Genomic DNA, 134,105 nt, shown 5'->3' with positions numbered 1-134,105 from the left:
TGGAAGATAGAACTGAGGTCCCAGTAGCCACTGGCTTGGCCTCCTTTCTACCTGCTATCCTGTTCTTCATAACCCGCCACCACAGCAGCCCCCAAAGCAGTATGAAAGCCACTATGATTGCTACTTCCTCCCATTTACAAATGAGACATCGGACAGCTTGGACGTTGAGACTTCCTGAAAGTCACATAACCAGTGGTGGAGATGGCACTAGGTCCAAATCTTGTGATAACTCACAGTGTAGACTTAGCTAACTTCCTGCTTTCCCATTAATTCCCATATAGTACTTTTCTCCTTATGCAGAAACAACAGCTTTCATGATGGTATTCATGGTTTAGTCAAACAGAAGACCACCTGGGTCTTTCTGCCCAATCATAATGGACCTGCATGAACTCTGAGGACAATATCCCTTGACGTTTTCCTCATAGAAATTTCATAGCCTGACTATTTGTGAGATAAATATTAACGTTTTCTGAAAACTTCCAGAGATTAATCAGGTATAAAGATGCATTGTTAGGAGGGGTCTTTAAGATTTATTTCAGAGGTTCCCACTGCTTTTGTAATACACACTTAGAAAGAATATATCGGAAGTAGAGGGAGGAGGAAGTAGAAAATATTTTGAGAAAAAATAAGAGAACTCTTCAGTAACTGTAAATAGCTATTTCCTTACCTTTTCAAAATGAGCAAGTAAATGCAAAAGAAGGCTCATGGTACTTTTGCTTTTATTCTACTTCCTGTGGAGACAGAAGTGATGAATTCTGAATAATACTTGGAACACTGAATCCTTCCTTCAAATCTGTAATTCTGCTTGGGTAACGGAGATTTAACATGGTATCTTTTGTTGTTCTACAACACTGATTCCTAAGCTCTGATCCTTAGAACATTCTTCTGCTGAGACGTTCCAAGACCAAAAGCATTCTTTGATAGATTCTTAAAAAGTGATAGTATACATTAGCATATCTTGTACTTTGAGGAATCTAGCAATAAAGAAATGTTGTGGGAGCTACTTTTAATTAGATTTCCCAAATTATTTGATCATGGAATCCTTTTATTAAGAGGAGGGAAACCTTTTTACTATCCCACATTTTAGTGTTCTACAAAACATAGCTTAGGTAACAGTGTTCAAAAGGATATAGCGATGTATTTTTGTGCAGAGCACAATCTAGTGATTATAGTTCATTTCGCTATGGAAATATGTTACTGAACCCACCTTCATTTGATTGGAATGAGATAATCAAGGGCAAATATCTGACAGCTGTGGTCATCCATTCATTAAATAAGATAGGGGACCCCTTATCTTCATTGCCATAATATAGGGGTCAGTAGAGAACAGATGCATCATAGGTTCTGCCCTCAGGGATTTTAGAGACTCATTTGGAAATGGGAACAACGATGGAGGTATTGGTTTGTGGGAAGGAAATAAATTGACAATGTAGGAAGTCTTGAGTTCCATATGACAGTGGGTTTTGGAAGTTATTTTCAATTTGCAAAACATTTACAAGGTATATTTATTGGGCCAGTGCAGACAATCTAATTATATAATCAGTTTTTTAAAATGCATATGGGAAGGGATTTTAAAAAGAGCTTATGTGAAGGGGTGATCTGATTTCTTATAGGTTGTATTTGAATATATGAAAATGAAATTATTTATTTACTATGGTTGTATTATAGTTAAATGGTTGTTCAAATAAATAAGAATAATATTTCTTGTTTTATTCAGTTATGTTGGGTGAATATACTTATTTCAGTGTTTAGAGAATATTTTAACATTTCCATTTTCCTCTACATTATGTTTTATAATTTATTTGGGTGTGTCCAAATAGAACTCCATATTCTTATTGGTTCAACTTTTACTCTAGAGAAATTTGTACATTTTGAGATGTTTTTCTTGTTTTCGTGTTAGTTTACTGTAATTTCTAACTGACTGGTCTTACATCTTAATTACCAAACACACTTCTTAAGAAAAGAGTTAGGTTAACAAAAATGATTAAAAAAAGATGAAAGTTCCAATTTTTCTTAACTCTCAACATGATTATAAATAGAAAATGCTCACAAGAACAGGATAAAGTTTAGAGCATAAATTTATTGTATATACCTTTCCTGTTAAACTTCATATTATTTGTTTCTGATGGAGTGTCATTGTGTAATATTTATTTCTTTTGAATTGTGTGATAAGCAAAAAATATTCTTAGACTCAATGTGTCAGTGTTCTTTGCTCCTTTCAAATATTTTGACTTCGGGTATAATATAAAGCTTGGAAAATTGCTATTTATGAAATGCCAGTACTGTATAAAGTGTGATGGGGTTTCTATGCAGCATCACTTTTTAAAATAAGGGAAACATTATGTGTTGTCAATATTACAGCATGAACTTGTTGCCTTCAAGCTACACGTTTAAGTGTGTAATTGGTACGAATTATGTTGTGTGCTTTCTTCTCTGTCTAAAATATTTGGCATGTCACATCTAGAATTCTTAATTTATGTTCTGACTTGAAAGTTAAGTGAAACATGACTGTGTCGTACACTATTTTAGGCATAGCACTTGCTTTTCATCTTTATACTTTCAATTAACTTTGCATTTTAAATTTCCATGATTGTATGAAAATAGTAACCTGGTTGCAGTGTCTGAAGACTTCAAAATCAGCTTTTATTTTAAAATGAATATCTACAATAGATTCATTGGGTTACAAGTTCCATAAGAATTTATTATTCTTAATACTTCTACTTTAGTAGAATTATTAAACAGAACTACTAACTGTGCTGAAATTTTGCCACCAAGTGACTTACTGGGGCAGAGAAAACTCAGGGCTGTCTTAGAGTTTACGCAAAAATACCAGGGAACCTACTGAGAAATCATCTGAAAGCAGGAAGCCCACGTTTGCCATTGTATCAAATTCAACTTAAAATTTCTTAGCAGGGAATATTTTTTGATTACTTATTTAAAATATATATAGAGGGTTTGGTTTTTTTTTTTTAGATTTTATTTATTCATTTGAGAGAGAGAGAAAGTACTAGTTGAGGGGAGAGGCAGAGGGAGAATCAGACTCCTTGCTGAGCAGGGAGCTCAATGTGGGGATCCATCCCAGGACCTTGAGATCATGACCTGGGCCAAGGGCAGATGCTTAACCATCTGAGCCACCCAGGGACCCTGGAGATGTTTTTTGTTTCAATAAATTTATTTAAAGTATGGACATTTTATGTCCCATCAGGAAATTGAGAAAGTAACAGTAACAAGTGAGTCAAGTTGATGGTGTGTGATTATTTCAATAAGCATCACTTTAAGTAAATTTACAAATATAGCATTTTAGGTCACTTGAAAATATTTAAGAATTCATTTCTTAAAATGGTGTCATTATGGTTTTTGAAGATATTCTAAATACCTTCTTTCATGAAACATGCTCCTGCTGTGTTTGGCACTGCTCTGTATTAGCTCCCTCCATAAGGTAATACCTACAGGGACTTTAGGTACTATTTAGTGATGACAGTCATCCCTTTGCTTCTGACAGCTTCTTCTAAACAGAAGAAAAAATGTTGGTTGGAATACAAAAGTTTCATTAAAAATGTTAATATTAAATAGAATTTCCATAATAGGCAGTTTTTCAAAGTATGTCAATGCAAATTTTCCAATATTTGACACTCTTTTTTTTCTCCTAGCTTTGCTTTTATGTTTTGTTATTTTTCTCACCTCCTTTTAAAATATTCCCTACTGTTTTCCAAAATTATATTTAGTCCCTAATTTAAAAAGCAACTAGACATCATTTAGCGTAATCACTCTAATATTTAGCCTTCTCATGAAAGGGAATCCTTTGGTGGTCTAAGTTATTTCAGATGTGTCACAGACAAAAACACAAAAACCAGAACTTGCAAATTATAAAGAATGTAAGAGGTTTTATAATTTAATTTCCATATTTCATAGATAGAGACACCAAGGATCAAAGGTTACGTGACTGCTTGTTATTAGCAGAATTGATAGGCAAACGCAGTGGTGACTCCCACACCAGGACCCTACCACAGTCAACATTTGCTAATTAAAAAATTATTAACATGCCTCTAAACCTACCTTGAATGTACACTGATAGAATGCATCATTTAATGGTATTAATCAAATCTCAAGTCTCTCTCTCTCTCTTTTTTTTTCCCTGCTAAAATATTTTGCTCACTCCTAGTGGGGTCAATGAGAAGAGCTAAAAGCTAAAACAGGCCAGGGAAAAGTTGTAATTGTCAAGCTAGGTAGGCAACCACTGAAGTACTGAATAAAATTTAGGAATTGGGAGAACGTAGTATTTCTTTGCACAAGTAGCAAGTAACGATGAGACACTTCATGCCTCTGTTTCTCCCTTTTCGGTAACAATTGTTCTTTTTATGCTGGCAATGGGAGCGGGAGACGATTAGCCTTTCAATCTCAGACCATGGCTCGTAGCATTTTATCTTCTCTCTTTTCAGTTTCTCGTTACTTTTTCTTCTGTATTCATTTTCTTTAGATACATTAAAAAATCTTTGCCGGATATCATCAGTTCCAGTCACTCTGTAATTTCTGTTCTTCTAGCCCATGTTCACATTTGCTCCACATTGAACTTCCTGGCAAGATTGTAATTTGCCATAACCACGTGTGAGAGGTTTTGTCTTGTGCCTTTTCCAGTGGTTTTTCATTTGGCACAATGAAGAGACGATTTGTTAATGGCAGAGAAAATTTTCTTTCACATTTTAAAATGACTACCAGTCAAGTTACGTTCTAGCTTTTAGCTAACAAACAAGGAATGTCTACTTTTGCCTTAATGCCAAATTCTGCTTCAAAGATGATGACTTTGGACAGAGAACGTGAAATTTTTGTCTCCTAATGCAATTGCTAAATTTATTTCTGCAGCTTCATACAATCACTTTGTTTTGCTTTGGCCATCTTTTAAATTAAGCTGTTATGACATATGGTTTGTAACATAAGATTGTATGGAAATTAATCATCCCCATTTTAAACTCCCTTGATTAAAAGCTTCCTGTCCTTCTTAATTCAGTTTGTAGATTAACACAACATTGGGGAGGATAGGCACACTGTCTCATCTTAGATTTTAATATATTCTGATATGACTGTATTTTCTTACCGCTGGTCCCTGTTATTGTGCAAGAAGGTTTTCTCTGCAGATCTAACAGTTTTAACTGCAAGATTTGTACATGGGCTACATGAACCTGAATGTCAACAGTGCCACTGAGAATCTGAATGTATTAGGAAATGGGCCTTCTACTGAGTGTCGCCAGATTGAGTAGGCTATGTAGTGTCCTGCATGAGTCCTCTCCTTTGAGGGCAGATTGGAGCTAAAATTTAACCCGCAGTTGGCTCCTCAACTCAAATATTTTTATATTTTTCAGAAAAATATCTTACATGCTGTGTATCTTCAGAAAAAGGGTCCCGCTTCTACAACCTCAGAGAATGATCGTTAAATATTCCAAAATGCTTCTTGACATCTGCAAATTGACTAGAGAACCTAGGGGAAAAAATTCTGTAGATTTTCATCCTAGTATTTCTAAAAGTGAAAGAGACTGTGTGTTCAATCTGTCGATTTAATTTTTCAACCCAGATAATCTGAAGCAAGACATGTGGGCCCTCATTTAATATCTCAGTTGAGTTTTCTTTCCATGTGCAAACTTGTTCATTGACTTTGCTTGTGAAGAGGTAACTACATGCCTAAATTCTGTGTAACTAAGGCAGGTATAAAATGAAATTTACTAGTATCTCCATTTCCTTCAGTAGGCTAAAGACAAGTAATTAAATATTTTCCAGATTCCAACTCTTTTTTTTCCTATTTATATAAGGTGTGTTTGACCCAAAATATTAAATTCTAGTTTGTTTCCACAATCACTAGTGTCAAGCTCTTGTACTCTTCTGAACCTAGGCTGGTGAATATTATTCAAACTTGATCTGTATTTGAGGCTTTAAAATGTCCTAAATACAGAAAATTAGATTCATATCTCAAAAAAAAAAGGGGGGGATTTTGGATTGACTTTCAAAGTACTAATACTAATTATACTTTTCTTTTGGTAGTGTGACTTTTCTTATACCTAAGAACATATTACAAATGTCAAAACCATTGCATTTTGACATTGCAAAACATGCCTTGAACTCTTGAACTACTGTGAAAAGAATCACTGTTGTAAAGACTTATTGTAAGCTAGCTGATATTCATAGGTATGTAAAAAGATATTACCCTTCAACAGACAGGCCCAAATGAATGTATATAAGGAATATGAAGAAATAAATTGGGTTTTAAAATGAGAATTGGGCAATAAATTGTATAAAAAATGCAGATGGTGATTTTAGTAGTTATAATTTTAATTGTTGAAGCTGAAGAGAATTCTAAATTCCAAAGAGAAATGAATGATATTCAGATGTTTCATTAGCTTCTAGTTTATGGAAATATGCATTTTGTAGTAATATGTACACTTATTTTCTTTAGAAAAATAGTATTTTAGAATTTAGTAAGAACTCAGTGATAGCCTTCATACCAAAATGTTTAAATTTACTAACAGTAAGTTTTAAAGTATTTATTTTAAAGCTTTTTGAATATTATTGCATAACTTTCAGCTGCCTCCAATGTAAATACTTATCTGCCTAAATGTTATATTTTTATGTATGCATTCTGGAAATGTATTGTTTTGTAAAGTGGCAAAGTTAATAAATCAATCACTCCTTGCCCTTGTTTCTGTGAAGCATATAGAGCTCTATTTTAAATAAAAAGAAAATGTGTCATATTTTGGTTTCTGTGTTCTATTACTTTAAAATTGTCTTTATATTTGCCTGCAGTAAATGGAGGGGTTTTGGAAATGTAAATGTCTTTTGCAAATGGACTTTTTCATCCTCCCTCCCTTCCTTCCCTCCCTCCTTCCTTCCTGGAAGAGGAACTTGCTTCTTCAATAACCATTTCTCTATGTGAAAGTTAGCACAATAGTTTTTGACTTATTTTTCCTGTAGAGTAACAATCCCTTGTACTTATTTAGGCATTTATTGAAAGACTTTTGGGTAGGCCTACTCTCAAACAGAATATAGCTTCCTTCACATTTAGATAAAATCCTGAACACTCATGTGGTCTATAAGCATCTTCAGGTTATGGAACCGGACAACTTCTCTGCCTTCATTTCTGGTATCTCCCCACCTCCAGACTGCTCTACAGTCTTCTGCTCCTTGATGTTCCTTGAACTTGCAATACACCTGCCTGTCCCAGGGGATTCATTTTAATCCCTCTGGCTGGACTATCCTTCCTGCAGATAGTTGTAAGTATAGGTCTCTGTTAGTATACCATCACACCAAATGGGCTTTTTTTTCAATTAGCAATAATCGCGCCTCGGATAAACCTCATTGGCTACGATACTGCCACTGCGCAAAGCTCAAATGGGCTTTTTTTGGCCATGCTTTCTAGAGTTGCACTCTTTATCACTCACTGTCCATTTAGCCTGTTTTCTTTTTCTTTATAGTACTTTACATTAACTGGCATTATATTATATCACATACCTTGATCTCGGATATTAGGGATCCTTGCACTTAAATTTGAGAATGTAGTTTTAAATATTTTTTTTAAAAAAGATTTTATGGATTTATTTGGCAGACACAGAGATCACAAGTAGGCAGGCAGGCAGGCAGAGAGGAAGCAGGCCTCCTACTGAGCAGACGCCCTGATGTGGGGCTTGATCCCAGGACCCTAAGATCATGACCTAAGCTAAAGTCAGAGGCTTAACCCACTGAGCCACCCAAGTGCCCCTTGAGGATGTAGTTTTAAAACGTTAAGAATTATATATTGTGCACAGTAAGAAGCACTCTGTGACAGTCATTATTTACCCATTTCCTCCCCCATGCCCATGTCTAATAAACCTTAAAGGACACTTATAAACTCAATCAAGAATAGTTTATCCAGATTCATAGTGGATGTTGCAGAAAGACATGAAAAAATTAGGTTGTAAGGTTTATACATTCAATCCTACAAAGGTGGATTTTTTCTGGACACTAGTGTAGGCAAAACACTGCATTGGTTTTACTTTTGGTATCAGCTCTTCTGTTCTTCCACTTCGTTTTCTTTTTGTATGTTGAGGGCAATCTTATTCATGTGTCCTCATTGCATTAAATAGGACTAACCAGATTCACACTCAAATATTCTTCCCCAACAATCATTAAATCAGGCTCTCATTTGGCTTCATGATTAGATTTTTCTTGGAGTTGTAGAGAAAAGCAAAAATATTATCTTTGTCAATCTGGATTGTGAAACCCATGCCTGAAATAAGACAAACACTTTTGTTTCAGCAGGCCTGGTAGTAGTTGGGTTTTTTTGGTTGTAACTTTGTAATAAACTCTCAGCACTTTTATTTTTTAACAGTAATGTGAGCAAAAGTTGATTAACATTCACAATGATGAAATAATTTACCTAATGAGTGAAATTAAAGGTGGATAGTCAACTTTTATTCCCTTAGGATAGATTCTTTGAGTTTGGGGGATAACTAAATCTAGGCTGTTTTACGGGGTGTTCTGCAGGTGCAATTTTAAGGAAATGTTCAATGACTTTGAGCATATGCTGTGGTTAAATAGAGTATTTGAACTTTGAATAGTTTCTTTAAAATCTGTTTAATGAGAAAAACTCTTCTATAGAGAAGTTTTTTTTTCTTTTTGTTAATGCTATATGTAACAAAATTGTAATTACCATCAATCATTCCTATAGTTAAGATAGGTTCAAATTCTTTCCCTCTCAAATGTTAGTCAACAAATCTTTATCCAACATTGCTGCCAAGCACATAGTATCATTGCAGTTGATGTAGGTGCTACTGAGAAAACAATATGAAATGCTCCTGAATTTCAGAAGATAATTGGTTTAAGGAATACAAGGCAGGCACACAAATAGCCTATCTAACCTCAGAAGCTAGTAACAGAAAAGATGTCATAAGGAAAAAAGTTATGAAGGCTGAGTGTGGTTACAGACATGAAGTGATCACAAAGGCATAGAAATGAGGTATGAGTTACATTGGAATATTCAGGAAAATTAAGGAGTTGATACTGTAGGATGGAAAAGATTTCTGTAAGTGGAACAGAGAAGTCCCTGGTAGGAAAAATGTCTGAAAAAACGACAAGGATGATCAAGGCAGTGAGTATGTTAGAGGAGTATAATGGAGGGTTTTTTTTTTTTTTAATAAGGTTTAGATTACAGCATTTAAACTTGATCTTGCCTTTGAGGGAGACTGAGATTTTAAAGCTGCAATGGTAGTGGAAAGTTAGGACAGGCATACTTCAAAAGACTGCGGGTTCGATTTCAGATCACTGCAATAAAGCAAATACCAGGGGCGCCTGGGTGGCTCAGTGGGTTAAGCCGCTGCCTTCGGCTCAGGTCATGATCTCAGGGTCCTGGGATCGAGTCCTGCATCGGGCTCCCTGCTCAGCAGGGAGCCTGCTTCCTCCTCTCTCTCTCTGCCTGCCTCTCTGCCTATTTGTGATCTCTCTTTCTGTCAAATAAATAAATAAATAAATATTAAAAATAAAATAAAGCAAATACCATAATAAAATGAGACAAAGAAATTTTTTGGTTTCCTAGTACAAATGAAAGTTTTATTTACACTATCCTGGAGGCTTTTGAGTGTGCACTAATATTATGTCTTAAAAAAAACAACGTAAATATCTTAATTGAAAAATAATTTATTGCTAAAAAATGCTAACCATCATCTGAGCTTTCTGCAAGTCCTAGTTTATGACTGCAGATCACCATAACACATATAATAATAGTGAAGAACTCTCAGATATTGAAAGAATTATCAAAATATGGCGCAGAAGCACAAAGTGAGCAAATGCTGTCAGGAAACTGGCACCAATAGACTCAGTTAACACAGGGTTGCCACAAACCTTCAGTTTTTAAAAAGCACAATATCTGAGAAGTGCAATAAAGTGAAGCACAATAAAACAAAGGTGTACTTACATTTAATAAAGGAATTTAAAAAGTTACCTTCTTAGGAGATATAGCAAAGAGACTTGAAGAGTCCTCCATTACCTTTCCTCCCTAATTGGTGGATGTTTAGAGATAGCAGATGGGTGAAGAATTTTTTTTTTTCCTAAGGATTTTACTTATTTATTTGAGAAAGAGAGTGAAAGAGAGCATGAGAGGGGAGAAGGTCAGAGAGAAAAGTGGACTCCCCATGGAGCTGGGAGCCCAATGTGGGACTTGATCCCAGGACTCTGGCATCATGACCTGAGCCGAAGGTAGTCGCTTAACCCATTGAGCCACCCATGCGCTCAGGAGAAGAATTTTAAGATGAGCTGTACAGTTAGTATGATGTAGGTGTCTTTATATGGTGCTTTTTTCTACTCTTTCATGTGTCTTAAAAGCAGGCTATATTCACAAGAAAGATAAAAAAGAAATGAAAGATTTCATTCTTATAAACTTAGTTTTATTGCAACTATGAATTTTATCTCTCTCTCTCTCACACACACACACATACACACACAATAAATCATTTAAAAAGTTCTTCCTCGTAATTCCATCTCCGCATGAAAAATTTCCAGGTGCCACTGAACTGTGTGCAGTACATTTCAAATATAATCAAATTGGGTTTAGAAATACTAATGGTGATTTCATAGAAGAACCCTTGCTTCAGCAACTTAGGAAATTACACTTGATTTTCTTTTGAGTGTTACTCAATTGTGCTTGAAATTGTTCGTTTGAACTCTTCTAAACAAGAAGCAGGTGGTTAAATGTGGGCACTGTTTAACATTTACACAAAACATTCCAAACACAATGCACTTTTGCCCTTTGAATGTCAACCGGTTTTCTTCTCTCTCATAGCCTGTCCTTCCTTAGCTGTTTGATTTGACCGCACTACATCCCTGAAAGGAGAACTGATTCAAAAGTAGTTACCTGCTAGGAAGCATTAGGCTATTTTTATAATCTTCCAGCTACAGCTTTTAATGTGGCAACTGCTGGTTACTGAAGCAGTTTAAGAAAAAGGAACTGCTGAGTTGGACTTTTCTTTTCTTTTCTTTTTTTTTAACAGTAAAACACAAGGTGACACAGAGATATAAGTGAACCAGAACCAGGAAATAGAGCCAAGTTATGCACAGAGCAAAAACAAGACTGCAAAACACATTTCAATTCTATACCGCAATCAAGATCTTTGCTTTTATATAATACATGAACTAGTTCATGAAATGTACTTTTCTCTAAGTCAGCTTTTTCTTTCCCAGAAATACATGGGTGACATCATGAACTTCTTACTGAGAATCTATTTGCTACAAAGTACTTAGTAAATACCCTCAATTTACAGTCAGGTAGGAAAATGACATTCAGAAACATAGACGTGTCTATTTCTTTGTTCCTTCTTTCTTTCCTGAAACACACTTTTGTAGAAGGAGGGAACCATTTTCTGATCCCATTTCCTTTCTGCCCTTTCACTTCCTTCATCCACTGTAGTGAAACTTCTGCTCTCATTACTCTTCTATCTGCCTTCTCTATGCTCACAAATGACGTTATATAGCTTAGGGCATCATTAATTTATCATAATCTACCTTTAATACTGTCATGTCATGATATATATCAAGTAAGAATTTTACAAAACACATTTTCATTTTCTCTCTCTTGTCCTTTGTGCTTTTGTTGTTGAAGATCTTATTTTTCTATGTTATAATTTCACAATATATTGAATTATTTTTTCTTTAAACTGTGAATTATAATTTAAATAAATTAAAATATAAACTTTATTTTTTGTTTTTTAAGATTTTATTTATTTATTTTGAGGGGGTGGAGGGGCCCAGAGGGAGGGAAAGGGAGAAGTAGACTCCCCACTGAACATGGAGCTGGACCTGGGGCTTGCTCTCACAACTCTGAGGTCATGACCTGAGCGGAAACCTACAGTTAGCTGCTTAACCGACTGAGCCACCCAGGTGCTCCTAGATTTGAGTTTTAATTTGATATTATGTTTTTCAGTCAGAAGATTTTCCTTTAACATTTCTTATACCTGGAGGAATCAGATTTCCTCAGCTTTTATTAAACCGTAAATACATTTTATTGTTGAAGAGTATTTTCTCTGGACATAGAATTCTAAATTAACAGAATTTCTTTTATTGTTTGAGTCTTTTTTGTCAGTGCTTTAAAGTCATTGTTTTGTTATCTTCCTGTTTGCATGGTTCTGATAAGAAAGTCAGCACTAATTTTTTTCTCCCTCTGTGTTGTGGCCTTTTTCTGCTGTCCTAAGATTTTCTCTTTTCACAGGTCTCTGCCAATCAAATTATGATGGGCTTTGGTGTAGTTCTTTATTTTTATTCTACTTTTGTTTCAGTTTATTTCTTGGATCTATATGTGTACAATTTTCACTTAATCTGGAAAATTTCTGACTCCCATAGTTTCTTTGGAAGTTTCCTGCCCCACTAACTGACTTCTTTTTTATAGAGAGCTTCAAATACATACATATTAGATATCTTGGCATTTCTCTGTTGGTAACTGAGTTTCTATTTTTTTTTTTTTCTGCTGCTTTTTATCTCTCTGTTTTTCAGCTTGATTTGTTTTGATTGCTTGTGACTTCAAGGTCATTACTCCTTTCCTTTGCATTTTCCAATCTCCTGATACACCATCCTTGCGAAATTTTCATTTCAAATATTATATTTTTCACCTCTAGAAACATCATTTAGATCGTTTTTATATCATATCTCTTCTCATTATTTTCATGCAACTTTTAGTCCTTAAGTACTATATTACTGTTATAAAGTCTTGTCTTTGTCTTCCTCTAGGTCTTTTCTTTTCTTTTTTGAATTGCCTTTTCTCTTGTTTATGGATCATATTTTCCTTATTTGTATGTCTAGTATTTTTTTTTTTATTAGATGCTGGACATTGTATAGGTTGCATTATTAAGTGTCGGGATTTTATTTTCATTTTTTCCCTGGAGATTTGAAGTTTGATTTAAAAGTCATTTATAATAGTTTTATTATGTCTAGTCTTGTTGTTTGTTTTAATATTTGTTAGGGTAGGGTCTAGAATAGCTTAATCCTAGGGCTAGTGAGTATTGTTTGTTCTAGTTCTGTGAAAAATGCTGGTGTTATTTTGATCAGGATTAAATTGGTTGTGTATGGGGCGCCTGGGTGGCTCAGTGGGTTAAAGCCTCTGCCTTCGGCTCAGGTCATGATCCCAGGGTCCTGGGATGGAGCCCCGCATTGGGATCTCTGCTCAGCAGGAAGCCTGCTTCCCCTTCTCTCTCTGCCTGCCTCTCTGCCTACTTGTAATCTCTGTCTGTCAAATAAATAAATAAAATCTTAAAAAAAAATTTGGATGTGTAGATTGCTCTGGGTAGTATAGACATTTTAACAATATTTGTTCTTCCAATCCATGAGCGTGGAATTCTTCTGCTCTATATCACAGTAATGGTGCTGCCAACTTTGGTTTTCTTTTTCAACACTTCATTTCAATATCCAGGGCCTTTTCTGGTACCATACAAATTTTGGGATTATTTGTTCCATTTCTTTGAAAAAAATAGATGGTATTTTGATAGGGATTACATTAAATGTGTAGATTGCTTTAAGTAACATAGACATGTTCACAGTATTTGTTCTTCTAATCCATGAGCATGGAATGTTTTTCCATTTCTTAGTATCTTCCTCAATTTCTTTCATGAGTACTTTATAGTTTTCTGAGTACAGATTCTTTGCTTCTTTCATTAGGTTTATTCCTAGGTATCTTACGGTTTTGGGTGCGATTGTAAGTGGGATTGACTCCTTAATTTCTCTATCTTCTATCTTACTGTTGGTGTATATAAATGCAACAGATTTCTGTGCATTGGTTTTATATCCTGACACTTTACTGAATTCCTGTATGAGTTCTAGCAGTTTTGAAGTGGAGTCTTTAGGGTTTTCCACATAAAAGATCATATAATCTGCAAGGAGTGAGAATTTGACTTCTTTTTTGCTGATTCAGATGACTTTTATTTCTTTTTGTTGTTTGATTGCTGGAGTTAGGACTTTTAGTACTATGTTGAATAGCAGTGGTGATAGTGAACAGCCCTGACCTGATAGTGTTCCTGACCTTAGGGGAAAAGCTTTCAGTTTTTCCCCATTGAGAACAATATTTGCTGTGGGTTTTCATAGATGGCTTTATGATATTGAGGTACGTACCCTCTATCCCTACACTGTGAAGAGTTTTGATCAAGAAAGGATACTGTACTTTATCAAATGTTTTTTCAGCATCTATTGAGCGTATCATATGGTTCTTGTTTCTCTTTTATTAATGTATTATATCACATTGATTGATTTGCAGATGTTAAACCAACTTTGCAGCCCAGGAATGAATCTTACTTGGTTGTGGTGAATAATCCTTTTAATGTACTATTGGATACTACAGGCTAGTGTTTTGGTGAGAATTTTTGCATCCATGTTCATCAAGGATATAGGTCTGTAATTCTTCATTTGATGGGCTCTTTGTCTGGTTTTGGAATCAAGGTAATGCTAGCCTCATAAAATTAGTTTTGAAGTTTTCCTTCCATTTCTAATTTTTGGAATAGTTTCCGGATACTAGGTATTAATTCTTCTTTAAATGTTTAGGAGAGGGGTGCCTGGGTGGCTCAGTGAATTAAGCCTCTGCCTTCAGCTCAGGTCATGATCTCAGGGTCCTGGGATCGAGCCCCACATCAGGCTCTCTGCTCAGCAGGAAGCCTACTTCCCCCTCTCTGCCTGCCTCTCTGCCTACTTGTGATCTCTCTCTCTCTCTCTCCCTGTTAAATAAATAAATAAGTTCTTTTAAAAAAATGTTTGATAGAATTCCCTGAGAAGCTGTCTGGCCCTGGGCTCTTATTTTTTGGGAGGTTTTTGATGACTGCTTCAGTCTCCTTACTGGTTATGGGTCTGTTCAGGTTTTCTGTTTCTTCCTAGTTCAGTTTAGGTAGTTTATATTGTCGCTCTCGACCCGCAAGAATGACACATAGCCTGGTCTCTTGTTAATGTTGCTTTTTTTTTTTTATTCTCATACCACACTTGCTTATATGCAGTAGGGCACCCTATCAGAAGACCGATATTCTCAAGACATCCAATCACAGACCTGCTGCTAGGCTTCCCCTAGTTAGTCTATCCAGGGTCTGCTTTTCCTCCCCCACATGGGCTGCCGCTGATATTGACTTGTTTACGTGGAGGTCTGTTTTGGCACCTGGCCAGGCACCATCTTGCAATGGTGGGAACTTCCCTGGCCACAGGCGGTCCCCAACATATATGTCTGTAGGAATGCATCCATTTCTTCCAGTTTGTCAAATTTGCTGGTGTACTGTTTCTCATAGTATGTTCTTATAATTGCTTGTATTTCTTTGGTGTTGGTTGTGCTCTCTCCTCTTTCATTCATGATTTTATTTATTTGGGTCCTTTCTCTTTTCTTTTTGATAAGTCTAGCCCAGGGTTTATGAATCTTATTAATTCTTTCAAAGAACCAGCTCCTAGTTTTGTTGACTTGTTCTACTGTTCTTTTGGTTTCTATTTCATTGTTCTGCTCTGCTTTTCATTATCTTTCTTCTTCTGCTGGGTTTATGCTTTCTTTGCTGTTCTTTCTCCAGCTGCTTTAGGTGTACAGTTAGGTTGTATACTTGAGACCTTTCTTGTTTCTTGAGAAAATCTCATATTGCTATATATTTTCCTCTCAGGACTGCCTTTGCTGTGTCCCAAAGATTTTGAACAGTTCTGTTCTCATTTTCATGTATTTCTATGAGTTTTTAAAATTATTCTTTAATTTCCTGGTTGACCCATTCATTCTTTAGTAGGATGCTCTTCAGCCTCCATGTATTTGAGTTTTTCTATCTTTCCTCTTGTGGTTGGGTTCTAGTTTCAAAGCATTGTAGTTTGAAAATATGCAGGGAATGATCCCAATCTTTTGGTATTCATTAAGACCTAATTTGTCACCCAGGATGTGATCTATTCTGGAGGATGGTCCTGTTGCACTAGAGAAGAATGTGCATTCTGTTGTTTTGGGATGGAATGTTCTGAATATATCTGTCCATCTGGTCCAGTGTGTCATTTTAAACCTTTATTCTCTTGTTGATCTTTTCTTAGATGATCTGTCCATTTCAGTGAGGGGGATTGTTAAAGTCCCCTACTATTATTATTGATGTGTTTCTTAGATTTTGTTATTAATTGGTTTATATAATTGGTTGCTCCCAAGTTAGGGGCATAGATATTTAATATTGTTATATCTTCTTGTTGGACAGACCCTTTGAGTATGATATAGTGCCCTTCCTCATCTCTTATTATAGTCTTTGGCTTAAAATCTAATTGATCTGATATAAGGATTGCCACTCCAGCTTTCTTTTGCTGTCCATTAGCATGGCAAATTTTTATCCACCCCCTCACTTTAAATCTGGAAGTGTCTTTGGGTCTAAAATGAGTTTCTTTTAGACAGAATATTGATGGGTCTTGTTTTTTTATCCATTCTTATACCCTGTGTCTTTTGATTGGGGCATTTAGCCCATTTACATTCAGGGTAACTATTAAAAGATATGAATTTAGTGCCATTGTATTGCCTGTAAGATGACTGTTACCTTATATTGTTTTTGTTCGTTTCTGGTCTGTTCCTTTTAGGCTCTCTCTTTGCATAGAGGACCCTTTTCAATATTTCCTGTAGGGCTGGTTTGGTGTTTGCAAATTCTTTTAGTTTTTGTTTGTCCTGGAAGCTTTTTATCTCTCCTTCTATTTTCAATTACAGCCTACCTGGATACAGTATTCTTCCTATTTTTCTCATTTAGTACTCTGAATATATCATGCCAGTCCTTTCTGGCCTGTCAGGTCTCTGTGGATAGGTCTGCTGCCAATCTAATATTTCTACCATTGTATGTTACATACTTCTTGTCCCAAGCTGCTTTTAGGATTTTCTCTTTGTCACTGAGACTTGCAAGTTTTACTCTTAGATGATGGGGTGTGGACCTATTTTTATTGATTTTGAGGGGGGTTCACTGTGCCTCCTGGAGTTTGATGCTTGTTCCCTTCACCAAATTAGGGAAATTCTCTGCCATAGTTCAATCCAATATACCTTCTGCCCCTCTCTCTCTTTCTTCTTCTTCTGGAATCCCAATTATTCTATTGTTTCATCTTATGGTATCTCTTATCTCTCAAATTCTCACCTTGTGGTCCAGTAGTTGTTTATCTCTCTTTTTCTCAGCTTCTTTATTCTCTATCATTTGGTCTTTTATATCACTAATTCTCTCTTCTGCCTCATTTATCCTAGCAGTAAGAGCCTCCATTTTTTATTACACCTTATAAATATCTTTTAGATTGTAATGTGGTTAGATTTTAGTTCTTTTATTTCTCCAGAAAGGGATTATCTAGTATCTTCCAAGCTTTTTTTGAGCCCAGTTAGCATCTTGATAATCATCATTCTGAACTCTAGTTCTGACATCTTACTAATGTCCATATTGATTAGGTCCCTAGCCATTGGTACTGCCTCTTGTTATTTTATTTAATTTTTTTTTGAGGTGAGGTTTTCAGCCTTTTAATTTTTCCAGATAAGAATAGATGAATGAGAGAACAAACTGTTAAAAGGGTAGCAACAACTCCAGAAAAATAACCAAATTGGAAGAGACCCAAAACCAGGGGGAGAATAGAACAGAGCCACACACTTGACGTTGGGTCTATTTTAGTCTGTTAGAAGAAGCAGTCTCCAAATATTTTAAAGAAAGGAAAACTTATACCTATACAAAAATAAGGTAAACACAATAAAGGTAAGGAATATGACTGTAAAGATGAAAATTTTAAAAAGATTCTCAAAAAGGAATTGATAAGATAAGAAGTTGGTTGAAAAAAAGAAAAAAAAAAGAGGAAAGAATGTGATCAGGCTGGAGACTAGAACAGAGCCATGTGCTAGATTTAGGGTATACTTTGATGTGTTAGAATAAATTGTATCCCTAAATTTTAAAGAAAGAAAAACCTATATGTATACAAAAAATAAGGTTATATACAATGAAGGGATAGAATATAACAATGAAAATTTAAAAATATTTTTTAAAAGGCATCAATATGTTAAAATAGTTGAAAAATGTTAAAGTAAGAAAGCAGAAAAAATTTAAAAATAGAATAAGAAAAAAATAAAATTGAAAATATTTAACATTGAAAGACTAAAGAATCACAGGGAAAATGCCATGAATTCTATGTATGCATTGCATTCTCCTAGTTCTGGAGTTCTGCAGTTCTCATTGATTGATAAACTTGGTCTTGGCTGGATGTTCTTGCTAATCTTCTGGGGAGGGGCCTGTTGCCATGATTCGTAAATGTTTTTGCCCCTGGCATAACTGCACAATCCTTGCCAGGGGCCAGGCTAAGCAATCTGCTTAGTTTTGCTCTCAGTAGCTTTTGTTTCCTGAATGCTTTTTGTAGAACCTTGGAGGACAGCAATGAAAATGACAGCCTCTCAGTCTCTGGCCTAGAGGAGCGGAGAGCTTGGGGGCCCCACTCCTCAGTGCACCCTCAGAGAAAAGCAGTCAATTCCTCCTGTGTCCCTGGTTTCCTACCACAGTCTGTGCTCACTCAGCCTGTAACCAAGCATTTCTATCTCTGGTGCACAGCCCTGTTTGGAGTCTCTAAACCCAGAAGATTCTTGCAACACACTCCTGTGCCACTCCTTCTGGATGAGGAAGGAGGGTGTCTCCCCAGATCTGCTGCTTGTGGGGTCCCTGCTCAAAGAGCACTGTGCTTTGGACCATGATTTAAGGTAACTCCGAGCTGAGAGCCCCCACTTCAGCTCCATCTCTGTATCCGGCTTCCCCGCTCCAATACCTGGGAGCTCTGCCACACTCAAGACACCCCTGGTCTTTTTGTAACCCTATGGGTCCTGAGACCACACTGTCCCCACAAGGGCTCCACCCCTCAACTTGGACTCCAAAGTGACATCCTTCAGTGGAGCAGACTTCTTAAAGTTCTGATTTTGCACTCCACTACTCTTTCTTGCTGGGAGTCAGCCCCTTCCTCTGCAGTCTGTCTTCCCCTATATCGCCTTGGATTCACTTCTCCGCACATCCTAACTTCCAGAAAGCGTCATTTTTCTGTTCCTAGAATTGCTGCTCTTCTTCTCTTCTATTTCCTATTGAGTTTGTAGGTGTTCAAAATTGTTTGATAACTATCTAGCTGAACTCTTGGTACCCAATGATACTTAGATCTATTCTTCCACCATTTTGATCCTCCCCCAGAGTCATTATTCTTGTTGATTGTCTCTGTTCCTTTGTTGTCTCTGTTCCTTTGTTGTCTCTGTTCCTCTGTCTTTGTTGCTTTTGGTCTCTCTTTCCTGCTTAGAGTGTCCCCGTTAGTATTTCTTTCAGAGCTGGTTTGGTGTTCATGAACTCCTTTAGTTTTTGCTTGTCATGGAAACTATCTCTCCTTCTATTCTGAATGACAGTCTGCTGGAAAAAATATTCTTGGCTGTATATTTTTCCCATTTAGCCTGTTGAGTATATCATGTCACTGTTTTCTGGCCTGTCGAGTTTTTGTGGACTGGTCTACTTATAACCTTATGTGTCTACCCTTGTAGGTTAAGGACATTTTGTCCCTAACTGCTGTCAGAATTCTCTCTTTATCTTTGTATTTTTCAAGTTTCACTATGCTATGTCTTGGTGTTAACCTGTTCTGTTGAATGTGAGGGGAATTCTCTGGGCCTCTTGGACTCAAATGCCTGTTGCCTTCCCCAGATTAGGTAACTTCTCAGCTATTTGTTCAAATAAAACTTCTTCCCCCTTTTCCCACTCTTCTTCAGGGACTTCTATGATATAGATATAACTGCACTTTGTGGAATCACTGAGTTCCCTAATTTTATATTTCTGATCTAATAGCTTTTTTCCTCTCTTATTTTCAGCTTCATTATTTTCCATAATTTTATCTTCTATATAACCTATTCAATCTTCTACTTCTTCCATCCTCATCATGATTACATCCAGTCAGTTTTGCATCTCGGTTATAGCATTTTTTTATTTTGTCTAATGAATTCTTAGGTTGTTTTTTATTTGTTTTTGTTTGTTTGTATGGGTTTTGTTTTATTTTGTTTTTGTTCTTTTTAAATCTCTCCAGCCAGGTTTCTCTGGTGTCTTCTATGGTTCTTTCAAACCCAGCTAGTATTCTTATGTCTGTTATTTCAACTTCTTGTTCAGATATATTGCTTATACCTGGCTGTGATTTCTTCTTGGCTTTTCTTTGGGGAGAATTCATCAATCCTGTCATTTCTCCTAGGTTTTTTCTTTTGCATATCATGAAAACATGTTATGTTTCCTGCTCTTGAGAGTAATACTATATTAACAAGGTGTCCTACACTGTTCAGGGCCTGGTGTTTCAGGAAGTGTTTCTGCTATACTCTGTGTACTCTCTGCTGCTGTGTTTTGGCTGCTCTTTCCACAGGTCAGTCCTCCACAGAGTTCCTCCTTGTTTGCAGGGGGCAGTGTTTGGACCTTAACTAGGTTTGCTTTAATTTGTTTGTTAGGCCTGATTAAAAAACAAAAAATACCCTGATCCAAGAAAAGAGAAAAGAAAAAGGACAAAAAAGGGCAAACAAGCAGACAAACAAAAATCTAAGCCTGATTCCAAAGAATAAAAAAGAAGGAAAAAAGAAAAGAAGAAAGAAAGAAAAAGAAGTCTGATCAAAAAAAAAGGAGAAAAGTAAACAAACAAATAAAACTATAAATCTGATAGCAAGGAAGAAAAAAAAGGAAAAAAAAAGAAATGAAATGAAAATAAAAATTAAAAAGCGAGCAAGCAAACCTGTTCCTATTTCTACTACAACTGAGGATGATCTTTGGAGCATCATCAGCGGACCTGGTAGATGTTGAGGGATGAGGCAGAGGGGCCCTCTGTTGGTCTTCTGAAGTAGAGGCTGGCTGGACTGGCCTCATAAGGATTCTCCTGAAGAGCAGAGGGGTGTGGGGTTTGATGTAAGTGATACCAACCTCCACTGGAGGCTTTCTGAATTCTAACCATGCTGCTGGAGCGGAGGGTGGAAGAAGGCTTCACCCTGCTTTCTCATCCCTGAGGAGGAGAACTCACAACTGCTGCTGCTCAGGAGGACTTCACTGAAAAGTGAAAAGTCCCATCCTGTGTTCCAGGCTTTTGTCAGATTCCTGACCTCAACCTGTCTGTGTATAGGCTGTCAGCATACTGGCACCGGAGCTCTCCTGTGTTCTATCTCTGGCCCATGACAAGGATTCAGAACTCCAAATCTTCAAGGGACCCGATAAGGCACAGACCCACTCTCCTCCCCCAGAGGAGAGCCTCCTGGTATGGCATCATTCTGTCCCAGAAAAGGATTCTATTGTGACTCACAGCAAAAAAACTGTGACCAGATTACCTGTGCTCTGTGAGCACCTCTGTCCCCTGCTGATGAACAGCTATCAATCGCTCCTGGTGAGCTCTTTGTCTTTGGAGAGGCAAAATACCCTTCCAAATGTACTCCAGGAGGGAGAGAGAGCTCTTCCAGTATGACTGAGGGGATCCCCTCACCACAGTATGTTGTGTAAAACCTAGGCTCCACTCTCTATCCTGCTTTTTCCCTTTCTCTCTGGCTTCTGTCTGTGAAAAGGGCTCCCTCCCCTTTATGGCCTTGTGGATTTTTCTCTCCCCCAGTAGACAGCTCTGAGCCTCACATCTGTTCTCTCCCTCTAATTGTGCAGATTGTTTTCTTAATCCTCTGATCAACTTCCTAGTTGTTCAAAATAATTTGGTGTTAATCTAGTTGTGTTTGAGGGATGAGGCAAGCCCAGGGTCCCCCTACTACTCTGCCATCTTAACTCCTCCCTCTATTTGAGATTTTTAACTGTTTATGGCAGGAGGACAATTACAGTACTGACAATCTGTTATGGATGGAAGCAGACGTCTTTAATTTTAAAGTTTTTAATGTATTATATATTTTTTCCAATTATTTATCTAAAAGCTTATCATTCTACGGATTCAGATTCTTAAGACTAAATTAGGTCAAGTGCAATGGAATAAATATCTAACATAAAATTTTGGACATGTTCAATTGATTAAAATGTGTTTGTAATATAAAGAGGGACTGGAGGACAAGAGATGAGAGAAAGATCACAAGAGCTTCATGATCATTGGTTCATGCTGAGGGGTTGGTATAAACAGATGATAGAAGATAGTGAATGATACCAGCTTTTGAGGAATGGGATACTTGTCTATAGTGAAAACATGTCCAGAATTGTACCCTGATGTTCAATTTCATCATAATGAAATTATGATGAACATAATATTTTGTACGGTATCTATATTACTTGGGTCTTTAGTAGTCATTCTCTATAAATTTGCAATTTTTAACAGAATTCTAGTACAAAACCATTGATTATTATTCTAAATGAATGTAGGTAATTATATATAATTTTGACACCTCTACCTTATTTCTGACAGTTTTCTTTTCTTTTCTTTTCTTTTTTTCTCTCCTCTGTAATGGTGGGGGTTGGATTGGCAGGTGCCTGACATGGTTCTGAATGTGACACTTATGTGCCTCTTTATCGCTTCCGCTTTTTCTTCTTCTCCTTCCTGATTGTGTGTATTCTTTCATTTCCTACCCTTTGTTACTCAAGTAGAAGTGGATATCGGGAATTACAGTGGTGAGAATTGGTATAGAAGAGGAAAAGGGTTTTGATTCATTAGTTCTTCCTTCGTGTCCCTTGGTCACCTCTGAATCATGATCCATATAAATAGATTCCTGAATCTTGTTTATTGACATTTGAGAAAAAAACAACTCTAGGAGCAGGTTGACCCAGTCTCCAGTGGCTTTTGAAACTTTCATAATATACCTTCTTTCATGTCACTCTAATGAAATAGAAATGCTGAATTACTGCAAATTGATTTTGTTTTCAGTTGCAAGAGCTTATTTAGGGGCAAGATGGAACAAAGAGACAATATGTGTTTGCTTAAGAATATACAGTGCAAATTGATTGACCATAAAATGATATATAATTTAACTTTGTTTTACCAGAACTCCTTTCCTCCTTCTGCTAATTTCTCCATAGGAAACATCTGTAAAATTGGCTTTCAGCACTGTAGGAGATAGGTTCCTTTTCCAAAAAAAATATATTTTTTAAATAGTGTACTCTATGATGCAGACTGTAGTAATAGTTTTAATTCATGTTTTTCCTGGTCATTGATATTTTAAGACTTTAATGGATTCTCTCCATATTAAAAGATATATGTACACAGATGCATACTAAACAGATTTTACATTCAATCCAAGTTATCTTTAAAAATCATGAATATATGCCATGTTAAGGCCATATTTTGAGTGAAGATAGAAGAGAAATGTGCATTTTCCTTGAGACAGGAACTGACATGTGTTGCATATTTATTTTTTTGGTGTGTGTGTAAATTATTTTAACTCTTTGGAGGCAGACTGTATTTTCCAAAACTAGTGGGATATCTTTGGGTCTCACATGCCCTTCCAGAAACTTGTCATTGTCCCATCTATGGAATCTATTTTTCTGTCACTTGAACTTAGAACTTACATCACTATCCCAATGAAAAAACAGCAGCAGAAGTGACATTCATGACATTTGAGGCTAAGTCATGAAAGGCAATACATATTCTTTCTGAATTACTATTTTTCTCAAAATTTTTACTCTTGGAATTCAGCCACATGGTGGAAGCATGGACATATGGAAAGATCACGCATAGGTGTTCTGGCCAACAGCCCCAGTAAAACAGCTAATAGCCAGTATCAACCACCAGACATGTGAATTAAGAAGCCCTCAGGGATGCCTGGGTGGCTTAGTCAGTTAAGCATCTGACTAAGGCTCAGGTGGTGATCTCAGATTCCTGGGATTGAATCCTGTATTGGGCTTCTTGCTCAGTGGGGAGCCTGCTTCTCACTCTGCCAGCTGTTCCTCCCTGCTTCTGCATGCTCTCTCTCTCTCTCTCTGGGGGAAAAAACAAAAAAACAAAAAAACAAAACAAACAAACAAACAAACAAAAAACACAACAAACGCTCAGATGATTCTAGGATCCAGTCTGAGAGTCATCCACAGGTTTGGTCTACCAGCTGATGTACCAAACCCATCATGGAGCAGAGCAAAATGTTTACTTCAATCCTTAGTCTTTGAGATGTCCCTACTAAGGCTGAGTTGAGAAGAGATGAACAAGCCACAGACCCTTCCTCAAACTGCAGTTTTTTGATCAAAATAAATATCAGTCTTTTAGGCCAATAAGTTTTATGGTGTTTTTATAGATAGCAGTAGATAGCTGGAACACATTTTAATTTCAGGCAGTAAAGTGCGGCCAAAATTAAACTTAATATATGTGGTAGCAGCTTTAAGACCAGGAGGCAGGAAGAAATAAGAAACATCTTTAAAAGTGTTAGTAAAATCCTAAAGAGGTCAAAGAGACCAATAAAGGAAACCTCATTGACCTGGAAAGGCTGTTGGTAAGGACTCAAAAGAAAGAGAGGAAAATGGCATTGGAAGCTGGAGAAGCTGGAGGAAAGGGGACTCTTGTTACATAGTGATAGAAAGTTTAGCAACAATGTCTCCTGCAGTAAGGTGGAAAATAAGAAACATACCTATTTTCTAGTTAAGAAGATTTGCAGAAAGAGGGTTGAGAATGCTTTGCCACCTGTCTGTTTCTAACCGCCTGTAGTAGAATGTAAGGAAAAGAGATGAGCTAAAGAAAGAACTGTTATATATAAAGTCTCCAGGACTTGCTGGGTTGGAAAAGAAAACTGTTTCTCATTCCCAGCCTCTCCAGATGGCAAATGATACTAAAATTAAGATGTGGCTTCTGAGCAGAGATCAAATCCAGGGTGCTGTCAGGAAAACATGGTCTAAATATAAAATCTTTTGTGAAAGCCTCATAAAATTTTCAGATAGTGCCTTATAGACTACTTCAAATAAACAAAAGTACCTCTAAGGATCTTAAGGGGTGCCTTATAGACTCCTTCCATAAAACAATAGGGTTTCTAAGAATAGTAAGGTAGATGTCTTTAAAGGGAACCCAAGTTAGAAAAAAAGGCTTATCTCAATAAGATTTGGACATATTACTTTTGTATAATGGGGTGGGTTATAAAGTGATTCATAAGAAACCCACAAATTGTTTAAAGGAATTTTGTTTTCTTCTACTAAAAAGGATAGAAACAGTACAAAATTAAGAGGCATTTGTATCCCCAAAAATCTGTGACCAGGAAGGAGATTAAGAAAATCACCCAACTGCAAAGATGATCTACATTTTGTGGAATAGAAAAGATAATGTAGTGGGTTGAAAGAGCCCAAAGGCAGAGCAAAGAGCACTGGAGACCTCTTAGGTGGTAAGACTGAGCCCTGGTCAAGGAACTGGAAACCGTTTCTGGTTTTATTTTAGAATAAACCAGTGACAGCTCTGTTCTTTCTATTTTTCCCATTTGAGTGTGCATATATTTAATGGGTTTCTTCCACATATCACATCATTATTGGATGTCAAGTGTGTGTGGAATAGAAGAATCCTCTCTTTAGTTCACACATCTGTAGATCAAGAGGAATGTCATTCAAGGCTAAACCCAAGAAACCACATCCAAAAATCTTCATCTGATTTAGATGTCAAGATCCTGGATCTTAAACTCAATCCTGATGAACTTGATAGAGGGATCATGGCAGAGAAATGAGTTTATTTTGCATATAGAGATGTGAATCAGTGTGGCCAAAAGTGGAATGTGGCAGATTTTAGATCCTAAAAACAGTCTCCACAATATTTCTGGTCCCTAATGCTCTTCCAGGATCTGCCGTTCCCCCATTAATGGAATGCATATCCCATCCCCTGAAACTTGAGTAGACTTTAGTGACTACGTCGGAGAGTAAAATGCTGCAAAAGTGATGCAGTGTGGCTTCTGAGGCTAGAGCATGGGAAAAAATGGAGCTTCCACCTAACTTCTTTCTCTTGGAATGGTGATTTCTGTAATCTCATGCTATGAGGAAGGCCAAGTCACAGGCAGAGGCTGTGTGTAGATGTTCTTGCTGATGGCATCAGCTAATATATCAGATAGCACCTAGAATCAATTGCAAGACTTGTGAGTAACTGAGACTTTACATGATTCTGCTCCCAGCCTTCAAGCTGCCCCAGCCGACATTGTGTGAAGCAGAGATGAGTTATCCCTACCAGACTTTGATCAGCTTAAAGAATTACAGGCCAAATATATATTAAAAAATTTAAGCCACTAGATTATGAGATGATTGTTATACAGCAATAGGGAACTCAAAAGAACACCAAGAGTACTATAAGCTGAGTATGATCAGCTATTTTACAGATGAAGAAATATGCTAACAGCCACATAGCATGTAAGTGGCAAGCTGAGTTGTGGATTCCAGGGTGCCTGAAGCCGCAGTTTGACTTCTTTCTACTCTTTGACCCATGCCTTGGAGAAGGTAGAGGTTGATCGGAAAGACATTGAGCTGAACTAAAATGTTTGTTACGCTCTAGCCTGAAAAGATTGAATCCAGTAGAAAGGTAGCCTGCCAAGGGTTCAGGCCTTCCTTGAAAACAAGGCACACTTTGCACTCAAGAAAATTTATGGTCAAATTCTGCCCTTATGAGCTTCGGTGTGACCTCAAGAAAGCTATATAATTTCTCTGAGTTCAAATTTCCTGAGTTGAGAAACGATGATATAATATCTATCTTGCAAAATTGTTGTAAAGTTTACGATTGTTGTATGGAAATAAGAGAAACTATTATTATGAGTCTAGATGTCTGAATGTAGTCATTTGAAAATCCTGCTGGAATATGGATGGCACACATCCATTGCTCTCTGACTTCCAATTAAAGTGTCAGCGTTGAACTTGGCTATTACCTCTTTTTCTTCTGGAATCCTGCTCCCACTTGCCATCTCTTCTCCTAGTTTTAGATACTCGCTGCCCTCAGAGCCTCTAGTTATAGGAGTCTGCCACTTCCCCTACTCCACAAAGAGGTTCTTCCTATCTCCTTCCCTTACCACAAAATTTCTGCCTGGAATTTTAGCGAAAATCAATTATTTGTTTAATGACATTCAGGTGCAAATGAGGCTTAACCCCATGAGACCTTTGCTCTTTAAAAGAACAGCTCATTAAGTACTATGAATCTTTAATTGTTAGAAGTAGTGGGAGAGACAATTTTGTTCCCAGAGTTCTTTGCCTACTCTCTCTTTCCACCCACAATAAGAAAAAATACTCCTGAAAGCTACTTTGTAACCTCTCTGCACCCCTTTTGGAAAACACTTCATAACCCAACAGGGCCCAGAAGAAAGCAATTGTTGCCTGGGGCGATAACTGAGATTGGCAGCAAAACACAAATGAACTTTATTTTTAATTGTGTCAATTTTTTTTCTATGTCTTATTCTCCACAAATAATGGATGGAGTTGGGTAGGGGAGGAGGCTACTATTTATTGATCGCCTTGACATAGCAAGTGCTTTATTATGTAGCTCTCAAAGTCATCATCTGTTTGTGTATTTACTTTCTGGATTAGCTAAACTTTCTTCTCTTAGAAGTATATTCACTATTAGTAATTATTTGAGCCCTATGAGGCACTCTAGGAAAGGAAAGAAAGAAAGAAAGAGAAAGTGAGAGAGAGAAAGAGAGAGAGAAAGAAAAAGGTAATTATGTTTTTCCTTTTGACTATGGCAGGGTGACTTTACTCCATTTTGTTTGACAAAGGCATTTCTCTATGCTCAGCTGTAGAAGCTCACGAGGTAGAAATTACAGAGAATGAAGTGAATAACTGGAAGTTCTTTTGAACAGCCATTTGATTCACTACTTAGGAAATATGCAAGAAAGGTTTAAACAGCTCAGGATAATGAGGGAGATGAAGAAAGGGAATAGGAGTAGATAGAGCTTTATCATACCACACATATTTTTATTCACTGATAGTGTTCTCTAAATACAAAAAAAACAAAAACAAAAACAAAAATAAAGCCCAAAACTTAAAAGACATTATGATTGAATCAAGATATGGCATTAGTTTGGCCTAAACAATATTGAATAATCCCATCCAAATCTCTGGTTCCATTTCCAGTCAATATAAAGTTGTTAATTTCATGGCATTTGCTTTGGATTTATTACTTTGAATTTTTATTTTGTTTAAGTGCTCTGTATTAAAATAATTAAACCCACAATTTTATTATGGTAACTTTCCATTTTCTTTAGTCTCAATTTGGTTCCCTTTGACCACAGATTTCCCCATCCAGGGCTCATGTCTCTCAATAATGTCACTTTATAGTGCCAATATGTGTTCTAGTCTCAAAGTTCCCATGGATGGCTGTGTTTCAGAATTTTCTGGAGAGATTTGAAAATTCTGGCTTTCTAAGGTCCCTCCAAAGCTAGTGTACCAGAATTCTTTTCACCTCTGTCCCTTCCTTTCTATTCTCCTTACTACCTAATCCACATTTTCACTTGCTGGGTTGGCAATTATCCATAAAGCTGTGTCTCCAGCTCATCTCCTATCTTCCCAAGAATGCTTTTGCCAGACTAATATTCCTAAAAGAATATATCACACATTTTGTTCCTATGTTCAACAACTGTTAATTTATTCCAGTTGCTCTCAGGAATACAATTAACTTTAGTCTGACATTTAAGGCTTCTACCACTTGTCTTCTTTGTACCTTTCCAAAATATGTCAGTTTTTCACTGACTTGGGTTCTCTCTAGCATATAAGTTTGATGAATCTTTTTGTCTTAGTTTGGGTTGCTTTGACAAAATACCATAAAGTGAGTACCTTAAAATAAAAACTTTTTTTTCACAGTTCTGAATGCTGGGAAGTCCCACAATAAGGTGCTAGTAGATTCAGTGTCTGATGAGGACCTGTTTCCTGGTTTGCAGACAGCTGCTTTTCTAGTTGGAAGCACTGGTTTCCTTTTCTCTTCTTACAAGGACACGAATCCCAGTATGTGGCCTGTGCCCTCATGACTTAATCTAAACTGAATTACCTCCCAAAGGCCTTGCCTTCTCACATCACTACGTTGAGGTTAGAGCTTCTATATATGCATGTGGGAAAGACACAAACATTCAGTCCATAGTACTATCTTTCCTATTAAAAGGCTTTCTTCCCACGAGCTTTTTGACAACATTTTTCAAATTTTGTGATGAAAAAACTTCAGGCTTACAGGAAAGTGCTAGTATAAAGAATTCCTGATTATCCTTTATTCAGATTCCTCATGTTAACATTTTACCACATTTGTTATGTCATTCTCTTTCTCTCTCATATATAAGGCAGACATGATGCTTTTTTACTCTTGCCTACTCAATTATGTATCTCTTGAACACAAGGGCATTCTCCTAGATAACTATGGTACAGTGATCAAAATAGGAAATTAGCCTTGTACAATACTATCCTCTAATCAACAGAAAATGAAAAGGCAAGACATTAAGTAGAAGAAAATATTGGCAAAGTATACATGTGCAAAGACCTTGTATTGCGACTATTAAAAGAACTGTTATAATTCAACTATAAGAAGATAAATGCTCCCATTAATAAGTGCATGAGGAGGTACTCAGTATTAGAAATGCGAGTTAAAGCTACAGTTAGACTGCTATACACTCAGTAAAATGTCTAAAAATATGAAGATAATATAACAACCCCAAATGTGGTAAGACTATGAGTGATTGGAGCTATCATGCATTGGTTATGGAATATAAAATCATTCAGTCACTTTGAAAAACTTCTTGGCAATTTCTTAAAAAGATAAACAATAGATTTTTTTTATATGAATCATCAATTTCACTCCTCTTTAACTGGAAAATGAAAACATATGTTCACAAAAAGATTGCACAAGTATAACTGGTAACATTTTTAGGTATAAAAGCCAATTACTAGAAACAACTCAAATGTCCATGTTTAGGAGAAGAGATAAATTGTAGTCTACTCATACAATGAAGTAAGACAGTGAAAAGAGATGTGATTCAACTATATGATCAATCTCATAGGCGTGAGGTTGATAGAAAATGCAAGACACAAAAGAATAAAACCTTCATGATTCAATTTATACAAGTTCAAAATAAGTAAACATGACCTATAGGGATAGAAATCAGAATATATCTTGCCTTGGCAGACAGTACACTGACTGGGAAGGTTCACGAGAAAACTTTCTGGTGAGATGGAAATGTTCTATATCTTGATTGGAATGTGGGTTTTCTAGGTGTCTATGTTTGTCAAAGTTGATTGGCTCATGTGCATTTCACTGTGTCAGTTACACCTTAATAATAAATGTAATACAAAAGATGTAGGCAGGGTGCACTTGAACTACAGAGACAGGCAGAAAGTCAGGTTGACTGGAAGTAGACCTACTAAAATGTCTGGATGGGAAGACCTGGGTGGGTCCGGAGATTTCCAAAATTCAGGAGAGTGAAATCCCTACAGAAAACGAATGAACTGAGTTCACTTAGAGACAGAGACAACCTTTGGTGAATTTGCAGGGATGGAACCAGATAGAACTTGATTATCCTCTATCCCCAGGCCTTTCCATTGCTTGAACCATTTGAAAGCCAAGAGGGCATAGTTGCTGTGTAGTATGTAGTCCCTTTTGGTCAGCTATAGTGTAGAGAAAAGAAGGAAGGAGATTTGATCTTAAGAAGAAAACAGAAGATATCTGCATTCACCTTATTTTTACTCAAATTTAAAGGGCCTCATTTAATTGTCATAATGGTGGCTTGGCCAAGAGATTCTATAGATTGGGTGGCGAGGGCTGATAAGTGAGTTGAGGCTATAAGAAAGAGTGATTGGAATGATTGGTTGTAGAATTTAAGCTGTTTAGTAATGGATATGAACACATGATGGGATGAGGGAGAGTGTGATCCTGGTAGTATCAGTGGAATATAAAGCCTGGTAGGGTCACAGGATTATTGGAGTTGGAGTACTAGAAGGGGATGTTGCAAATAAAACTATGGAGGGATTTCAATTAATAGTAGCAAAAATCAAGTATATGTTCATGGGAATCAGTGGGTAAGGTAGCATAGAATACAAAATGATTGTAGAAGAGGAAATCAAGGAACCAAACAATCAGGGTAATAGAAGAATTGTTTGCATATATCTTGAAATCATCAAGAGTTATCGCAAGATGGTGAGAGCAACAGAGAGTGAGGAGCTAAGAGTTTAAAAGAATGATGAGAAGTAATGAGAGGAGAACCAGAGATGACTGCAATCAGGAGGAGAAGTGGGTGGTATAGTCTGTTAGCTTGAGTCATCCTTGATACCTACTCTTTCTCAGCCCCAATCATTAAGTCCTGTCAATCTATTGCTTTTCTCAATATTGCACTACTCTAGTCACCAGCCAGATTAAAAAAAAAAAAATCATTTCTCCCTGTTTCAGAACACTTGTTTTCTAATTGGTCTTCCAGTGCCTACTCTTGCAGGTTTGTTTTCTTTGCTGCTATCACAGCGAACTTTTTTTAGTAAATACGATTGTGCAGTTCCCCTTTATCTTCCTCTGATCCAACATTTAAATTTTTTTGGTGGGTCTCTGCTAATTTTAAGATTAGGGGCAAAATCCCTCAGGTCTAAAAGGGTCTGAATGAGCTGGTCTCAGATTTATCCATCTAGACTTATCCAATGACATATTCCCTTATCACCTCTCTGTGCACCAGTCACAGCAACTTTGCTGTTCTGTCGTCCAACTGGCTCTCTGCAGATGCCACTTGCTTTGAATGGAATGTGCACTCCTTTACCTACCTCTGTTTCACCAGATTAATTAGAAGTCATCAGCTGAAGTTCTGTTCAAATATCACTTACCTAAGAAAATCATTCTCAATATTTCCCAGACTGGGTCAGTGCTGGCGAGACCCTATATATATGGAACTGTATGAGTGTTTCTTAAGGACGACATCCAAAGGGCTATCTCATATGGGAAATATTTAAAATTTATGTTGGCTGCTCCTTTGTTTAGGGTTATGCTCAGCTGGTTGCTGGGACAGTAAAGACCAGACATGAATAGGAGAACACCTTTAAAGAAGTCACAAATGAAGTCTGGTGTAATGGTTTCCCAGTACAAGAGTCTAGTGGAGGAGAACTGGTGTGTAACTTTTTTAAAAAAATTATTTATTTCTTATTTATTTGACAGAGAGAGAGATAAAGAGAGAGATCACAAGCAGGCAGAGAGAGAGAGGGGAGGAAACAGGCTACCGGCTGAGCAGATAACCCGATGTGGGGCTTGAACTCAGGACTCTGGGATCATGACCTGAGCCAAAGGCAGAGACTTAAACAACTGAGCCACCCACGTGCCCCAAGTATGTAACTTTTGCTGGAAGCTCACTCCAATGCCATTTTTATAGCTCAGTGATTCTAATTCCACACTGAAGAATAAAGACTGACATTGAGCCACATGCTTTTGCTCGAAGTGTAACAGTTTCCGCTAATCTAAACTAGAACGGGCGTTGCAATAAAGGAAACGCCCAGTGCCTCCAAGTAGCAGCATGGGCCTTTAATAATGACACCATGTGGTACCATGTGGTACCAACAATAATGTAGAATTAGTGGTCTGAAACTTCATTTTCATTAGCTTTGAAAACATACCAATACTGGTGATGTTTGCACAACTCTATAAATGTACTTTAAAAATTATTGAATTGTACACATACAGTGTGTGAATTTATGGTATAAATTATACCTCAATAAAGTGATAAAATGTATTAAATAATGATACCAATCCTTGGTCGTATTCTTCAGTCAATTATATCAGAATATCTGGGGCTAAGGCTTGGATATCGTTAGGTTAAAATCTCCCCAGGAAAATTAAGCAATATTTAACAAAGGTTTACATGCATTTACCTTTTGATTTAATCTTGTTTCTAGAAAGTTTTTCTGAAGACAGCAATATAAATAACATGCACAATGTTATTCACTGGAACACTGTTTGAAAATTTAAAATATGGAAAACCATCTAAATACCCATACACAAGAGGATAGTCAAATAAACCGTGGTGCATCCACACAATAGAGAATATTATGCAGCTATAAAAAAAAATGAAAAAGAGCTTTCCAAACCAATATACAGTGGTATTCACGGTATCAATAGTAGGGTAGGGTACCCTTTTAAGTACAAATAAAAGAGATATAAGAATACACACACACACACACACACACACACATATCTGCTCTCATTTGGGCATAAAGAAATATGGAAAGAACAGATTAGACCCTCAAGTGATTATCTCAGAGGTCAGTAGTAATAGAGTGGGAAGAATGTGGGAGTGGGAATAGTTGGAAGGCATGAGTGGGGCCTATCTCTAAGCCCACCTTCTTGTATGGTTCTGTTAGGACTAAGCAGTGTGGCACACATTAAAAAATAGGTAATTAGTGTTAACTAGGATATATGGAGAATCCCAACAGAATACACATGTTTCCTTATGAATCCAGCTGCTAAAAAATTAAGCAATATCTAACAAAGATTTACATGCATTACTTTTTTTTTAATTTTTTAAATTTATTTTTAGCTTAACAGTATTCATTATTTTTGCACCTTTTGATTTAATCTTGTTTCTAGAAAGTTGTTCTGAAGACAGCAATACAAATAACATGCACAATGTTATTCACTGGAGCACTGTTTGAAAATATAAAATATGGAAAACCATCTAAATACCCATACATAAGAGAAAAGTCAAATAAAACTGTGGTGCATCCACACGAATACCACTGCCATGACAAATGGGAAAAAAAAGAAAATAACAAGCATAATATGGAAATATTTGGCCTACAAGGCCAAAGACACACAAATATGGCACTTTTTTTAGTAAATTTGTTTTTCACAGAGGTTTGTATTAGTAATTCTGAAACTACATATATTCTAAAATTGAGTAAACAAGGAAATAAATTGTGGATAGTGAGAGCCAATTTATTACTGTCAGAGAAAGGAGTAACAAATGAAGAAAGAGGGAAGGCTAGAATGAACCCTGTGGATGAAGGTCATAGGGATGAGTTTTAACTAGTGGAGAGGGAGATACAGGGATAGATACAGATGTGTATGTATTTGTGTATTCCTGTATATATTTCTTTGATCTCTTCACTTAGAGGACCTAAAAACAATAACACCCCTGCAGCAGTGAGTATACTGAATGCCCAAAACTTGGTTTCTAAGCACTATTTTTAAATAAAATAGCCGATTCCAAGGCTAGCCTGGCTTGTGGTATCAGAAAGCAAATGTTCAAAACATGATGGAAGCATATTGAAAAGGTCAGATACCAACCTGAAGTAGTTCCCAACTGTCAAAGCTGGGAATATTGGATTATAATTCATAGGATAAAATAAATATCCAAGTCTGCACTGATAAAACACATAATTGAACAAATAACTAAATACATAGAGAAGAAAGGGCTGTTTTTCCTTACAGTGAAATTCCAATGAGTAAATGTAATAAGAACAGTGGAAATATAAAACCGACATTTGGCAAATGCCACTGTAATAATTGTTTTAGGGAAACCTCAATGGATGCTAAAATTAGTGGGCAAACATATAATTAGAAACAAGATATTTGCATAATCTCAGAATATCTCACCACAAGATATGAATTACAAAGAAAAAAAGTAGTATCCTTGCAGTGGAGAAACTTGGCAGACACTAACTTCACCAAGTAATCCAAATTAACATCACCAATAGCATGACACACTGACATCCTGGACTTCCTAATAGGATGGCCTGGGAAGGGCACGACACCATTTCTGTGGTTTCTTGTCAAAAGTACATACCTTTCATTTAATCATGAGGAGACATCAGACAAACTCAAACTGAAGAACAGTATCCTTCAACAGTGTTAAGGTCGTAAGAGATGAAGGAAAAGAGACTGAGGGCCAGTCCCAGACTGGAGGAGACTGAGAAAACATAACAGCCAAATGCAATGTGGGAGCTTCAATTACATCTTGTTTGGGGCTTGGGCAAGGCTCTCTGGAGGGCCAGGCAGGACTCAGTGCTTTTAGAATAGGTGATTGCTTGAGTAATTGAAGAGGTAGGGCCGAATGCGTAATCTAGAATGCGGTGTGAGTCATAGGGTTGAAGAACGGTCTTGTGGCACCCTGTATTTTCCAGTGTAGCATTTGTCAAATTATAATCACATATCCGTTTCTGCTACAAAAATATAAGCTCCAAAATAAATAAATTGGAAAAAAAAAAAAGACCTAAAATAAATGGAGCAGCACCTCCTTCATGGAAAAAAAAAAAAAAGAATATAAGCTCCATTAACACGGATAGGCACCCATCTATTTCATTCACCACTCTGTCCTGGTGCTGAGTCCATTATTCAAAATATGTGCAGAAATATTGCCTCAGTCTTCGTTTGCTGGTCAGGCCCCTGCAAGCACGTTTGTCTCTCACCTTTACTCCAAGTACCTCTACTAGTTGGAATGCTCTGTTCACAGGTAACTGGGGGCTCTATCCCTTTATGCTTCTCCTTCCTTTAGATTCAAAGAAAGCCCCATTTTTATTAGGCAGCATCTTGGGCTTTGGAGAGTAGATATACGTATTCAGGTGCCTGTTTTTTCATACTATAGCCTACAATCCACCTCAGGACTGTCCTCCTTTCCAGGTGAGGCTACTTCAACAGTAAAGAAAGGTCTTTGTATTTTTGAGCAGTGCTTATCAAACTGTTTTAAAAATTTGTTGTTTTGTGGGGCGCCTGGGTGGCTCAGTGGGTTGGGCCGCTGCCTCCGGCTCAGGTCATGATCTCTGGGTCCTTGGATGGAGCCCCACATCGGGAGCTCCCCACAGGGAGCCTGCTTCCTCCTCTCTCTCTCTCTCTCTCTGCCTGCCTCTCTGCCTACTTGTGATCTCTCTCTGTCAAATAAATAAAATCTTTTAAAAAAATTTGTTGTTTTGTAATTATTGGTGAGTAGATTGTTTGCTTATGTTTAAAGGCTCTGTTTCTTAAAAAAATTCATTGTATGATACCCAGATGTGTACATAAATAATACAGGTAAAATGGAACTACTCCCGTCTGGTTGGAGGAGGGGAGTGGAGGGGAGTGAGCTGGGGAATAATGCAGAGCCTTCTCAACTGACCACCCCACTTCCAACCACCACTCCTCTCTGGGAGCCTTTGAGGTACGGGAGACAAACCTTTTGTCCATAGTTTGAAATTCTGGGATTGCTCCAATTTTGCTGCCATCTTTAGAAGCACTGGTTGGTATCTCCTGAGAACTATGGCACTCATCCTGCTCCCTTCTATTTTGTATTTTCCATGCTACAATCTTGACTAGAAAAAATGGAGTGCTTCTTTGTAGACCCAAGACCTAGTACAAAGCCTTCACCTCTTGGTTCACTTGATGAAAGTTTCTTGATGATGATCACAGGACCAGGATTTCCAGAAATTTTCCTGAGATGGCCCCCAAATCGGGCCTGGGGACAGAGAGAGGATTTGAATTAGTGGGCAGAGGTCATTATCTCTTATCAATGAAGACTGTGCAGTAGTAATGTCAGAGGAGGTCATGAAACAAGAAACAGTTAGGAGTTTTGGAGGACACCAGGAGATCTCACAGGTGCAGGATGGAATGAGGATCGGGGGCTGATGAGGTCCATGAGTGTAATAGCCTACTGCTACCCAAGATGGCCTAAATCTAGAAACGGAAGTGGTCACCCCACGGTGACCTCCTCAGCAAGTTATTTGGATTCCAAGGTAATTGGAACTGGCTAGATTCCAGGTACCTTAAAGATCAAATCCCAACAGAACATGGGCAGGCTCCAAAGCAAAACTTTCCCCAACATTCCCCAGTCCTCATCTCCCAGCCCCTATTCTCAGCTCAAGCCTGAGTTCCTTTTCAGATCTAGAGACGCCCAGATCCAGATGAGAAAATGACGACGTCTGGACCGGCTGGAATGCTGGAGCACTCTCCACTAGGGAGTTGTGCTGGCTTGATGGGTGGCAGAGGCTCGCGGGCTGTTGGTGGGAGCATCCTGCCCTCTGCTGGATTTGGCAAGAAGAATGCATTTGCATTGCCTGCTAAGGAATTAATTAGATGGAAAGTTTTTTATTTTCTCTGAAAACAAATATTTGCTTGCATGTTGGTGAGGTTTAATTAATCGGGGAGCACAGCCTTTAAACGACATAGTTTCCTAGGAGATTTCCAGGTATCCAGGAAAAAAAATCCTTTTCATAGGTCTACTTCCTGCTTGAAAGCAGAGGTGTAAAATATACAGTGCAGACATTTTTAAAGAAATGTAAAGACTCAAAGCCACATTTCTAGTAATTTTTAATGCATTTTAATAGTCTGATGTGATAGAACTTTGGAGTCTGGTCGGACAGACTGCTTGGGTTTAATTCTGCAAGATACTGAATCTCCCTGAAACTGAGTCTCTTCATGTGTCAGGGATCAAACCCACTTTGAAAGGTTGTCGTGAGGATCGAGTGAGCTAATCACATATGTGAAAGGATTTGAGTGTGCCCACTAACACCGCGGCATTTTATACATATGCACTGTATGCAGATTTACATGAGAGTAGGCATACATGAGCTCATACACACGCACACACACACACACAAGGTTCACACAAAAGCGTCAAGCAATGTTGTTTGATTATTGACTTTTATTGACTTCCTGAAATTGATTCTGAGTAAAACTAGAAAACGGACACCAATATTTCAAATCTAGAGAATGAAAGGGGCCTTCTTAAACATGATGAAAGAAAGCAGGATGCCCTTAACATAATTTTTGTAAGACGGCCTGGAGACAGAGCAACATTTTGCTAAGTAGTATTTACCTTCGAGTGCCTGTCATCATGTTCTGTATAATCCATAAGAACATATGTATTTCTCGCTTTCATAAACAGAAAAATGGCCAAAATGAAGTCCAAGGAGAATTTCGTATAGGTATCCAATCCCTCCCTTCCTCCCTTCCTCTTTTGTTCTGAGTCCTTCTCTATTCCTTACTGTCCTGTTCTTTTCCTGTTTGATTTGAAAGCATAAATAAGTTATTTCCACTAACATTGTCATCGCTGGCGAGGCTGAGCCATTTCTTGTCCCCTATAGCAATTCTATAAGCAAACCTACCCTTTTCTCTTCGGTGCTATTGTTGCTATTAGAGTAGAATATGGTCCCGGCTCCTAAATTGTTGGTCATCCAAAGGGTGAAAAGTTGAATGACAAAGGTGTTGATATTAATGTAGTAGCTCTTTAATTAAAAATCCAGATTTTAACTGAAAATTTGTTTAACTGATTTTATCCTCTTCATTAACATATCTGCTTAATAAAGGGTTTTAAACCTCCCATTTGTGCTTGCAGCTGAAGAAGTAAACCCAAGTAATTTATCTCCTTGCCAGCCTCAGTAAGTGCTATATTGATGTATAGAGAATTTAACTTCAAGAGAAATTTAACAGTAGTTGTTGAAGACACAAAGGAATTAGATATAATCTTGATACGTGAGATATTCAGGCTTTAGATACCTATATAAATAAATATGTGATAAGGTGGTGATGTGGAAATTGAGGAAGAAATAACCAGAAGAAGTAATTTAATCTTGAAGAACGAAAAATTTTCCAGGTGGCAAAGTGTGTGTGTGTCTGTGTGTCTGTGTGTGGTTGGAATAGTAGGCAGGGGAGCAGCCTTCAAGGCAGAGTGTACCAGATAAGGATGATATAGTATTATGGAAATCTGTGCTGTCACTAGAATAACAGGGCTGGTGAGCTTGAGGATAGAAAGGTAGTTTGGAACCAAATGAAAACCCTATTTAAACGCTAAGATATGGACCTTCAATCTCACTGGGTATGTGTGTTAACCAATACACTTGAGTGATGGATCAATTCTATGCCTCTATATTTCTGTGCTAACCAATAAACTTGAGTGATGGATCAATACGATGCCTCTATAATCTGTTAGGGAAGTGTTTACTAGGGAGAAAAGTTGGGTTTAGGGTGGTGCTATAATTCCCTAGTCTTTAAAAATACGTGTGACTTGCTGAGTGGGAACTGTACTAGCCTCTATGTTCCATGCAATCTGGGTTGAATTAGTGACTCCCAGAACAGACTAGAATCCTTAGCATCTTTAAAACACAACAGCTTAAATCCCTTCTGATGCATCAGATAGTCATGCATTTTTTAAGAGTACTTATGTCTTTTTAGTCTTAGATAACCATATACTCTAAAATATCTGGAATCCAATGCCTGAAGAGAAGGGTTTGCAAACAGCATAAGTCATTTCCTATATCCGACCTGCCATTTTTTTCACGTAAAATAAAAAGGAGATCAAGAAAGGACCTGTGGATAAAATCTTTCTGCTTTGCCAAACATGCTTGCTCACCTGACCAATCATTTTTAAAAAGCCATATTATTTATACAAACTGCTTGGCGTGGCATTACTGATCCTAACTCTACTTGTCTGACTATAGTCATTCCATAAACATCATGAGAGACAAGATTGCTTCCAATAAAGCCTCGTTTATGGCATCTTAAGGGAAAGCACTTTGAATTGATATTCCCAATCCCTATCCTCATAATGAAATTTACCAGTAGCTTAAAAAATTTTTCTTTTGTATGTTTGCTTAGCACTTAGCTCATTATAGACATTCTGAAGAATGGAGCACATTCCATTAAACAATTTGAACAAAAGTAAAGTGTAAATAAGTATAAGTGGCATAGCTTCATGCTTAGAGCCCCCGCTGCAGCTGTTGGAGCACAGACTGTGTCTGGCTTGTTTGTACCTCTGTCTCTATCCCCGGCACATAGTAGGTACTCAATAAACACCTGAGGAATAACGAGACAATGCATACACTCCCTTTCCTTGTGACTTGGCTTGCCGTGGTTATCCTAAGGGCAAAAGAAAGTAATACTTGCTCCATGACTACTTGGGCTCATGAGTTAATGTTTGCAAAGAGCTTTGAACTTCTTGGGAAAAAGAATGGTGTTTTTGTTGGCGCCGTGTCATGTTTGCAGTGGCTCATGAATTACTCCTCCTTCTCTTCCTCCAGCTGCTCGCACTGTGCCCTCCCCCAGCCCTATGCCAGGCCAGGATCTCACAGAGGACAGCTGCACTCCTTTTCCTGCCTTCCTCCAGCCACCTCCAGTACTCCAGGAAAGGTAGGGACAGAGCACAGATTTCTCTCAGGCCTCCTAAGAGACTCCGGGGTAATGGAATTCGGGTCAATCCTAAGGACTCTTAGAGCAGCAGGAGTAGAGAGGGATGTAGGTTCTTGTCCCGCCATGGAAGAAGCTGTTAGGTTAGACAGGCCCATCTGTGAGGACTAGATTCTGAAGGTGAACTAGAGACCATCATACGGGCAACTGGGAGTAAGAGCCAGCACAAGTGGTTTCTTTTGTGTATATAGTTTTAAATACATAATACGAAGCTTTGACTAGTAACTGGCAGAAAACACAGTTTCATTACAAGGAACTCCTAAGACAAGCCGATTGCTTTTATATGGGTAGAACTTTCAACTGTTAGGACTACTTTGTCTGTAATTCTTAAACATTTGATAGTGACAAATAAAGGGGTTCTATTTCACAACAGATACTGGCTTCAGTGTTTTCCAATGTACTTATGACTACAAAAATTGCATTTATTTTTAGGAACTCAATAATTAAGCAGTTCAAGTTTGACTTGGGAAACAAGAGCTTTTGTTTTTGCTTTGTTTTGTTTTAGTAAGAACAGCTGTCCCTATGAACAAATTCGAGAAAAGGAGGTTTGTGTTATTATTTTTTTTTTCAGGTTACCATATATTGACTTTCAGGTGATCACACACAACAAATATCTCCAAGGAATGCAGGGAGTGCTGGTTACAGGCAGAAGAACCAAATTGACTGTCAGTGACAGGGTTTGCCTTAAAGGCAGGAACAGTTCCCATTTTCCACAACTTTGAAGTGACTTGTTTTCCAAACCAACTCATGAGGTTTCCTCTGTGTGTGGAAAATTTTTTATTACATATATTTATTTTTTTCCACGATCCACATTTGTATGCTTGTTGCTGTACGTGTACCAAATATGTTCTCTCGCTATATTGTTCCTAGGGACTGGAAATGGATGTCATGTGGACAAAAATGAACCCGGGTTCCTGTTAAAAAAGCCCCATAAACGATGCTTGTTTTGTTTCCAAAAAAATCTCAGGTAAGTCTGGCTTTAGTTGACAGCATGAAGTTAACCGAAAGTCTTATATTTTGTTTAAAAAAATTACGGAAGGGAACTTTTCTCCAATTAAATTGGGCTCAATAATCTGAAAACAAACACAAGCAGAGTTTATTGTATAGTTATATAAGCAGCATTTGAAACTCTGAGGGCTTAATGTCCTCATTAAAGCCACATACGAAACATTTATTTGGGAGCGAATCCAGATAAGAAGTGGTTTCCTTCTCCACCTGATTCATTATCAAATGAAGGACCCTGGTTTTCTATTTGTTTGGGGCTTGAGAATCCCATAGGCATTATTGACTTTTTGTTGTTTTTTTCCTCTTTATTTGTGAGGTATTTGATACTAGGCAGTTTGCCCACATCTTAAAATAAACAGATGGGATCCCCCTTCAAGGAAAGAGGAGGAGGGCAGTATGAATTAGGGAGAGATCAAATTTCTTTTTCAGAATGTTAGTGTCCTGTGGTATTGCAGGGGACTGTAAGTTCTCGGAGAGAAGACAGCAGGAAATCTTGGGAGCCCCGGCTCAGAGACCAGGAGGAATCACTGTCTGAGATTTTCCACCCAAAGTTCTATGGTAAGTTTGAGTTTGGAATGTGTGGGTTGATTCTCATTTTGTGTTATTTTCTTGTGGTTGGGAGAGGAGGAAGTGAACACGTTTTAATGAAGTGTAATATACTAAGATAAATAAAATATTGGAGGAAGTATTGCTGGGAATTCCTCATTCACATGTTTCATGAGTAAACTGACTGGCGATTTTAAGGTTTCTTTCCTAAATATTTTGGACTTCTACTCTTTGTTACTCAGTCTCTCTTTTTTGTTCTTGTTATTCTTGTTACTAGAATTCTTCCACTTTTTCTTTACTAATAGGGTAGGTGGATTTGCTAATAGGGTCAGTGAATTTCCTTGGTGGTGGGAATGTCTTCTGTAAAAGCAGATGTTAATTTTGTGACAACCTGACCATTTTTGGTAATAGCCAGAAGGTCCAATAAATATGGAAGTGCGAAATTACAGCAAGGAAAAGGGAAAAGAGAAGAGAATAGACTAGAAAGGTGGAAGTTCTTATTTAGATAAAAGAAAGATGGTGAGGAGCCAAGTTTAAATTGGCTAAGCACTGCACTCAAACACGATACCCTAGTGATGAAGACTGTGTAAGGCCACTCATGGAAATCCACTGTGTGTGTGTGTGTGTCCTTAACTTTGTATCATCTACAAAGAATAAACAAACAAATACTTATTGAACAGGGCCACCTGGGTGGCTCAGTGGGTTAAAGCCTCTGCCTTCAGCTCAGGTTATGATCTCAGGGTCCTGGGATCGAGTCCCACATTGGGCTCTCTGCTCAGCAGGGAGCCTGCTTCCTCCTCTCTCTCTGCCTGCCTCTCTGACTACTTGTGATCTCTATCAAATAAAGAAATAAAATCTTTTTAAAAAGTTTATTGAACAAAAAATCTATCTCTTTTTGTAGCTGCTACAGAAATAAAAAGTTTAGCAAGCTAGTTTCTCTCGGGTCCTTTCTGTGTGATGGGCCTTAAGAAGGTAAGCAGAACTCAGACAGAGGCAGCTGAAACCCAATAGAAGCTGCAGCCAAAAAGTGAGCGAGCAGCGAGCAGATCACCCAGTGCTCCCTCAGACCCTCATGAGGGCAGTCACACTTTTGGGTTACACCACCAGGGGTCAGGGCATTGTCGTCAGGAAAGCTTTTTTAAAGGACATAGGGTGTCAAAGGCACAGGGCAGGGGATCTCACACTTTTAAGAATGACAAGTGTTTAAGTTCCGGGGTCTTGCCTGTAGTGATTCTGATTCAGGAAGCTAGGGTGGGAAGTGAGGGTGGGAAGTGGGGGAATATCCCCAGGAATCTTCAGCTTGTAAAAGAGGCAGGTATTGAAGGACCTCACGTTCCAGATAGATGTGTGGGCTTTCTCTAGCTTGTTAATCTTATCAGAGGACCATTGGTTCAGAGACCATCAGGAAGGAGCCTGGCTCTGAGAGACACTCACGGCAGGTGAGTTGAAGAGGTAGTGTCTTTGTCACACAGACCTGGCTTTGAATCCTCTGTGGCTTTGCACAATGTGCTTTTCTTGGCTGAAATTCAGGTTTCTCCTTTTTAAAAAAGGGCAACCATATTGTCTACCTCTGGGATTTACAGAAATAATGGACGCGAAGCACTTAGAAGAGTGGCACAAAATAATGCAATTAGTAAATACTACCACCTGCGGTGGGGAGAGAAGGGGGAATATCAGTGATAAGCCCTCTGTGCCCAGGAAAATGGTCTGGGGCAGACAGAGCTAAGGTGTGACCAACCAGAAGGCTAGTTCTTAGATCTTGAAGGTCCAGGGGCAAGTTCTGAAGATAGACCGTAGACCAGAAAATGCATAAACATGAGGGTGGGAGAAACACTTTCTCAAATGTTTCCCAGGAGTGGTAATAAGGAACCCAGATGCAAAGTTAATTGGAATTGTAATTGATCCCCAAATAGTATTTAAGTCAATAGTTCATTGATTTTTCTCAGGAAAACCTTTATAAGAACTTCTAGAAGGGAACAAAGTGAAATGCATCAAATGCAGTGATTTGTTCTTATCTGCCATTCACCCTACATGGAAGGAGTAATGAATGAGGAGAAAAATGGAAAGGAACAGGGACTACAAATCACAAGGCTGTAATGAAATGAAACCCTTTTCTGGTAATTCAGTGTGATGTCGGGTCGTACTGAACTGGCTGGCTCGCTTGCTTGTGACTGTTGCCAAGGTACTCTCCCAAGAGGAAGCACGAAGGGTAGAGCAAACAGGCTGATACCTTATTTAGGTGGCTTTCTTCAAAGACAAAGATAAAATTTAGAGGCACTTAAGTGCACTCTATGACTGAAACAGCCAACAAATTAATGGATGCGGGGAAAGAGGAACCGCTGGGAGTGTGATGCAACCAGACTGTCCCTAGAACTTCCTTGCTACCCTGAATGCCCTTCTGATCCTGATGCACTGTGATAAGGCATAGATGGTGAGACAAATCCCAGTAGCTTCATATTTTCACTTGGGAGATAGTCCCTAAACTGGGGTACCTAAGGTATTGCCAAAGACTAGCTATTTTGAAGAATTTTGTTTATTCTGAAATACAAATTTTTCAGTGATTTTCCATAAACCCAAGTTTCAACTTAAATGTATTTTTTTAAAAAATACATTTTAAAAAAAATGTATTTATTTGACAGAGAGAAATCACAAGTAGATGGAGAGGCAGGCAGAGAGAGAGAGAGGGAAGCAGGCTCCCTGCTGAGCAGAGAGCCCGATGTGGGACTCGATCCCAGGACCCTGAGATCATGACCTGAGCCGAAGGCAGCGGCTTAACCCACTGAGCCACCTAGGCGCCCCTCAACTTAAATGTATTTTAACCAGTGCTGTTAACTTCTCTGGATGCTACTGATATCTTCTCAGTAAATAACCACGATAATGCATGACAATGATAAATAAGTGATGAAGAAAGAAATGTTAAGAGGAGTCACCATTTTTAGGGCTCTCATGCTCTCATAGGTATTAGGCTGGTTTTATTTCCTCCTTGATCCTGACCCTGTTAGGAGGCATCATTGTGGAGATTTTCTATGAAAATTTTAAGAAGTCACAGTAATAGCAAATAGTAAACCTGAGGTTCGAATCCAGGTCTTTCTAACTCTAAAATCTATGTTTCTAGTCCTGTAAAATACCGTATATCTGTCTACTAAGTGCATTTGTAGTAAGCCTGTAGAGTTTGCTCGTCGATTCAGGGTGTTCTATTGTTCAAAAATACAATGCAAAGTGTGTGTATTGTCCCCCTCCTTCACTTTTCACTTGTGAGCACTTTAAGGGAGCTCTTTTCCTAACAGCAAATATATATAAAATTTATTTATTTACTTACTTATTTATTAATTTGAGAAATGGGTTACTGACTAGTCTGAACTTGCTTGCTGGCATATACATGAAAGTGACAATTTTTTCTTCTCCAGTTACTTAAACCTGGTCAAATTTCCCTTTTCCTTGGGCAGATACCATCATCTTTGTTTTTTCTATAAAAAAAAAATGAAAACAAAACACACTGATTCTGTGTTATAAAAATTCAGTTTCGGGGTGCCTGGGTGGCTCAGTGACTTAAGCCTCTGCCTTTGGCTCAGGTCATGATCTCAGGGTCCTGGGATTGAGCCCCGCATTGGGCTCTCTGCTCAGTGGAGAGCCTGCTTCCCTCTCTCTCTCTCTGCCTGCCTACTTGTGATCTTTCTATCAAATAAATAAGTAAAATCTTAAAAAAAAATTCAATCTCAATCCAATTTAAAAGTATCTCCTTTGACATCATCTGTTAGTATAGGTCTTAACATGGAAGGATGGGCTGTGGTATGCCTCTGGGATACAAGGCTCTCTCTCCCTCTCCCAGACTACTATAATTTGAGGAGATTTGGGACAGGGAGGAAGGAGAAGAAAAGGATGAGTTTCTTACATTTCATGGTGAAGTTTTCATCCTTCATCTGTTCAGAATTTTGACTCTATCTCTGGTTAATGTTGAGTAGCGGGTTGTGGTCCTGTGTACGGTAGGCATCCCTATGACAGTTTTCAGAGTGCTCTTTGGGGTCTCTCCAAATTACTGAGCTGGGAGATCCACCTCCAGTAAGATCTTATCCACATAACACCTCACTTCCTCAACACTACCACCCAGCCTCCTCCTGCTAGGTCTTCTTGGTCGGCAGCCCATGCTTGCTCATGGAATATGGGAAGACAGGACCAACTAGCATCTTCCCCTGAGTCTGCTTGGTCCACAGAAAAAGGTTGCAAGTTTCCCCAGGACTCTGTCCTCTCTCCACAGATCTTTTTACCCTCAGTTTAAACAGATACAGTAAGTAAATTGACGAGGCCACGGCTGATGCAGATGTCAAAGTTAGCCAGGGCACACTTTGTGTGCCTTCCCACAGCCTCCCTCCCTGGATTGAAGAATAGTTCTCTTGGTGCCTCCTGAACTGGGCTCAGCAGGGAGAGTGTGTCTTCAGGGAGTGGATCAAATACCAGCACTCTCTTCTACCCTCGTCAAGGGGCCCACACAGCCTTGAAGACTTGCTACTTCTCTTTTCTGGCTCCAGCCATGCTTTTAGACTTCCCTGGGGAAGGGGAGGGCACAGTCTGAGGCGCAATCGAGAACCGCAGAGCCATTTACCCTCTCCTGCAGGGAGCCTGGAAGGAGATGGAAGCCGCAGTTGTTCTCCAGCTTCTTCATCCCAATATTGGAGTCCTAATGACTCATTGCAGGGTGGCAGAAAGACTTACACTTAACAGCTTTGTTACATGTGTATACTTCTTGGGGCAAAAATTAATTGATATAAAATGAAAAATGTCTTCTGTATAGAAGACACTGTCAAGACAACGAAAAGGCAAGCCAAAGACTGGTAGAAAATACTTCCAAAAGACATATCTATTGTAAGACTGTTATCCCCAAAATACTGAGAACACTTAAAACTCAATGATAAGAAAATGAACAAACTGATGAAATAAATGTGCAAAAGATTTGAACAGACTCCTTTTCAAAGAGGATATACAGATGGTGAATAAGCCTTTGTATGATGCCCAGTATCAAATGTCATTAGGGAATTGCAAATTTAAACAACAAGGAAATACCTCTGCATACCCATTAGTACAATGAAATCCAAAACATTGACAACACCGAATGCTGGCCAGCATATGGAGCAATAGGAACTCTCATTCATTGCTAGTAGGAATGCAAAACAGTACAGCCACTATGGAAGACAGTTTGGCAGTTTTTTACAAAATTAAAAATACTCTTACCCTCAAATTCAATGATTGCTCTCCTTGATATTTACCTAAGTGAGTTAAAAAAAAAAAAACAAAAAACTTGTGTCCATAAAAATCTGCATAAAGATGTTTATAACAGTTTCATTCATAATTTCCAAAGCTTGGATACAACTAAGGTGTCCTTCAGTGGGTGAATAGATAAACTGTGGTATGTCCACACAATAGAGTATTATTCAGTACTGAGGGGAACCTGGGTGTCTCAGTGGGTTAAGCTTCTGCCTTTGACTCAGGTCTTGATTTCAGAGTTCTGGGATCGAGCCCCACAGAAGCTTCTCCACTCAGTGGTGAGACTGCTTCTCCCTTTCCCTCTGCCTATGTGATATCTCTAATAATAATAATAAGATAATATTATTCAGTACTAAAAATACTCATTAGCTAAAAATAGCTCTAAAAATAGCTAAAATAGCTCATTAGCTATCAAACCATGAAAAGAAATGGAGGAATAATAAATGCATATTACTAAGTGAAAGAAGCCAATCTGAGAGGGGCACCTGGGTGGCTCAGTGGGTTAAGGCCTCTGCCTTCAGCTCAGGTCCTGGTCCCAGGGTCCTGGGATGGAGCCTTGCATATGGCTCTCTGCTCAGTGGGGAGCCTGCTTTCCAACCCCCTGCCTGCCTCTGCCTACTTGTGAACTCTGTCTGTCAAATAAATAAATAAAATCTTAAAGAAAAAAAAAAAAAGCCAATCTGAGAGGCTACATACTGTGTGATTCCAACTATATATCTTAAAAAGGCAAAGCTATGGGGACCATAAAGAGATTAGTGATTTAGGAGGAGGGAGGGATGACTAGGTAGAGTGCAGAGAATATTTAGGGCAATGAAACTAATCTGTACATATTACAAAGGTGGATACATGTCATTAGGTATTTTTTCCAATTCATAGAATATATAACAGAAAGCGTGAACCCCAATGTAAACTATGGACTTTCGGTGATAATGATGCACCAGTGTAGGTTCAGTAATTGTAACAGATGCCCTGTTGTGGGACAATGATAGTGGGAGAGACTGCCCATGTGCAGGGGCAAGGGGTAAAGGAGAACTCTATACCTCCTGTACAGTTTTGTTTTTTTTTTTTTTTTTTGGCTCTAAAAAATAAAGTCTATTGAAAATTAACTTATATTCAAACTATTCTAATAAAGAGTCACAGGTAGCCAAAAAAGAGAAATCTGCTTTCCAAATGCATAACAGATTTCTTCACATCTGTACGGGACCAAGTAATCTGTTCTATGTTTGGCTCTCCCTTGGACAGAGAACGCCTAACAAATGATAGATGCAGTTTAGTCTTCTACCTCCTCTCTGTATTGTATGCTAGGGGATGCTGATCCTGAGATGAGTAGGCAGCAGCACAGGTGGAGGGGTACGGACACCTCTTCCTGGAAGCCTTCTCCTCAATAATGCAGCCAGCCAAACTCAAGGCTGCAGAGAACTCTGCATCAGTTACAGTTCTGAATGATGTAACTCTACAGTGAGTCATTGTTACCTAAAAAAACGACAGCTGGGATTCTGTTTTCTTAGAACACTCTTTTCTCTGTTCACGACTTCAGTTGGTCTTTAGTCGGTACAAGAAGCCGAGAAAGACAGAACTGAACTGTCAAGTCAGACATGGTATAGCTCTGAGGTATTTAGTCACTTGTGCCAAACTGGCATTTCGCTACTGCAATTTTATTTCACATTTAGTGTGGACATCCATTCTGTGCCTTGGTCTCTCAGACACCCACTATCAACATGAGATGTGGCACACAACTAATGAAGAGTTAAAATCTGGCGATTTCCTACAAGTGTCTCTAGGTGATGGGGTTATAAGTGATTTTAAATTACATCCATGCCTTTTTTGAAAGTTGTTCCTATAGTGACATGTATTGTTTATCATCAGAAAATAAATAGATCTATTTCCATTTGAAAACTTAATGCAAGGAAAAATAGCTAAAGTAGTTAAGAAAATTTTGAAAGATGAAGGTTACATGGGCTTGCCCTGTTAACAGGACAACAACTAGCCTGCACTTTTGTGGCACTCTCTACGTTTCCAGCACTGATCTGAGCTCATTATTTTACAAACTAATGTAATCTTCAGAACCTCATGAGGAGACGAATATTGGTATGCCCGCTTTACAGAGAAGGGAACTGAATCACAGCAATGCCATAACTAGCCCATCGTCAGTTAGCTAGTAAGGGGTAGAATTAAAATCTGAGAACAAGCACTTAGCTCCAGAGCAGAGTTCTTTATCACTCTACTAGGTTACAAAAAACAAAATAGTAAGAACAACATTGCATTAGCTAAAGATCGGAGCTCTTAATGTAATAAAAATAAATAGACTGGAAATAGAATGTAGAAAATCTTAATAGGAAAAATGAAGTACCATAAATCAGTGAAACAGAAGGTGGGTAATTTAACAACATTATTTGGGGAAAGTAGTTATTTAGACTTTAAAAATTAAGTTTGGTGTACCCCCCTCCATAAAAATAATTATCCATTTTATCCCAAATAAATTCAGGAGTTAAATCTAAATAGTTAAACCAAAATAACTTGGAAGAAATATAGATGAGTATCATCTGATCTCTGGACGAAGAAGGATTTTCTAAACTTAAAAAGAATTACAAAAATCACAGAGGAAAATACTGATGGAAAAGATAAAAATTTTCTGCATATCATAAGACTGGAAGAAAAGATAAACAGCAAACATATTTAAGAAATTGTAATTTGTCATACACCTATAAGGAAACCACAAAGGAGGAATGGAATTGGCTAACAAAATATGAAACATACTCACCCTCTAAAAATATAAGAAAAGCAAATTTTCAAAAATTCAAATTACAACAAAAATTATGTAGCATTTTTCACAGAGCAAGTTTTAACTGGTAATAATCAAGGTTGTCAGGAGCTCTGCAGGGTGGATGGATGGTTTCAAGTACAACCTTTTTGTTTTTTAATAACAAAATTACAGACTTCATTTAGATTTCCTCAGTTTTCCCAGTATTTTTCCCATAATTATTGTTATTATTTTAATTTTTTTACTATGCCATGTTAATCACCATACAGTACATCATTAGTTTTTTGTGTGGTGTTCCACAATTCTTTGTTTGTGTATAACACCCAGTGCTCCATGCAGTATGTACCCTCCTTGCTACCCATCAGCGGGCTCACCCATCCTTCCATCCCCTTCCCCTCTAAAACCCTCGGTTGGTTTCCTGGAGTCCATAGTCTCTCATGGTTCATCTCAATGTACAATGTACAACCTGCCTAAAAATAACTTACCAATAGCCATCAGAAGTTTGAAAACAGCCATATTTTTCTTTTTTTTTTTTTTTTAAGATTTTATTTATTTACTTGACAGAAAGGAGATCACAAATAGGCAGAGAGTCAGGCAGAGAGAGAGGGGGAAGCAGGCTCTCTGTTCAGTAGGGATGCTTAGGCAGATGCGGGGCTCCACCCCAGGACCCTGAGATCGTGACCTGAGCCGAAGGCAGCAGCTTAATCCACTGAGCCACCCAGGCACCCCTAAAACAGCCATATTTTTCAAATCAGTATTTTTATATAAAGATTTATCCTAAGAAAATGGTCATGTGGACATATACTTATGTTCAAGTTTTCATCACATCATCATTTCTAACACTGAAATGTTAGAAACTACTTAATATTTAATAAAATTGGATTAGTTAGTAATAACTGGAAAATATAGCATAGCTATAGAATGCACTATCCCACCACAATTAAAATCATGTCATGAGTAGTTCTTAGTGAGAAGACAACATGGCTGTTAGATAGTGCTTTAAGTGTAACAAAAGAGGATACAGAATTATTTACACATCCAGTCAAAATAGTAACAATAAGAAAGGACTTGAAGGATTGTGAAAAGTGTTCACCATGGTTATAAGTAGTGGTAGGGATTTCTATGTCTTAGAAGCTGCCTAAAACAGAGATAATAATGGGGAAAATTTTTTTCCAATAAAAAAATAAGAAGTAGAGGGGCAATACAGGGACAAAGGAAAAAGGGCAGATCATTGAAAATGGTGAAAGGCATCCAAGTATGATCTCAAATTAGAGATGATGACAGAGCAGGAAGAAGTCTAGAGTGAATAAAAATAATGAAACCATTAACGCTCTTGGTCAGCCCCTTCAAAACAATAGTCTTTTTTTAAATAATTTTTTTAATTTTTAATAAACATATAATGTACTATTAACCCCAGGGGCACAGGTCTGTGAATCGCCAGGTTTACACACTTCACAGCACTCACCATAGCACATACCCTCCCACGTCCAGAACCTAACCACCCTCTCCCTACCCTCCTTCCCCTGGCAACCCTCAGTTTGTTTTGTGAGATTAAGAGTCTCTTATGGTTTGTCTCCTTCCCGATCCCATCTTGTTTCATTTAAAAACAATAGTCGATAGAAAAACTGCAAGGACAGTTAGTTGCTTCTCTCTCTTAACTTTGGTCAGAGCTGCCAATCCATCCCCTGGGATATGTTGATAGAAGCTAGTGTTTCTCTAAAACAGACCAGTTCTCTGTTCAAACTCTTGTTTTTACAGATGTCACATGGATTTTCAGTGTTACCTCTAAAATGTCTGGCTAAGATGTTTTCAGAGAAATGAATCTTGGAATTCGGTCTGTAACGTTTCTCTTTGATTAAGTCTGTGAACTTTCTAATTCACATTATATTGAAAATTGGGGAGGGGGGCTGCAACAAAGGTAGACGTAATTGGTCTATTAGCTGTTGTCTTCATTTTTCTATAAATACACACAGAATTGGACAGCTTTTCCCCCTGTCATTTCAACTGGATTTTCTAAAATGTCTTAGAGAAATTTGAAGGTCTAATTACATTTTACAAATTCTTGTCCCCCCGACCCCCCACCCCCAACCCCGGGAAGTTGGATATATTTGTCTCCTGTAGTCTCTGCTCCGTATTCAGGAGGATTTATTTCCCTGCATTTTTAGTTCTCATCTCAAACCCTTCCAGAGTTGGACGCTAACATGCTTGTTTTCAACATACTGGATCCCTGGTCCGCACTCAAGTTTATGTTCTCAGTTTATGTCTCCTTAAGTTACTCTGGGATCTCTTCCTATGTTCCCTTGCGCTAGCCTGCCTACCGGCACCTAATCCCAAGTATCCATAGTGAGTGGACATGTATGTAGGCATGGTAGAAAAGAGTGTTGTCTTTCTATTCCTTTTTGGGAGGTATTGATGTATTTGGTTCAAACATGACTGTAATCATTTCTAATAAACTTGAACAGAAAAAAGGTGTATCTAAAGCTGAAATTTCCATTGAGTCATCGCTGAGCTGTTTTATATAGAGAAGAACATTTTCTTTCTCCTCCCTTAGTAACATCCCGCGGGCTTCTCCATCAGCCCAGGAGAGGCGATTCTGGCTGTTGGATCTGAAAAGGTGATGTCGCCGATGCCAAAGTATGAGTCATCGTGGCGTGAGCATTGTTTCACGGCTTTGCTCTGTGGCTCCCAGGAGATGGTGTGTGTGAATTCACACTCCGCCATGCTCTCTTTCTTTCCTCTTCATCTCTATTTTCTCTCTAAGGGCAGTTTTGGCTGTCACCAAACACTGTCTCCCAAGTGCCAAATTTTCAAATGGTGTTGTGCCTATTTATAGGACCGTCTTGTCACTTGGGCCAGTTCGACTTTCAGTGAACACATGCCTACGGGTAGTAGAGCTGTGATTTTAGCTACTGTGTTTGTGAATATAGAAGTCACGAACAGAATTGTAAAATGCTAATTTAAAATCAGAATGTCTATAGGTGGGTTCAAATGCCTGTGCAGTCAGTCAGTCTCTTCAGAGGTGTGGGGCTAGTTTAGCCTGGGGTCGTACTCCATGTCACATAAACCCTTTTGTGTCCTGTTAGAAATCCTGGTGCTCTGGACCTGTCAGGTAATCCTGTCGCTGTGTCTACCTCTAGCATTCAGGAATTCGTTTAGCAAATCTGAAGAGAGTGCCAATCGCCAGGCATTCTGGTAGGTGCGAGAGACACAAGTAAAAAAGAGGTGAGACCCTGCCCTGAGGGAGCTTACAACCTACTAGAAAATATGGAAAAGAAAGAGCCAGTTAATAATATGGTGTGGTAAGAAAAATCCCCCATGCTGTGGAAACATGTTGAAAAGAGGAATGCTCAGAATGGGTTTAGAAAGGATTGGTCAGGGAATGTTTCCTGGAGAGGCAGTCTAGAACCTGAAGGAGAGAGGCAAAACTGTGTGGGTCTGACACTTTCAGGTCCTTCCTCCATGGGAGGCACATACTTGCACAATGTAGGTGACCAGAGCACACATAGGGACTCCAGAAGCGCCAGGGTGAGAGGGCAGTAAATCATGCAAACTGAAATTAGTCAGGCTCTGGGAAAACAACAACCTTAATCTGCTGGTTTTGGGGTTGTTTGGCTTTGTTAAAATTTGGGGGCATTTTCTAAGTGTTACTAAATACATGTTGAACAAAAACTGTATATAAATGGTGATTTTTTTTTTTTTTCCTTTTGTGAACAAAAGTTCTGAATGTGTCTTGCTGGATCCTGGGTTTCTTCTGGTGTTGGACTGCAGATCTCACTTTTTTGGAACTTAGTGTGAGGCCCAGACTGACCTCTGAGAATGGACCCACCTCATGAATAACCGCATCTGAGAGGATCTGTGTGGGCAGTTCCCCAGGATGCCTTCTGTAAATTCTTTTTGTTCTCCTCAGATTCTTTGAATCTTCCTCTCCTAACGCTTGCCATGATTGCTCTTCAACTTGATCTGCCTGTAATGTCCAGGGTCTCCACTTAACTCCTCCCTTCTCAGCATTCTTCTTGTAGTGACCAAATATCCTCGTTCGTGTTACGATTACCCACCCCCTGCTATTACTTGCACAACTACTGCAATCACTACTACGGTTTCTACTACCCCTGTTATTTGTACTTCTATTCCTCCCACGGCTACTACTGCTAGTAAACTACTACCTGTACTACAACTACTACTTCTACTACTACAGCTGTTATATCAACAGCCACTACCTTCCACTACTGCTCAGAGTCCTACTACTTCTCCTTCTCTGTCTCCTACTACAGCTAGTGCCACTGCTATTTGTACTATTACTACTATTTGTACTTCTTAAAGATTTTTAAAATTTATTCATTTGAAACAGAGAGAGAGAGAACAAACATGAACAGGGGAGGACCAAGGGGAGAGGGAGAAGCAGACTCCCCACTGAGCATGGAGCCTGCTCTGGGACTTCATCCTAGGACCCTGGGTTCATGACCTGAGCTGACAAAGGTAGACGCCCAACCAGGCATCTTCTGTACTTCTACTACTATTGGTACTGCTGATACTACTACTACCACCACTTCTGCCCTTCCTCTTCTTACCACTACCTCTAAAGCATTTTGTTGTTGTTGTTATTGTTAAGTGACTATATTCCAGGCACAGTCCGAAGCATTTTTTCATATCTGCAGAACAATCCTGCAAACACAAATATATTATCTTCATTTTGCAGGTGAGGTTACCAAGACACAGAGAGCTTAAAATTTTTTGGTTCATGGATTATTATTCTCAGTTTGTGGAACACATTAGAAGTTAATGTACAATATGTAGCAGCAAAGTGCTATTGGGCTCGGTATGTAATCCCTGTGATTTAGAAGCCCCATGGGTCCTCACAATGCTTTCTGGTCTGTGACCTACCAGCAGCAGCAACATGACTAGAATGGCCTGGTGTATTGGACAGTTCTCATAAGTTTCAAGTGTTTTAGTCTTGGGCTGCTATAAGAAATACCACAGACTTGTTGACTTCACCGGCAAACATTTATTTCTCCCAGTTCACACAGTTCACGGGACTAGGAAGCCCAAGATCACAGGGGCAGCATGGTTGGGTTCTGCTGAGAGCCTGTTTTCTTCTTGCTCGGTGTCATATGCTGAAAATACAAGAGAGAGAGGCAAGCTCACTTGTCTTCTCTTATAAAGGCACTAATTCCATCATTAGAGCTCCACCCTTATGACCCAATTACCTCCCAAATGCCTCGTCGTCAAATACCCGCACATTGGGTATTAGGGTTTCAATATATAAATTTGGCAGGGGGTGGGGATGTCAACATGCAGTTCATAATACAAGCCTAACAAAGGATCTTCTTGGGGGCAAGTGGGCCTCATTAGAGGAGAAACACAGTCTGGAAGACTTCAGAGTCAGCGGTCAGTGGGGAGCCCTGAATAGTCCTTCCTGGGGCGGGAAAATTTTCTGTTTTGTTTTCTTTTTGTTTTTGTTTGTACTGTCTGCTGAGTGTTGGTTGTCATGGGCTTAGAGATGTTATTTCTTGGCCAAAAAGGTAATCTGAGGTACTGTCATTGAAACCACAGCTCTTGGGGACAGGGAAAGAGGCACCTGGATTATCAGACCAACATTGTTAACACAGGCAATTTCCATGTAGCCCTGTAAGTATAGGGACTCTTTGACATATTGTTAAAGTTTTATTATTTTTTAGAAACCACTTTTTATGAAAAAAGATTTTACTTACTTAAAGAATACATAAAATAAAGAACACTAACTAAATAAAAAGTTTCTGCCTATGCTAGGTGAGGGGCTGTGTGCATGTGTGCACTTTGACAAATGGATTAGAAAGTGTAGAAATTCCTTACCTAGAGGGGATGACGATAGAGCAGGTGTTAAAATGGTCCTAGTCAGATCACTGAAGAGGCAATTTTAGTGGTGGAGAAAGAGGTATGGACTGTGTGGCTAAGAATAGAACATGTACTCAACCTCAGGCCATGAGTTAGTGGGGCTCTATCTCTTGTTGTTTTGAAGTAATGTCAACCTCAATAGACATCTTTCTCCCCAACTTTAATGAGGTATAATTCACAAAATTGTAAGATATTTAAAGTGTATAACAGGATGATTTGACATATATACACACTGTGAAAGTGTTTCCCTCCTTGAGCTAAATCATCCTATTGCCGCCCCTATTTATCCCTTTCTTTGTTGTAGGAGAACATTGAAGTTCTACTCTCCTGTCAAATTTCAATTATATAATATAATGTTAGCAACTACAGTCCCATTTTCTACATGAGATCCTCAGACCTTATTTATCTTAGACTGAGAGCCTTCTTGTTCATGCAGACTTTGCACTAAAGGCTTGTGATAAAAGGGTACTTAAGAGATATGAAAGAGATTCATTGACTCTTTGCTATCTGAACACAAACCTTCCTTCTACTTTTTCCAGAATGTTTCCATAGAAAGAGACAACGGAAAGCAGGGGAAAATGGTCTGGAGGAGGGCTGGCTATGAGTAGAGTATCACATCAATCCTGTGTACAATGATTATTATTATTATTTCGCTGGTGGTTTCTGAACCAATTTTCAGAAGTCCCTGCTAAGTGTTGTCACTGAATCGTTGTAGATAATGCTTTTCCCCTTCAAGAACTTCATAAAGAGCTAATTAGGGATGCTTTGTGTCCCTACCCAATCCCACCCTATGTGTCAGGGAGAACTCGGAGTATGCAGCTTGTACAGTTTGTATATTCATTACAATTCACACGGACATTTGTTCATACTCACTACCCAGTGATGGAATCAGCAAGATTTGTTTGTTACATAGTCATTCTCTTGGCTTATTTAATTTTATCCCTGTTGATACCAAAAGGGATTTAAAGTGGCTACATTTTAGTAAAATTGAATAAGTTGGCTCTTGACCACATTTAGCATGATTTCTTTCTTTTACTATTTTTGTTGTTGCTTATTTCATTGTGAGCGTAGACAGTTCTCTTGCATTTGAGAAGCTGGTATCATCTCTAAGTAAGGAAAGGAAAATGGAGCTTTGAAACTGTGCCTGAAATGCCAGAAATTTGGAAGAGATCAAATACCTGATTCATTAGAAAAGACATCAAGCCCAGTCGCCTTTAAGGAGCTGAAATAATAGTTCATCTGTTTCTAAGATACTTGGGGAAGTTAAATCAAACAGGAAACAACAGAAGTTTCTGAGTCAGAGAGGAACTGCTCATTACTCATTTGACTTTGCAAGCATAGTGATGATGCCATTGCTCTGAAACATACAGCACTTTAGATAATTCATTGTCAGTTATCAAAATACTATGATAATACTCTCGCATCATGTCATCTCATGGGCAACTTCACCTTCTCCATTTCTTTTAGAGTACTCCAACCCTTCATACCCTTAGAACTAGACCATTTTCACAAACATTTTAGAACATGGGGCACTCTAAGGAAGGAGACGTTAACCTAACCCTCTCTATCTTTTGGGTGACCTACACCACCCTATATAACTCCAATGGGAAAACTACACATGAGAACAAATGGAAAGATCAGTGTTCCTCTGGTATGACTAAAACAATGCCCAGCTTCTCAAAATACAGGGAAAAACTGAACGTTAGATGCAAACATACTGTAAACACTAATCTTGGCCTTCTCCTGTGGATGGCAGTCGTCTGTAAGAGGCAGGCAACTTATTACACCCAATGAAAACCATGAAAGGGAAGCAGAATGGGGAACTGGGATGGAAAGTTTTAAGTTAGTGGTCTCTTCACATTTTGGAAAAGGAGCTAGTCAATGGGGCAGTGGCAGAAGTTTAACAACTTTGTAGTCACTGCTGTCATACACTCTCTTTTGAAATGTACCTAAGAACACTGGTTCTTTTTACTCTTTCATCTTCAGAGGAGAGAGACTGTCTCTCTTCCTAAAGCAACAGTCTGATTCTGTAACCTGGGACCCTCTGTCCACATGCCACAGCAACACTCAGCAGCTCAGAGGTGCTTAAAGTTTTGTATTCATGTTGGTTGAGTCCTTCCTCGGGTCAGGCACTTGTGCAGCACTTGAATGTTCACAGAACCTGACAAGGCTGGCTCTGTTTCCTACAGAGGTGAGTGCTGAGGCATGGAGAGGAGATGCAGTCCTTCCCAGTAGCTCTCATCGCTTCACGGCATTCTGGCCCCATAAGGGGCTTGAAGCACTAGTTCATCCCCCCCCTTCAACTTTTTAAATTATTATTTTAGACATTTAAACTGTTTTTGAAGTTATAGAAGTAAGTATGTGTATAAGGCAAGGCTTAAAACATACGAGGAGATAGCCCTTCAACCCAAGGGCTGCTCCACAGAGGTAACTACCATTAATTTTAGTGTATTCAGAAATTGCCTCTGCATAAACCAGGATGTACACACATATGTGTGCACATTTATTTTCATGTGTGGATCTCTTAAGGTCCTTGTGTTATACCTTGACATATGATAGTCGTTTGTGAACGTGCTTACTTCTCTAAATTGACTGTGAGCACTTGAGTTCATGCTATGCAGTCTGTTCTGGTTATCCATTATTAAGTAACAGGTGATCCCAAGGTTCAGAGGTAAAACTAATGACAACTTTTTTTTTTTTTTTTTTTTTAATTTCTCATGGATCTGCAATTGCAGCAAGGCTTGGGAGTAAAATCATCTTTCCTCCACTCATCATCACTAGGGATGGCTCAGACTGGGGCTGGAGTCATGTGAAGGCTCACTTGCTTATATGTGGGTGTTCATGTTCCCTTCCAGCTGGTACCTCAAGTGAGATGGTGGCTGGGATTCCCACACATGGTCTTTCTGTGGAGCTGCTTGGCTTCCTCAGAATATGGTGGCTGGGTTGCATGCATCCCAAGAAAACAGGGCAGAAACTATATATATATATATTTATAACGTATCTTTGGATGTCACAGAGCATTATTTCTGTAGTGGCTACAGCCTTACACAGACTCAAGAGGATGGAATGTATATTCTGCCTTTCCAAAATCACATGGTAAGGAAAGTGTGTGGGTAGACTATGTCTATGAATCCACCTTTAAAAAATACAACTTGCCTCAAGAAGCTTTTCATATTAGGCTCATCCCTCTACAGTCCTGATTTATCTCATAGCTTTGTATTTAGCAGATGCTCAGTTAATGTCCACAGAATTGAATTGTTGAATCCCAGTTAGGAGGAGGAAAAGGAAGAAGTTTTCTGTACTGTGTTGGGCTACCAAGGATGGAGAGGTGGTGGCTGGTGCTCGTTAAGATATTCCCCGTTACGTCAAAAGGATGATTGAAGTATAAAATCTCACCAGAGACAATTGCTAGGGGTTTCTGAGAAGGTGCTTATAAAATGACTCCCCTATGGTAGCTGGCAGATGTCTCTGAGCTGTCGTCTTTGTCCAAAATGTGTGTGCAAGTGTCATTTGACGGTGCAGGAGAAACCGAGACCAGTGTTGTGCTGAGTTTCATGTGAGCAGGTGCACCAAACCTGCATCCTCTAGGGACCACAGGCAGAGCATAAAGGTCTGCCCTTTTCTCATGAAGCTCACGTGAATTCCTCAAAAGCCTGAAGAGTGGTTTGGCAGTGGCTAATGAGGATGAAAGTGAAAGCCCAGGTAAAAAAGATGTGGACCAAGGTCCAGGCTGTGTCCTATTGGCTCCTAGACTTTGTAAAAATAGTTATTATAAGTGTCTATGAGAGAAAAGCCTGGACATGATGGTATCTCTGTTGGCCTTCTGGTACCAACACAAGGTCTATAACACCCACAAGGTCTGGCGTCGAGAACATATCTCTTGACGAAGCAAAGCAGAGCAAGCTACATATAGGAAGATGTGAACACAGAGCAAAGTCTTTACTCACAGAATTTGTTTTGAAACCCATTCCCAGTATGTCTTATTTTGTCTTTCTTGTTTCTCTATCTTCTCCTCTCCTCCTGCCCTTCATCCTCTCACACATGGCTTTCTCATTCAGCTCTTTACCTCCTCTGCTCACTAGACATTGGCACATTTGTTGTCCTTTGGTGTCACATCACTCAAAGCGAAAATCCCAAATCAGACCAGGCTGACCCCTGGGAATAATCTCTCACCCATCTCCCCCCACATTCTCATGTACACCTGCAATACACAGAGTTGTAGTCTCCCTCATCGGGGTTTTAACTGGGGCATTCGAGCTCCAAATGTTCTGTTCTGTTATAGGACCCGTGACGGATTAGCCTCCCTCTTCTATCGTAGAAGGAATGACCGTGTGGAAAATAAAAAGTTTTCAAGGAGAACTTGGGACCAAAACCACTTCTATGTCCAAAACAGGGCACACTCAATAAACTGAAGTTTAACACAATTTTTTATTAACAGCCATATTAGATTTAATTTGTTATATTTTATACAAATAAACTGTTTAGAGTGGTTTTTAAAAATTATAAGGGAAATGAACATACAGAATAAAAATTTTATAATTGTACTTAAATTATGTTCTGTTTGGGGACTGGGAAATGTATTTTTACATTATTTATGGCCAATCGCTTTTGTATTTATCAATTTAAATCCTGTGTGTCTTCTTTTTTTTATCATCTCTCTCAATGTCAAATTTTTTAGTCTTTTTAAATAAATCCATTTTATTGTCTGAAAAAAAAAATTTTTGGCCTTGGTAGAGTGAGAACATGGAATCACTAAGGCTCTAAGACAATGTGCTTATAAGAGCTTAGACCCCAAAATATAACTTTAAAAGAGTTTGTACTCATATTTAAGTGCATTTGGAAAAAATTCTATCAGAGACAAGGGCAATATCTTTGACCAAATGTTTCTGGCTACCGGTAGGAGCTTTCTGTCATATTGTCTACATTGACTTCTCCCCCCATGTGGGTACCCATTGTATTGATTGATTCCATTTCCCCTTTAGTTTATTATTATTTTTAACATTTAAACTACTTTAATAAGACATTACTTTTGAATAGATCATTAAAGGCCAACCTTCAGTTGCTTACCAATCACTCCACATTCTTCTTCTACTGATAAGATTCACTAGTAGAGTGTTACTTCTTGGTAACCATTAGGAGTTGTCTCATATAGAAAAAGGAAACAACTGAAACAAATTGGATGACAGTCTTTGGATGCTCAACTCAGATTCTCTGGTTGGACATTAGTCTGAAGGGATGGTCAGACTGGAATTATCTAGTTAAGGTCCAGACATATATTTAGTGTACCTTTCAGAACTATTACTTTTTAGAAAATTATAGAATCTTAATACTTTTGACCTCCAGAAATGGCTTCTGTAGTACTGGATAAAGAGAGAATTAGATTTCCCAATGTGATTTAATTGTTGGACCTCAGAGTTTGAGCTAGAATTTGTTGTTTACTAGAGTTTAGCTCCAGAGGTTGCAGTGAAGTTGGAATCAGACAGTGGCATAAAATCATTAGGCTCCTTGCCATCACTGTCCATGGTATCATCATCCTTCCTATCACCCAGAATGTATCAGAATCCAACTCCCACTCCCGTTGCACCTTACATCTAAGAGTCACTATGTAAGTCCTATTCCTATCCTTCTCTTATGCTTCTATTCTTTCCTTTTTTTTCTCCATGACACTGCTCTAGTTCAAGCCTTTATTGTCTATTTCTAAGATTATGGCATTAGTCAAACTGGACTTTAGCTTTCTCCCTTCCAATTATCTTATAATCAAGTCAGTCCTCCTAAAATCTCCATCTAGTTGACATGCCTCTGCTCAAAAAATCAGTGATTCCCCTTTTGACTATTGAATTAATTCCGAAGTATTTAGCATAGTTGATAGAGTCTCCATCCATCCAGTCCTGGTAAGGTGTTTGGTAGCTCTCTCTTATCCAGCGGCCCATGCTTCTGAAACACCAGCCTTGGTACCATCTCTGATCAATTCTTTGCATTTTCTCCTCCTGACAACTCTCTCTGTCCTCTCATCCACAAGCAGAATGTTGATTCTTCCATGATCACCATATCTAACTTTTGAAATTATACTAATATCTCTAAACTTGTCTTCTTCAAAGACAACTCCTATCCCATCCCAAGAAGAAATTCATCTCTTGGTTTTGTCTTCTTGAAATTCTTTGTACCATTCTCTGTCTTTTATTCTGTGGAAGTAGGTATATTGATCTCCTACTAGATTATAGGCTCATTCTGGGTAAAGATGATGTTTTAAAAACTTCAGTATTTCTTTTCCTTAGCTTAGAGCCGGATATACAGTAGGCCTTTGCTAATTTGTTATTTTAGATTGAATTTTTACAGATTCTTTCTAGGGGTAAAAGTTAAATTTAATCCAGATTATCAACTCAAGTTTTTCTTTATATGAAGTGTGTAAAGCAAGTGTGGAAAATGTATGATTGGTTTGTTTTCTTACTACTATGGTTTTATGTTCCAAGTCAAACATTTTAAATATGATTGAATAAAGAATACTTAAGGGATATAATTGTTGAAGGATGATAAGAGACTGTTTGCTCAAACACTGGATGTACAGTGACTGCACTTATGTGTTAGAATTTATCAACTCTGGTAGGTTAAAAATACCTAATATGTAGTAACACCATTAGTTGCTCACTGGATATGCTGACATTGGAAGCCCTTGAATATTTTCGGTATATATACGTATCTAATGCTTTTATTTTCCTCATCTCTTTTTAGAGGTGATTCTATTGTATGGTGTGCTTCTGAGATGTGAGACCACAATGTCGATCTTCAACTATACTGTCAAGATCCAACCAATATGTGAGCTAGCCTGAGAATTAGGGTCACAGAAAATTGCATAATGAAATTGCACAAAATTGCTGTTTTTAAAGAAAAACTGCTTTTGTAATGTGTTGTTCTGAATCTTTCTTCCCTTGCATTAAAATGATCACTTTCAGAACTGATTCTTTTTGTACTTTGTAATAATACTTAGTTATTCTGTTTTCAGTTTTGAATAGTGCATCGTTTTTCCATCCCTACCTTCAGGTAATGTATACTTTCTTGGGGGTAATGTTATTCATAATGGACTTGCTTTTTCAGTCCCCACCACACATTTAACTATTTCTCTTGGGCACAGATCTCTCTCTCTTTTTTTTTTTTTTTTTGAAGCCAGTGGGAACTTTGTTCACAGATGAAATATGTGGCAGGAAGGGGGACATTTCCCACCTTCCTCTCTCTCTCTCTCTGACTCTTTCATCATGTGTAACAATGTTTTCCACTCCTCTGTAGATAAGAATCTTTTTGTGAATTTTCTATATTTAACTCCAACACCAAATGCTGTTAAGCAACATCAGTCATTCTCACCACATCCACCCAGATTAAAAATGAGTCAAAGACAATTAGGTTACTCTAGTCATGCCACAAACTGATAATTTTTGACAGTATCCTTCAGTCCTTACAGAGGCAAACAATGTGCTCGCTTCTGTAAATGCTAGGAGACAGACAAAGGTAATTTCTTTTTTTACCGCTTAAAAAATTTTTTTTTAAAGAGAATAAAATATATTTTTTAAAATTTTGCATTCTTGATCTTTTGCTTGACTAGTTAGTGTGAGAAGGGTACTTGATGATACTCCCTTCTATGTAATCACTGGGTTTCATCCAACCCCGTCTTCCCTAGATGTCTTGCCTAATTTTATAAAATTTCAGGAAAAGAGACTTTACAAATTTTTTGACAGTATATGCTAATGTTGTGTGGTCTTCCCTTTCCAGAAAATGTCACCTCAAGTTATCATTTAAGAGTAGTAATAACTGATTGCTCTTGTCTGGACATCTGAAGATGTCAAGTCTTGTCCTCTTTTAGTCCACCAAAAAGCTAATATCAGGTCAGCTCTCATCCTTTATCCAAACCATGTAATTCAGGTCTTTGCTTCTTCCTGATTTCTTCTCAACTTCTTTTAAATATCCACAACTTATGACAGGCTAAACTTGGGGCTTTCTTTACTCTAAAGTTAGTCTCCATATTTAAGTGTCTTCTATATGAAATAAACCAAGTGGGGGAAGTTTGCTTTTCACCAATCAGTTCAACTCTGGCTTTTCTGGTTAAGAATAATAAAGGACATCCTTAGTCCTACAACTTGAGTGTTTTCAGGTACATGGGATTAAGCACTTGACGTCTGGCAATACATAATTTCTAAATATTCAGCTGTAAATTATTGTAAAACTGGTTTTTTAAACCAGTGCCATCACTCCCTTACCCTGAGTAATTTTGTTTTGGCTTAATTTATTTCTTCTAATTTGTTTAGAAGAATTTTCTGTGTTCTTGGGCAAATCTAATACCAGATATGCTGACATGGGAAGTCCTTAAATATTTTGGTATATGTACATATCTTGGGCCTTAATTCTCCTCAGCTCTTTCACAGACAAATTTCCTTTTCTGTCAAACGTAGCAGAGGAAGGGGATGTCCTGAGGACTTTTTTGCTTTACTAATATATATTTTTTTGATTTCATGATTCTAGGTGAACTTTAGTGTGGATAGAAAGGTGATTGAAAAGGACAGCAGGGTAGACAGACAATAATCATAAAGCTAAAAATGATTTGGGTGTTAAGTAGAACCATCTTCCTCCCCCTGAAAGAGTCTTTCCCTAACTCAGGAAGTCTATGACTTTTTCTCTTCCCACTACTTTCCTTCTTATTCTTCTTTATTTCTTATTTTCCTTCTCTTTCCCATTGTGTTCTGCTTTCTTTTTCTTTCTTTTCATTTTATTCTTCAAGAGGCAAAACCACGTAATTTTCTAAGCAGCACACTTGGAATGTTTTGGGAATGACCATCCCGAGTTCTTAGTCTTGTGTAGACTCATATTGAACAAAAAGACTGTGGCAGTGTCCATGTGTATTTTTTACACTTTATTACTAGTATATTAAATTGAGTTTGCATTTCCCTAGTTTTCCACTTGAGACAACAAAGGCTTAGGAGAGGGAATATTTATTAAAGTGCAAGACCCCTTCTGTACTCATAGCTTTTTTCCTTCTCATGAAAAAAGGGCATGTTAATTTGGTGAGCACTTTTAGTTCAATGGATTTTTATTGCTTCAATTATATTAATCTTATTTTCTAATGAAATTCTAGTTACCATGGTTGAATCTATCTCCTTTCCTACCCCACATCAAATAATCAAGTACAAGGTAGTATTTTAGTTTATTTAATTTGAAAGAACAGGCAAAAGAAAATCAGCATTTTGGGTAATGTTGTTTTTTGTTTTTGTTTTTTCTTCATTTTATTTATTTCTTTTCAGTCTTCCAGCATTCATTGTTTATGTACCACACCCAGTGCTCCATGTAATAATACGCGCCCTCCATAATACCCAGCACCAGGCTCACCCAACCTTCCATCCCCTGCCCCTCCAAAACCCTGAGTTTATTTCTCAGGTAGTGTTGTTTTATCTCAGACTTCTTGCAGGTACCAAAGAGTAAATTTTTTTTTTTTTTTTTTTTTTTGCTTTCCTATAATTATATTTTAGTATTGAGGGTTATTTTTTGTCAGAGTATATTTCTAGCAATTTGGTTAAAAGTTGTAAATCAGTCAGAGTCTTCAAAAAATTTGTCCTGCCAAGACTGTGAAATACATTCCTACATATTCATTTTTGAATTGATGGACGGCTGACAGGCAGTAGGCAGCAGGATTGAGTACTGAACGACTCTTGTGTCAGGCTTCAGAAATTGTAGCAGTCTGATCTGTAGCACATGAGAAGTAGGAAAAGAGCAAAAACAGAAATACGTATGAGAATTTAGTTTTAAGTCAGAAAATAGCAGTGAAGAACTATTTTTATTAAGAGGAACAGAAAAATAGTAAGGTTAGACAGCTGGAACATTAGATACCATTATAAGCAAATGAACGGATTGTTCTATAGTTTATTGAAAAGTTACCTGCTATCTTATGCCATGTCAAAGTCTTAGAGGTTAATTGAAAGACCATAAAAATGGTGGAGGGTTTAGAAGGCTGGATTTATGCGGAAAGAAGAGAAAGAGGCAAAGTAGGTTTTAATGATGATGGTGCAATTTGACAGAAAGAACACTGATCTGGGAAGTGGAAGTCCTGTGGCTTACTCTGCAGTAACTCCCAGGGGTCTACGTGTCTCTAGGCAAGTGGCTTCACCTCTTTGTTCAAATTGTCCATAGCAGTAAAACGAAAGCATTGTATTGAGTTACTTTTAAGATACCCCCAGGTCAAACTTTCTAATAGCTTTTCATCTACCAGGAATACAGATAGAATGTGCAGTGTATGAAGTAAGCTTTAGTAACAGAAAAATGTACAACATTTTTAAAGCTAGGGAAGAAATAGTCATGAAATTTGTGAAAATTTTATTCAGTCTATGATGTTGGCATTTGGGTGCAATGCTTATCTTCTTTTCCTTTCCTTTGCAATGCCCATTGTGTCTTGCTTATTCTTTGAGTTTTTCAAATACCAGCTGTAAAAAAAAAATAAAAATAAAAATAAAAAAGTATGTAAATAGAAAAATTAATGCCAAGTATAATTTCTTCTGGGGAGTCCACTGGTTTCCTTTCAGCCTGCCCCACTTCTTCTCAAATCTTGTTTGCATGCCAATTTTGTTTCTTTGCAAACCTTGTTATAGTTTTTGCAAAAAAGTGGAGGCCAAAGGGAAAGACAATTAGAAAATTAAATAAAACTAACAGACTACCAGTACTTAAAAAGAAAGTAACGCAGAATTACATTCCTATCTAAACCTAAATCTGTCAGGCACCCATGGAATTAAGTAAATAATTAACTACTGCTTATTTGGGGAGTGACAAAGTAGGTCTCAGAGTTTGGTAAGCAAGGACTAGATGATCTTCAAAATCCCATTTAGTTCATGGTTTCCATGATGTGATTCTCGCTCACAACGAAATCACATTTCAAAGGTGGTGGAAAAGGGAAATTTACACTAAGCCAGGTAGTTCATTTGAAAATGTCTAGAGCCGTATTACCTCTCAGTGTGTCCCTAAACATTCCAAGCATTTTCAAGTACATTGTTTTTCCTGGGGAGTTCACTGATTTAGGTGGTTTGATTTTCCATTTGTTCCTTGGGAGAGTGAACCATGTTCCAAAAGCTAAACCATTAAGCAAAGGAGAGCAAACAGTAAGTGATACAGTAGAGAGTAACAAATCTGTAATGGTGTGCACTTGTGAACCATTTACTCTTGAAGGGAATTTTTACCCTTAGAAAAATTCAGAGACATAAGTTTAATAAAGTCATCAGTTAGCAATTACTGGAAAACAAATCAAAGTTAATTGGAGCAAATACCATTGCTCATGTGATCCCTGCATTTTGGAAAGAATATTTCAAAAGCATTTATTCTAAAAAAAAATTTACTAGAGAAGCCAACTAGTAAACCAGCTTTCTAGGCCAGGGGAAGGTGGGAGTGAACAGCCTGGCAAAAAAACCACTTTGTAATCCCTGGTTCAGGGAGTAAAACCCTGAGTCTGTTTTCTGGAGTCAAGAGGGAAGGAAACATTCCATTTCTGGCTACGTATCAATTGTGTAATATGTACAGAATTTTTTTGCCAGGTGTATGAGTGAGACAGATATGTAACACAAACCAACTTTGCCCCTATGATTGCTGTTATATAGGGAAATGAAATGCAGTAGCATGAGAAAGACCTAGGGAATATTAACAATCTGCTTACAGGGAGGGAAAGTGTTGTCCTACACACTAATTATGAGTTGAATATCATATCATAGATAGGAGTGACAGATCGATACAATCTGGCTTTTCCTTCATTCACTTTCTTAGCTTGTGGCTAGGAGCCAGTGATATATTCTGCTGTCTTTGTTCCTCACTCCACACGTGCTCTGGAAGGCAGTAGCGATGCTTTCCTTTCTTTGCCGAACCATGATCAGTGCTTCTCTGAGGTCCTAGTGAGAATTTTAATCAGTCCTGGCCAGTAATTACTGTCTCTCTGCAGATGCATCTCATATACAGACTTCATTTTTATTCTTCTCCAGTATTACAGAGGACGGTGGTGCTGAAATTCTCCTTGTTATAGGGTTTGTCGGCTGAAGTTGAACTACTAGCAGAGAAGACAAAATGCTTCCTTTGCTTTTTCCATAAAATGGTATATTTTTCCTTCCTTTTCTCTTTTCTGTAAAATGGTGGAAACTTTTTTTTGGACACTGCTAACCTAAAGCAGATATTTTAGTGATTACGTACACTTTAGTGTTCCCCCTCCATGATCCCAAGAATTTTTAATATTTTACCCGTTCTACTTTGTGTATTTTCTTCTTGGTCTGAACAAAAGAAATTGGTCAGGAACAATGGCTATTTTACCATCTAGTGCATCCTTAAGTATCCGACTGTTCCTCTACCACACTTCTGAGTGCCTCACCAAATGAACATATGAGATAGCTTGAAATAAAATTCTTATTTTGAGTAATTTTTATCTGCTCCATCTCCCTCCATGTCACCTCCGAAACCTCCATGTGACATCTAATCAACTGAACTATCTGTTCTAAAAATCTTATTTTTTCATTTGACATATATCCATTCAATTTTTACTAAACTAACATGTTGTTTAAGCCTATGAAGGTGACAAATATATATAAAATGGGGTTCTCATCCTAATAGGAGGATGGCTATTCAAATAAACATCTAGAATATATGGTGTTGTGTCAAGGGCTGTGAGAATGGGGCAGATACTAAATGTTATAGCAGTTCAGTAGTACCAGTGAGATATGCTTGTGGCCATCATCAGGAATATTTCACAGAGGGGGTAGTGTTTGGGCTTAGCTCTTAACAGTGAGGGAAATTTCAATGAATAGAAATGGGGATTGGGTTTTAGGAAGAAAGGACAGTTTAAACAAAGATGCAGAGGTATGTCAGTGCTAGATGTATTCTCAGGAGGAAGGCTTATATGTCTTGGGGCCTCTGAATTTATTTAAATTAAAAGTTAAGACAGGAAGATTAGGTGAGAACTAGATAGTGAGTGAATTTTTAATGAAAGTCTAAGAAGTCTAAACTTAAATTTAGTAGGCCTGCGCTTTGACACATTGGATAGGAATAGTTACTTTGCAGGACTGTACATAGGGAGACCTATTGCCTGCCATTTTGTTGTGTTGAAGGCTGAACCCAGGGCCCGAGCTTGGAAGACGCAGGTAGGGGGTCAGATGTTAAAAAAGGTTATGATCCCAGGGTCCTGGGATCCAACCCCGTGTCAGGCCCCCTGCTTGGCAGGAAGCCTGCTTCTCCCTTTCCCACTCCCCTTGCTTGTGTGCCTTCTCTCACTGTGTCTATATCTGCCAAATAAATAAATGAAATCTTTAAAAAGAAAAAAAGGTAAGAAGGTGGACAAAAAACATTTGTATGAAATAAAAACAGCAACACAGGGTAGCTGTAAGGCAAATAGGACTACCAATAATGATGATTGTGGGAGGCATTTATTGAACAATACTATTGCCTGAGTACTCTTGTGTTTTACTAGGTGATATGTGGTATACTTGGTCCTGTTTTATAGGTGAGGAAAATAAAGCACATATCTGTCCAGGGGCCTAAGAGCTCAAGCTGAACAGGGTGACCTTACTCCTTTCATAGCAGTGTACGTGTAAGGTCACACACAGGGACACACAGCTGTGAAAGGGTGCTGGGCACAGGCCAGGGAAGGTGCTGAAAACTATTTGAAGGCCTCTGAAGTTTAGTCTGTAGCTGATGTGATGGCATTCATACAACTTCCCCACTGGTGTGTGTAACGGTATTGGACCAAAATGGTTTTTAGAAATATTGTACCAGGAGAGTATAGGTTGTGTGTCAAATTGCCAGTACCTTCCAGGGAACTTTAAGACCCTCAAATTCCTGTAAGACTATAATCTCATAGAACTTTTCCATGTACTATGTCATTTATTTTGATCCTCATAATGATGTGGCATTCCTCCCTGCCTTGGGTCAATGGAGAAACATACCCCCAACTGGCACTGACTTTGCCAAAGCCCTAAAACTGGTAGGTGCTAGAGCTGGGAAAGGAAACAAGATCTTCTGGAGCCTAGATCACTGCTACTGTACTTACTCAATCCTTGCTTACTTTTATCTTAATAATTAAGATACTTTTATCTTCTAATTTAATTTATCTAAATTACTCAAATTAATTCAAATTAATTATTTACATAAATAAATAATTTAAATTGATATAATTATCTTAACTAATTAACTTCCTTTTATCTTGACAATTCCTCTTTACAATCAGAGTTGTAAATGGGTGTACAAATAGTAATAGATGAGCTTGCTCAACACTGGAAGTCAGCATTCTTTGACATAGATCGCATCCTTGCCCAACAAGACAAGTGGCCTGCTTTTTTTCTGGCTGCCACTGGCAAGACCACGTAATCAGGTGCTTGTCCAGAGAAGCAGTAGGTTCTGTATTTTTCCACTGGTGAGGAGGGAAAAGCCCTAGCTGGCTGCCTCTGGTGACTTAGTGTCCAGCCTTCATGGCAATTTCCCAAGGCTTTTGTTTTGGGAACCAGTCCAGCTGTCCACCTATCTTAGATTAAATCATTCATTTACACAACCTTCCTGCCAGCCCCACCCAGGACATTAGCAAAAAAAAAAAGAATGTTCAGAGCTTGGCTAAAGAGAAAGTGTCATTGTTTCCAAGTTCAGCATGATTCTTTGTCATGAATTTGTGTATGAAATGTCAATACTTGTGACTTCCAAGCCCTTTCATTGTGTTCTGAGTCAATATGCAGACCAAAGAGGTGATGAGTGATCACCTGCTCTTGAGACTGACAGCACGTTTCACCTTTGACCTTGTTATACGATCTCTAAGTACAGGAAGAATGGATGCATAGGAGTTTCCTAGGGCTGCCATGACAAATGACCACAAACTTAGTGACTTAGCTTAGAACTTTTTTCTTTCATATTTCCAGAAACTAGAAGGCTGAAATCAAGGTGACATCAGGGCCAGGCACCCTTTGAGACTCTGGGTTAAGCCCTTTCTTGCCTCTTCCCAGCTTCTGTTGGTGGCCATTCATTCCTGGTATTTGTTGACTTGCAACTGCAAAGCTTACCATCTCAAATCTGCCTCTGTCACCTTGTTTGATTCCTGTGTGTCTCCCTTCAACGTGGTGTTGTCTTCTTATAAGGACACCAGTCATCGCACTGGGTTAGGGTCCACCCAACTTCTCATCTATCGTGATTATATCTGCAAGGCCCTATTTTTAAATAAGGCTGCAGGTACCAATCGTTAAGACTTCAACATATCTTTTTGGGAGACACAATTCAAATAACTAACAATTGGCACTCTTCCTTTTATTATGGTTAATATATACAAATCATATCACTATCTGATTGCAAATTTCTTGGGCGAATGAGCTGAGCTACAGTAGAGGAAATACTTGACTCCTCTTTGATAAACCCTGGTATTTGTTAGAATTATTGTTTTGTTTGCTATCATACTGAAACTTTTTTCTATTATCTACCTGGATTCTGATCTCCATGAGGGCAGAGGTCATACCTGGTTCATCTTTATGTCCCCACAGTGGTAGAGCAATTTTGTGGAAGCAATATTGACCAGTGGTTTACACTGTTGTCATTCAAAGTGTATGATGTGGATTTTAATTTTGGCTGTCCTAGGTATAAACATTATGCAACTTTGTTAACTTCAGTATCATCTGAAAGAGGATGATAAATATAATACCATTCTCATGGGTTTCTGAGAGTAAACACTTCAGGACATCACTTAGCTATTACTATGATTATATATTCAGTAAATGCTTACAGAATTGAAGGACAGCAAGTAGTCTAGTCATAGTTCTGCCATGAAATTACTCTCTCTCTTCAGTGAGACTTACATTTCCTAGGCCTTAGTTTTTTGTTTGTCTATTTGTTTAACCTGAAAATTAAGGGAGTTAGATGAGATGGCTCTCAGTCTTCCTATGACTTCAAGGATTTTTTTTTTTTCAGTTCTATATTTAGTTGATTCTATAGTGAAGATTCTAACAAATACTATGGATTTACCAAAGAGGGATGCATTGTTATTGGTTTGTCTCCTATGCTCACTACCTATGCTGTATCTACTTGGCTTTATTATTTTAATTAAATAAAGTTGGGAAAAATATATTGGTGCCCATTGTTAGTCAGGCTCTGTGCTAAGTTATGGGCACATAGAAAGAAAGGACAAATATACGATTCCTCTCTGTATTACATTTGAATCTCTGAGACATTAAGAGTTCATGTCTCTTTTTCTTATTTTAAGTATACAAGAATAGAAGTAAGATAGAGGATTCTGATATTTCAAGAAGCTACCTTATTACTCTTCTGTAGTTCCTTCTGTTGCTCACATACGCACATGTACACCCCACCTCTCAAGACTCTAAAGACAAAAATGGAGAAGGTGAGGAACATTCCATTAAGTTGTTCCCTTCTAGTCTCTCTGCTGACTCTCTTAGTATTGTCAAAGCCAAGTCCCTTACAGGTGGCAGGGTTGATCCAGACAGCTCTGGATGTTTAGTACAGTGGAGAGTTGTCCACTTGGAGAACTCCTAGGCAAACACTCTCTACAGAGTTGTTCCATTTGGATGTGACTTATTTAACTTCTTTATCCATGCAGTTGGGAATAGTTGGGGCCTCTCCAGTACGTAATATGTGTGCTGACATTTGGAGAGAGAGAGAGAAGGACAAGACACCTGAAATTTGATGGGGAGAGCACTGTTTCAGGCAGAGGGGAGAGTGAATGCAAAAAGCCATGAGGAGAAACTGCCTTCTGTTGGAGGGTCAGAGGAAAGGCCCCTGTAACCAGGATGTGGTGTGATATGAGGTCATAGGATCTACTAAAACATACACAACCTTAAAGGACAGGCTAAGGAGTTCGGATTTTTTTCAAAGGTCAGGAGGAAATTACCTACCTGTTAGGTAGGTATTTTATTTTTCCAAGTAGTACACAAAATTCCAGTCTCAAATAGGCTTCTGGTTTTCTAAGAAACTACTTTCTAACCACCCCCAACCTTTCCCTGTTCTGTGGGGCTGGCACTGCCCACAGGCCCTGGGCAAGTGAAGAAAAAACTGAGCACCAAGAGTGACGCAGGGTGTGTAGCTAAGGAAAGAGGAAGGAACACTATTACTTGTTTACCTTGAATTTTGATGAAAGATTTGGATTTTGAAATGGAACTCTGTGTGTGTTGTGGGGAAGGGAAAGGGTGTTAAATGACTAACGAGAACTGAACTAGGCAGCTGAGAAATACCCTTTACCTGCATAAAAATTGGTGGCCTATGATTGTGTTCCTCTCCTTTGCTATACTGTTGTGGGGACTTCGGTAGCCCTTTCTGAAGAAGAAGTCTACTTGGTGGAAAGAAAATGATAAAGAAATATGAAAGAATTTCCTAAATGGGTGAAAAAAATCCCATTAAGCAAACGAAAATGTTAGCTCATCAACAAACAGCAAACATCCAATAATTCTCATCGAGAAACAACTGCGAGGACCCAGAAAATGCAAAGATATTATTATCAACAAAATATGATTGACTTAAAAATTCTCTGTGAATTATTGGTATTTTTTAAAAAGATTTTATTTATTTGACAGAGAGAGATCACAAGTAGAGAGAGAGAGGAGAAAGCAGGCTTCCTGCCTAGCAGAGAGCCTGATGTGGGACTCAATCCCAGGACCCTGAGATCATGACCTGAGCTGAAGGCAGAGGCTTAACCCACTGAGCCACCCAGGCAGCCCTGAATTATTGGTATTTTTAAACCTGACCAACTAATATATGAACACATACTTACTATAAAAGGTTCAAACCATACGTAGAATAAATTTTGTCAGTCTTGCTTCACACCGTTCCCTCCCTTCCCCCACTCCCTTTCTCCAGAGGGAACCACTACTCACAGGTTGGCACGTATCTGTGCAGAGGTGTTTTATTTTTTTTAGGTTTATATATGTTAGAATACACATATGTATGTGATCTTTCTTTAAGGAAAAAGCATTGGATTCTATTACTCACATTGTTCTTTTCTCTTGCTTTATTTGCCTTAACGCTATTTATGCATAAGGATGATTCTTTTATATTTTCTAATGGGTGTAGAATATTACATGGAATTACCGTTACTTATTTAGACACTTCTCAGTTGATATACATTTAAAACTCCAGTTTTTCAAATTACAAGCAATGCCACAAGAAACCTTTTTGCACTGTTTTCTGCATGTGTAAGAGTACTTCTGTGGGGTAAATTCTTAGAAGTAAGATTCCTGGTATGCATGTCTTAATTTCAAAACTGTCACATTACTAATAAAGCTGTATTGATTTACGTTCCTACAAAGTGCGAAAAGCCCACTTAATTGTAACTTTACCAATACTAGACATGACCCATTTTTATTTTTTGTTCATCTGGTGAGCAAAAATTTGTATCTATTATTTCAAGTTTAGTTTCCTCATTGCTAACATGTTTGAATATCCTTTAAGAAATGTGCCGATGCTTTGTACTCTTGCAGATTATCTGTTCACAGCTTTTGCTCATTCAAGTACTTTTTTGTAAAGTGTAACTTTAAGCACTCTTTATAAATTATGGCCTTAATCTAATGGTACATCACAAAAAATTTCTTGTTATCTGCCCCTCTTAGCTTTAACTTATGTAAATTATAGCTTTCAGTAAACACAGATTTTTAATCTTTATGTTTCTAACACTCTCTGGACTTTTGTACTGTTAGAAAAACCATTCCCAACCTAACCTTACTAAAATATTCTGTATTTTCTGTTATTATTTCACCTATGTAAAATTAATTTTATATTTAACTGTTTAAGCCATCTTGAATTTATTATTGTATTGTAATAAAAGACTATGACTTAATTTTTTCCAGGTGGGTACCAACTCCATTTATTGAAAGGTCTACTCTTCTCCTAATGAAATAAATTGCCTTGATGATACGATACATTTCTGAATATACATGGATATGTTTTGGGAATCTCTATTCATTTGCCAGCATTATATTTGTTAACATTCTTTTTATTGAGCTATTCTACGTGACAGTTTTAACTCTTATAATATCTTTTGATACAAGTAAGGCAGTTTTCTCAATGCCCATTCTCACCCACCACTATTATTTTCAAATTCTTCTTGGCTAGTCTTGTGCACTTTCTTGTTCAGATGAGGCTACAAATGTATGTCAAATGTGAAAAAGAAACCAGCCAAAACTGTGGGGAGTCTGATTTGCAGTACATTGGCTACCTTAGAAAACGGGGATAATAGCTTTTTAAGAAGGACTCTTCTCATATAGGAACATGGTATTCCTTTTGCTTAGTTTAGACTTTATAAACTTCATCAAATCTTAAACACCCAAGGTTCATTTCTATTTTATAGCTTTTGGCTATTCTGATTATATTTCTTTCCCCCATTAATACAGTTCTTTTCATCCATTGCTGCAGTATGATAAATTCATTTCTTTTTATATGTTGTTCTTTGAATCCTACACTTAAAATCATCGAAGTCTATTCTTTGGTGGATTGTGGTTTGTCTTAAATATTCTAGTTGTGCAACCATATCATCACTAAAGCTTACAGTTTTGTCTTTTTACACATTTTCTACCTCCTATCTGTGAAGCACGGTACGACAGTGACAGGCATGAAGGCTATTGTCATCACCGTCTTCTTTCTCACTCCAGTGGAAATACATGTCAACACTGAGAGTGTTATTTGGTGGGTGTTTCTGGCAGATACTCTTCATTATGTTAAAAAAGTTTTCCTCCTATTCCTGCTTGGAGTTTTCAAATCCCTACTTGGGGTTTTCCAAAGCAAAGATGAATCTTGATAGATTTACCATCTATTGCTTTGAAACCTTCTATCATCCAGAAACTTAGTGATTTCTGTTAATATTTTATGTCCTAATGTTGAACAATCCTTGTTTTCCTGGAATACTTCCTACTTGGTTGAGAGGCATTATTTTTAATTCACTAGTGAACTCAATTTGATTTTTAAAAAATTTTTATTTATTTACTTGACAGACAGAGATCACAAGTAGGTGAAGAGGCAGGCAGAGAGAGAGAGGAGGAAGCAGGCTCCCTCTTGAGTAGAGAGCCTGATGTAGGGCTTGATCCCAGTATCCTGAGATCATGACTTGAACCGAAGGCAGAGGCTTTAACCCACTGAGCCAACCAGGCTCCCCACAATTTGATATTTTAATTAGGATATTTGTGTCAGAATTAATAAGTGAGATTGACTAAATTTTCTCCTTCTCTTTCTCCCCTTCTGTTTTTTTCCCCCTTCCCTCTCCTTTCTCCCTCCTGTCTGTCCTTTCCTCCTTCCATCCTTCCTTACTTTTCTCCCTCTATATCTAGTTTAAGATCAGATTAGTTAGCTTTATAGAATGCATCTTGTTTTATGCTCTGTGACAATTAATATAAAACCATCCCTATCTTGAAAAACTGGCATAGCACTGACAATCACCTGGACCTCGATATTTTTTTAAAAGATTTTATTTATTTGACAGAGAGAGAGATCACAAGTAGGCAAAGAGGCAGGCAGAGGAAGAGGGGGAAGCAGGCTCCCTGCTTAGCAGAGAGCCCAAAGCAGGACCCTGAGATCATGACCTGAGTCAAAGGCAGAGGCTTAACCCACTGAGCCACCCAGGTGCCCCTGGACCTCAATATTTTTTAAAGGTTAGACCTCTGGCTACTTTCTCAATTTCTTCTATGATTTTTGGTCTATTTATGATTTCTATCTCATCTCTCTCTCTCCCTCTCCTTCTCACTCACTCACACACACACACACACACGCATGCATATATATGGATACACACATATGTATATATAATCTATTTATAAATATTTTATCTTCTTGCCCAAATGTTTTAAGGTCCAACTCTTTGAGATGGATTTGAATAAACTCATTTCAATGAATTACTCCTATATACAAATGGAAACCACCCATTTTTTAATTAGGTTTAGCTGATATTATCCACTTATTTCATGGTTATTAGAGCAATAATATCTATATATAGAGATATACATATATGTATGTTGTTTTGGGTAAGATAATACCTCTCAAGCAAGGAAAGTACTCATAATAGGTTAGCCACTCTATTTCTCTTAGAGATTTAATACTTCTCAGAAAGGCATCTTCATTTCATAGGATGACTTTTTTGGGATGCAAATGTACCTCAATTTGGTTAAACCTTCTCTACCTCTGTCTTAATAAATTCACGAAGAAAGGATTGTTTAAAAACTGTTTTCAACAAATCCTGAATTAGGAATCTTTTGACTACCGATTATGCTGGTTACTTTGCGTTTATGCTTAAAGAGTTTTTTACTATTGTTATAGTAGTAAGAGCACCTACAGGCAGTAGCCAAGCAGAAATCCCCAAACCCAAGGCAGGACCCGCTTATGTGGATAAAGTGCCTTCTTTCTAACAAGTTAGAAGAGCCTTGTCCTGATTGGTTGTAAGGGCCTCTTCCTGATTGGTTGGAAGAACCTTGTCCTGATTGGTCAATATTGGCAGGAGACTCAGGAAGCTCATTGGTGCTTTTTGGAGCCGGGGTCCTCTGTTTTTGAGTCTGGCTTGTATATGAGGCTGTATCCCTGCCACATCCTGGTTCTGCTCTGTAGCAGAAGAAGTTTAACAACAGCGGTAGACAGAAAATACCTATTTTCCCAATGTTTTTCATTTGGGGCTCGTTTCCATGGACCCTGTCTCACTATTAGGGCTTTTCCCTCTAAAAGGGAGACATGTTTGGATTTTGGGAAACTATTTTGTGGACTGACACATTATTATAAAGTGACTTCAAAGGCTACTGATGTTCACACAGTATGAGTTGATTCTTTTCTCTCTTCTCTAAGCCTGTTGTTTTCATTCAATTTTAATCTTTTAACCCAAGAAAACCATGTGGTACAAGGAGGAGCACAGTCTAAAGCAAATAAAAGCAGAACTACTGTGGTTAAGTTCAGGGCTGGAAATCTCAGAAGCTGTCACGTCTACTTTCTTCTTTTCTCCAGGTTACAAAAAGGATCTGCTTATATTTGGAGGAGTACATTCTTAAAATTATGGTAGAGACTGTGTCCTAAAGACTTATCTTCTTTACCTACAGAGCATTTTGTATAGATAACATTGACACATCTGCAAAGATGCCATAAAAACCCTACACACATACCTATCATCTCCAAGTGGCCCATGTATAACTTTATAGCTTTAACATGGAACCTCCCAGAGATTGATCTTTGGCATGTTTCACTACCCTCAGATGACTCGCCCTAAACCTGAAGAGGTTAAGGCAAAAATAAATAAATAAATAAATAAATAAATAAATAAATAAATAAAATAAAAATAAAGATGCAGTTAATGATTTTTCTATGTGATAAATACACAAAATGAATGTATCAAGATCATGTATTTTTACACTTAAAAGAAGGCTTAAAATTATCCTACTGAGTGGATTCATGAAACACTGATCTAGATAATCTGTTTAAGGCCCCAGATGAATTCAGTAGCTATATCTCTTGGCTAATACAATAATCTACCCATAGCTTCATGATTTGATTGGATTAAGCTTTAAAAGATCAGAAAATTTTTTCCTTGCACTTGTAGTAAAGCATAATAGATATGGGGCACCTGGATAGCTCAGTGGGTTAAAGCCTCTGCCTTCAGCTGAGGTCATGATCCCAAAGTCCTGGGATCAAGACCCGCACTGGGCTCTTTGCTCAGCAGGGAACCTGCTTCTCTCTGTCTCTGCCTGCCTTTCTGCCCACTTGTGATCTCTGTCCGTCAAATAAATAAATAAAATCTTTAAAAAAGCCATAATGGATATGATCTAGTGTTAGCTATTATTTATATTAGATTTAAAGTTGTATGCATGTGTATGTGTGGTTTTATGTCACAACTCTAAGCTAATATTTGGTTTGTACCCACATTAAGATTTCCCATACAGGGATTTCATGACCTCTTTTTCTGTTATTTCCCTTTCCTGAGTTTGCTATTTTTCAGAACTAGGCCGGATTGTAATTTACCCTTTTCTGAAAAAGGCTCCCCTCCTCTTTCAGGTATGCTCTCAGAATCCCAGTGACCCACTGAGTGTTTGGGGAAGATAGAGAGCCCCATCTACCCAGTTCGGTAATTCAAGTAAGGTGAGAAATAGGACAAAACAGTGGTCACTGGTGGTTGGCTCTCAGATAGGAGAGTAACTTTACCAAACTAAATCTACTTTATGCAAATTCAAATATAAAAGAATCAAATATTGTCTGGAGGACTTTATCCTGTCTCTTTTGTCAGTCCATGTAACCAAATATGGGCTTCCTGTACAAAGAAAGACAAAATTATAAAATAAAACAAATAAGCAAAATGAAAAACCTAAATGAAACAAAACTGTATGGTATTCCAGGAACCCAATAAAGGCCTTCTGTGCAAATAAAGGCAAAGGGCCAAAATAAAGCCCAAACTCAACAACTATCTTAGAATCTGAAGGACACAGAGAAATTCTTATTATTTGAACAACTTACATCTCTCCCATATCTACACTAATGAAGAGGTGAATTGGGCTAAAGATAATCTAGAAATTTCAGACATTGGCTCTGCAATGCTTTGCAAGCATAATCTGCCTGTTATATGACAGTAAGGATTTTCACATATATTCTAGCCTCTAGACTGCTCTCAGATGGATGAGGGCATTTTTGCTGCATCTATGAACATTTGGTAGTAGATAATTCTGTAGAGAATTCAAGCAATTTCCTCTGAAGTTTTTCCTTTGAATTCTTATTACTTAAAACTCAGTAGTAATACTTTACTTTATATCAAGTGCTATGCTTGGACTATTTGATCTGTTTCTCCCTACATATTTTTATTTTAGATATGTAAAAACTGAGGTTTAGAGAGCATATTAGTCAGCTTGGACCAATACCACAGACTGGGCAGCTTAAACAACTAAAATTTATTATAGTTACTATGGTTTATTATAGCTGGGAAGTCAAAGTACCTGAGTTCCTTGTGAGAGCCCTCTTTCTGGCTTGCAGAAAACTACCCCCTCTCTATTCCTCACATGGCAAAGAGACAGAGAGCAAGCTAGCAAGCACTAGCTCTCTGATGTCGCTTCTTAGAAAGACATTAATCCTATGGGATCATGACTCCATGCTATGGTTTTATTTAATTTTAATTACTTCCTTAATTATAGGTCCTATCTCCAAATACAGTCACCTTGGGGTTTGGAGCTTCCATACATGACTGTAGAGGGACACAATTCAGGCCAAAGCAGAAAGATTAAGTGACTTTCACAAGGTCACAGTACTGTTGAATAGTAGAGCCTGCATTTGAGCAGTTAAGCACTGAAACCCCTGTTGTCAACCTTCCTATAACTGTCTGTGAGTCTCATAGAGGTTGCAGAGTTGGCCAAGTTTGTCTTCTAGACCTCTGCCTTTCTGTGTTCTGTACTTTTGTCGTACCCTTCTCACCTGCTCTAGTACAACATCCCCATGTTCCAGCTCCTCAGGATTCATCTAATTGGTACTAAAGATTGATTCATTCCAAGAGTGTTTGCATATTTATGAACAAAATGCCTCAAGTAAGAATACCCGTCCTGCCAATAATGTGATGTTAGCTTTCTGAATAGATGAGAAACATATTTTAGAAGAGATTCTTTTCAAACCTCTCAGATTACTCCTTACAGAAGATTGTGACACTTTGGAATATGAGTGTGTAATACAAACATTTTCTGCTAGTTTAGTTTTTCTTCTTTGTTGCCTTAGAAGAATATTATTTAATTCATTCTGTTAAATATCTACTTCCCTGTCCTTTTGTTTTTAGTAACAAATATTTCTAGCCCTGCATCAGGCACCTTGCTCAGCAGGGGAGTCTGCTTCTCCTTCTTCCTCTGCCCCCATTCACAGGCTTGCTCTCTCTCTCTTTCTCATTTTCTCTCTCAAATAAATAAATAAAATCTTTAAAAACAACAACAACAACCAAAACCCAAAACATTTCTTGAACACTTTCTATACATAGGACATGAATATAAATTTAAAGATACAAAATGGCCCTTGCTTTCAAAGTATAATTTAAGTATAATATGCTAAGTCTCAGAGAAAGATCTAAGAAAAAGTAATATGACATTTCAGAGAATGAATTTAGATAGAACTGCAATTTTTAAAAGTTTTATTTTATTTTATGAACACTGAGGCATTTCTGAAATCTTTTGAGTAGGTAGATGGCTTTATCTGAATCACTTTTAGAATCACCTTTATAATATAAGGGGGAGGATGAAGAGGAAGAGAGTTCAGAACACTGTAATTGTCCTGAGGTAAATTCTATAGAAAAAATAAGTTGTAAATAGTAGAACACATTTGTGAGTCTAGTGTTTGAGACTTGAAGTCTTATTTGTATAAAAAGTTTAGTCTTTCCCCACATTTTATCATAAAGGATACGGGATGTTGTTCAAAATATTTAGTAATTGGTATGACACAGGACTTTAACAATCAGAACAGGGAACCGGCCAATCAAAATTGATTCGGTCTAAATTTATAATTAACAAATGTGACCATACTGGTATGTACTGGTTGAATGTCAGATCTGCTTTTGTCTCTGGTTGTATAGTCATGGATCTCATGATTTGAAAAATTTTACTCCTTAAACACATTTCAGGGGCACGTCGGTAGCTCAGTGGGTTAAGCCTCTGCCTTTGGCTCAGGTCATGATCTCAGCGTCCTGGGATTGAGCCCCACATCAGGCTCTCTGCTCAGCAAGGACCTTCCTCTCTCCCTGCCTCTCTGCCTACTTGTGATCTCTCTGTCTGTCAAACAAATAAATAAAAAATCTTTAAAAAACAAACAAGCAAACAAATCACATTTCATAAATTAAGTAAAAAAATTCATTTTCCAATTTCTTAATTTAATAATATACTTCTGTAATTTATATTAACTTAAGATCATTATAACATACTAAATTGATACAATTTTAACATTAATGTATGACACTTGGTTGTCATTTGATCTATATGGTCTTATATCAGGCAAATGTTTAATCTCCACTTGACATTTTGAAATGCTAAAATATTTACCTAACTTCATAAATCCCTAGGGGACAGGTGGACTGCTGTCCTCAATTAACAGTGTGGATTTAAGTCCTGTACCTCAGAGCCTAGAGATGTTTGAAAATCTCTCTCATACACACACATACTAAATATTTTCATAATTGACATATTATTTAGTTGCCAAAGTATCTATCACTCTCTTTTGTTTTATACATTTATGTTATAATATTTTACTCACCTTGTCCCTGAAGGCAAACACATTTATAATCCTTGATTTAGATATTTTTGTGTTTTCAGAGACATCATTTTGTTCATGTCATAATCCAATTCTAATTATAGTGAATTATGCTGTGATCAGGTTTTAAAAATTCCTGAAGTAGCTCTATCTCTTGAAGCACTGTTAACTGAGAAGACTTTACCATTTATAGTTGGCAGGTTCTGCTTGAGCTGAATTCACCCTGACTTCCATTTTAGTTCACAACTTTCTACTCTTTTACATTCTACTTTTGACCTTCAAAATTATTTTGACATTCACAGTTGACTTTTTGTACTATGTAAAACTTCTCTTTTTGATTTTTGTTTTGATTCTTTCCTCTACTTACATCCCTTGCTCTTCCTCTGAAACCAGTCCTCTTGAAACTACATGTCCCAGTCCCCCACTGGAAAAAGTATCTGTGATCTTGTGTACCTCATGATGGTGCCCTTGGCCCATCTGAGCCTTCAGGGACCAATAGGCAACATTCTTGTGCCATCATGGTTTGCCTGATATCTTCCTGTCCTTTCCATTCTTCTCCCAGGACCACATGCTGATGCTGCATTCAAGTGCTGTCTAAGATAGGGCCAAATTTGAGCTCTGAGTGTGCTGGTCTTCCCCCTCATTGTTCCTTATAAAGATGATGGATCATTTTAGTTAGGACGAAGTAGTAGAAGGGCAACCAGAAGAATTCTGAATGGTTACAGTCCAAGTGGCAGATATAATGTGTTTTTGATGAACATTAATGAGCTAGGGTGTACTTCAGGGAAAGTACATTATAAGGACTCATGGGAGAGACATTATGACTGGACCCTGTGCTTCTTGTTTCTATCCACAAAACTCAGTGTCTGCATACCCTGACTTTGACACTGCACTGCCACAGTGAGTAGGAGAAAGTGTGGGTAACACATGGCAGAACTTGGGGAAATTTTTCTTTCTTCCTTTAAAAAAAAAAAAAAAGCAGATGGTGTTTTGAACACAACTTGCCGTAGAACATAAAAGCATGAGAGTTCTGGCTGTTTGAAAGAGAAAAAAATAAGTTGCTGTTTTTTAATGGTAAAACTAGTTTCTTCCAGGAGCTTAAAGAAAAAAAAAAAAAAAAAAACCTTTGAGAAATGGGAGTGAACTGCAAGATAGGGTTTGTGTAACAAGTACCTAAAACCACAGAAGTCACATGGGCTCTTTCTGCTTTGCTACTTTTGACTGCTTGTCAGAGAATTAGACTTTTAGCTTCCCCTGTCCCGCAAGGCCACTCAACCATGTGCGAGCTGGAGTAATCTTTATTCACAATGTCTTTACAAAGGCTCACACAACAGGGCAGCAATGGCAATTTGGCGGACTACTGTGCTGGTCCAGTGTTTAGCTCTTACCCCCAGCTCAAGGGCAGCTTGCGAATGGATGATAATAGACGGATTCAAATGCTGGCTGACACTGTGGCTACTTTGCCTCGGGGAAGAAAGCAGGTATGATTGCTGTTTTGTATTTTCTAAGTGTTCACGTTCTCTTGAGCGCAGAGTTGATATATTTGTCTGGCTTCACACCGAAATTGTATTTTAGAGGCTTTGGAATTAGTCACTAAGAGTATGGGTGAGGAAGGAGACAGGGAGCCCCCAGAGCTCGTGGACTAGTCCAAAAGATTTAAGACCATAATAAAAAAAATTTTTTTCCAGGCAAAAATTTGAAAGGAGATTGTTTTTCTCGTGTGAAGAGGTATCGAGGTAAAATGAAAATCGTTAAGTACATCGAACTAACTTAGTGCATTTAGACATGGCCAGTTTGAGAATTATTGACCCTTTCCCCCTGGATGTGTCTCATTGATTCTTTCCCTCCCAGGTGCACTCCTTGATAGTTATTTCCAATCCAAGGAGAGTACTTTTTCTTCAGGACAAATTTTGTTGACTACATTATTTTCAGTGCTGGGGCACAGACACTTTCCTAATGTTATTGGGAATTAAGGCTTTTATTGGATGTGTGAATGGCTGATTGAATACCAGCTCAGTCACTTCTTAGCTGCGGTACCTTGGGCAAGTCATTTGCCCCTCTAAGATTTAGTCTTCTTTTTTCTATAATGCTGATAACAATAGAACCACCCCAAGGAGTTCTTCTGTGGCTTAAGTGAGGAAGTGTGCAGTGCTTAACTTTAAACATGACTGATGTGTAGTATGTGCTCAGTAATTATGCTATTGTTTTTCATTTTTATTGCAAGGTATTTCCGTAGAGATGAAAACTTATTTAGAAAAAACCATGTCCAGTTGAGTTTGTTTCTTTCATTCTATAATTTCCAAATTTTCAAACAATATTTTAACCTCTTCAGTTTTTGGTTATGTAACTTGTTATCATGCTGCAAGGACATATCTGATTTTAGAATTAGAATTACTTTAAAGCATGGAGTTTTGTCCTCAAATCCTACTGCGCATCACGGGCTCCTCTTAAGCCTCCTAATTTCAGGATTAGAGAGTTAGGGCATAGAAGGAGAGTCATGATCTTTTCTCAGTGATGTATATAGCTGATTCCTCATTATTTTTCACAATGAAGATAAAGGCATAATTTGCCATGGCATGGATTTTTGATCTTTTTAAATCCCAAATGCTCTTATGACATTAAGCTTAATCAAATGATGAACATTTCTATCAATTTACTACTTGCCTGAAAATAAAGCAGCTGTGGGAAGCACCAAGATCTTTATTCAGGTTTCAGATATAGAGCAGTGTAGGAGGTACAGAGATGAGAAGAACACGTTTCCTGGTCTTGTAGGGTTAAAAATTCAGTAGGCAGAACCAATAGGCATTATACAACATAAATGCTCAAAGCCAAAGACATGCCTTTTAAGATAACCTTGAAGGATACATATTCCAGTGATTGAAAGGTATTCCAGAACAAGGCAATAATTAATGCCTAGGCACAGATCTAGGGGCCTTCAGGGCACCTTGAGGTAACAGCACATTACTGTGTCCAGAGGACCCAGTAAGTGTCTGTGGGAGGGGAGGGGAGACCTCAGAGCTGGGCTGCTTTACGAAACACTTGAACACTTCCCCTGATGAAGTTGTCATTTGACAAGCACAGGGAGCCACTGGGTGTGTTTGAGCAGAAGAGGGTTTTAGGAACCTCACTTGAGAAATATGGTGTGTCGGTAAGTGGGTAGGGGTGAGTGGCGAGGGAGCAACTTTTGCAGTAACTGGTGAAAGAAGAAGTGGATGGAATGGAGAGGAGACCCAGAAACTTGGGTGTGAAAGGCAGTGAAGTTGGAGAAGTCACATCTGGTTTTAAGCATGGGTGAAGACGCGTGGACTAAGAGAGGGCAAGCAGGAGGAGGTTATCGAAGGAGATAATGAGGGGGATTGAGACAGATGAAACACACTTACTGTGCATACGTATAGAACACATACAAGTGAACCTATACATGCACACATTCCCACACCGATGAATTTATCTGATGTTCTCTTTTTAGGTCTTCTCTTCTCCCTTTTCTTGTATTCTTTCCCATAGTAAACCCTACTCAAACAGGTTTTTCATCCTGTTGTGAGAATTACTGTAAGAAAAAAAGAAAGCAAAACAAGCCTCTTCTACATGATACTTCTGATTCTGTCCAATTACCATCAATGAGACTCGATGCAAATTTATCCCAACATTTCAGAACTTTCCAAATGGATGTTCATTTCTTTTAAGTGGTTTTGAGACAATAAGCACCCATTTGGCACCAATTGAATTGCAGGCAACAAGATCCCTGTGAGGCAATCCCAGGAGCAGGTGTTTCTCTGCCCACTGTTATTTTCGACACTTTCAGGCTGACGTCAACAATTCATACTTCTCGTTATTGTTGGCTTTGGTTTCTGCAAAGCTTTATCTGGTGAGCCTCTAGTTTCAGATGAATCTTCAGAAGCATTTGGGTGTTTACACTCAGAATTGCTTAAAAATAGACTTCTGTGTGTGCATATTATCTCCATACCTGTATTTGTAGGAGGTGATAGACATCACAGTGCAGCTTCTACTTCTGAACATGATTTCAGGGGAGAAAAAAAAAATCCCTGCAATGGAAGACACAGTGGGAAGGAGACCAGAGGAAATAAGGAGAGGCTTTGTAAATGTGGTGATGCCAAAGGCATAGTGATTATGCCTGATGGGACACTCGTCCGAGGATAGTAGGTTGCATCAGGAAGGCAGTGTTCACCAAAGGCTGTCACAAGAGCCAGGGGCCTGAGGACCAGGCCAGAAGCTGGAATGTGCCTCAGTAGTACCACAGGCTGTCTTTGCCTGCCAGTCTTGGGGTTATCTAATTATTGCTCCAACGCAGCTTCTGAAGGGTGATTTCACGTAAAAACTCAGAATCAGAATTTTGTTAAGTGTGTATTTCTGGGGTGGACTCCGCCCTCCAGGAGCTTTCTCCTCATTTCTGGCTCCAGCCCCATCTGGAGCCAAAGCACCCAAGTGTTCCTAACTTCAGCAAAGTATTTTAAGCATCCAATGAATACTTTAAGCATCCAATGAATACAATGAACTGTAGGAATTTCACTCCAAAAGAATTTGAAAAGTGTCCTCTAATCTAATATTGTGACACACCTGGAATCAAGAGCCCACAGTTTTTCTTAGAAAAGATGCTCAGGAGTCCACAATGAGACTTCTGCGGGAAGCTGCGACATATCTTTGGGTTCCTTAAGGGCACTTACGAGTTAGGAAACTGAAGTCCACTCCATTAAGCAAGTATCTTAACAGAGTCTGCAGCACCCTGCTCTCTCAAGGCTCCTGGCTTAAAAGAGGAACAGGGGAAAAAGCTATATTCATCGAAGACATCCGTGAGAAGGAGGCAGGGACTAGAAAGTGAGCAGGGCACCTAACTTGTAGGTTTTTGAAACAGTGGAAACAAAAGAAACCCGGTGTCTGTTGATAAGGAACCTCTCCCCACCCCAGGACTTTCAGGAAATGAGCACACCGAGTGGGGACCAGGAAGTAACAATCTGTTACTTAGCAGCAGAAGTGGCTACAGGATTGAACTTGCAGCTCCTCCCGCCTGCGGCTCTTTGGCTAACCCTAACCCTATCTTTTGCAAACTGACAGCTGAAATATCTGGTCTTGGCATCCTACTGAAGAGGAGCACTGTGAATCACTGCACAGCAGCAAAGATTACATTTTGAATATCAATGCCTGAACTTTTAAGTCATCTCACTAAAAACAAAAGAAGAGGAATCATAAGCTCACCTCCAGGCATCTTTCTATCAGTGGCAGCGAGGGGTTAAGGAGCTTTGTCTAATCAAAGGCGGTAATTGAATGTGTAATTTGCAGGCCTGCCAGATTGCCCAACCTAGATTTCTCATATTAGATAATGTGTAATAAAAGACAGCTGTTGCCAGCATATGCTGTTCATCACACACTGGTTCCTCATTCGTGTGTCTCGGTGTCATCACGCCAACCCGGAGAAAAGACTCTGGCTTTGAGGGCATTCGGGAGCACGGCCTCCACTGGTTAGATCCCAGAGCCGGACCACGCACTCTAGGAGAAAGGCTGCAGGAAAACATCTTCCAAAGCTGAGACCTTCCATAAGGCCGCAGGCACACTTCTTCCCACTTTAGCAGGTAGTCTGGTGTGTGAACAAGGTTGAAGCCTGAGAATATTCCTTTCCACATCGCATGAGTCTGACAGCCCAGATCAAAGACAAGGAGGCTTTGTGTCAAGATGAGGCACGTGTCAGAGAATTTGATGGTTCCTAATTTATTTAAATTCTTTTTTATTTAAATATTAGGTGCCTAAAAGAGGTTCATCGCTTATCCAGAGTAGAAACTAATTTATAATTCGACTTAGTCTGATTTTTTTGTGTGTCACTGATAACCCAAATCAGTCAGTCCACAGGAACCGAGTCTCTGCCATGCATCTCACATTGTGCTAGGCAAATATTTTCAGTCAGACAATTAGATAGAAAGGTTAGGAAGAGAAAGGTGGGGCAGTTTCCTTCTGTGTGGAGGTCTTGGATTTGTCTTCTGGACTTACAGACTTTAGATTTAAATTTAAATAGAGTTTTTTTTTTTTTTTTTTTTTTTTTAATTTAGAAGGCAAGTTTGCAGGTGGACCAGATGGAATCTTGAGGTTCCCATTAATGCTATGATTATTTGCCTGGCAAAAGGGCATTTAAAATTGCTGAGGAAAGAGTGGAAATTTTAATAACTCATTAATTCTTGCTATCATTTATTCTTTTGGCAGTTATGTATTAAGGCATTGCTATCTTCCTTTGCTTTCTATTAGTCCTTTCTCTATGGTTCTTACTGATTTTGGATTGAGATTTTTCTTTTTTTGTTCTTTTTTTTGTTTGTTTGATTTTCGTTGTTTTTTTTTTTTTTTAAAGATTTAATTTATTTATTTGACAGAGAGAAATCACAAGTAGATGGAGAGGCAGGCAGAGAGAGAGAGGAGGAAGCAGGCTCCCTGCTGAGCAGAGAGCCCGATGCGGGACTCGATCCCAGGACCCTGAGATCATGACCTGAGCCGAAGGCAGCGGCTTAACCCACTGAGCCACCCAGGCGCCCTGATTTTCGTTTTTAATGTTGCCTCGTGTTTTGGATTTTTTAAATTTAATTTTATATTTTTAATGATTGCCCTTGAGATTTTCTTGTGAATATTTAAAATCTGCTGAAGGACAACATTGAGAAGTATTTTAACTCAGTGGATATCTTTAAAAAAAAATTTCCCTTTATAAGAAGGCGAAAAGGGGCACCCAGAACTACCTTCCACCTTCCAAATGGCAATACTCACCTGACATGAGAAAGGCTCATTCTCATTTGCAAAACTGTTTCATTAAACCCTCTCAGTCGCCCTGGGGAAAAAAGCACTAGATTGTGTAGCTCCATCCACTACTTAAAATGAAATGTTCTGCTTCTCATTCACACCAAAAAAAAATAAAATAAAGTAAAATAAAATAAAAATAATAAAAAAAAATAAAAAATTCCTCCTGAATTTGAGAATTTGATCTTTCACCACTACTTATTTACTTATATTGGTGTCTAGTAGTTTTACTTCTGTTTGTCTATTTAGCTATTTTTAAGTTTTTTTTTTTTAAAGATTTTATTTATTTATTCGACAGAGAGAGATCACAAGTAGGCAGAGAGGCAGGCAGAGAGAAAGAGAGGAGGAAGCAGGCTCCCTGCTGAGCACAGAGCCCGATGCGGGACTTGATCCCAGGACCCTGAGATCATGACCTGAGCTGAAGGCAGCGGCTTATCCCACTGAGCCACCCAGACGCCCCTATTTTTAAATTTCTACTCTATTCCAGGCCCTACTCTAGGCACTGGGGTAGAAAGTAAAATAAGTACATTCCCCAAGTGGCCCAAAGGATATCGGTAATTATGTATAGAAGAGAGGTATTTGATCCAGCGTCCCCTTACATAAACACACATACTTGTCTCTCTATATATGAATATCTGAATAATATGATGACTATTGATAGCAAAAGTAGTATTTTTAGAATAGAAACCCTAGTTATGATAACAGATAATGTAAGTAGGTATGACCTACCTAAGTACCTTAAAATCGGAAATGAGGGTAAAAGCCAGGCAGATAGAAATAATGAAAATAGATTAAGACAATGTGAGTGCAGTATTTGGGAGAGATGAGAATGCTGGCCAATGTCAAGTTCATCTCCTCCATAAGAAGGCACCCCATTGCATAGCTGAGTAGTTCCTGCCCATGTGTGTATTAGGTAGGGCAAACAGGCTGAAATAAACCATATACATTGTTGGAGGCCTTGTACACTGAGTCCTTACAAATTGAAAAAAAATACTTTTTACCAAATTAAGAGAATTTTTTGGATCTGGGCCAACCTAGTGCCGTCTTCAGAATGATATACACGGTTTGAGGCCTAGAACTGAAAAGACAAGGAATTACAAAATGTAATTAATTTACACCGAATCAACAAGGGAAGATCAGCTTTTCTTTACAGTAGCTTTATTGATCAATAAGGAAATTCTGAACACTGAGCTATTTCAGAAAGTTTGTAAGAATGCTGACATTTGGTACTAGGTAATTCAAACTCATTAGCAAGGATAGAGACTTCTCTCCAAACAAATGCCTTAATAAGGATTTTGTTTTTGCATTAATTTCTTTTATGTGTGGTTTTTTTTTCCTGATTTTTCATCCCCTTTTTGTCTTATTTGTAGTTGTTTGGACAATGTGTTGCTCTTCTGGCATTTTGTAATATATTCACTGATAGACAACAAGCATATCACAATGACAGTGAAATGCTATGGCTTAGCTAGTACCATAAGATGACATTTTTGGGCCTCTGGACCAAGACTTGAGAAACGGCTAATTAACTTGTGTTAATTCCTAAAGGAATAAAATAAAAACACACAAAGACTCACAGCAATCACCTGAGAAACAAGATGCTTCCTTTTGCTTATTTTTCCTATTTACAAGGGTGGAATATATCCTGGAAGTTTATGTGTATATAATTTTTTTCCATAGCATGCATTGCAGGTAAGGGGCCAGTATTCATACTGTTTATAGCATTCTGAGGCTCCCTTCCTTTCTTGGCTGGAAATCTCATTGACTTTTCCAAAACTATTGCAAAAATAAGTCATAAAACAGAATTGAGATTTTGAGTCCCTGTTTTCACCTGAATTGTATTTCTGTATATGTATTGGTTCTTTACAGATTATTATAGCCTTCTAAAAACAGTAACATATTGAATTTTTACAATAAATACAGTCATTTCATCAGTATTAAAAAAGTATCAAGTATTTGGGTTTTATATGCCATTCTATGGGTGTTGTTTTCTTCGGATTTCTGTGTGATTATAAATTGCACTGGTTAATTTTTCAGGGGCTATTTTAAATACAGATTAGATATGACATTTTTTGGGAAGCTTTAGAGTTTTGCCACATTACATGAACTCTTTTGTCGTGGTATATTATTATCTGAACCTCTTTAGCCTTTTAATGCTTGAACGTTCCCTTTCTCCGCTCTCCTTTTCTTCCAGTAGAGAATGGAAATTACTACCCTTACATAACCATTTCCCAGATCTGGGCCAAGGAAGGTGATAAAGAACAAATTCCTTTGTGATTTCGAACATTTTATAGATGTGTCTTAGGACCTTTTGATAACAGTGTGCTTGTTATATTTTTCAGCTTGCTTTGACGAGATCAAGTTCTTTAGGTGACTTTTCCTGGTCTCAAAGGTAAAGAGATTCATGTATTTTTTGTTCTATTACCAGCATGCACTAACACACACACACACACACACACACGCACACACACACATAGTCTTACATACTACAGTTTACCTGAATGTCAGCCATCTGTAACTGTGACAGTTACTTCATGATAAGAACGTGCCAAGTGTGAAACTTTGATCTTCATGTGTATTTCTACTTTATTATTACAGAAAGCTCATTACTGTGGAAAAACAAGATAATGGAACATTTGGATTTGAAATTCAGGTGGGCAGTTTTCTATTTTCCAGATTTTTTTTTTTAAGATTGTATTTATTTATGTGACAGAGAGAGACACAACAAGAGAAGGAACACAAGCAGGGAGAGTGGGAGAGGGAGAAGCAGGCCCGCTGCTGAGCAGGGAGCTGGACGTGGGACTCAATCCCAGGACCCTGGGATCATGACCTGAGCTGAAGACAGACTCTTAATAACTGAGCCACCCAGCCACCACTTAATTTTCCAGACTTTTCATGAAGAAAGTAGCTCTGATAGTTTGATATTAGCAAGGAAATAGTGAAGTCAGGATTAGAGAGGGATGAACACTGTGACTTTTATTCAGTGTGCTGTGGTTTGTTTGGGGTAGTTTTTCAGGATGCTAGGTATCATCAAGGAAGGAAAACATCGAAGCAGTTGAAATAAAACCCCTGTTTTATTGCTCACCTTCTTGTTCTCAGTTGCTTTAGTTTTCCTGTAAGTCTACCGATCGGAAATGCTTGGTATCCACCAGGTTTCAAATGAGAAAGTGAAAGACTCTTTACAAATGTGCATTTTTTAAAAAAGGATTTTATTTATTTATTTGACAGAGAGAGAGAAAGAGAGAAAGAGAGAGACCACAGGCAGGCAGAGAGGCAGGCAGAGAGAGAGGGGGAAGCAGGCTTCCTGTTGAGCAGAGAGCCCGATGCGGGGCTCAATCCCAGGACCCTGAGATCATGACCCGAGGCTTAAGGCAGAGGCTTAACCCACTGAGCCACCCAGGTGCCCCCGGATGTGCATTTTTATATATTTGCATTTCAGATATGTTTTGCATCATCATTTTTATACTGTATGAGATTTTAAATCTATACTTTCGTATTCAAGAAATACTTGAAAGCATGTAAATTTGTGTGTATGAGACTGCATGTATTCATATCTATCTCCTGTTACATTTGAAATACTGAAAGTTTCATCTCAGATATACAGAAGAAATTTGGACTTTTTTCTTTCTTTTTTTTTTTTTAAAGATTTATTTATTTTGAGAGAGAGAAAGACAGAGAGTGTGTGTGTGCGTGAACAGGAAGAAGGGTAGAGGGAGAGGGCGTGTGACTCCCAAGCAGACTCCGTGCTGAGTGTGGACCCCATGTGGGGCTCAATCTGACAAACCTGAGATCATGACCAAGCTGAAACCAAGAGTCAGAGGCTTAACCGACTGAGCAACCCATGTGCCCCTGGAGTTTTTTTCTTAATAACAACACCTTACAATTATTATTTGAGACAATTTAGAAAAGTTGGGTTTACTTGCATGTTATCTCTTGCTCTAGGATGTTTCTAAGAGTCTTTATAGGTTGCTATATCTAATAGCCTAAGGATTTCATTTTCATTTTCTCATTTGCTCTCTGCTCTTTTATGGCCATATGTGTAAAGATGGTGAATCAGTTCAAATGAAGCCTAATCCAATTAAGTGCAACAGTAATAGCTTAAGTATTATTATTTTTTTTCTTCCATCTTTTGCATTTCTTTTAGGTGTCTTTTGCATAATCATACGTTTACATTGCATATCAGCTTTTAGGTCTTAGTTTTGATGCTGCTTTCAGAAAATTTTTGTGACTGAATATCAACCCCCAACTTGGAAAGTCGGTGTGTATTTGAAGATGAGGAACAGGAAACAGCCAAGTAAAATATGCGTTCCGAATAAAGAAACAGAATGAGTAGGGAGAAGGCTGCAAGAGGGAGAAAGATACTTTCTACTTTCTTTTCATTTCTTTTTCTTTTTTTTTTAAGATTTTATTTAGTTTTATTTATTTATTTGACAGACAGAGAGAGAGATCACAAGTAGGCAGAGAGGCAGGCAGAGAGAGAGGGGAAAGCAGGCTCCCTGCTGAGCAGAGAGCCTGATGCAGGGCCCGATCCCAGGACCCTGAGATCATGACCTGAGCTGAAGGCAGAGGCTTAACACACTGAGCCACCTAGGCCCCCTACTTTCTACTTTCTGAACTATCTACTTTTAAATTTGGTGTAATCTGTAATTTTTCTCTCAGGGTTTAGAAGCATAGTACTCTCACTTATTCCCCATTCACACGGAACACTCTTTTTCCATTGGAGAGATGTAGCGCTCTTTGTGACTGCTTCTTTTTAAATGAGAATTATCCACAGGATGTGTAACAGTTGCTACTGGAGACAGGATCAATGACCACTCAGGTATTCTACTTAGTGTGACAAATGGGGATCTTTTTTCTCATTCTTCTGTGATATATGTCACTGTTTCCCTGTGTTTCTCCCCATACCACGAATGCCGACTCTACATGAAGCAAGAGTCAAAACTATCCGTAGTGGACAGCAGGCTGCAGCACCTTGAAACTTTGTAGGTCAACGCTGAGCTGATGATTTCACTTCAGAATTGCAGCATGTGCCAGGGAAGCAGGAACCCTCTCCTGTGCCAATTCCCATTTAGTGTGTGTTTTCCATTGCCAGTTCTGCCCCCTAATCTAGTCTTTAGCAGTCCTCAGATTTGCAGTTGCCACCAAATGGGGGAAATGCCCTGGGATCCTTTGGAAGACCAGATAGAGCCATAAATACTCCTATTGAGTGCCCACTGTTAACATGTATTTGGGTCCTGGTCTCCCAAGTGAAGGGCATGTTGGAAAAGAAACAAGTCCACCTCCTCTTTGAATTTCCGTGAGTGCTACGTTTATACTACTAATGAGAATCGCATGGTATGGTAGCAGACAAACATCAGATTCCCACATATCAAGTTCATACTCTCTCAGTGCTGCCTTGTGGGGTTTTTAGGAGTTTCAATGAAATAACACATCTTAGAAATTACTGCATGATGTGCCCGGTACCAGTAGATCAGCCAATGGCAGGTGTTGCATGAAGGTCACTGGGCCTGAGGGAGTGCAGTGTGACTTTTGTACCTCTAAGAAATTAGAGGCGATTGTTATGTCACTGGCTTCTAAAAATGGGACCCAGAAGACCGGGTGAGAGAGAGGGAAATTATTTCTACCCATAACATTGGGTGCTCTGCCTTTTCTTCTCCATCCCCAACCCACACAATTTACACTGCTTGCAAATGTTGGGTCAGTGGCTCCGGGAATTCAGGAGAAACAATAGAAATGACTGCAGGGCCGCCATCTTCCAGGTCCCCTCCCCCACCTTCCTAATCCTTGACTCTCCCGCCATAAGGATGTATGCCTACGTCACCTCTCCACAAGTGCGGAGTCTCTACACTCCACAAGTCTCCACAATCCGATACCTACGCAAGACACCGGAACATCAGGACTCCCCCAACCCTCCAGTCCCCGAATACCGTACCTTATGTGGCTGTGAGAACCTATTCCCTGTCTTAACCCAGATGAAAGACCCACTCGACACCCGGTGCGACTTCCCCGACTCTCCTCTTTGGCGGAAACTCGACCAAGGGCACCTTTAATAAATCTTGCCTTGTGCCTACCTCGCCTGGTGTCATGTTTATCTCACCTGTAAAACCTTATAGCAAACATATGAGCCAACTGTGTAAATCAACACATTTGCCCTCCCTCTACTATGGACCTAGAGGGTAGATGCTCACTGCTAACAAGAATTGCTATAACAGTGGTTTCCCAAAGGAGTGACTGTTAGAGCTTTGGCCCATGTACCCCATGAACCGGATTGTCTTTCCATTCCTGGAAATGTCCAGGCTCTAGCAAGAACACTTCCTGGCAGAAAAGCTGTTTAAGAGGTCTCTGTCATAGATGGGAAGTATACTAACTGATCTTTAAAAGGTCCTGTCTACCTTTACAATATGGGGGATTCAACATGCCTTGCAGAGAGAATAGAAATTCCTTAGATGTTAACAAAATCAAGTTTCTAGGAGTTGCTTGCATATGATTGACTTCTGGTTCTGGAGCCTGTATGTATAATAAGAAGGAACGAACATCATTCATTAACTTCTCCACAAGGAAGCGGTGCTGTAATGTGGTTTAATTTTAGGAATCACATTACTTCACTCAGGTGCTGATTTGATTCTCAGTGGAATGAGGTTTTATAACTTAAATGTGTGAAAAAGGCAAATATGTTTGTTATAGGTCATTGGGCCACTCTATCTAGCAATATTTATGCAGTATTCTTGATACGCTTTGACACAAAAACAAAAACAAAAACAAGCTGCTTTTGCCAAACTGAGGCAAGAGATGAAGCATAAGTTTTTCTACTCTGGTTGAGGGGCTAATGAACTGGTGAGTATTCAGGGCAGGCATAGCAGAAAGCACTTAGACAAGAAGGTAATCGCGTCAATTATAGTACTTTTGAAAAAATGCAGGGCAGATTGTCATTATTTGCAGAGCTCTGATTTAAAATAATTATTGTTGGCATATCTCCCTTCCTGGATGTGTAGTGTTCCATATGCTGCTGTAATGAGTGCTTTAGCTTGGGAGAAATACACAGAGATTTTTCTCTTTGCTTTTGGCTACTATTGTTTTATCCCATTGGGAAATAAAAAACCTGATTTTTCTTTTTTTAAGATTTTTATTTATTTATTTGACAGACAGAGAGCGTGAGCACAAGCAGGGGGGAGATGCAGGCAGCGGGAGAAACAGACTCCTCGGAGGGGTCGATCCTAGAACTCTGGGATCATGACCTGAGCCCTTAAGTCGAAGGTAGACGCTTAATGACTGAGCCACCCAGGCTCCCCAAAACCTCATTTTTGTTAATAGATATATGAGAGCATCAGGTGGTCTTTTAGGCTTGAACATACATAATCTTGAATCAGAGTGACCGTGAATGGCGTGGGGGAGTGTCAGGCAGAAGAAGAGGCAGAAGCACACTCCCCGAGGAGTGGGGAGCCCCGTGGGGCTGGATCCTGGGATTCTGGGATCAGGACCAAAGCTGAAGGCAGATGCTTAATCGAATGAGGCACCCAGGTGCCACCACCCCCCCCTTTTTAATGGATAGGGCTTGCTACAGATTGCACTATAGAATTTCAAGTTTGGTATTTTTGTTACAGTTCATATTCAAGAAAGCTTTTCCAAATTGTTCGTGGTACTTACCTACTATACTGCTTAAGGAAATCAATACCATTTTATTTTTTGACACGTAGATTTTGAGTTTTGAATAGTAATTATGTATCACTTTAATTTTTACAGACTTACCGGCTCCAGAACCAGAACTTGTGCTCCTCAGAGATGTGCACTCTGATTTGCAAAATCCAGGAGGACAGCCCAGCACACTATGCGGGCCTGCAGACTGGTAATTTGTAATTTTGCTTGTGTTAGGAATTATTTAAATGGCAAGAAAAATTTTATGATGTCAAAGGTTGTGATATGATTGCTGCTGCGAATTTTCTTCACTCCTTCATGTTGCTAGGGTTTGGGGCTTGCTTCTTTTGTTTTATTTGGATGTCAGGAGGGGTTATTTAAGCAACTCTTCTAACAACTCACTTTTCTTGGCATCTCCCAGGTGATGTCCTTGCAAATATCAATGGCGTGAACACAGAAGGCTTTACCCACAAACAAGTTGTTGACCTGATCAGATCTTCGGGAAACCTGCTAACGTAACTATACATCTGCTTCCTCTAGGGGCTTCAAAAATGTTATAGTCTCTCATAATGCCTGTTGAGTGAATGAATAGGCTTTTGTTCAGGATCACAAGAAGGGAGGCCATGCACCATAGCTTTGGGACTGGGTACAGACATTCTTTATCAGTTCCTTTTGTTTCTCAAGGTTTCCTCAAATTTGAACATACTGTCAACATCTGAAGTCAGAGGACATCAATAGCTCAAACGTCTGTGTGGGAGGGATAGCATTTAGAAAATTTATTTTTTTATGTCAGATTCAATGAAACTGGCACACATTCTCTTTGGTCAGAGAGGAACTGGTCCAATTTCCATGGTTGATACAATCTTGTGGTTAGAACAAATGAAAGGTCAGAAGGGCTGAAGTTTTTATTCTGATACCACAAGCCCGTTGTTTTTCTTTTCTAGTGTCCCATTTGGAAGGAAGGAAAAAGTCTGCTCAATCCTTTCTGCCCTGTAATACACACATTTACACCTACTAATATTCCAGACTTAGTAACAGGAGAGTGGCCTCCTCAACTAGAGATTTGACTGACTTTTCCACCATACCATCCTTAGAATCTAGTAAGACTTCAGTAATTAGTAGAAAGATGGAATTTGCTCAATCATTTAAATGATATTTATTGAGCAAAAACTATGTTCCCAACTTTGCGATAGGCTTAGGAGAGGCATGGGCAAAACTCTTGTCCTGCTTTATTGATTGTGGGAGGAGATGGACAAGGAAAGCCTCCAGAAGAAGTAATCTTGATTTTTCAATTAGGATAATCGCTGTTAAGAAAGTAAAATAAGGAATGGGATAGAATACTGAGTAAGAGGACTGCTGTGTAGTTTAGGTGTTGAAAGGGATCTTACCTGAGGAGAGGAAATCTGAACTGAGACCTAAGGAAAGAGGAAGAATGGTCATGTGAACTCCTGCTGAAAGTGGTTCAGGCCAAGAGGGAGGTCTCTGAACTCTCAAAATGGGCTTGGCATGTCCAAGAGAGGGAGACAACCAGTGTGATGCGTGGTTGGCAGATTAGGGAGAGTGTCAGAGATGAAGGCAGGGAGGAGAACATGGGTCTTGTCAGGCCAAGTAGTTTAGGATTTATTCAGCCCAAGGTGGGTCTTGCATTACCTTCTTCATTCTTCTCAGCCACCTTGTGAGATGGCTTTTATTTCTCTTCATAGAGAAAGCAACTGAAGCTTAAGTTAGGTAGAGTGGAGATCAGGGATCTAGTCAGTGACTGGGCTAGGATGTGGCCAACTGCTCTGGATGCCAGGATCCATTCTCTTCAGCTGCCCCACAGTTGCTCCTTGCAAGCCCATGGAAAATCTGCGGGATGCTCTTCAGTGATCCTCGCCTAAAACTTCAGAGATGCTCTGGGTGTGCGTGGGAGTAGTTTTGAAAGATGACTCGTGATGGTAGAGGACTTAGTCCAACTCTGGATCTTATGAGTTCAGGGTAGAGGATGGGTGTGCTCTTTCCTCCAGAGAAACGAATCTGTGAGGTTGGAGCCATGTAGAATCCAAAGGGAAAAGGTAGCAGTTAGAGTCAGAAAGCTACGTTCCAAATGGGTGAAGTGGGCAGAATGCAGGGATATAATTAAGGAATAATGGATGGAGACGAAAGGAGATAAGAGATCAGGAAAGTGAGAGACATCTGTCTAAATACTGAAGAGAACAACCGATGTGTGCCTGTGGCTCTGTGTATAGACATCTGTTGCTTGGGCGGTCAGATGGGCAGTTGGAGTCCTATTGAAACAGATTCACAGGATCCTCACCAATGCCCAGAGACAAGACCACCCTCATGAGAAAGCAGACAAAATCCTGGCTTGCATTATCATCTCATTATCTTGGGAATGATGTTATTAGAAATAAAGAAAAACAGGTCTTGGTGTTTCATGCTATTGTTTTACCAGGACTTGAAAATTTCTGCATCTTAATATGATATTTATAGCTTACTTATCAGAAGGGATTTGAACCATTATTTTAAAAATGCCTAGGTGTGTGACTCACACATGAAATTTGTTATCTTATTCAGATTGCTGATTTAATAGTCAAAATAAAGGCCTCAGCATGAGCCCACAAAATAAATCAAATCCATCAGGATAGAACAAGTCTTTTTATTTTTAGAAAGACATTTGGTGTAGGGAGACATGAACACCTTTAAACTGATAATTCTGGGATTGAAGTTTATAAACTTGAAAGGTTCTGAGATGTGAGAATGATATGAAGGTTATTATCTATAGTGGTTCTGGCTCTGTTTCTTCTAGTTGACAAATTAAGACAATTTACAGAGGTACAGTTTCTTAGAATCCTAGGAAAGAAGGAACTTTTTCCCTTTTCCAAGAAATGGCATGATGATTATACTGTTTACAGATCCCTATTATATGTTGTTTCGTTGCTGGATCCCTCATGCTTAGCACGGGGTCTAAAGTCTGGCACATGGTAGATGCCTGGGAAGTATTCACTGAATAAAATAGGTGATTTCAGTCAGAGCCTAAAAGGATAAATTCCAGTAGAGAACAATAGTCATTGCCATATAGTGGCGTCTATAAAACAAGCTATAGTTTACAAGTTAGCTAACATCTCTTCTTTCAACCACCCTCTCTAGGGGATTTTTGTTTTGTTTTGTCTTTTTTGTTTTGTTTTGTTTTGTTATTTCCTTTCCCTGCATATTGTCAGAAGATTCGGTCTAGGTCCAAATACTTGAAGTGCCGTGGGGATTATAACATTTATGTTGCTTTTTCAAGTATAGTCTGCTCTCCAAGTGTAGTACTACATAAGGATGGTACTTGTTTGAAAGGATCACTCATGCTGCTCCTGTCCCCCACCCCCTTTTTTTTTCTTAAAACAGGATAGAGACTTTTAATGGAACAATGATTCTCAAAAGAGCAGAGCTTGAAGCAAAGCTGCAAGTTTTAAAGGTAATTTAATTTAACACAGTGAGATACACTTTTCACCCTTGAATGTGTGAGTGGTAGAATAAAAATGTATTTGAGGGATTGAAATAGCCCTTGAAGATGAAATGTCGTGATGAGTCTAAACTGCTGAATTATCAAGAGCAACACAATTACCTTCACAGGAATATTCAATTCCACAAACCAGGGCAAATCACTTTCTTCCTTCCTCCTTCTGTGTTTCTAGGAGGCTCAGGAAGGCAACAGGAAGGCGCATCACTTGAAGAACTTTTCACTAATGCACCTGTGATCTCTCTTGATTTACATTTGGAGGGGCGGGGAACAAAGGAGGAGTTGCTGGTTTTTCCTCCCTTTTTCCCGTGCTGCAAGTGTGCCTGAGGGCCCGGAAGCTTTGCTTTTCCATTGTCCTCTTCTGGGTCCTTCTGCCCTGCATCATTCTTCCTACAAAAATCATGTCCCTCTGCTCCTGTGGCTGTCCCTGAATCAACTTTCACTGGCAAACACGCAATCAGCTTTGAAGTGGAAAAAATGAAGTTTCCGGGAGATAGTACACAATGCAGAGAGTTCAGAGAAAATTCTCTGGGAAGGCTCTTTGAGGGTCTTGAAAATCTTGGTTTGCTAGACTGGTGAGGCTCTGCTAGGCTGTGAAGTGCAGACCCTCATTCGTGTGCCTTTGAATCCTGATCCTGTAGACTCCATGACCTCTTTTTTTCCCAGAGATCTCCCCTGCGTGGCACGGAGGTGGCCAGGCCCCAGCGCTTATAGGCAGGCTGCGCAGTTGGATTGTGTTTTGCAATAGTTGGCATTTATGAATTTTCTTTATGAAGTATGCACTTCTTAATTATTGAGCCCATGAGGGTAGAGTTACTACGTCATCTTTTATCTGGTATTCTTCTTCCCTTCATACCTAGCTCATCGATGAGCACTGTTTCCTTCTGCGTCAACACTGATTTTATACTCTTGTCATTTTACTTGTCCTTCGGATATTTTGAATTAATTTGTAAAATTCCTTGAAAGTTTCCTCTGTTCAGAGTTTGATAGAATTTATCTATCATATTTCTATATTTTTATAGAATAAACATCTATATATTTGCCTATAAATAAACATCTATATCATATTCTATATATTTATAGAATAAACATCAATTGACTCCTTCATGGTTTCACCTTTCCTACTTCAGACACAGGATCCTGGCCTCTTAATTTAGGTCTTTTATGTACTTCAAAAACATTTTATCTTTTCTTTATACACTTTTATGTAGCTTTTATTATGTTTATTCTTAGGTGCCTTCTAAGTTTTTCTTGCTACAATAAACATGATTTTTTAATTTTCAAAGATCTCTTAATTTGTCACTATTAATTTTTGTGTAAATTTTTAAATTCGATAGTCTTGCTGAACTCTATTCCAGTGTTTGTAGATTCCCTTAGATTTTTTCATAGAGGCATAATATCTGCAGATACTGAAAGTTTTGCCCCTTTACTCCTGGTTATTCAACTACAGTTGATCCTTGAACAGCACAGGTTTGAATGCTTGGGTCCACTTATATGAAGTTTTTGCTCTTTTATAAATGAGGTCTGACATTGTAAATGTATTTTCTCTTCCTTGTGATTTGTTTAAAAATATTTTCATTAGCTTACTTTCTTGTAGGAATACAGTACATAATATAACATAAAAAAATCTAAAAAAAAATCTGTGTTAATCAACTGTTTATGTTATCAGTAAAGCTTCCAGTCAACCTTAGGCTATATTAATGAAATTTTTAGGGAGGCAAAGTTATACATGGATTTTTGATGGTGCAGGGGTCAGCACCACAAACCCCTGTATTATTGAAGGGTCAACTATATAATTTATTTTTCTTCTCTTACAACATTGATCAGGATTCCTGCAAATAGTGATAATCTTATTCTTGACTTTAAAGGGAATGCCTCTAATATTTTATCATTAAATTTTTGTATGGAATAAACAGGGCTTCGTATTATAGGCAAGTTTTAAAACTGTCAAAACTGAATTTGTTTTTACAAAAAAAGACAGTATTAGTGAGGATCTTTTTTTTTTTTAAGTAAATCTGGCTTTTTCACCTTCTCATGGAAAAAGGAAAGAAATGTACAAAATAAACTGGTGGTGTTATTTAAAACATAACTGAGTAATAGGTCTACATTTCATGGAATAAAGCATTCTACAAAAAACACATTTCATGTTTCTAGGCAATTTCTGCTCCTTCGGTGTTTTCTCTTGAAATTTTAAAATTCGTAGCTACCAATTTTTTCAAATGAAGTATACATTTTTCAATATACCCATCCTTGCCCAGAACATCATAAGGACATTAACATATTTAAATGTTCATCTTAAGGCCCCATCTTTCCTATTATTGCTTTACTTTGGAGAATTTTATCAATTTTTAGAATGGAAAGCTACGTATTTTTGTTCTGAGTAGCTTGTAGTGAACACATATGGTAATGAATTGAATTGAAGTGCTTTCTGTTTTCTGTTCCTTCTCTCTGGGTTTACTTTCTTTTTTGCTGTAGTACTTCTTGCAAGGAAGGGTAAGCAGGGCTTTCTTTGTCCAAACAAATCTTTCACTGCTCATGTTGAAGGAGAGTTTTATTAGGTGATTGAATTATTCTCAGTTGATGTTTTGCCTCCTTAGCCTTTTAAATGTATTGTGCCTTTGATATTTTTGCTTATGGAAGAGCTTTTATTGTTTACCTTTTGTAGGTAATCTGCATTTTCTATATATTCTTCCAAAAGTTTTAGGGTTTTCCTTTTTACACTTAAGTCCTGGATTTGTCCAAAATTGATTTGTATGTGTGGTATGAGAGGATTATAATTTTCTTTAATTTCCTTATCAATACTCAGTTCTCCTAGTACCATTTCTTTTAGTCCTTCTTTTCCTCCAAAATGATTTCTGTTTTTAAGCAAGTTTCATATATGCATGGATTTTGTTATAGGCTCCATATTCTGATCCATTGTTACTCTTAAACTCAGTTATTATACCTTTGTAATAAATATTGGTATCTGGTTGAACAAACCCTCCAGGTTATTCTTAATTCTTTTGATCATCTATATAAATTTTAGAATCAGATTATCAAGTTCTATAAATAAATTTTGGAATTTTTTTTTTTTTTTAAAGATTTTACTTATTTATTCGACAGAGAGAGATCACAAGTAGGCAGAGAGGCAGGCAGAGAGAGAGAGAGGAGGAAGCAGGCTCCCTGCCGAGCAGAGAGCCCGATGCGGGACTCGATCCCAAGACCCTGAGATCATGACCCGAGCTGAAGGCAGCGGCTTAACCCACTGTGCCACCCAGGGAATTTTGATTGATACTACATTTTGTATAGCTAGCTCAATTTGAAGACTTAACATCTCTATAGTATTGTGTTTTCTTAGTGATGGACGATCTCACCATCTTTTTTTTTTTTTTTTTTTTTTTGCCCATGCCCCCACTACCTTCCCCTTCCAGCAACCACCAGTTCTCTCTATTCATGAATCTGTTTCTGCTTTTTTTGTTTGTTTGACTGGGGGTTGTTTTTTTGTTTTGTTTTGTTTTTGCATTCCACATGAAAGTGAAATCATATGGCATTTGTCTTTCTCTGACTTATTTCACTTAGCATAATACCCTGGAGGCCCATTCCTGTTGTCACAAATGGCAAGATTTTATTCCTATTTATGGTTGAGGAATATTCCATTGTGTATGTATACCACATCTTTATCCCTTCCTGTACACTTAGGTTGCTTATATACCTTGGTTATATTTTTAAGTGCTACAATAAACTTAGGAGTGCATATATCCTTTTAAATTAGTGTTTCTGTTTTCTTTGGATAAAAACTCAGTAGTGAAATTATTAGATCATATGGTATTTCTATTTTTAATTTTTTGAGGAGACTCCGTACTGTTTTCCACAGTGGCTGCATCAATTTGCATTCCCACCAATAGTGCATGAGTATTTTTTTTTCCACATTCTTGCCAACACTTGATATTTCTTGTTTTTGATGCTAGTCATTCTGGCAGGTATAAGGTGATATCTTATTGTGGTTGTGATTTACATTTCCCTGATGATTAGTGATGTTGAATGTCTTTTCATGTATCTATTAGCCATTTGTATGCCTTCTTTGGAAAAATGCCTATTTAGGTTCTTTGCCCATTTTAAATGAGATTATGTGGGGTTTTTGATGTTGAATGGTATATAGTTGGATATTTATCCTTTATTGGATATATTATTTGCACATATCTTCTCCCATTCCATAGGTTCCTTTTTGCTTCAGTGATGTGCAAAACTTTTAGTTTTGTTGTAGTCCCATAGTTTATTTTTACTTTTGTTTCCCTTGCCTGAGGAGACATACCCAAAAATAGTTTTTAAGACCAATGTCCAAGAGATTGCTGCCTCTGTTTTCTTTTAGGAGTTATATGGTTTCATGTCTCACAATTAGGTCTGTAATCTGTTTTGAATTTATTTTTGTGTATGGTGTAAGAAAGCGGTCCAGTTTCATACTTTTGCATGTAGCTGCACAGTATTCCCAATTAATGAAAAGACTGTTTTTCCTTCATTATATATTATTAACTCCTTTGTCATAGATTGATTATCCATTAAGTGTGGGTTTGTTTCTGGGCCCTCTATCCCTATTCATTGATCTATGTATCAATTTTTGTGCCAGTACCAAACTGTTTTGATTACTTTGGCTTTGCAGTATGTCTTGAAATCTGAGATTGTGACACCTTCAGTTTCATTGTTCTCTCTCAAGACTGTTTTGTCTTTTTGGGGTCTTTTGTGGTTTCATACAAATTTTAGGATTATTTGCTCTAGTTCTGTAAAAAATACTACTTGGATTTTGACAGGGATTACATTGACTCTGTAAATTTCTTTGGGTAGTATGGACATTTTAATAATATTAATCCTTCCAGACCATGGGCATGGTATATCTTTCCATTTGTTTGTGCTGTCTTCAGTTTCTTTCATCAGTGTCTTATATTTCTCAGAGTAAAGATCTTTTCACCTACTTGGTTAAAATTTTTCCTAGATATTTTATAATTTTTGGTGCACTTATAAATGTGATTGTCTTCTTAATTTCTCTTTCTGCTACTTCATTATTAGTGTATAGAAATGCAATAGATTTCTGTACTTTAATTTTGTATCCTGCAAATTTACTAAGTTTATTTATTAGTTCTATTAGTGTTTTCTTGTATTCTTTATGGTTTTCTATATATAGTATCACATCATCTACAAAAATTGACAGTTTTACTTTCTCCTTAATCAATTTGGATTCCTTTTATTTCTTTTTCTTGGCTGATTGCTGTGGCTAGAACTTCTAGTACTATGCTGAATAAAAGTGGGAAAGTGGACATCCTTGTCTTCTTCCTGATCTTAGAGGAAAAGTTTTCATAATTTTAACCATTTTTAATTTTTTATGTCTTTCAATAAAGTGTTATACTTTTATGCAAATAGATCCTCTACATTTCTCACTAGATGTATTCCTTTCTACTCATGATTTTTGTTCATACTATAGTTTCTTCATAAAAACAATGAATGTTTTGATTGATGTTGATGTATAGATTTGTAAAATCAATGTTATGCTCTTATTCAAATTATAGGATTCAAACTATTTCTAAACTATATAATTTCTAACAAATTATCTGTAGATTATTTGGGGTTTTTTGTGAAGATAACTGTTAAGGATGACATAAAGTTCTCTTTCTTCACTCCACTGGGTAGGGCTTACAAAACAGTGATGAATAGAAACTATAATTATAGGCATCCTTGTTTTGTTTTGATTTTAAAGGGAATTTCCACTTTTTCCCATCAGGAATGAACTCTCTCTATGAATATACTTTTCAGATTTGAGATGCTCTCTTCCATACTAAATTTCCTGGTAGTTTTTATAGTGTTTGTGTATTGAATTTTATCAGACACTTTTTTGTGCATGTGTTAGTCTTGATTATTTATTTTTAAAAAAATCTGTCAATATGGTGAAAGACATTTAAAGATTTTCTAATGCAAAACCACCCTTGCATTTCTAGAACAATTCAAACGGATCATAACTTATACTTGTTTTTATATAATTATAGATTTGATTTGCTAATATTTTCTTTTGGATTTTTGAAGGTAACTTTATTTTATAGGTAGAATGGCCTGCAATTTTCTTTTCTCAAACTATCTTTCTTTAGTTTTGGATGTATCATGTTTACTGGACTCTTAACATGAGCTGGAGAGAATCTTCCCCTTTTTCTTCTCTGGTAGAATTCTTGTAACTATCTGAATCATCTTGGGTTAGGGTTCTTTTTTGGTGGGAATACTAAACTGTTTCAGTTTCTTTATTAATTATAAGCTATCTCAGGCTTTCTGCTTTGTTTGTTTTGTTTTATTTGGGCCAGTTTTATTGAATTAATATTTTTGTTAAATTTTAAAAATTTTCAAATTTATTTTATGTGTTGATAAAAAAATTCTATTCTTGTGTTTTTTCTTTTTATGCCTTCTATCTCTCTCTTTCTCTCTCTTTTTTTCCCCCCTTGGTTAAGTCCAACTAGAGGATTTTCTATTTTTGAGTCTTTTCAAAAACTGGTATTTTGATTTGTGGCATTCTTTTGCCTGTTTCTGGTTACTTTTAAGATATTCTTTTGTCTTACTGATCTAAAAAATACACTGAAATGTGATTAGGTCTAGATTCACTTCTAAATTTATACTGCTTAGAAATTACAGTACCTTTTCAATCCAAGGACTTGTGAATTTCTTCAGTTTTGGAAAGCTATCAGCTTGATCTCTTTGAATATACATTCCTCACCATTCCTTGAATTATCTTCTGGAATTCTTGTTAGGCATATTTTTAGAGTCTTTTGATTTATTTTCTTTGTTTCCTAACCATTTTTTCATATTTTGTATGACTTTATTTTTTTCTTATGTTCTTGTTGAGTTCTTCAGTAATGTCTTTATTCTGTATAGAATGAGTTGTTCCCATGAATTTTAAGAGTTAATTAATTTTTTATCTTCAGATCATTCTTTTTCATGTCTATCTGTTCTTGCTTTATTTCTTTGTTTCAGGTTTCTTGTTCTGATTGACATTAATCTCATTTCTTCCTCAAAGGATTAATATTTTTGTTTTAAAGTCTTCTTTGGACACTGTTCTGTTTTCTTTCTTTCTTTCTTTCTTTTTGAGATAATCTATGTACTGACTAGCAACTTTGTTGTCTTTCATACAATTTGGAATTCATATTGCTTATTTCCCATACATCGTGGTCTTTGCCTTCTACTCCATATTGTACTTGGGTTGCCTCCACCCTGCATTTTCAAGGCTCCCAACCCAGAGCCAGGTCTGGCAGCTAGCCTGCCTTTCTAGAGGATTCGTGTGCTGTTTGGCTCAAGTCATAGGCTGCATTTATGTACTCCTGCCTTTCCAGACACGAGCTCTACATGAGCCATGGCCATCAGCAGCAGCTTTTCTCACCCCGCCTTCATGGTAGTAGAGCTTAGCCAAGGTTTAAACAGGAAACTTGTCTCTGTCCTGTGCCCTGATAAATAAGTGCATTTAAACTATAGATTGCTGCAGGATCCAAATTCCTAGCTACCTGTTTTTGCTTCTCCAGGTCTGGCAGATCTTTGGGTTCATCCTTGCTTATCTTCTTGCATTTCTTTTCCTTTTCTATTCTTGAAATTATGTGATTTCTAGTTTACCTCATGAACCAGAAATGTCTGGATCTGACCTGCAACCAGGGTCAAGTTGGCTTCCCCTTCACACGATGACATTTATTTTGTGGGTCCTGTGTAAGTATGAATTCATCTTTTAAAGACTCCAGAGGTCACAAGCTCTTCTTTAGAAATGGGGGTCCATTCTGAGCTATGTTTTCAGGGATTCCCTTTCTTATAACCTATGATTCAGTTGTTTAACATGAAAACAGCACATCCACTGTGCTAGCTAGAGGAGCTGTTTTTCAATTTAGTTCTGCTTTTCACTGAGTTTATAGCCCTACATCGCACCCTTATTTTCTAATCTGGAACTTTGTAGGACTGATAGGAAAATTAAACAGCATGTTATCCCATGAAAGCAGTGTAAAAGTAATAAAGATGGAAATGTGTAGCTATATGTCTCATGTATATTGAAAACATTGGAAATATATCCAACTCAAAATATCCATCTGTGATAGTTGAGTTTTATTTCAGGAAGCCACTCTTTGATATATTCATTCAACCAATATTTACTGAGCAGTTGCTATATACCAGGCTCTGAACTCTGAGCTAGGTATAATGAGGTGATAGGGCCAGGTATGATTAGATCTCCCATATGCTTTAATTTTTCTTCTAATGGTGAAAGGTCTCATTTGTCCAAATAACAAATGTAATGTTAATAACAAGCAGAAACAGATTGTGAGGAAAATGGGGAAGCTGAGATAGAGACTAAAAAACTCTTAGTCACTTTGGCACATCTGCTCTTTACACTGGTGTTTTCTTGGTTTAAGTGATGATGTACTTAGATGACTGGGCCAAGTCAACAGATTAGATATTTAAAAACCTTTATTTTCACAAAAAAAAAAAAAAAAAGCTATCTGGCAAAGCCTGACTTTGTATTTCTCAATAGCTAGTGCAAAAATACAATTTCCTCCTCTCTCCATATTTAGTTTTGACTGTCAACCTATCTTTATGCTCCTCTTCTGGACTCTATTCTCTTGTAGGAGAAAGACCCCTTTAAGAGAGAAGGAAGGGGTTAGATCCTTGCTAGTTCTGTTTGTTCTCTGTGGTCCTTAACTCTGACCTTCAAATGACCACAGCTGGCACAGATAAAAGGAGCTGTGACTCAGAGAGCCCAACAGTCTCATAGCCTTACTGACTATGCTATAGTGAAGAAAGAACAAGCAATTAACTAAGCCAGGCATCTTACGGCTTTGATTTAGTGCTTGCAGATTATATAGGTAACCATAAAGATTGATGCTAGACGTTACTGTGATCAAGGCTTGGAGAATTCTGCCCTGTGATTGTTCAGCCCCTGGAACTGAGGAACCAGTCATTCTTCCCTTAAGCATTTGATGACATTCTTAAAATTGTATGATTTGCTTTTCCTTCGGTCTTCCCTTTCCAAATGTACTTTTTCCCCCTTTTCCTTTTTAGCCTGCATCTACCTTTCCCAGACTGCTTTTTACAAAGGAGTACTTGTCTCCAATGGGCTATCCTTCCATGTTATGAGTGTCCATAGGCAAAGCTGAGCTGTGCCTGCCTGCTGGGCTTGCTGTGGGGATCTGAGTTGGCAAGGAAGGGGCCGGGCAAAAGCCAAAAGGTGGGAGGGAGAATGAGCCTCTAGGTGTCCTTGACAGATGGCCTCTGCCTGGCTGCTTTGTCTCTCATCACCTCAGCCCCTTTGATGGACTGGGCCAGGCCTTGTGAGCAGTCTGGACCGTGACAGCAGCCCCTTCATTACCCTCCTGGGCCACTGCTCGCATGTGCTGGGCAGCGGAGGAAGGAAGCAGTTAAGAAGTCACAATGCTTATCAGTGTTCTAAGTTTAGCCTACTAAGGAAGCCTTTCAGACAGGCTGGCTTCCCCTTTTTGCTGTGAAAAATACATAGGTGTGTAGCAATAAACAGAGCTTTAATGCCCCAGGCTTACAGTATGATAATATTTGCTGAACAGTTTACTAAGCTCTAGTCACTGTTCTGAACATTTACATCTACTAACTCTCCAAATTCTCAGGACAGTCCCAGGGTTTCGGTTCTGTTACTGCCTTCATCTTATACATGGAGGAGGGAGGGAAGCCTGGAGAGTAGATCCTTGCCTCGACAGTTAGTAAATGGACACAAATCCAAACAATTTGGTTCTCTAATATTTTTAAAAATATACAAATAAATAAATGTCATGGTTTTTCTTGTCTGTTGTTTCTATTGAAACAATGTTAGTATTTTAACTTGATGCTACTAGATTATTTCCTGAGAAAGTAGTATTCCCAGTATCTCCCTTTTATGCAGAAAATAATCTTCCAATGAATGGAAGGAGTTGTTAGTGTTAGAAAGAAAGGGAAAAAAATTATAATAAATCTCATCACGTAGAAGTAAATTGTTATCTTCAATGGGAATTCCCAGTTATTAACACTTTTTTTTTCTTTTTTATCAGCAAACCTTGAAGAAAAAATGGGTAGAGTTCAGATCTCTGCAGTTACAGGAACAGCGTCTGCTTCATGGTAAATGTAATTTCCTGTTCAGAAACCACACTAACATTCATCTTTTTTATATTTCTGCCTCTAAGTTATTGCAAGATTATCATGATTATAGGAAAAAATTGTCTAGCATGGATCGAGAATACTAGACTGTGTTTTTTGGCCTGACCTTTGGAGTGGCCTATGTTTTTGGAGGGTGAGTAGGTCAAGTCACATCCCCTCCTCCATACATATAACACATATGCACACAAAAATTTGCACACACTTGTATATATGCACATACGTGCAAGAGGTACCTGGGGTTTTAGAAGAGCAGTAGGAAAGATAGCCTGGTTTTCCTACTACTGCTGTAGATGAATTAAATTTCTGAGAATGTGTGTGGCTTGTGTAATTCTCAGAAATTATTGAGGTTGAAATGGTAGCATGCTTCTTGGGTAGAGCTCCTATCATTTGTTCCTATTATACAAGTTATAGGAATGTAGAGAAATGCTTCTTCTTGGCCTGTAAACCCATCAGAAATACCAATGATCATTCTAACGGTAAAGGCATGGCTCTTGCCACTATGTGAATTCTGAAGGGAAAGGTTGAATTCAAATGTTGTTGATTTGGGAGCACCTGGGTCAGTCATTTGGTTGAGTGTTGGACTCCTGATCTCGGCTCTGGTCTTTTTTTTTTTTTTAAAGATTTTTTTTTTTATTTATTTGAGAGAGAGAGACAGTGAGAGAGAGAATGAGCGAGGAGAAGGTCAGAGAGCGAAGCAGACTCCCCATGGAGCTGGGAGCCTGATGTGGGACTCGATCCCGGGACTCCAGGATCACGCCCTGAGCCGGAGGCAGTCGTTTAACCAACTGCGCCACCCAGGCGTCCCTTTTTTTTAAAGATTTTTTTTTTTTTTTTTTTTTTTTTTTTTTTTTTATTTATTTGAGAGAGAGAGACAGTGAGAGAGAGAATGAGCGAGGAGAAGTCGGCTCTGGTCTTGATCTCAGGGTCGTGAGCTGGAGCCCTGCATCAGACTCCATACTGGGAATGGAGCCTGCTTAAAAAAATAAAATAAAATTTTGTTGATCTGACATTTGCTATGTGACTGGTGTTACCTGAGGAATGAACTTTTTTGTACAAATAATTCACTGAAACCACTAGCTATGTGGGTGTGAAATGTAGGTTCTACCTTCTCAAGATACCACTGAGCTAAAGTCTTTATTTATAACCTAGAATGTTTATTTCAAGTAATAATTTATTTACAGGAAAAAAAGATACATTTAATTCATAATTAGGCACTAATGTATGGCTTAGAGGTTTGTGTAGAAATTTTGTTTTTTAAATGAAACTTCTATGTAAGTTACTTCTCTTTGGTATGTTTTTAAATTAATATGCTAAAAAATTCTTAGTAGATTTTTGGGGGGATCTGAAACTTCCTAGCAGGATAGAGGTATAAAATCCAGCCACTCCTGGATTTCTGTAGACTTGAGGGTGTTTGGGAAAACTTTGCCCCCACTTCTGGAACATTCTAGAGTGGAGATGGGGTTTGGCCTAAAATGTATAGGCAGTCCTGGGGTTCTATAGGAACAGCTTGTATAGAGAAGGTCTTTAGTTCAAGATTAAGGGGAATAACTCCTCATTAAAGCCATTGTTGCATACTTTTTTTTTTTTTTTTTTAGAAATTGAAGGAGTTCTGTAGTTTACTTTTTCTAGAATAAATATACAGGGCTTGAGATTCTCAATTGCTTTCTGATCAAAAGCAATTAATCAACTCGTTACCCATTGAAGTAAGGTAGGTTTTATTAGTAAAAAAGAAAAGCATTCTGGCCAGGCAGTGCAGAGCTGGCTGTATTCAACCTTGCAGATTAAGTGGAAAATCAGTCTCTTTTTGTATTGCTAATCAAGGACAAAGGAGAGCAACAGTAGAGAAATAATCAGCACAAAGTATAACCATTTCTAAGTTTGCAATGTTCTAGTACTTTTCCTGAAGTAGAGTCACCTTCTAACTATTTTGTTCTCAGGGTGGTATAACAAATAATCCACTTCCTTTAAGTAGCAAACCAGCCAGCTCAGATAGTGCCCAAGCAAGTGGGGGGAGGGACAGGATGTTGGTGGTGCGATTAAAATTTGAGTTTGGAGAGCCCAGATACAGGTTATGAAAGGTGGATTGGAAAAAAAAAATTCAGCTAAGCAGATAAAAGTCAACTTCTACAGATAAATTGTTACTTATTTGAAGACAGGGCTGTTTTCTGGGTACTGTACCATTCCAGAGCATTTCAGTATTAAAGTATTCTAGGAAGAAACATGGAATATTGAGACTGGAAGATATTCTCTCTATTGTAAACACCTTTGAGTTCTCTATAAATCAGCATACAGGTGCAGGTTTTATAACTGTGTTTCCCATATACTTCAAGTGATGTTATGATAATTATATAATTATTTAAAAATTTCAGTAACTGAAAATCAGAAGAACTTAATGGAGGAAGTCTATAAGATGGCATTCCCTTAAGTATATTATATTTTTTATATTTTTCCCAGTACATTCTTTAGAATGCCATTTCTGTGAGGACTTTGGTGAAAGGTTGCAGGGTCACTTCGTTTAAGAAATGATACTTTTGGAGGTTGACAAGTCACACTGGCATACTATCAGAGGAGTTGACTGTTCTTATGTGAAGAATCTATTTACATTTATTTAATTCAGCATGACTGATTCTGTGAGTGTGGAACCCTTTTACATGAAAGCTAGTCCATGAACAATGGTTTGGGAAACCCCACTCTAAGGTTTACTGAGTGGCCTCATAAAGAGTCACTTACTCATACAGGTGAAGCTCAGTGAAAAATATTTTTCACCTTTACTCTTTCTTGTACCCTTTCAAGAGAAATATTGGTGTATTCGCTGGTAGGGAGTGATGCTCCTATCCATTCCACAGAAGTCTTTTGTTTTCTGCATTCTAGGTGACCCAGGTAACTGCCCAAGTTTTGAAAACACGGACACAGATGAGTCGGTTTTGTTTGGAATGCTGCCGGGGTCAGGCTCAACCCTCCTGGACCGGAATCGACTATCCAGTGAGAGCAGCTGTCTGAGCTCCATGACAGTGGACAGCGAGGACGGCTACCAGACGTGTGTGTCTGAGGATTCAAGCAAGGGAGGCTTCAGTCGACAGACAAGCACAGATGATGAGTGCTTTGTCCCCAAGGATGGGGACGATTTCCTGAAGAGGTCTGTTACCAGGAGGGACCGAAGTTTTAGTTCTGCTAGCAGTGGATCCATGTCACCCTTGTGGGAGGGCAACTTCTCAAACATGTTTGGGACCCTACCCCGGAAAAACAGAAGGGGAAGTGTCCGGAAACAACTCTTAAAATTCATCCCTGGCCTTCACCGTGCAGTGGAAGAGGAAGAGAGTCGCTTTTGATGGCTTGTCTTGACCTTTCATAGTAGCTTATTTCGTAAATATCTTTAGACTTGTTTAGACTAACTCCACTCAGCCTGGTGGAAAGTTGCAGATGGATTGCAAAACTGAAACACCATACTATGACGATGTGACCTTTATTTAAATTTTTGTACCATAAGTTTTGTTTCTTAAATCTTTTTTTTTTAAACCAGAAAAGCTCAGGTTATAAACAGAAAGTAAGGGAATTGAGTAATAAATTGGAAAATATAACAAATTAATGGACATTCCTGCTCATTCTAATGTTGCCTGGGAAGGCATGGGTAAATATTTATTTTCTAGATTATGTGGAAAATTGAGAACTTTTCAGAGTCAAGTGTAAATAAAAGAGTGAAGGAATATAATTATTTGGATTACCTTCCATACGTTCATTGTAGGTCATAAAACTTTGTTTAAGATCAGTAGCCCCAGGGAGGCTTAACAATAGGTCATTTTGAATGTTTCTGTTTACATCTGTGAAGGATCATAAACCAGAGGATCATTAGCTTTTTTTCACATCCACAGCAACAATAAAGCAGGAGGTATAAGATACAAAAAGAGCAGGAAGTGTAAGATTCAATATGAGGGTTTGGGATCCATGGGAACATGTTGTCTAAGATGGGTGCTGAGCAGATTATGATAAGGGCTTTTAGATAGACAGCCTAGACAAAATGGGTGAGAATGTCATTCTTACTTGATTTAATTTTTGTTCTGCCTAAACGTTGATGGGGAGTCTAGAATTCTCAAGATCCTGCATATAGCTTTGTATTTTTTTTTTTTTAATAAATGTCTGTAGTTTGAAAAATTAGAGCCAGGAAATGGATTTTCCTCCTGTAGATTTTTTCACATTATTCCTCACCTTATATTATATATTCCAGACAGTTATTGCCTTGGCACGCTTTTGTCCATTGGTTATGTTGGTATCACAATACTTCAGGCCTTTCAATCACATTTTTATTCAGGACCCATTCAAGTCCATGATTTCTCTGTTCTGATGACACAGCAGCTCGTGACTGCTCTACATTCTGGCCATATTCATGACTACTCTATATTCTAGAGTAGATAATGCCAACAATGTAATAAGTAGTCCTTATTGATTTAAAGCTGTGTGTGTGTGTGTGTGTGTGTGTGTGTTTGGGAGAAATAGAGACATTTGATAAGTGACTTTGAATGTAACCATACTTAAATAGAGTAAAGAATGAGTCATTTTAAGAAAAAAAATGGGAAAGTAAGGAAGCTTGTAGGGTAAGAAATGAATATTAAATAAAATATAAAAAGATTTCTAATTGGAACCTACTTTCTAGGGGTGCCTGGGTGGCTCAGTGGGGTAAGCCTCTGCCTTTGACTCAGGGTCCTGGGAACGAGCCCCGCATCGGGCTCTCTGCTCAGTGGGAAGCCTGCTTCCTCCTCTCTCTCTGCCTGCCTCTCTGCCTACTTGTCTACTTGTGATCAATCTCTCTGTTAAATAAATAAATAAATAAAATCTTAAAAAAAAAAAAAAAAAAGACACTACTTTCTATTAATTATTTGAACTCTGACTTATCCAGTGGGCTCAGCTAGGGAATCATTCATATGAAAAGCAGGGTGCATTGTTTTGCAGGAAAAATAACAATGCTGTCCACAATTTACTGAATACCTAGTAAGTTAAAGACGCTTTCCATGTGATCCCTGAAACAACTCTGTTAGACAGGTGTTAGCCATACAGATAAGGAGGAGGAATTCAGAGAAGTTCCAATGGCCAGTGGCAGGACTGAAATTGAAAGCCAGTTCTTTTGGGCTCTGGTCTAGTCTCAGTCTATCTAGATACTGTTTACTCTTTTGCTGGTTCTGTGTGGTCATCTCCGCAGGACTTCCTCCCAGCCCCTGCCCCTCATGGAATACTTACAGCATACAATTGTAGATACTGCATGGATAAAGATTATCTTTGGTAAATAAGAGAACAAACAGACTTTTAGAATGACACTTTCTCTTGGCCTCCACAAGCAAGTTTTCAAATAAAGGCGCATTAATAACTTCATGGTTAACAATACATTTATGTATTGCAACAAAGTCTTGCAAGTTCAAGTTGTTGTTGGACTGATACTGCTTGTTTCCCGCTGTAGACTAGAATTATCATGTTAAAGATCTGCTTCCATGAATGCAACATATCTTGTTAATCCCGTTTTGCCAAATCCAGGGGAAAGAAAGAATCCTGTTTATTTAGGGAAAGATGACTTTAAATACTTGCACAACACATCAGTGTTTTGAGAACTTGCACAAATCATCTGGGAAAGCAGATTATGGGTTATTTGCTTTCCTCACGGTTTTAAGTGTTAAATATAGTGTAATTCTTCCTCCTTACAGTAAATATCAAACCCAAAAAGGTTCAGGGAAGGGACAGAGCAAAGAACTAGAACTAGAACTAAGAAGAACTAGAGTCAAGAGTTTGAGATGTTCTGGAAAAAAAAAAGAAAAGCAGTTTTTAACCAAAGTACAGGAAGGAAGGGTATGTCATGCTTTGTGTGTTCACAAGTTATAAGAAAACTAGCTATTTTTTAATGGAAATGTGGGTAAATTTCTCACAGCATAGCTTTTCAGACTATCTGACCTCAGCGGGACTTTAGAAGATTTCATTTCTCTAATCTTCTGGTGCACAATGACTCACTTTGATGTAACTTGGTGGGAAAAGAATTGAAAAGTGAAGTGTTTTGTTTTTGCTTACCTGAAATTGTTAAATATGTGGTATTGGTGGATTTCATTAATTGACAATTGTTCATGAAAATGCATTTTTGTAGTATGGCATTGATAAACTAAATTTGAATCAAACATATTGAGAATTACTCTGTCCTGTGGCTAAAGGAACGCCACCCCCCATGTCAAACAGGTTGGTACTCTATTTTTTAAAATGATCTTTAATTTATCACTTTCCATTTTATAGTACTTTTATAACTTAGTTGCATGTAAACAGTGTTAAAAATCAAGTTTGAACTGAAGAAATCAAACGGGCACAGTTTGTGTGTGTTGATCATATAGTATAAGTATTTATGGATGTGTATAATCTAAGCATAGTAAATAATACATAAAAACTGTATTGAACCCTTCAGATCACAAGATTATTGGTGCTTTGCATACATTTCCTTACAGCAATATGGGCAGTGAAAAATGTCGATACCTTCAGTGTCAGAACATTCTTCTCTCCCTTTCTCTCCCTTGCCCCATCTCTCTATCTCTCAGTCTCTATCTCTTTTACTTACCTACCTCAAAGGAGATGATTGTTTTCAAGGCAGATTTTTAAAAAAATCTAGGACAATGTCTTCATACTTACCTCTTTGAGGTTTTTAAAAGGCATGACCTACTTAATTGAGGGTTTGCACTTGTATTAACTTTCTGATGTTTAACAAATTGCTACATACTTAGAGGTTTAAAACACATTTATTACCTCAAAGTTTCTTTGTGGGTCAGGTGTCTGGGCAAATTGTAGCTCAGTCTGCTCAGGGTCTCCTAGAGCCTTGCCTGGGGAATGATACACTAGGGAGCTCTCTCAGGTTGTCAGAATCATTTCCTTGTGCCATAGGATTCATGGCAGCTTGTTTAGTAAAAGACAGCAGTGGAAAGAGAAACTGCAGACAAGATAGTCTTAAATAATGCAATGTACCCACAGGAGTGACATCTTCTCATCTTTGCCGTATAGTAGAATATATTTACATAAGTACCATCCTATCAACTATGTCATGTTGTGTTTGTTAGACACAAGTCATAGGATCTGACCACACTCAAGGAGCAGGGATTATGCAAGACATGAACATGAAGAGGTAGGGATCAAGGAGGTAATTTAGGATCTGTTCACAACATAATTCAAGGAGCTTACAAACTTGATAATATATTGAGTCTTTTCTAAACTCCTTTGAGCAAATATAAAGCAAATATAAAAATGTTATAATTTTTAATAGAAAATTAGTAAGATCTCTGAAATTAAAGAACCTGGCCAAGATTGTATAACTAGCCAAAATGCTGAGTAGGAAACTGAACCCATGTAGGTCTGTTTCTGATCTCCTGACTTTGTCCCTCAAGTGCATGAAATGATAAGAAATTTTAAAAGAATATTAAAGTGTGAGCTAGTTACTTGTCTTAAAATTCTTCTCAGGGGATTTGAGTGTATTTAAGTGAATCAGTGATTGGCATGATGAAATTTATCGCCTCTATATGGGTACATCTTTATGAGCACAGGACAGGAATTCTATGGAAAAACAAAATTCTCATAATCAAAACTACAAAGCACAAAAGAAATAATCAACCACGAACAAAAATCAGGAGGTAGTGCAAATACCAGAATTATCAGAACTAGAAAAAGTAAAGCTTTGAAAGTAAAGTTTGAAAGAATATAGACATATATTTCCTAGGAATAGAGGACAAATAAAGAACATAAGCAAAGAACGTGTGCAATTCAATAAAGAACATACGTAAATATCATAATGGGGAGAAACTGGCTGTTTTTCCCCTGAGATTGAGTACAAACCCAGGATATCCTCTTACCACTTTTATTTCCCATGGTGCTGAAAGTTTTAGCCAGTGTACTAACTCAAGAAAAAGAAACAAAAGGCATACAAAGTGAGAAGGAAGAAACTAAACTTTTGTTTGCTGATGACACGATTGTCTATCTGGAAAATGATGAAGAATGAACAAACAAAAAATCCTGGAAGTAATAAGTGAGCATAGCAAGGTCACAGAATACAAGTTACTACACAGGCAATTAAGAACTGGTGTTTGAAAATAAACAAACAGTAACTTTCTAATAGTACCTCCCAAATGAAATACTTAAATATAAACCTGAGAAAATATAGTATTTATGTGTGAAAAACTCTAAAACTCTGTCCAAGAAAATATAAATAAGTAGAGAGATATTCTGTGTTCATGGATTAGAAGACTTAATAGTGTTAAGATGTGACTTCTCCTTAACTTAATCTATAGATTTAATGAATCCCAATCAAGATTCTAGTAAACTGTTTCATAGGACTTGACAAACTGATTCTAAAGTTTATATGGAAAGGCAAAAGACTTAGAATAGCCAAAGTGAGGAAGAAGAAGGAAAATGAGGAGGAGTAAGAAAAAGAGGAGGAGGAGAAAGTTGGAGGAATTACAATACTCAACTTCTAGACTTTCTATAAATCTGCAATAATTAAAACAGCATGATATTGGCAAAAGAACAACATATAGATCAGCAGAACAGAATAGAGTGCCCAGAAATTGACCCATACATATATAACCACTGACCTTAGACAAAGGAGTAAAGGCAGTTAAATGGAGAAAGAATAGTTTTCAACAAATAACTCTTGAATAATTGGACATCCATATGCAAGACCTTATACATTTTATACATTTCATAAATTATAGACCTATATATAAAACATAAAAGTATAAAACTTCTACAAGATAACATAGGGGAAATCAAAATCAGTTTGGTTATTGAATATTGGGTTTTGTGATGAATTTTAGGTACAATAAAAGGATGATTTATGAAAGAAAATGTTGATATATTGTACTTTATTAAAATAAAAAAACTTCTGCTTTGGGAAAGATACTGTAAGGAAAACCAAAAGAAAAGACATAGACTGAGAGAAAATGTTTGCAAAAAACATATTTGAAAAAGGACTTGTGTGCAAAATATAAAAAGAACTTTTAAAATTCAAAACTAAGAACACAAGCAATGTAATTAAAACATGCTCAAAACATCTGAACAGACACATCTCCAAAGATAATACATAGATGACAAATAAATGCATTGAAAGAATACAGTATCATTTGTCATTTGGGATTTGCAAATTAAAACAACAATGAGATACCATGATATGGCTGTTAGAATGACTGAAATCCAAAAAACTAACAATGCCAGTTCATTAGCAAGGACGTGGAGCAACAGAAATGCTTTTGCATTGCTGGTAGGAATGCAAAATAGTATAGCTACTTTGGAAGAGAGTTTGGCATTTTTTCTTTCTTTCTTTCTTCCTTTTTTTTTTTTTTTTTTTAACAAAGCTGAAGATCTGAAGATAGCTTTACCATATGGTTCAGCAATTGTGCTCCTAGGTATTAACCCAACTGATTGAAAACTTATGTTCACACAAAAACCCACACACAGATGTTTGTAGAAGCCTTATTCATAATCACCAAAAATTGGAAGCAACTGACATATCCTCCAATAGGTTAATGGATAAACTGTGGTATGCCCATATAATGGAATATGATCAGGTCTAAAAAAAATGATCTATCAAGACAGGAAAAAACATGATAAATCTTAAATGCATGTTGGTAAGTTAAAGAAACTATTTGGAAAGGATTATTATTATATGATTCCATTTATATGACATTCTAGAAGAGGCCATACTTAATAGTAAATAAATCAGTGGTTTCCTGGGGTCTAGGGGTAGGATAGGGTAGGATGGAGAAAGTTAAATAGATGGAACCCTGGTGAGTTTTATAGAGTTGCTTAAATCTACTTAGTCTACTGAGATAAAATACTACACACTGAGCAGATTAAATAAGAGAAATTTATTTTCTCACAGTTCTGGAGAACTGTGAGAGAACCATGCAGAGGGCAGGTAGGAATGGCCATTTGAGGACAAAGCAGCCATCTGCAAGCCAGAAGAGAGATCTCCTCAGAAACCAAACACCATGGAACCTTAATCTTGTACTAGATCTGGAAGCAGCCTTCAGAACTGTTAGAAAACTACTGTTTAAGCCTGGATTGAAAGCAGAATGGGACAAGACACTCTGAATGTACAACTCATGTATGAAAAAACCTACTTAAAATAATAGAAGGACTTTGGAAATGATTTGAGTCTCTAACTTAAAGGCAAAAGAAACCATACATAAACATTTTCATCCAGTTGAGAATATTGTTTCCCATGGGGGTGGCTGTTAACCATCGATACAGCTGTGCATATATATTGGAATTGAACAACTGATAAATGACTGACTGATGATAGAAGCCAGGGTATTTTCTGTTGGAACAGTAGTTTACAGGTAAGTAAGGGAAGAGGCTAGGATGATCCATGCAGAATTGGGTTATTAGAGATAGGGACATCAATATGACTCAATATTAGCTTAATATAGATACAGATGGTTACATAGAAAATATTTATAGATATGTTATATACAAGGGTTAATATACATACTAATTTGCTGTCAGCAGAAAAGACATAGAAGGAATGAGCAAACTTACTATCAAGATCTTGGTTCCTTCTTTTTTTTTTTTTTTTTAGTTGTGTTCAGTTAACTAGCACATAGTACATCTTGATTTCTAACACTGTTTCCAATAAAAGAAACCAAGATTCCTTGGGTAAATGATTGATTCTAGGACTGGGGCAGGAAATATACAAGAACCCGGATTATTTTACAGTGCCAGAATTTAAAGAAGTATTTAAGTATTTTCAAAACCTAACAATAAGAGAGATATATCAAAGGGAGAGAGATCAATTGAATAAGACTCCAATCAATGGCCAAATTTGGAAGTCTGTGCAACAAACTAATTAAAAAAGCAGCCTCTTCAACAGATGAATGGATAAAGAAGATGTAGTATATATACACAATGGAATACTATGCAGCCATCAAAAGAAACAAAATCTTGCCATTTGCGACAACGTGGATGGAACTAGAGCGTATCATGCTTAGCAAAATAAGTCAAGTGGAGAAAGACAACTATCATATGATCTCCCTGATATGAGGAAGTGGTGATGCAACATGGGGGCTTAAGTGGGTAGGAGAAGAATAAATGAAACAAGATGGGATTGGGAGGGAGACAAACCATAAGTGACTCTCAATCTCACAAAACAAACTGAGGGTTGCTGGGGGGAGGGGGGTTGGCAGAAGGGGGGTGGGGTTATGGACATTGGGGAGGGTATGTGCTTTGGTGAGTGCTGTGAAGTGTGTAAACCTGGTGATTCACAGACCTGTACCCCTGGGGATAAAAATATATTATATGTTTATAAAAAATAAAGAATTAAAAAAATACTAAAAAAACAAAAACAACAACGATAAAAACCTTTATTTAAGGGAGAGCAAAAAAAAAAAAAAAAAAAAAAAAAAGCAGCCTCTTCTACTGAAGCCAAGGATATAAAATAAATATTCATGGATAGGTCCATATTGATATAAATAGATGAATATTTACTATATTTATTTATTACATAGTATTTATGATAAAATAAATAATAAATAGAGTGGAGAGACAAATCTTCCATGCAGAAGAATTTCAAGGAACTTATGTAAGATAGCCCACGCTCAAGGAGCTAGAGCATAACAGCTCACTCCTTAAACATGGTCACTTCCTTCCAAAGAGTACTGCATAGAAAGGGAAGAAAAAAAGTAACTCTACAGCAGAGATATGGGACAAACAGAGTCAGGTGATCAAGATCAATATCAAAAGTGACAGTTTATGTATGCTTGAGATATGATGTAATGAGAAGGGCTACATATTTGTGGTCTTCTACCTCAAATCTAATAATGAGAAAAACATCAGACAAATCCTAGTTAAAAGACATTTTTCAGAGGCACCTTGGTGGCTTAGTGGGTTGGGCCTCTGCCTTCGGCTCTGGTCATGGTCTTGGGGTCCTGGTATTGGGTCTGGCGTCAGGGACTCTCCTTGGCGGAGAGCCTGCTCCCCCCAATCTTGCCTGCCTCTCTGCCTACTTGTGATCTCTGCTAAATGAATAAATAAAATCTTAAAAAAAAAAAAAAGACATTTTTCAAAATGCGAACTGATACTTCTCAACATGATCAAGGTCTTAGAGAACAACTAAAGTCCAAGAAGCTGTCATTGCCAAGACAAGTCAAACTGTGCATGATGACTAAATGTAATGGGCTATCATGTGTGGCTCCCTGGAACAAGAAAAGGACAATAAATAAAAGGAAATTCTGAATAGAGTATGGACTTCATTTAGTAAGAATGTATCCATATTGATTTGTTAACTGTAGCCAATGTACCTTAATAACATAAGATGACAGTAATAGGGGAAACCGGATACAGGGTATATTGGAACTCTGCAGTATCTCCAGAATTTCTGTGTAAATCCAAAATTGTTCAAATAATAAATTTTATTAAAAGTAAGTATGTGGGGGGGGGGTGGCACAGGGTGGTTTAGGTGGTTGAGCTTCTGACTGTTGGTTGCAACTCAGGTTTTGATCTTAGGGTTGTGGTAATGAGCCCAACCTCAGGCTCGACACTGAACGGGGAGTCTGCTGGAGATCTCTGCCCCTCCCCCTGCTGCTCACCTGCACACACCTGCTCATTCTTTCTCTAAAATAAATAAGTAAATCTTTTTTAAAAAGTACATGGAATTTAATTAAATAGAATAAAAGGAGGGAGTAGAAACCATAGTGGAATTTTTAAAATATTAAGATTAACTGGTAAGATTTAAATAAATGTAAACACATTTTTATTCTAAAAACGTTGTCATTGAAATTAAGTCCTCTGGATGGGAGGAGCTGCACATCCAACATAAATATGGACAATCTGTTAACTAAAAGATCTAGGTAATTACCTTAATGTAAAGAGAGAAAGATAAAAAGAGCAAAAGGATTAAAAACAGGTTATAGATAGGAAAGAGAGAATTTTTTTTTAAAGATTTTATTTATTTATTTGACAGACAGAGATCACAAGTAGGCAAAGAGGCAGGCAGAGAGAGAGAGAGGAGGAAGCAGGCTTCCTGCTGAGCAGAGAGCCTGATGCAGGGCTCGATACCAGGATCCTGGGATCATGACCTGAGCCAAAGGCAGAGGCTTTAACTCACTGAGCCACCCAGGCACCCTGGAAAGAGAGAATGTAAACATCTAATATACATTGAATGAAACAGAGAAATGAGAGCGAAGCTGTATTTGAAAAGCTGATGGATGAGAATTTAACAGAATACATTAAAAACAAACAAACCATGAATTATGAGAGTGAGAAAGACTGCATTTTGATGAACAGGGTAAATAAAATAAACCCACACTCACACATTATAGTGGAACCATGGAGCACTTAAGTCAATGAGAAAAATCTTCAAAACTACCAAAGAGAAAAGGCAGATGACAAGGAACAATAATGATCCTGGCAGAATCAAGTTTCTAAATCTCCAGCAGTGAGGACACCAGCTACTAACTAAATCCTCCATGATAAAGAATGCCACTTTGTGACATCTTTCATGAGGCTGTCTGCTAGACTTTTGTAGGTGCACAACTTAATTCACCTTTGGTGGCATGTACAATTTTCCTTCTTATAATTCAGTAACCCTTAGCTAAAGAAACATTTATTAAAGGGACAAGAATTTTGACTACCAAGAGTGTTTATGTTCAATTTTCTTTTGTTTCTTTAATCAGTCAAGAAGTCAATGAACAATGGACCAATTTTAATTAGTGGGAACTGTGTTAGAAACTCAAAATGAAAGTCTCTCACTTCAATACTTAGAGTTGTGTCAGAAGACACATATTAGAGTATGATAAATTCTAAAGTAAAGAAGATACATAATATATTTTAAGAGTCTTTTCAAGGGCCACCTAACTCAGTTTGAAGTTATAAATGTGATCATTTTTTACATTAATCAGTTAAGGAAGGAGTGCAAAGAACTTCACTTAAACTATGACATCAAGTCAGATATATGATAAGGAAAATTATAAAATTGTTCATCCAATGGAACTAGAGGGTATTATGCTTAGTGAAATAAGTCAATCAGAAAAAGACAATTATCATATGATCTCCCTGATATGAGGAAGTGAGATGTAATGTGGGGAATTTGGGGGGTAGGGAAAGAATAAATGAAACAAGATGTGATCGGGAGGGAGACAAACCATAAGAAACTTAATCTCACAAAACAAACTGAGGGCTGTGGGGGTGGGGAGGGGAGGAATGTGCTATGAAGTGTGTAAACCTGGCGATTCACAGACCTACCCCTGGGGCTAATAATACAATATATATTAAAAAAAAATAAAAATTAAAAAAAATTGTTCATCCAAGCAAATAACCTGGATTTAAAGTAAGCTTTCCCTTTACTTTACAATAGTGTCAGTTTGCTGGTTATAACTTGGGAACATTCTGGCTGGATTACAAATTCTTTACTGATGTCCATGCTCAAAATGATGAACGTACAATATACTGCCTATTACCCACTGCCCTTTTCCGTGGATGTTTGAAGACAGTGTCTTCCATTCTTGCTACAATTGTTTATAACCCGAATCTCCAAATGCTAATGAACCTAGAGTGCCAGCAAGAAAATGAGATGAACGGTATTTATGCTGTTTGGAGAGTGAAATTATCTAATTGCTTTTTCCTCAAATGTTCAGAATTGAGCTATTGTATCTTTCAACCTCATCACTATCTCAACTAAAGAGTGGAGAACAAGGGGTGCCTGGGTGGCTCAGTGGGTTAAAGCCTCTGCCTTCGGCTCAGGTCATGGTCCCAGAGTCCTGGGATCAAGTTCCACATCGGGCTCTCTGCTCAGCCGGGAGCCTGCTTCCCCTGTTCTCTCTGCCTGCCTCTCTGCCTACTTGTAATCTCTGTCTGTCAAATAAATAAATAAAATCTTAAAAAAAAAAAAGGATTGGAGAACGATAAACTAATTGACTAGACAATGCAGTTTAATGCTATCAAATTACATAATTATGCTTAATTATGATAACTGTCATTCTTGACCATCAGTAGATGATGTCTAGTCAATTTTTAAAAAGTGTTTTTATTTAAATTTCCCTGATGGCTAATGATGATGAACGTTTTTTCATGTGTCTGTTAGCCATTTGTATGTCTTCATTGTAGAAGCATCTGTTCATGTCTTCTGCCCATTTTTTGACCTGATTATCTGTTTTTTGGGTGTTGAGTTTGAGAAGTTCTTTATAGATCTTGGACATCAGCCCTTTGTCTGTACTATCATTTGCAAATATCTTCTCCCATTCCGTGGGTTGCCTCTTTGTTTTGTTGACTGTTTCCTTTGCTGTGCAGAAGCTTTTGATCTTGATGAAGTCTCAAAAGTTCATTTTCACTTTTGTTTCCAGTTTGTTTGCCTTTGGAGACATGTCTTGAAAGAAGTTGCTATGGTTAATGTTGAAGAGGTTACTGCCTATGTTCTCCTCTAGGATTTTGATGGATTCCTGTCTCAAGTCGAGGTCTTTCATCCATTTTGAGTTTATCTTTATGTATGGTGTAAGAGAATGGTTGAGTTTCATTCTTCTATACATGTCCAATTTTCCTAGCACCATTTATTGAAGAAATTGTCTTTTTTCCACTAGATATATTTTCCTGCTTTGTCAAAGATTATTTGACCATAGAATTGTGGGTCCATATCTGGGCTCTCTACTCTGTTTTTATTAAATAAATAGTTAAAACGCAGAAGATGATAATGGGTAGGAGTCAGATCCTAACTAGCTTGAAGACACAGTTGTCATTTCCTAACCACAGTGTGTGACTCTTTTTATTTTAGTTTTAAAACTATAGACAGCCACTGATTCAAAACAGGATGTGGGTGAGTAGTCATGCATAAGACATGCTGGACTAGACATGAACCAAGAGTGGTTCTAAAACAACAGTCTTCAGACAAGTACTGCCTTGTTGCATAAGAAGCACCTGGGAAATTTGTAAAATGCAGATTCTGAGACATTAGATCCCAGAAATTCCATCAGATAGGTCTGGGTGGGGTCTAGGAATCTTCTTTTTAAACACAGATAGCCAAGGAAACATTCTTTGAGAAACACTGCTCTAGAAGCTCATTATTCTCTGCCAGCTCTGTTATTGGTAAAGTGTTGGACTCTGAGTGAAAAAGGAAAAAAGTATAAAAAATTATGAAAAATGTCAAAAATTAAATGTCTTTAGAACACAACTACCGTCTAGTAGTTTCCTATTAGATTTCCCAACATGGTTGTGTGAAACCTTGACTCTTTCCAATCTCAATTTTTCCCTCAATTTTCAACAAGGAGTGATTCTGATTCCTGCTTCACTGAAATGGAAGGCATCTGAAAGGAATGCCCTCAATTCTTTTATTTCCTATGATTTCTGTCTCCCTTTCCCTCTGCCCGTTTCTGAAAAAATGTACTGATTGATGTGAATCCATGTTTTCCCCACATTTCACATTTTTTTACTTACCCACAGTTTCCTTCCAATAGGCCTATAAATGTTTGCCATTTTTCTTTGTTTGAATTTAATCTGCTTTTCCAGCATAGAGTAAAAAGAAGGTCATATGTCTTAACATTGTAATTCATTTTGTGAGCCTCTAATTTTCTCAGCTTAGCAAAAGGAAACTATCATTCATGCATCCTATTCCATCTTTTTCCCCAAATTCTCTGAGAATGTTGGGGCCTTAGTCGGTCATGCTTCTAAACTTCCTGAAAAGAGAAATGAAGAGTGTAAAAAGTTAGTAGGCAGCCCAGGTTCAGTTACTGTTGCTTCCTCTGATGTCACAAAATGTTGTTACTGACATCTTCCCTTCCAGAATTCAAGTCACTAATATTGTTTCCGGTCCCAAGGCTTCAATATCTTGGGATTTTTTTGGAAAGAGGCCAGTTTAGGTCATCTGGTGTTTAATTCAGCTGGGAGAATGTGAGCTTTCAAGGTGGCAGTTCTTTTAAGCTTTAATTTGTATGCTTAGTCTTTTGTCCTCAAGACCTATTTCATGATAAAATGGCTGAATTTGAAGGAGTTATGGTCTTGAATTTTCATACTGGAGCAACCCTCTTTGAAAGCCTACCAGGGTTCTGGTGTTGAGCAAAGACCGTATGTTGAGACTATGCCTTTCCTTGTGTGAAATCACCTTTGGATAATTTTCCTGTGAGTGGATCTCATTAAGGATAATCTCAATGTATCAGAGTTCTTAAATCACTAATTTTAGAGCCTAAAGAAAGGAATCAGTGTTTCTTTCCTGATTTCTTGACTCAACAACATTATCCAACTTTGCATAACAGGAACAGCTGTTGTTAGCTGATAAAAGGTCCTATAATTTCTTTACATCTAGGACATTAGGTTACATTTAGTAATTAAAGAGCCACTGTAGTAGCTTCCCTTAATAACAAAATCATAGTTGGAGATAACTTGTCTCCACTCCTAGGCTTAGGGAATTCTGTCATAATTTTATATGTTTTAAATATGTGTGTATATCTAGAAATGTATGTAAATACAAATACACATAAAGTCATGTATATGTATATATCTGTATATGTGAATCCTCTCTTGGCTGATTTCCCCTTGAATCTGTTACTGTATCTTCTTCCTTCTTTAACATAACCCATCTTAACTGTCTTCACACCCTTCTAACCCTGTTACTTGTTGGCTCATCCTTTGTGATCTAGTTTCTGTCCAGCTCAATGTCATCACTCATTCTTGTCATTGATTGCCTTCTAAAGAACAATACTAAGATTTTTTTTTTAAATTAATCTAGGTCTTTCTCAATCTCTTAGTAATATTTGCTGTCTGTGATCAGACTCTCTCCATTACAAAATGCTGTACTCCTCCCTTCTTGATTATTCCTTTTCTAATTCCTCTTTCAGAGATCTAAATAGAGTCAGTCCTTGGGTTGTATCCTCTGCTCTCTGCTGTTCCTTCTCTCTGTTCTTTTCTCTGGGGTTCTCATCTTCTGTCATAGTGTGAAATATCACTTGTGATTCCTCAGTCATTTTCCTAGGCCAGAATTCCTTGCTCCTATTTTTTTTTTAAAGATTTTTTTTTTTTTTAATTTGAGAGAGAGAGTGAGCAAAAGAGAGAGAGAGAGAAAGAGAGAGTACAAGCAGGAAGAGATGCAGAGGGAGAAGGAGAAGCAGTTTTTCCACTGAGCAGAGAGCCAGATGCAGGGATTGATCCCAAGACCCAGGGATCATGACCTGAGCCAAAGGCAGACACTTAACTGACTGAGCTGTCCAGGTGCCCCAAATTTCTTGCTTCTAATCTAACTATCTGACCCCATGACTCCCTCTCTCCCCTAGATATCTTTTCAATTATATCAAATGGACAAACTTTTCTGTAACTACAAAGATTAGGGTGAATACAATACATGAGTGAGTGGTGTGGGCAAGAAAAAGACAAATTAGCCTCAGTGTCAGGACAACAGAGAGAGATGGGGACAGCAGGGCTTCTGGCTAGAAGGTCAGCTGCTACTCAGCTCCACTGAATTGTTTTCCAGGTTTTCTGTTTTTAACTTAGCTGTACATGGTTTCTAAACATTGACAACTCAGTTCTGAATTTTAGAAAACATGGTGCAAGCCAAAGAAAATATATTTGTTAGCTGTATTTAGCCTCCTGGAAACCAGTTTGCAATTTCTGACCTAAATCTAGATTGTTGAAGAAACTCCTTATGCAATCCACACTCCTACTCCATTCTCTGCCTACTCCTGCTCACCCTACTCAATTGCTAGATTAATCTTTCCAAGGCTAAAGTGAACTGCAGAACATGTCGTTTCCCAAATAGAATATTCCACTGCCCAGCAGATTAACCACAAAACCTTATCAGACATCAGAATGCCCCCTTCAACATAATCACAATTTTATTTCCCTCTGCTTCCCTACATGCATCTCATGCATCTGGAGTGAAGTAGAGGCTTTTTAAACAGATCTCTGCATAAGTGTCTCATCAGACCAACACAAGCTCTCTACGTCCATGTTAATTCACACTTGGTGTGTTCATATGACTTCTGCTTTCTCTTGTTGAGGGGGCGTACACTTTCCAAAGTTTGGTTGTGCTCCCAACTGTACTTGTCATTTAAAAATTTTTTGCTGAAATTGGACACAACAATATAAAACATAAGGAGAAAGGAGTAAAAATCCAAAATTCTGCACTTCGATTGTTTCATGAGGGTCTTTTAATTTTCCTCTCACTTTAAAGAAACTGGGGCTGGATATTCTGGATAATACATTATACGAGAATGATACTTTGGCGTTCAATTAGTGAATCCATACTCAAAGGAGAGGACTTGCTTTTAGGTCAAAATGTTGGTGACTGAATCTATACTTGTGTATTTTAGGTGAAATCTTGAGATTTCTATGATTACCTACTTTAGCAAACTTTGTAGATTGATGAAATGGATGTCAAATTATCTTGGATTAAATGCGGTATTTTATACTCTTCTTTCACCCCAAGCTTTCTTGACATTGTTGTCTTATTGATGCTGTTCCAATAGTCTATTGGTCCCCCTCTCTTCATTTCTAATTTTCTCAAATTCAGCAAATTGTTTACAAATTGCCTCAGATGCCACCTTCCCCATCACCTTACAGATGTGCAAATACACACATATACACACATCCATACACACACCTACAATTTTCCTTTTGATTTCTCCTCCCTGATGTGAGCTCTCCATCCTTTAGCTTTCCTTGGCCTTTACACTTCATTTTCCTAAAAGCACTAATTATGTTTTTCTTTGTTATATATGACAATGTATAATATATAGCCATACATGTTCTTATGCCCCTAAAAATGCCATCTTTTTTAAAGGTAGATTTGTTTACTTATTCATTTTCATGTTTACCACAGTACCTAGCATTGTCTATGCATGTAGTAAATATTGGTTTCTTGTGCCTCAAACCTCTATCTTACTTGGGATCAAATAATGCTGACTGGAAGTCTCATCTGGGCCTCAGATAGGTGCTCAAACCTAATGTTAATCAGAAGGTTTTGAATGGATTGTATTTGAATACTCAAGAGACTTAGAATCTGTCTCAGAATTTGCAGGCCAGTTATAACAAATGAGGGTCTCCCCCTTCCTCTGTCATTGGTGATGACAGATGAACCAGCCTCTGGTAAAAAGATACACTGAAATTAGAAACGGTATGTTGTCAGGCCAATGCTGAGTTCATTGCTTTTAGCAAAATCTTTGGATTTAGTGTGTGATCGATCATGTTTGCAGTATCTAGGATGACTTGACCCTTCGCGGGATTATAACAAAAATCCATATGCTTTACCTTTGTGTAATTGAAAGGCTTTGATTGTTGTTATTTTAAGGGAAAATTTTAATACACAAAATGATCGAAATGATATTTATTGGCATTTTTGCCTTAGAAGCAAAAAATTTTTAAATGTTGTGTATGCATCACTAAACATGGGACACATGAAAATTTGGCAGTCATTTAGAAAGCAATAGAAACATGTGTGCCCTTTGGGCTTATTTTAGAAACAAAAAAGAATTCAAAACATCAGGTTTGTAAGAGCAAAATCCCCTGTGCGGTGTCAGAAGAAAAGAACAAACATGTGTTACTTACCGGGAGTCAAGCATGGATTATCAAACTATCCTCCAATGAGAATGTCCACGAATATAGTTGTTTGGCAGTGACCAAATAATTTTTATGCTTTTATTAAATCAAATTTAAAAATGTTTCCAGGTAACTTCAACTCACATCCTCAGAAGTATTGTTGTTAATGTTTTAGTGAGTTTTCCTACAGACCTTTGGGCATTTACAAATTAAATGGCACTTAGAAATATTTATAATTTATATGTTAAATTGCAGTTTTTAATATCTAAAAACCATAAAACATTTAAATATAGTCACATAAACTGAATTTTACCAATTATAATGTTCTGCAACTTTATTTTTAAATTTCACCAGATGCATGTTTTCTGAACCTTTGATACATCAAAATGTCTCTGCTTTGCTCTCTCACATGCTCTGTTAGTGGGATAGTGCTTTAGGATGACAGCCCTTTCTCAGGATGGTAATGAAGATTGTTGTTCCTTTGTCTTCTCATCTTGCATGTAAACAATCCAAAGCCAGCTTTGTTTTTTTTTTTTTTTTTTCTTCCTACAAACTGTATTTTGTAATACTTATTCTTGGAATTCTTGGATATTTATTCTTGGAAAACTTTCCTGGAAAAATTTTACCTATGAATCAGACTAAGGAGTGTGAGTGGTGTGTGTGTATGTATTAAACTTGTTTAGATTGATCCTTTGACCTAAAAAAATTTATCTTCTTTTTCATTTCACTGATAGTTTACTCCTATTTTGTTCTGTGTCTATTGGCTCTGGTTTATATTTTCTCTTTTTCTTGAATTATCACTTTTTATAATTTAAAAATCTGATTATTCTGTTCTCCAAGTCTTTTCTCTTTTTTTCCCTCTGGATTGACATTGTTTTTCTTCATTTTTCTTTATTTATGTTGGTGTTTCTTCATAAATCAAAGTCCACTTTTCCTTTTGGTACATTTATTTTTGTAAAACTAAGAATCAAGTTGTTAATATCTAGAACCCTTTAAAATTCAATTTATTTTTACTTTTTACTAATTACTAATTACTTTTCTAAAGATTCTATTCTAATTAGTATATTAATTGGATCTTAATGAAAGGCCTTGTTCACTGTGATCATCCCTGCACATGCTGATGTTTCCTGATTTTCTTATTCCTTGTCTATGTTGCAGATATTCAATCACACACATCCTTCCCATCCCATCTGAGGTTTAAGATTATCCTAAATTTCCTGGAATCTGCCATGAATTATTCTCTGAGTCATCTTCATTTTTGTTGGGAAAAGATAGCCTTGGGGACTATCAAAATAATGCTAGTGTAATGACTGAATTAAGGAGTGTTCCCTCTTTTTCTCTTCCCCTGAGGATTTTCTGAAAGATTGGCATGATCTATTCCTTGAAAGCTTGGTAGTACTCAACTATAAAGTCATCTGAATCTATTTACTTTTCTGAAAAATCTTTAAATTTTTATTTTATTTTCTCCTCTAATTATAAGACTATTCAAGAATTCTCTTTCTTCTTGAGCTGCCTGGCTGGCTCAGTCAGTAGAGCATGTAGCTCTTGGTCTCGGGATTGTGGGTTTGAGCCCAGAACTGGGGGGAGATTACTTGAAAAAATAAAATCTTAAAAAAAAAAAAATTGGGGAGGAGTCAAGATGGCAGAGAAGTAGCAGGCTGAGACATCAGGTAGCAGGAGATCAGCTAGATAACTTATCAAACCATTCCGAACACCTACAAATCCAACAGGAGATCAAAGAGAAGAGTAGCAATTCTAGAAACAGAAAATTGACCACTTTATGAAAAGTAGGACCTGTGGAGAAGTGAATCCAAAGCAATGGGAAGATAGACCACGGGGGTAGGGGCCGACTTCCGGCAAGCAGCAGAGCAATGGAGCACAAAATCATAACTTTTAAAAGTCTGCTCCACTGAGGGACATTGCTCCACAGGCTAACAGGAATGAAACCCACACAGGAACAGCGTGGTCTCAGGTCCTGTGGGGTCACAGAAGGATTGGGGGTGTCTGAGTGTCACAGAGCTCACAGGTATTAGAGCAGGGAAGCTGGGCTACAGAGACAGAGCTGAGGGGTGAGCTCTCAACTCAGGGTTACCTTATCGTGATCCATGGCACAGGTCAATGCTCTGTGAGCAGGAGCCCCACAAGATCTGGGGAGACTCCCCTGGAAGAGCTCTGGGGTCTGTGGGGTTTGAAGACTCTGTGTGCCAGAGACAAAGATGCTTGGTCACAGGTTGGGTGAGCTTGGAGCGCAGCCTGAGGCCAGGGAGACAGGAGTGACTTAATGTTTTTCTCTGAGGGCGCACTGAGGAGTAGGGCCCTGAGCTGTCGGCTCCTCCAGGCTGGAGATGGGGAGGGCGCCATTTTCATTCCCGTCCTCCGGAACTCTGTGGAAAGCGGAAAGCGTTCAGGGAACAAAAGCTCCCGAAAGCAAACCCAAGTGGATTACTTAGCCTGGCCCCTGGTAAGGGCGGTGCAATTCCGCCTTGGGCAAAGACACTTGAGAATCATTACAACAGGCCTCTCCCCAGGAAGATCAGCAAGAAATCCAGCCATGACCAAGTTGACTTACCAAGGAGAACAGTGGAATTCCAGAGGAGGAGAAAGCAAAGCATGGAACTCATGGCTTTCTCCCCATTATTCTTTAGTCTTGCAAAGTGAATTAATTTTTTTTATTTTATTTTTTTCTTGTGCTTTTTTTTAACTTTTACCCATTCTTCTTTTAACGTTTTTTGATCTAGTTTATCTTAATAATACCTTTAAAAAAAAACTTTTTTTGAACCTTCATTATTATAGTCAGATTTTATCCTTCATTGTATCTAAATTTATATTTTTGTATACACATAGGGTTTTTTTCTTCTAAAAAATTTGGGATACAACTTCTTCTAATAGATCAAAATATACGCTAAATCTAGCACAGGGCTTTGTTCTAGTCTCCAGCCTGAACAAATTCTCCCCACTTTCTTTTTCTTTATTCTTCCAAACAACTTATCTAATCAACTCCTTTTTTAGAAATTAAAAATTTTTTTTTCATCTTTATAGTCATATTCCATCCCTTCATCATGTTTATCTTTATATATGTTTTTCATTCTTTAAAATTTTGGAAGATAGTTTCCTCTAGGAAACCAAAATACTCCCAAAATTTAGTGGTTGAACCTGTTCTAGTCACCAGTCTAATATATATATATATATATTCTCTTTTTTATAGTTTTTCTTTATTTTTTTTCTCTTTTTAATTTTTTTCTTCTTTTTCTGAACTTGTTTTTCTTTTTCTTTTTTCTTTTTCTTTCTTCCCTCCACAATTTAGGATCTCTTCTGATTTAATTAAAGCACATTTTACTGGGGTCTTTGCCACCTTTTTAGTATTTTATTCACTCCTTCATATATTCTTATCTGGATAAAATGACAAGGCAGAAAAGCTCATCATGAAAGAAAGAAAGAAAGAAAGAAAGAAAGAAAGAAAGAACAAGAGGCATTACTGAAGTCCAGGGACCTAATCAATACGGGCATTGGTAATATGTCATATCTAGAGTTCAGAATAACAATTCTCAAGGTTCTAGCCAGGCTCGAAAAAGGCATGGAAGGCATTAGAGAAACCATGTCTGGAGAAATAAAAGCCCTTTCTGGAGAAATAAAAGAACTAAAATCTAATCAAGTTGAAATAAAAACAGCTACTAATGAGGTGCAATAAAAAAATGGAGGCTCTTACTGCTAGGATAAATGAGGCACAAGAGAGAATTAGTGATACGGAAGACCAAATGATAGAGAATAAAGAAGCTGAAAAAAAGAGAGACAAACAACTACTGGACCATGAGGGGAAAAGCTGAGAAATAAGTGATACCATAAGATGAAACAACATCAGAATAATTGGGATTCCAGAAGAAGAAGAAAGAGAGAGGGGAGTAGAAGGTATATTGGAGAGAATTATTGTAGAGAATTTCCCTAATAAGGCAAAGGGAA

General features: G+C 37.8%; 1 protein-coding gene and 1 non-coding gene across 3 annotated transcripts; one reads left to right on the top strand and one right to left on the bottom strand.

The window, feature by feature from the left end:
• Positions 1-7,236: 7,236 nt before the first annotated feature.
• LOC122903726 lies at positions 7,237-7,371 on the bottom strand. The gene has a single exon (XR_006383994.1). It is a non-coding gene; the product is annotated as a U4 spliceosomal RNA (small nuclear RNA).
• A 32,460-nt stretch (positions 7,372-39,831) lies between these two features.
• LOC122902509 (cytohesin 1 interacting protein) lies at positions 39,832-113,789 on the top strand. Of its 2 annotated transcripts, XM_044242098.1 has the most exons (10): positions 39,832-39,903; positions 40,831-40,927; positions 41,421-41,523; positions 90,724-90,773; positions 90,980-91,034; positions 96,122-96,224; positions 96,435-96,528; positions 99,386-99,455; positions 109,535-109,601; positions 112,512-113,789. In XM_044242098.1, the coding sequence occupies exons 3-10, from the start codon at positions 41,521-41,523 to the stop codon at positions 112,967-112,969; spliced, it is 900 nt and encodes a 299-aa protein (XP_044098033.1). In that variant the 5' UTR covers positions 39,832-39,903; positions 40,831-40,927; positions 41,421-41,520; the 3' UTR covers positions 112,970-113,789. The 2 variants fall into 2 exon arrangements, with proteins under 2 accessions (XP_044098033.1, XP_044098032.1); XM_044242097.1 differs by lacking the exons at positions 39,832-39,903; positions 40,831-40,927; positions 41,421-41,523 and adding an exon at positions 82,310-83,079.
• The last annotated feature ends 20,316 nt before the right edge of the window (positions 113,790-134,105 follow it).

The sequence above is a fragment of the Neovison vison genome, chromosome 3 (assembly GCF_020171115.1).
Source record: "Neovison vison isolate M4711 chromosome 3, ASM_NN_V1, whole genome shotgun sequence".
Lineage (NCBI taxonomy): Eukaryota > Metazoa > Chordata > Mammalia > Carnivora > Mustelidae > Neogale > Neogale vison.
Note: the sequence above shows the minus strand (reverse complement) of the source record. Positions and strands in the feature narration are given on the sequence as shown.

What these genes read in the sequence shown, in the direction of transcription:
- LOC122902509 (XM_044242097.1), top strand. Translation starts at nt 82,906, where the DNA reads ATGTCTTTACAAAGGCTCACACAACAGGGCAGCAATGGCAATTTGGCG. An exon ending in CATTTGGATTTGAAATTCAG is followed by an intron (nt 91,035 to 96,121) that starts GTGGGCAGTTTT and finishes TAATTTTTACAG; the next exon opens with ACTTACCGGCTCCAGAACCA. An exon ending in TCTTCGGGAAACCTGCTAAC is followed by an intron (nt 96,529 to 99,385) that starts GTAACTATACAT and finishes TTCTTAAAACAG; the next exon opens with GATAGAGACTTTTAATGGAA.